The sequence below is a fragment of the Strix aluco genome, chromosome 4, assembly GCF_031877795.1.
Source record: "Strix aluco isolate bStrAlu1 chromosome 4, bStrAlu1.hap1, whole genome shotgun sequence".
NCBI lineage: Eukaryota > Metazoa > Chordata > Aves > Strigiformes > Strigidae > Strix > Strix aluco.
In genome coordinates, this window is record NC_133934.1 from 121,203,538 (window position 1) to 121,347,716 (window position 144,179).

General features: G+C 39.8%; 1 long non-coding RNA gene across 1 annotated transcript; it reads left to right on the plus strand.

The window, feature by feature from the left end:
- Positions 1–10,634: 10,634 nt before the first annotated feature.
- On the plus strand, positions 10,635–64,626 carry LOC141922444 (uncharacterized). Its single transcript, XR_012622986.1, has 3 exons — positions 10,635–10,767; positions 52,994–53,035; positions 64,174–64,626. It is a non-coding gene; the product is annotated as an uncharacterized LOC141922444 (long non-coding RNA).
- Positions 64,627–144,179: the final 79,553 nt, after the last annotated feature.

Consider the following 144,179-nt stretch of genomic DNA (forward strand, 5'->3'; position numbering starts at 1 on the left):
CTCTATTTGTCATTAGAATCTGTGGTCCTTGCTCTCACATTAGAGAGATTGTTGCGAATCCCCTGTAAATATTCATTGCAAAAATCAAGTTGTCTGAAAATGGAAATGTGATCAGAAGAGCTTTCTGCAGAATATGACATCAAATTGCTGGAACAGCTGCAAGAAAGAGCAGAGAGATGTGTGATGTATTTGGATTGCAGAGAATTAACAAACAAGGTTTTGATTATCATAGGCAGGTGCAAGAGATGTGCTTTTCCACAGTTACTCTTCAACATATATATTGACCACATGGTGCATGAAAGCGGATCAAGTAAACTGCAGCAGCAGCGTAAAAACCACATAATGACTGTACAGAAGGAACAATCTAAGCAGGGAAGAATAGATTAAGGCAGTCTTATTTGCACATAATTTGTTCCTTTGTGAAAATGCTGAAGATCTTAAAAGGCTTGGTAAATGCCTTTAAGGGAATATGACAGAGAAAGGACCAAAAAAATCAATAGTCTTGATTCTTTTTCTCCTAGTTTGCATTAGTGTAACCTACTGGCTGAGTCTGTGTAATTTGGATGTCATCTAAATTTGCAGTTCAGACAGACTGCTAAATGTAGCTCAACAAGACAGAGCCTTGTCTGTCTGATTGTGACTAATGTAGAGAAAATGAGGTGTCTGATAGGGAGCTCAAAACTGCCATTGCTCATGTAAACTGGAGATTTCAATTTTTCATTCCTTTTCAGTTAGAAATTACATCAGGAAACAAAGCACACATGGAAAATGCACAGGAAATCTGGCTTTTGCATTGACCATTTTTTGCAAATGCTGCAGCCTTCTTTGATGTCATAAAAGATTAACCAATTAGTGAATTAAGGAGAAAAATGATTTTTTTGGGTGTCATTAATCAAGATTATTTCCTTTACCCTGGGGGGAGGAAATACCATAGGCAACAAGCTGTAATAATGCTCAACGAGCTCTAATTTATTTGAACTCCTTTCCCAGCAGAAGCTGTGGAACTTCTCTCTGAGTGCATTCGCGGGACTGCTCTTTAAGGTGCTTAGGCCTGGCCAAAGAAATTAGTTTCTGCCCCTTTAATGGCTGGGGTGGGAGATGAGAAAGCATGTCTTTAAGGCAGTGATGAAGAAATGGGTTGACACAATGACAGCCCCTTACACATCTCTTTTTATTGAATACAGGAAGACATAAGATCCTTCTAATTGCTCATTTTCTACCTGCCATAGAGGACAACAGAAAGAACAAAAGAAAAAGAAACAACGCTTGTCAAATGATCCTAAGATCTAATTCTCACAGAAGCTTGTCCAAAGGGACTCTGATGTGTTAGACTACAGACCCATCTTGTCGGCTGAACGTTAGAAGAAGATGAGGAAATGCTAATTTCTCAGACTGCCGTCTCACTATAAATGGAGACTCTGATCTGAAAACATGTAGGAATACGCTTAACTTAATAGTCTTGTCGAAGTCAACAGTTAAGCAAAATCAAAATAGTAGCATGATCATTTGATTAAATCTCTGACATGAATTTGTGAAAGTAACTGACTGACTGAATACTGGATTCTGTTTTAAATGTTTTGTAACCTTGGCTCAATAGCTAGAAGAACAGTTTATTCTGTATAGAATTAAAAAGGCCACAAGAAAGGAAAACTTATTGTAATGGAAAATATGGTGTCATGTCTCAGAGCAAACTGAAGTGTTGCATTAACCGCAGCATAGCTATGCTTGGAGACTGCTCCAAAACCAAATGGTGCAAAGACTTTCCTTGGTTTTAATAAGCACTGCAGGAGGCACATAGAACGCATCTGACTGAGTATTCAGTGCATACCAATGAACTGGGAGCAAGTAGGGGAGTTCGCGCTAGTTTGAAATTGGCTGAGGGGAAGAGGAGATTTCCTGGCTTTGGAAACATCTGGTTATTCATTAACATACTTTACTGGCTTTTCCCTTGGAATCCATTACTTGGGCAAGTTTTGGAGATTCCTCTTCCCTCTTTTTCTCCCTTTCTTTTTGTTACTTCTCAAGATGATGCAGGGTTTATTTCCATCTTTCTTTTCCGCCTTTTTAATTTGGGAAAAAATCTCTTTGTTGATGTGTTTTGGGGTTTTTTTGTATGTTTGATTGTTTTTAATGTCAGTTCATTGCTTATTGGAAAGCAGTGGCTTTAGAAAATAACCTATTTCAAAAGTATTTGGGGATAAGTTTTCAAAACTTGAAAAATTACTTGGGCATGACACTTTTTGAAAAGAAAACATTTATGATTTTATTTAAAAATAAATTTTTGCTTTGATATATAAACCAAACATAGTATTTTTTAAAAAAGATTTAAGTCAGAATTTTGGAAAACTTTAAAAAAATGCCAAAAGAGAGAATACTCTGATCATTGTGGTGAGAAAAAATGCATAAAAATAGTTAATATATTTTGTTAGACCAACTTACATAGCTGAAGAAAACAGACAATCTGCCCAGTGGGTCTGAAGTAGATGTAAAAACCCTGAAAAAAAGGCAGTTACAAAATTACCCAAAGGTCAAATCCTTGGACATACTTTGATATTTTTTATTTGAAATTTCAACTTTTTGGTCTGTTTTATGATTCTTTTTGTGTAAAACTTTTCCCCAGGGTGGGAAAATTCTCCTCCCACCATCCTCCCCCACTGTATCCACATGTCCATCCAGAAATTTCAGCTTGTTTCTGACAGGTGAGGTGATGGATGTCACTTCAACCATATCTAGAACATGGTACTGCCTTCCAGTTGTTCTTCAAGTAACAAAGCATCATGAACTATGGGCTTGTTCCTTTAGGTTCAAGCAACTAAGAGTAGAAAAAGATGTTTCAGAAGGTCTGGCAGCGAGACAGAGGGAAAATTCAGTCAGAAGGGACTAGCACAAGCACATAGGTCTTGATTGTGAAAGAACCCAGAGTGAAAGCAGTATCAGCTCTGGTGCTGCAGGGAGATGTTGAGACTAATGTCTCTGATGCAGTTTCACCACTCTTTTCTCCTTGGTCCCTGCAGGCAGGAGTTTCCCCTAACCATTCTGTTCTCCTTCCAGCCAGTGGCACTGGGCACAGCTGAGGACTGGAGTCAAGGCTTTGTTTGTTTCTCATGCCAACAGCATCCTTCGGTCTCAGTGCTTCCTAAAGGTGAGGAAGCGAGAAATGCCCCCAGTTCTGCAGCCGGTATGGTGACAACCTATAAGGAGAGAAAGGGGAAAAGGGCTCTTATTTGTCCCTAGTATTTTTTAGTATTAAAGCCACAAAGAATCTTGCAGCTGACTTGAAACAAAGATGTTATTAAAATATCAGTCATTTCAAGATTATTTTTGTTTTCTGGAAATGTGTGCCATGGTTAGCGCATGTTTCTAAAAGTTTTTTTTCAATTGGACATGCAAAAAGTTATTTAAAGCACCTCAAATTCTTACTGAAACACAGGTAGGAATGTGATTATGAGAAGAAAACACCCCCAAAATATTGCAACAGTTAAGATAAAATGGCTAGAGTTTGCAATATTAAATCCAAGACTAAACTCCATCCCCTAAGACATTTTGCGTAGTGCTGTAGTTGAAAACGTTAGGTGCAGGGTCACGATTTCAGCCACCATCCATCTTCACATGCCTCTGTTTGCCAAGGCCCAGATGGTTGCACGTGTGGCATGTGTGGCAGTCTGTCCCATGCTCTGATTTCATGATCACAGTCACTTCCTCTCCTCCTTTTATGAAACCTAAGACATACTCAGAGATTGAAAAATAACTGTCTCTTGCTATAGATACCTACACTGGACACACAGAGCTGACAGTGTTACAGCTCTTCTAAGGCCTCCTTCAAAAGTGCTTTAAAGGCAAGAGAAAAAGTCTTATTCAATTCATTGACTTTTGGACAGGACCTTGGGGATACCACGCACAAGTTCTTATACAATATATATAAAACTCCACTAATGTGTATAGGTCTTTTACTTTTGTTTCTTTGTGTACATATCTCAATGCAGCTTTAGAGCAATGATTTCATTTGAGGATTAGCTGAATTGGGCATCCAAGTGTCAAACAGAAAGTAAGAAGGAGAAAGTGGGAGATAGAAAAGGTAAAGCAGAGATGAACCTTAGCTGAAATTCTGCTCCTGATGCAGGCAATGGGAGGTTCATTCTGTATGTGGGGCTTCATTTAATATAAAAGCCACCCACTCCTGTCAGCCTCCTGCAGCTTTGAAGGCTTCTTCATTTTCTCATACATAATAAAACAGGCTTGTCCTTTAGGGAGAAAAAAATTATTAAAAAAATGACCTCATCCGTGAAGAAGGCTATGGCTGTCTAATTCAGAGGGGGAAAGTGCAGAAATCCAGACTAGCTCTGTGACAGTAAGGAACAGTTGGAAAAACCCATCTGTCTCCAGCACTGAGCCCTTAAGTGAAGCAAAGATGAATGAGAAATACCTGTGCCCAAAGTTAAATGCCTGGAATTCGGTTTCCTTGCTGGAGAGGGCAAGCGAGAAAGCAGACTTAGATTCTACTCATTCCACAATACTGATATTTTTCTTTATTTCTTTTTTCTTCTTGAGTGGGACAGAAGCTTAGCTCATGACCAACCTGAAGCTAGAAAGCATTAAGTCATTTCCACCTTTGGGTGGGATCATTTTCACATAGAGTGGCTGGTGGTTGTCCCTCTCCCTTTCAGATAAGAGTTTCTGTAAGAATGATATCCTCTTGGCAAGTCCCAGCCAAAGGCATGCCAGCGGCAACTGGACCGGGGCTTGTCAGCAAAAAGTCCCATTTTTCTCACTACTGCAAGACATTGAGAAGTCTCCTTGCTGCCTAATGCCTCAGTTTGCCAATGAAAAACAATATGAGTAATGTTCTTACTTCCCTTAGCACAGGACTTACATGTTGTAGAAAGATGGTATTTTCACGGCATGCTGCTTGTATCTTGACTTCTATTCCTTTTTAAAATTTGGTAGCTGTCTTTTTTTAAAAAAATTTTTCTTTTTCACTGATTTCAAGATTTTTAATGTTGAGTTCTTTTGGGGGTGATAGTGCCATCAGCGTTAATATAGTGCTTTGCACTCTGTGTCTTTTCCTATCTTATTCAAAGCAGATTTTCTTCCTTTTTCTCCCTCCTTAGTGCTTTATCTGTGATTCTGAGTTATGTTCCCTCATTCTTCTTATCTCCAGTTTATAATATCTACTTTTCTGTATGTTTTCCCAGTATTTTGACTTTCCTGTATTTTCCTTACTTCTACTTTATTTTTCAGTTTTAGCTTTTTTCCTCTGCCCCGAGTTTTATCACAGTCTCTTTTCCTTCTCTTTCAAAGCTCCATTTCATCAATAACTGTACTGAGAGAAGAAAAAAAAGTTGACATCAAACTCAGCAGAGTTTTTTTAAGAACTTGTTTCGCTGTAACAGTTATGCTCATTACGTATCTGTAACTATTTGCAGTGGAGGCAGGAACAACCCTTTGCTGGCTTTATCTTCTTCCAACGAGTTTAAATGGTCTTTGTTAATTTCTCTGTGCACAGATTAGCTTGTTGTGTCATTGTTTTGCTGTCCCCTGTGTGTCCTTTAATCCGTGGCATGTTTATAACTTCTGAGTTAAAATTACTTGACAAGGAACAGTTGAATGAGTATGAAATAATACCATTTAATCTCTGGTTTTTGGGTGGGAGGTGAGGGAAGTAAACGGACTCCTTCCTGACATTGCAAAATAGTCCTTCTGAATGATGAACGGCTTTTCCTCAGCTTTCTATGTGGGCTTCATATCTCCACCCCAGAGTAATTTAAAAGGCTCTGTAATGAATCCTGGAGTATGAATTTGCTTTAAAAGCTTGACTAGCTCTGCTGCTCTGGCTGTCTGCTGTGGTTTTAGAATACACAGATTTCTGAACTAGATGCTACTTGGGAAAGATGTATCTCTAGGAAAGGACCTTGACATACACCACATTTTTCAGCACATTCTTTTGTAATGTTTTTTGTTTAAAGTAGTGAATATTCTGGCTCCTCTGAAGTTTAAAACTAAAAGCTTGGTGATTCTTTAAAATGTATTTTAATTATTTTATTCTGCCTACTGACAATGCAGCTCCCAAGAGCATTCCGTTTGAGAAAGAAGCCCTGGACTGGGCCCTAAGCAATTCACTACAGCATGCTCTTATTTAGTTCAAGGCACCCCTTGCTCCCTGTTTTGCTCATTCCTATTGTGAGTCACCTATAGCCAGCTCCTCTCTTGCACACTCAGTGATCAGGGGCAGTCCGGGCTTTTCCTAAATGCCAGCTCCTCCGACCTCTTCAGTGAGAACACCACCACCACCAAATCAAAAATTTTGTCCCTTATCTGCCTTATTCAAATCCCCTCTATGACGGTAGTTTCCCCCGAGCATCCCCACTCACAGGAGACGCAATGTTTGGAGCTCACTGCTGACCTGTAAGATATTCTTAAAGATACTCCTTGATACAGCCTGTCCTCTTGGCCATTCATCTTTCATCACCAGGCATTTGCCAGACAAAAAAACGTCTTAATTACCAGAGTCTTAATTTCATCTTAATTTTGACCTGGAACTTTCACCTTCTGAAAACTCATCAGCAAAACAGTGTCTTCAAGTTTTTTCAAGCTACATAAAGATGTAGGCACATACTCATTCAGCTCTTTCCTTTTAAGTTCTGCTCCTTTGACAAGCTACTTTAGGAAGGTCTAACTGTACATGATAAGGCCGTAAATCTGATGCACAGATGGTCCAATCGTCTTTGTAATTATTGTATTGCGCCATTAGGTACACAAGGGTTTCATTTGTTTAAGATATATTTTTCTTGTAATTGGAATCTGTCATGGCAGGTTGGCTTGTCTGTTTGCTGGTGGACAAAATGTTTGTGTAACAGGTTTACTGGGATAGGCTGAGCTCAGTGAAGAGTATTTTTCCCCCATTTTCCAATAAAAAATAAGTCATGTGTAATATATGGTACTGTTGGCTGACCTAGTGTCATAATAAAGATAGTATTGTCCATTGAGAGAAGCATTCTGTGTGAGGTTAGTGATTTGTTTTTAGAACGAGTTTCCTATTAACATTAAATAGAGAATTAGTAATTATTTATAAACTGTTCATTTAAACCCACAATGAAACATTCCCACTTGCTTAGGGTAGAAGATAACATGGCTTCTACAAAAAGATAGTAAAAAAATACCGCTTAATCATTTGGCTAAACAAAAGCCCATATCCGTTTTTGTCAATTCCTGAAATTTAATTAAAACACAGAGGTTGATTCCAAACCAAACCAAACCAATGCCTAATTATCACAAGTGTTAATTACAAGTCTTGCTTTAACTGAATGACTAATAGAACAGAATGGCAAACGCCTTCCCAACAGCAACAGATTTACTGACAAATGAAGCAGGATGCAAATTGAGGGCATCTTCTAGCCTTTGAAATCCTGCTTTACCTCTGCTGTGAATAATAAGTGGGAATTGTATTAAGCCCATATTGGGGTTTGTTTATCAAGAAATTCTGCTTTCTGTTTGAGGCCATGAAAACAGAAAATGAAAATAGGGTAAATACCTTAATCCATGAATCCTTTTCTCTCCAATGGCATATTTTAAATACATGAATATAGCATAAAGCAGGAAGTCAGCCTGCTGGGTGTATACTTCCAGACAGCTACTGAAATCAAGTTGAAAGTAAAATCCAGGTTTCAGATGTGAGTACTCCTGGAAGGCCGACATTTATAAAGAGCTCATAATTGGAAGTGGTTTTAGACAGCTGTTAATGCCAAAACAGTGCCTGTTGTCAGAAACCGTGTTCTCTTCACATTCAGGGAAACTCACTAAATTGCAGTCACAGTAATGACAAATGTTATAGGTTTTCATTTTTGAACTATAAAGATGAGGGGTTTTGTTGCCATTCTTCCTGTTGGCTATATAGAAAGCTGACCTACTGTTTTGCTCCATTCCAGGGAGTTGATGTGAATCATGGCATAAAATTTCAAATCATCTAGGAAACTTTATATTGATTTAGGGACAAAGGAATCAAAAAATACTCTTACAATAACTGAGACATTTATTTGCAAAGGTGTGAAGGAATAAGGATTGCTCAGAGACCAAAGAGGATTTTAGTGGGTCATGGTTTCACACACTCTGTCCCAAGGCTTGGAAATATTAACCATCTACCTAATTTTGTGTTCTTGACATACTCTGTGAAGGTAACAGAACTGTGAACAACCAGAAAGGCAATTGCAAACAAAGCAGTTTTGTAAGATTGGAGGTTATGATCCAAAGATCCTTTCTACTTCCCTAATTTGATTCATCTGTGCATCTCTGTATCTGACTTTTAATCCATTTATTTTTGTTTCCTGTCCCAGATGATCAGATTATGTTGCAAGCTTTAAATTCTCCAAGTTTAAATTACAATTATTGTAATTTAAAATTACTCCCTACATATTCACAGTTATTTCTGTAGTATAGAATAAGGAAGAATTCTTGTATTTCCCCTTAGAAAAAGTACATTTTCAGGTGAAACTGATGAATTTAAAGATAATAGTCATAGTACAGTGACATTTTACATTCATATTACTACCTGAATTTCTGTACCTCAGAGTGTTTTGCAAACATTAGTAAGTTCAACCTTGAGCTTCCCGTGGAGCATGGATTATTATCACCATTTTACAGACACAGTAAGATGGAGGACTGAGTTACCCTAAATCTACACAGTAAATCAGCAAATAAATGTCTATAAAGGAAATGTGTTGACTCAAAGTCCAGTTACTGTAGATACAGGCTTTTAGAGCATCCTGTCCTGTGCTGTAAAATCGGTTCCGTTCTTTGCTGCAGTGGACTGGATGGCATATATCAAAATGATGGTTCTGCTGGAAGTCAGCTGCCTGATTGTCTACCAAAATCTGGAGGGCTTGTTTTGAAAGAAGGAAAAGCAACACTAGTGATTTCATTTGTTTTTGATGATTACTAGCAACAACATCAGACCACCCTCACCTTAAGATTAGAAAAATACAATTCTTCTGAGAAGAACTATGCTATGACTTGGTCAGGTTTGGGTCTGTGTTGGCTTCCTTGCACTCCTTATTGCTTCTTTGCTACTGTGAGAAGTAAAACATTGATTTCTTTCTGGGTGTTTTCTCACCAGGAGCCTGGTGCTGGGCATAGCAGATCTATCTGGGAGCTGGTAATTTCCATTTTTATGACAACTGTTGCAAAGAATAGCCTGCTTTTTCTTTTTCTTTTTCTTTTTTTTTTTTTTAATCTTGTGATATTAAGTTCCAGATATTCTATGCTAAACATGCAATTTCAAGTCTTAATCCGAGAGGCACCATTGGGAATTGCAGAGTGCTCTCCTCAATGGGAGCGGGATTGGTACATCAGCCCCCTGGTGTGTTAGAGCATTACATCAGCTACTTATCGGCAGCATTTTTGTACTGTTTGTATTCAGATGAGATTAAGTCCCAGTATGATTTTATTCTAGCCTCCTCTAAATTAGATTAGTGCAAATCAATTGAATCTTTCTTTCAAAGAGGCAATTTGTTGCAGATATCTTGTAGGATCTACCATTGAAATGGGATCAGTTGATACAGCATTCAACAAGGTTGATCAGCTGTACTGAAAAGAAGTGGTTTGGTATTCATTAAAAAATGTATTGCTTCTGTAGCTGATGAAATTCCTTTTTGAGTAAGACACTACGTCTGACAGGAGTAGTCCAAAGCAACATTTATTATTTACTGGTGTTGGGTATTCGTTTTGGAGAAAAGCTGAGTTGGAAATCATGCAAGCATCTGTTACATAGTTAGATTAGATAATGTAAATGTTTAGAAAATGCAAATGAAGCTCACGATAATTAGTAATGATGCTTTTCTACTTTTATTAATAAGGTAATGCTTCTGGCAATTACATTTAAATTTCATATGAAGGTTCAAAGCACTGGAACAATTTCCTATTTAAGAATAGCAGAATTCAGGGTGAACTTGCTTAGCAATGTGTACCAGGGGCTTCTTACAGAACTAGAAAATACTTGTCTCTGTCTCTCATCACAGAACCATTGTCTTGTATTGATGTGTCTGATTCTGGCAAGAAGGAGAACCATATATAATTGTGAATGATTGTGTAGGGTTTGTATACAAAGGCTCTTGTAATAACATTTTGAAATAAAAGACAGCCCTCTGTGTGTTTCTTTTAGGATATGCAAACATATAAAGCCACATCTGTCCTGTGTAGGGGGAAAGAACTGAACAACTGTCAATTTAAAGCAACCTTGTTATGGCATAATTCTTAATTTAAATGTACATTTGCAAAAGTAAGCCCTTTCTGAAGTGTCTAGGACCTGCTCAGGGTTGACATCTAAGTCTGTGTGGTTGGCATAAAATAGTCCAAAATCCTGGCAGAGGCACAGAAAGGAAAGAACACTGAATGTTAACAAAGGCTTCATTAATATTGATGTGTAATTCACATGGCAGCAAAAAGCTGCATTATTAGCTACTATTGTTATTGTTTTGGCATTAATATTCAATGAGGATGTGTGGGTATTGAAATTCCCTGACTTCTGGGTACCCCAGTGGTCCAATAATAATAACAAAAACCATGCTAGAGTTAGTGGGAGCCTGGTGCTATCTATGTGGTACTCAAGCTCTACTTTGTTTTATGAAGGTTTCTGAGCTCATACTGATGTCTCTTGTGAAATGGAGGGCACCTAGACTTTGTTCTGCCTTCAGAAGGCTCCTGCATCTACAGATGAAGGTAGTAACTCTCCTCTACAGCTCTACACTGGATCTCTGCTGGAGAGAACTGTCACATGAGGTAATTTTATATGTGATTATCTGAAAACAACCCACCCTCTTTTCTCCTAGGAAACCATTTATGTGCTACCAAATCAAATAGCAGTCCTTGTTTCAACTTCAATTATAAATAAGTTGATTTTTTTGAAGATGTGCACTAGTAAAAAACCCCATTCACACTAAGCTTTTCTTGAATCAAGTATTTGCTCATCTGAATTGGCTGTCTAAATGTGTGAATAGGGAATCACTTTACCGTTTGTATATATAGATGATATTGTGATGCAGTATTTGTGCACATATGCAGGCTGTGATCTATTGAGACACATGGAATATAACTTTAGCCATGAAAGTAATTGCATTGACATCAGTGGGACTAACTACTGTGCATAAAGGCAAATATATATATGAAGTCCTTGCAGGCTGAAGGCCTCAGTGTGTGACTTAAAGGCTCCATTTTTCAAAGACTTAACTGAGGCTGTATTCTGACTGTATCAATACAGTGCTTTTCCACTGAATTCTCACCATCTTTCTAAAACAGAATTTCATTTAAAAAACAAGAAACTCTATGAGTCTTGAAAAGCACACTGTCCAGAAACAAACCATACATTTCTGGAGATCTTAATTTATTTATGTGTTTATTTAAAAAAATGCAAATCTAAGACGTTTCAAAGAAATCAGCAGGTGCATTGGCCTTACAGCATGCTACAAATAGGTAGATGCAGTCCTGTATATTTAGCTTTCCCTAGATATTATTGGTAGCTACAGAAACTAAATATATCCTTGTTTCAACAATTTATAGAGACAAAAATTTCTTGTCTTCTCCCTGTGACAGTTGCCAAAACACAAGCAGACAGTCCTCTCCTCCTCTTCACACCACCGTTTTCATGGCTGAATGTCAAGCTTAGTGCACTCCAGTGAATTCCAAGGTACAAACCAAACCTCTACTGAAACCACAGTCTCAGAGATGGACTGTGACTATACTGCAACCTGACTGTCATCTCCCATGCCTGTTCCACAGTGCTGGTGGATTTAGATATCTCTTTTCATCCTTTTTTTAAGACCAGTGCTTCAAATTCTGACAGTGTTTCCCTACTAGGCAACCCTGAATTGTTCCCTTACTGGTTACTGCAGAATAGTCTAGGGACTCAACAGTTTTAGGTCCCGCTCTCTTGTACCACTTCTGCCTACTCCCAGCCACGAGTGGGTGCAGTACTAACAAAGAGGTCTGGTGGCATGCAGGCTAATTAGAATGAGGAATATCAGTCTTTTGGTATGATGTGTTGTCAAGCTAGTGCTTTAGTGAACTGCTCTAATGCTACGTACACAACCTGAGGTGAGGCATCGGAGCTAAACCAGAGATCTTTGCTGGCACTTTCCCTCCCATAGGCAGTTTTCAGAAATTAGTCAGCAGCTGGGGATGGGAAAGGAGTTGGGATGCATTATCAGATGTATTTTGAAAAGTTTTCTTTAGTGCTTCCATGCCATTCATAATTCATGTTGAATAATACTATTTGTACTGTGCCACCAGCTGCTTGTTGTTTTATAGCAGTGTCATTAGCTCACTACTAGAAAATGACAATGAACACTAAATACAGCTGGGGTGTTAGTGTAGTAACATAATGCATAGAAAGGGATTGAGATCAAGTGAATATGTAGAAGCACTTGCTCCAGGATATCCTAAACAATTAATGGTATCCTGGAGGGCCTTATTCTACCTTTGACTAATAAAACACTTAAGCCTTGTTGCAAGTTCTGAACATTTAAGAAGACAATCTGCACTTCTTCTCACCTTCAAGACTCTGTATACGTGTTCAGTATTTGCTTTTCTTATCCTGCATCTCAGCCATCACCAACACTTCTTCAGTAACAGACTTATTTTCATTTTTTGACTCAGCTTATATCGGCTGATGAATCTTCCCATGTTGGTTTTCACCACACAGAAGACTTGCTCTTCTCTCTCTGCAGATAATTGATGAAAACCATCTGAAAATGAAAAATGGGCAGATAGTTACACTGTTTATTAGCATGACCATGTCCTACCTCAGTCTGTTTTGTCCCCAGCTGGTCCTCCACTCTGCTTTACGTCTGTATCCAAGTTCCAACAAGGTATTTTCAAAGTCATGCCAAGACAGGCTTCACCATGCCTTCCTGATTTTAACCTCTCAGCACTGACTACACTTCCCATGTGGATTGTTATTTCCCCATCTCCAAGGTTATAAATAAAGCTGTCCTTACTGCTCTATGTCAATACTATCCTTGGTTTTAGATAGAGCACTTCTATTTGCATGAGAGGTGGTTTTTTCTTAAAAAAACAATTTTGCAATATTTTTTAATGATGCAGTGTGACCCCATATGCTAATGTCTGGGTAGTGGTGGTCCCTAGTAGTTTGCTCTGAAATGAATGCTACCCAGCCTAGTAGTTTGTGCAAAATTGAGCTGATGATAAGTCCATTTATCCTTCTGCATTCCCAGCTGAGATTCTCAATGCCCTCTTTTAATCAGAATGTAAAGTGAGTGACATGTAATCAGGGAAGATTTTTAGAGAACAGTAAGATGCTTGTCGTTTTACTTGTGCACTTAACATGGTTTCATTTTTTTCACCAAATAACAATGGCACTCACAAGTGTAAGGAGCTACCAGGGAACACTCAGCCAGGCTGTCTAGTGATGAGCAGGACATTTTGCTGGAGCAAATTTGCAGTATTTCTCTATAGCAGCAGATTGACTATAACTTGGTGTAGTCACCTGGCACTCTGGGGCCATCGAGAGCTCATTGCTATCCATATGTTCTTTTGTTCCCAATAGTTAGAAGTTTAAAAGTGTTTTACAGGGTAATGGCTACTTCTGTTGCCATCTCACTTTAGGAGTCTGATTTTTAAGCCCTTTTGGTATTCAATGCCAAGAGGTGAATGTGTACTAATACCCTGTATTTGAACTGTGAAAAGGAATGTGGTCCCTTGGATGGAAAGAAAGGGTTTCAGCACTCTCCTGGAAAAGTAACAAATCTTCAGAGATAACCATCCTTCAGAGCTGCATACCTCAATCTTCTGAAGGCTCATAGGTGCAAAACGGGTGTTACAGAGATCAGAGAGGAAAGGGAAAGGGGAGGTCTGGACAGAGGGTTCAGGAAAGGGATACCAGTGACTTGACTGGGATCTGCTCCCATGCTGCACAGGCTCCTCCGTGATGGTTGAGGGTCAGTGAGCACTGTCTCAGCTTTCATGATCTCTGTAGGTTTGTTTCATCCCAGAGGGATTCAGGTTACCCAGAAATCCATATGGTGGCCCTGACGTGGGAACGGCATAACACTTGTTGGATAGCTTTAGCTTTGCCACCAGTGTGGTCTGCTTGTCCTTGCTAGGAGATGTATAGTGTGTATCACAGGTAAAAGCAACAAAACAACAACAAAGGCAGATTTGCAGTAAACAACATGTATCATTGTTTCTTTCTTGAAAAATGGCAGGCACCTCCTAGACTTTTAAAGATACAGTGCACAGTAGGGAAAATCACAGCATTTTCATGAGACACATGAATTGGGGTCTGGATTTATGAAAGCAATTGTTGTGTTGTGCTTTCTTCAAAACTTATTTTCAATGTGTTTCACAAATGCTGTATAATTTTAGTCTATGCAGCTCATTTTCCCCATCGACCAAACTGTAGATGTATGAAACAGCATATTACAAGGAATCATACTTAAACCTATCAATATTTCCCAGTGAACCTATATATTAATTCAAATTAGATCTCCTACTGGTTTAATTCTGTACACTCCCAATACATCATGTATTATAAAAGATACATACCAAAGATGTTGTTAAACCAATCACTATCATTTTTCACTTGACATATTGCATTTATATTTTTGATAAGACTTTGTATCATCTGCCTATTTTCTAGAGCTTTAAGACATACATAAATAAAATACGTAATATCTCAGGAATCTATATTTTTCATATATAATTTGAAACTTTAAAAATATTTCAATGTTCTGATTAACTTTTTATGCCTTTTTGAATCTTGGCATATGTGTGAAGGTCTGGTAAGAAGAAATTAAAATAGTTCACTTAGAACTAATACTTCTCCTTTAGATGTCTGGAGACTGGAATTATTTGAAAGATCATGTTTCCTTCCTGGGAAAAAGACAGTAGAACATATAGTTGCTGATTTCAGTGTATAAAGGAAAAATACCCCTTTTCCTGATTGGCCAAATGACTTAGGAGCTTAAAATATAATTTAAAATCAGCCAGATGTAGTTAGTGTTCAACAAGTAGTATATTTCAAAAGAAGATTTCCAAAGAGTTTAAGATTGCTTAGTTAGTATTTGTCTAACTTTAGGTATACTGCCTATAGGCATGTAAGTACTTTAGGATGTCTCACAGCAGCTCTTTTTGAAGGACATGTCTGCTCAATACACTTCTGTGGAAACCTTGGCTGTATTGGCATTTATAAGACTACAAAAGGAACATGATCCAGGTAAAGCAAATCAAGGAAGACAAAATCAGACAAAAACATATGTACATGATGCTGCATAAAACTTTCAACATTATTTTTCAACATGTTTTCCCCCATCAAAGTCAACCTTTATCTTCTCTTTTCAATATTTTATGATTCTTGGTTATTTATCTCCTTGCTCACTGTAGTAAACCTTCTTTCCATTTTCTTATGTTTAGAGGTTGGAAAGATACTGAGGATTGAACTGAGATCTCATCAGTCATAAGGCAGTGCCATACTCTTACCAGATCAACTAATGAGTTAGTGCATAGAGTGGTTCTGTGTGAATCTCTGCAGAGATACAGGACAATACCATCCTGTGTAGTTACACTGTGAATTCTGTTAAACAATATAAAAAATGTTGTGGTACTGTCAGGTATGTATCACAGATTTTCTAAACTTGATGTGGCTTTCTGCCTTTAGATAAAGGAAAGTGGAAGTGCAGGAGAATGAAGGGCCAAGGAGGACAAAAATTAAAGAGGATTTGATTTGCAAGCAGGAATTGAAAAGCCAATAAAAGCTGTTCAGAAATCCAAAGACAGAGAGGACAGACAGCAAGTGACAAGTTTTTAACAGTAGACAGATTTTATGGCAAAGAAGCAAAGCATTTCTGTGTTTAACTGTGCTTACAATTAATCAACTTTTAATTCTGTTCATTAAGCTTCTTTATTATGAAGCAGTGCATTATAGTCACAAAGGAGTGGATTTGATTAAAAGCTGAAGTGGGGCAATTCAGAAATAGTACTGCCATGTAACAAAGCTAGGCAAGATTCACACACAGGGGTTCTCCCACATTAAATCTAATAGAGATGCTCCTTCTTTATCAGATCAGAATTTGGCTCTAGTACCTTCTTATTTGTCTTACATATATGTGTGGTATATGTGTTTATGTGTGTTTAGAAAACTACATAGCATAGTTTCACACAGAGTTACAGCTGTTTTCCCTGTTGCAAAACAGCTCAGGTGGCAATGTGATGGTATTACGTTTTTGTGATGTATGAACAGTTTTAGTTACCCCAACACAGACATGTAATGGGGCAATTCTCTCAAGGTTTTTTACAGCAGGAAATTTCCTGCTTCAAGGAGTAATTTCTGAAGCATTTCCCTTTCATTAAAGACAGTTGGCATGTGAATTTTCTTAATGCTTAATTCCGTTTTCACTAAATTAAAAAAAACCCAAACAAACCTGGACTGAGTGTATGTGTTGACTTTCCTCACACAAAGGTGTGACTAGCTTGCTTTGAGAGCCATTTGCAACTTGTAATAAAGAATTTGCTGAGATGTTAAGGCAAGGCAAAGTATTTTATTGATTCTTGATCCTATAATTAATCTGAATCCAAGCCCAGCCAGTACCTCTTTCCATTCCTGTTGGATGTGTTAAACTCATCAGACAGCTTTGATTGCTTGTAACCTTAATGCCTCTTGACTTGTTTCAGAGTTGTCCTACAGACTTGGTTCTTCTCATCGACAATGAAAAGATCATGAAAACACACAGCAACCGCTTCACCTTGTGACACACACATTTATTTGTCTATTATCTAGAGAAAATTGTACATGGTAAATCTCCAAAGCTGATCATGGATTTTCTTTTCAAGTGCGTGTTCCGTGCTGTGTAGGATGAGGGACTGGGCATTTTTTTAGGACCTGTTTCAAATCCTGTTCACTTCTCGAGGAACTTTCTTTCAAGTGAATGTTGCAATTAAGAATGCACTTGGATGTATGAAGCCAAACATAGAGTCTGGCCTCGGGAAATCCATGGCTCTCGTTTCCTCTAGATCCCTTGGGAAAATGTGCCTGTTGTGAAATCTTAATGATGTCCTGCCTTTAGGAATTGCTCCTGCTGCCTTTCTCTCACTTATATAATTACATCTGCTCTGTTGCAATCTGTAATGAACAATATTCAGGACAGGCCAAAACTTGTTTGCCTTATTGACACAAACAGTCTGACAGAAAGCCCTGAGATTATTCATGTCAATGAACTCAGCAGGGTGTAGCCCACTCTCTCACTGCTGTAGCACTCAATTTTGGGGAATATTCACACTGTTTCACAGATTTGTGCGTGTCTAACTAGTGAGGAGCATTCTCTGAGTGCACAGACATATTTCTCCATGTACTTCACACTTAGTGAGTTCAGTTTGCTGGCCAGAAGATGCTGTTATTTGCTAAAAAATTATTTTCTAATTCAAAACCTGACTTTGTATCATGTCTTCAGATGGTAGTAACGGTCTTTCAAATAGTTCTGAAAAGGCAGGATCAAATCTCTGTTCTTTTGAGTTCAGAGTAAAGTCAAACATGTATCTCTGCTGGCCCAGGACAACGCTGTCATGGCAAGTCAGTGGAGGCAGCTGCTGGCTGTGGATTGCTAAATATTGAGATGTGTAATGAAGTGGACTGGCTCCAGCAAAAGCTCAGGAGGCTTGACCACTCCACCTAGTACAGTCATACTCCTAACCCAGGGATGTTTCCATCCCTATCATTTTGTTAATTCTTGACTGACTGGGCTGTCCGAGTTTTGACAGGACTCTCTTTCCAGAGAATTTTGGTTAGAGTCAAGAAAGTATGATCAAAACTTGTTCATTTCCAACAAATGGAAATGTAGTAGGAAATACGTCTTTCAACCAGTTTTACTACTTGCTGTATGCTTTGAAACTGGCCCCTTAAAGCCTGATTCTTCTTCCAGTTCAACAACATTTAAGCATTGGCATTTTTTGCTTCTATAGTTCAAAGCTATAAGGACTTTAAAGTTAGCTTAGACTTTTTTCTGATTTTAGAAACCTATGTCTTATTATATATGCTATAATATAAGGGATTGCATGTCTTTTATCCACGTTGGATGCAATATGGGTTGGCACCATACTGCCAAGACATCTGGGAAGAACTGGTTCTCAGGGAAATCCCTTTTCTTCTTGAACAACCAGACAAGCCTTCATGAGGGCTTGGGACATCTAAGGATCAGAGTGTAATACCTGATATAAGAACTAAGGAATAGTAGGAAGATTTAACAACATGGCCATTAAAAGATCAATATTTTTTCATGACAAATTATTATTATATATTATTATTATAATTTGTCATGAAAAAAGTAGTGGGAAATTGCCTTTGTTCAACTCAAGTAAGAGGACCTGGAGTTGGCATTAGCACTGATGACTGTTCAAACATAATCTTTCTTTTAACATGGGTAAAAATCACACAAAAATAATGACATAGAAATTATTTTAGGGCTGAATTGTTCATCAGGATATATGGGATATTCAGTGTTCATGAAACCTCTTTCCTTGGATTTGTACCAAGAAAGTAGAAGCAGGAATGGTAAACTATGAACACCTAGTTTATCCTTTGAGATCAGGGTGGTAAAGTTAGTTAAAGTGTTGTTATGGAACAATTTCCCCCCTCCCTAAATTACTGAAAAAAAAATAGGAACATGAACACACAAAGAACAAAACATGGAATAAGATTTCCCTATAACTCCTTTCCCTCCTTTCCCCCAGGACAAAAATGAAAACCACTTTAGAGGGAATTCTTATATTTATATGAAATAAGGGAATTTTTTTTCTTCTACCATCTAATTTCCAATGAATAAGAATTACTTTCATGCTATGTCAGAGTCAGACGGGATTTTAGTTGAATTTACCCTGAGCTATATAAGCATTAGAAAGTGAAACCTTTTTTCCATAGATATGAGTCTGTTTAAGGCTTGTATATTACAGTTTGCCTTATTGCATCTCATGGATTGAAGCCTAAGGCTCTGTAAGTGAGTTGCCCAAAACTGAAGGACCCTTACAAGCTTTGACAACCAGCAACCTGCATTAACAAATGATGTGGATGTTTCATTTGAAGTGGGAAGAATAAAGAACATTGCTTTAAGTCAGTGAGGAAAATGAAAGACTTAATATAAGTTGAGTACAAAAGATGAGTCCAAACCTGATTTCTTTCTGTAAGAATAATTAAAAGGAGGTACTCTAAAAAAGGTGCACTCTTTAACAAGTTCCTTCTTCAAGTGTTTTTCATTTATTTTCTCAATTTCTTCTCCTCTCTCAGCACACATTGATCCACTGACTGCTACTTTCATTAGTAGTTAAAATAATGTAGTCTGACCAGGACACTTTTGCTGAGAATCAGACTTGGTAGACTGTGAACTGGTTTTGCATGGTGGTCACTTGGAAAAGTGATGTGCCTGTTTTCCTGTAAGATATTTGTACAGTGGGAGATGTTCAAAACTGTAGCTGTTGAGACATAAGACTTCTACAGAAGTTTTTGAACACCTTCAGTATTTGTCATGATTTTCACACAAGCTGAATACCCAACTACTTGCTTACTTGCATTCTCTGCAGTCAGCATCTCTGAAAACTGCATGAGATTTTGATATGTCCAGCTATAATCCTATAGGTCTTATGGTGCAAAACCTGAACTCCATCCTCAGTGACACTCAAAAGGTATGTAGCTGTCCATGCAGGAAGTGTATGAGGTACTAATTTCTCAGGGAGAAAGCAGGGAGATGGAATATAAGGTTTTGTAAAATACAGAAGTTTTGAGGAAAGAGGTGTATCAATCATCAAAATGGACCAACACACAAGAAGTAGAAGATGAATAAGGTGCCCCTCTGAGACTGCAGAATAATCAGGTTTGGTTCATATACCATGAACTATGAAATGTGGTCACTGGTTGGTATTATCTAACAATTATTTTGATAAAATGATGTTTTCTGTAAGGAAAACAGCTACACAGTGGGAAACATATATTGCTCTTATTTTAAGGAATCCCATGATTCTGTTTTATATCAACTCTTTAATCACTCCTGCTGTAATGAACTCCACTCTAGAAGTCGCTGGAGCCAGGGAAGAATTTCTGATTTTTAAGTGGAGTGGCAGAGCTCTCTATATAACAATACAAGATACAGTTCTTCACAGCCCTTTGTGACAAACCTCCATTTTGTCTTGAGGTCTTTTTTCATGAGAAGCATGAGACATGAAATTGTTCTTGTGTTCCTGGGAAGCACAAATAATCGTCAAAATTTATGTTTTTAGCAAAAGGAGCTGACAAACTGCCATAAGCACAACTAGTCTCTGAGGCCCCGACAACTCAAGAGAGGGAGAGTTTTCAGGACAGAAGACCCTTGTCAGGCAGCAGAAGACCTGCTTGTGTTTAGCTATCATGACCCAGGATACGGAGAACTGTATGTAATGAATGTGTGCCAGGATAATAAATTCCTCTGAACATTCGTTTTGAGGTATAATTTAATCCCCCACTTTTTTTATTGGAGCAGATTTTTAAAATACATTTAGAAATATATAGGTATAGATAAATGCTGAGGATGATATTCAAAAGGAGCCAGGTGCCAAACTTGAATATGGTAGGTGTTAAGGATTGATGTACTTTTTTTAGGCTCCTGAGAACTACTAAAACTCTGACTTTTTGGACTAGGCTGTGCACCAACTGAAGCCAACTACAGCATGGATCCAGAACTGTACCCTCCTGGTTTAATCATAACCAGGTAGCAGTGGATGGAAAAAGGCTAGCAGTAAAAAGTAGTGTTCAAGCTTCAGTCATGTAATTCCTGTGGTTTTTAATGACTCATAAAAGTTTATCTTAGTTTGTAGTGCAGGGAGAACCCAAATATACAACAGCAAAGTACATTGCCCTCAGTTCATTCTTTATCATCCCCCTGAAAATCGCTTCTGACTCCCAGCATCTCACAGACCTTATCCAATGTTTTTGCATGGTACAACTGCTTCTCATCTCCTGTTCTCTGCCTTTGGATGATCTTGTGTATCTTCTTTCTATAAACCTTTTTTCTGTATTTATCTTTGATGTCACTGGCTACTGTGGCTTCTAGCAGTGCTAATTTATGTGGCTGAGTATTGGGGGAAATGGGTTTTTGCATGATTTTGCCTATATGGCTTAGATGTGGTTAGTTTGTTTTACCTTCCAGAATGATGGTTTGGAAGCAACTTCTAGAGAAGAAATTCCTCTACACATTTAGGTATGGATCTGTACCTCAAATTAAGAACTTTTCTTCTGCCTAAATCCAGCTGATTTTTTTCACTAGATATGAAAAATGGCTATTGATAAACTTAACGGATTCTTTTTTTTTTTCTTTTGCAGTATCACAGCAATAAAAATGCTGTATTTTGTTTATTATTCAGGATTATTTTATCAAGTGAGAAGGAAAAGCTTTTAGGTACTAGCTTGATTTTGTTTAGATCACATAAGTTTTCACCTCAACTATCAACAGCAAAAATGTCCTTTCTTTAAAAAAATATTTTGATATTTATCAGTTCCCATTGTGTAGTATTATTTCCCATTCTACACTGTAGTTTAAAGGTCAATGATGAAGTCATCTGAGATTTAGTCATTCTAATGTTCTGGTACTTTAATTTGACAAAATGTTTAAGAGTTTGTAGTTGTTGAATACCATGAGAAAATGAATTTGAGTTTTGGTCTATTTCCATGTTCAGAATGGGGTTTTGGTTGTTTGATTTTTGTTTTGTTTTGGTTTGGTTTGGTTTTATGCTTCCCGGTTGGATTTGGAATGGCAAAAGGAATTTTAGAGCATTCTGAAAATTCAGAAAATATTTTGGTGGGATTTTTTTCAAACTATTTTGTGAGCTCATGAACTGCTGAAACAACCTAATATTCTACATTCCTATTTCCTTTTAGATAATGATAGAGGTCTTTTTCAGACAAACTCACACTCTTGGGGAAAAAACCCCATTGAAAATGGGAAATACAGGATATTTCAACCATCTCCTTATATTCCCACTGATGTTCATAGAAGATGCATACCTAAATTCGAGATTTTTATATTAATCTTAAGCTTTGTTCCCTTAGACCTAGTACCTAACTATAAAAATTTAAGAACTCTTCAGCCAATCTAAGAAAAGCCAGAGAAGAATCAATTGCTGGAAACTGAAGCCAGATAAATTTAGATTAAATGTATTTTTTTTTAACTATCAGTATGACTAATTGTTGGAATATGCTCCTGGGACAGACAGATTCTCCATTTTCCAACATTTTCAGTCTGAGGTAAAAGATCTTTTGAGAATCTCTGTTTTAGCTGGGTATAAGTTATTTCTTAGATAATTACTAGTTCTTTGGTTTAGTAACTGGATAAAATCTGATGGCAGGGATGGTCAAGCCACATAATAAGCCCTTCTGGCCTCAAACACTCTGAGTCTTGGAAAAAAAAAAAAAGCACATAGAGCTGTGCAGATGAAAGATCTTATGTAGGTTAAGACACAGCTAGGTTTACAACTGTCTTTTGATTGTGTCTTACTAATACTGGTAACAGGAGATGCTGCTGCCACATATTGGTCTCAAACAAGCATTTATATTGGTACAGCAACTGTTTTTGTATTCTGTACAATGAAAACAAACTCTGGTTTTCTCTTTATTTCCAAGGTCTTCTGTGTCTTGTGTTTCACTTACTTAGAGGACTTTCCCTCACTGTCCTCTGATCTCTCTGATGCTCTGAATTGTGCTCCCATCACCCATGATGCTGCTGATCTGTCCTCTGATCTACTCAGCCACGACTGGCTCAGTGGCAGGACTTTCAGAGGCTGCCTTCACTGTTTCCTTCAATTGTATGTTTTCCAAAGATGTCTCAACAAAACTTCTAGATGTTTCATTAAGAACAGGGCAAAACCCAAAGCCCTATTGCACCTTTCCCAAAGTTTCAGCTAGTCCTGCAGTTTACCCCAGGTAACGATGAACAGTGCTAAAATTGGTAAGCTTGCCCCAGTTTCTGTGCCCTGCTATCCTGCATTGTTTCTGTTCACTTGCCATTGCTTCTTTTTAGGATGTTATCATCTTCTATGCTTTTGCTGACAGGGGGAATGAATTGCATGTAACCAAGAGCAGTCTTTTTTTTTTTTTTTTTTTCTCATCAGCTAAGCATGGGGGAATAAATGAATCTATGAGTGAGTTTGAATTTATTTCCCAAACATTTATATTTTTTATGATACTACTTCATTTAAAATCACTATAACAATTGTGCAGGATTACTAGAATGCTATGATTAAGAGAAAGTTAGCAGGATTTCTTTTCCTTTACCTTGTTCATCTTTTACTTTAGATAGCTCAGCAGAGCTCATTACCATAATGAGGTTTTCATGCTAGTTTTGTTACTGTAGAATTGCTGGCATGCCGTGCCCTGGGATAAGAGCAAGCAGCCTATAGGCTCTCCAGTTCTTTTAGCAACCATTTGATATCATTCTGCAATGTTCTGAGAGGTTTGTTACTCAAAGCCACATCTCATTTGCTAGGTCAGGTGAGGTAGATAGCAAACCTTTAATTCTTTCCACATCAGCTGGTAAAGGAGAAAGAAGAGATGACGTAATTTACTGAAACTCTGATGTTTAATTATGCTTGTAAGAACAGCCGTGCCATCCTGTTGTGCTATGAAATGAGAATGCTGTCTGCTAGGCAGCACAGTTCACACATGCCAGACCAGCTTTTGATCTTATTTATGCCAGTCTGCATCCAGATTCCCTTTCTTGGCTTTATTGATGCTCCCTAAATGTAGACTAAGAGCTGAATTTGAAACATTCCTGCATCTAGAAAGTAACTTTCAGCCTATGTTTTAAAAGTACAGATCTTTTCTTCTTGAGAAGCATTATGGGTGTAATTCCTCTTGCCTAACTTCTGTCATTTACAAGCAAGTGTCTAGCAGAAAATGATTGTTAAGGATCTATTCCCAGATTGAGCTGCAGACACAGCACTCTGCTAACAATTGTACCACCCATTCAGTTTCTCTTATAGTTGTCAATGACTTTTACATCAACCCATTTTCTCTATTACCAGTGTTAGTTCTCCTGCAGTAGAAGGCATTAGCATATTCAAAGCATCTCCTTTTATTGTTTATAAGATGACCTTAACAAAACCTCCAATCCTAAATATAAAGCAATGGCTGAAAGAGCTTACTAAACAACTAAGGATCATTGCAACAGATACTACAAATACTTTAATTCACTGTTTAGAGCTACTTTGTTGTCTTCAAATGCTTCTTTTTTAAGAGTAAAATAGGTCTGATTGTCTTCTGTTGATGCTTTTACATCGATAAACCATAACTGAATACAATTACCAATTTACTGAATGTGAGTGAGGAGAAAGCACAGGTTGTCTATATTTAAAACAGGAGAATTCTTTTCATTTGTAAAGCTAAAATGAGTCTCCTATTTGACATGATTTATAGCAGTGAGGGCAGGTCTGATAACCACCCAGGTTCAGTCTATAGCTCCTTGAATGGATAGATTATTATCTTCTTTTATTAAATTCATGCATGGCTTGCTGTTGAAGCTGTATATTAAAAGGAAAACAAATACTGTATAGCTATATCCTGCTATCAATTCAATGAATAGACTTCCTACCATGCCTGATCAATGGAGAATTTGGTGTGAAATCGATGTCCAGCTCTGGCCCACAGCAGTCAGTTCTCCTGAGAACAGTATATCCATGTTAATGTCACATTCAAATAAGAGCAAATTCCTATTACCCTGAAAATCAGTGAACCCTTTACTGTTGATTTAGAGGTGGGATGGCTGTGAGGGGCAAAGCCCTGACACTTTGAGTAGAGTTTAAAAGGCTGTTATTCTCTCTATCCTTAAAGGTATGACAACTTTGGTTTTGCAATTTGACAGAGAGCTGAAAACAGCTGCATCACAGACCTGTTCCTCTATGAAGTCAGGCAAAAGAAACAGGCTTTCTACCCTGTTGATAATTTTACAGTATCTGCTTTACTTGCTGACTGTAAAAGGTTTTTCTTTTTTTAGATCCATACATCTAACAACACCTTTGCTAAAACTATTTTTTATAAGGGGCTGGAGGGACTTGCAATGTTTACGTGTCAATATCTGCTTCATTTCTTTTCTGGCCACATGCACCCAGCCTGAATAGAAACCATGGCACCAGATGCAAACTTTCAGCCCTCCATTTATTTTGACAGGTTGCATCAGTGATAGATACATTACATCATTCCTTAGGCTGTTCATTTCCTGCCTGGGAGGAGTGGAGCAGATAGGACTGCAGGGAAACGACTAATAGTCAGCTGGAATATCTTCCGCACATCTTCTGTTTCAAGTGACAACCTAGCCAGACTTGTACAGATGTCATTCTTGGGACTGTAGCAGTACAGGTCACAGGAATATTGGAAGAGCTGACACATCAGCAGTGAAAACTTGGCTTTCTAGGCCTTCGGCTATAATATTAAACAGATTTCTTAGGCCCCTAAAATTAGCTAATTATATATATATCTATATATATCTATGTGTGGCCTTTCCATTATTCACTAGCACTCTGGTGTTCAAAGCACTACTGTGTGGGTTGAGTTGATTATGGTCCTGTAGATTTCAAATGCTCTAAGAATATATTTAAACAGCAGTAATCACGGGACTGTGTTCAGTGACTTGGAAAGATAAAAACTTCATGGGGGAAAAAAGAGGAGAGACACAGTGTTAAACTACTGCCTTGAGGGTGTTGGAAATAACTAACAATCAGCTTTAATGGCAAAAGCTTGAAACCCTGGTGGTATTATTCAATATTCCAGGTAGCACAGGAGACAGCAGTGAAGTTTTAATTATCATCATTTAAATATATAGCCAATATTCAATATATTGTGCTTTCTTCTTTAGCAGTGCAAGCTTAAAGAACCTCCCCAGCAGATTCTCCACCTCTATCCTTCCCCCTGTTTCTTGACATGTAAATATGAAGGCTTAGGAAGGTTGTGACCAAAGCTGGATGTGGTGTTCGGTTGCTTTAGTGCATCTCTGCTTCCCTCTGGATGCAGAAGCAGTGAGGATAAAAAGGGTGGGAGTGGTTCAGGCAAAAGAGAATAGAGAAAGAAGAAAAGCAGAAACACTGAAATGAAAGCAGGCTTTAAGTGAATAAACCCGCAAAACAGAAGAAAGGACAACAGTGAAATAGCCAAAGGAAAATACAATAAAGGTTTTCAGTAAACATGATTGTGACCTTGGGTCTAGAAAGGGCATACAACGCAATGTCCAGTGCCTTTGACATCCCCCATCCACACCACGTGCTGCGGTGTCCTGCTAATGAGCCCCATTTTTGGGTAAAGCCATTCAAAGCCTCATGCTTGATTAGTTGGTTGCCTTTGACACTGCTGATCATGAGGTACTGCTGACCTGATGGTGTGGCCATACAAAATGATAGGCAGCTGCTCCTCCCCTTCCTCAAGGTCCGTGACAAAAGAAATCCCACAGGACTCGCCACTCTTATTTGATGTCCATGCTCAACAATTAAGGGACACTGAGAGCAAGGAATATGGCAAAGAAAGGGGTCTCTTGAGTCATCAAGTCTGGTCCTTTGCTATTACAGATCTCCTCCTTGTGTCATTCCTTTCACAGACTGATGAAGGACTGGCTTAAAACTACTTGTTTTCCCCTCCTGCTCCAAACAGAAAGCTCTTCCAGAATCGAACTCTTCTGAAGATTAGCAAGTCCAGCCCGAGGACATTTCTGGTTAGTCTCTGCTCATTAGTTCTTGTGACAACATTTTCCTTTAGCTTAATTACCTCATCTTCCTCCTCTGACATTTACCTCACTAATATGTTTACAGAGAACAAATTATCTCTCCTCTCAGGCTTTCTTTGGCTGAGTTAACCAACATATACCTTTTTAGTTTCATCTCCTAATTTAGACTCTCCATTCTGTTGTATACCATTTAAATTACTTTATTTTGACTAAGGTTGAGGAGAGCTCTATGTAGATCTCACCAGTGCTTCACAGGGTAATACTGCATCTTCTGGAAATACTGTCTTTTATACATTTGTGGCCAATATAGTAATCTCGGTCCCAGCTGCTACATTTTTAACTTCTATATTGTTTCTTTGTTGTTAGGAATAACAAAAACAGTTTGTTTTCCTTTGCATTTCTAGCTCTGACTCAGACTCACTTTGGCAGTTATCACCTCCTCTATAGTGGGATCAAATCAACACTACATTTTGATTTCTAAGACTAGTGTTCTTATGCCTTTTGAGTTGATTTTTAAGTACATAAGAAATAGATCTCAGCTGCAGTTCATCTGGCCTGAGGCTGTGTCTCCAGCAGTGGAGGCTGGAGATGCTGTTTAGGGTGAGCACTGGATCCTGCCATCTTCTGCAGTCTGTGTCCTGCTAAACCTTTTCCAGATTTACTGTTAGGGATGTTAGAAGGTATGTCCTTGCCTAGACATTTTTGTATCCACTCATGGTCCTGTCTATGGTCCATAAATTCTTCTAATCCTTCTCTCACCCTGCTGACACCTCTGCTTCCACAACCTCCCATGTAGCAGCTTCGACAAGTTTAGTGTCCCAGTGCAAAAGATGTCCTTGCTGTCTTTCATCTCTTTTCTATTGATACGCTGTGAGTTTCACTGAACATCCCCTAGCCCTCGTACTACAGATAAGGGTGAACAGGCTCTGCATTCAGCTTATTCACCACCTTCATGACTTTGAAATCCTTGATTACATCCCCCTCGGCCTTCCCTTTCCCAAACTCAGAGTCCCAGCTTTTTTCATCTCTCCCTTGAACATTTCCCTGCCTGATGTTACATTTTCTGTAACTCCATGACACCCTTCTAGAAACGCAGGACTACACCAGTTGTAGCACCTGGTACTCAGTATGAGGACTCACCACTGACTCCCTTTGTGTTGTTCTCAGTAACTCACTTCAGGATGCCCAGGATTGTCTTGGTGTTTTTGGCTGCTGCTGCACACTGAGCTGATGATTTTGAAGATTAACCTTAAACTGATTCACCCAGTTAAACTAGATCAATCAAACCTGAATACATCTATACATTTTCTCCTCTGTGCTTTGTTTGCCTGTTCCAGGTATCTTTGATACATTTGATATGTTCCCTCAGCCTGCAAATTCTTGAGCTCACCTGTTTCATTAATTTCAGTCACTCTTTCACTTTTTTCCTCAGTGTTAACTCCTTTGGAAAATAAGAACTTGGCAGCCTTATTTGGTTTAGCTGTCCGTTAACTTAAATTGAATTATATCTTACAGTTATTCATGCGTCATTATGCACTTTTGTTATATAAAGAGGAGAAACTACTGCACCTGCCCATCTGATGGTTGTCTGGTGTTTAGTGTATTTTGTTTCTCTTACAATCTGGCAGTAAATTGCTTCTTGGGCAAAGCTAAGAAGTGCTCAAGACAACTTAGAGTAAGAAAATGTGTATCAAGAGAAGAACAAATGTATATCAGAGTACAAGTACCAGAGCCCCAACGTAAAATGAACATACTACGAGCAGGGAGTTCACCACAACAAGCCCTAAATACTGGAATACCCAAGGTCAGTTAAGAAGCCTCCTTCTTATTTGGCACTGTTGACTTCATCCTACAGAGCAGATTCACTTTTGGGCATGCAAGTATTTACAAACAACCTCTCTTTCCTCCCATCAGCATCAGATCTCATCCATGTCTTTCCCTTCCCCAGGTCTTGCTTCTGCTTTTGCTGCTCCTTCCATGCCCACTTTCTTCACCAGCAACATAAATGCCTGTCAGCATTATTGTTTTCCTACTGCCTCTAATTTCCAGACCCAAGGTAGATACATTTGCATGTTTGGGAGATCTCTGTGTATCTCTTTTCCTACTTAGCAAATAATGTTGATACAACACTAAGCAATAAAAAGGCCAGAATGGTGTGAGCCATGTATCAGAAGTAGTTTCCATGTAGGTAAAGTAGTTACCCCTGCAGGTAAGGACTGAACCCAAGCAGAATACTCACCACTTTTGTACTGATTGGGCAGCCAATTCTGTATTGATCTGGTCTGTACAATCCTTCCTTGCAACCAGGTCAACTGAATTTAAATGCACATAAGGAAGGTCTTACAGGACTGGCCCTAAGAGCTTAGTTCAATCTTTGGTTACATAAAGCAGCTTTTATTTGCTCTGGGTTGGAATAACAAGTCTGTAACTGAGATCAAAATTAAGCTCCTTTTGTGCGTGCAAATTATGCATTTTAGCAACAAGCTTTGCTAACAATGCAGAGGCAGAACAAAATGATGGAGGGAGCAGAAAGCCCATTCTTCCATCTCTTCAGAATTTCTTTAGAAAATGATTGTACAAGCCCTAGTCTTTGACCTCTGTACTGAAGTGACAATCTTTAATTACAATAAATTGGCCCGCATGAAGAAGGGTAAATCAGTCACTTAGTATAACATGTTATCATCTTCCTGGTATTTTGCTATTAGGAGACCATTTTTGCTAGATAGAAGGATCACTAATTGTTCTTCTCATATTAAAAAAAAACCAAAAAACCCCACACAATATAAGAGTCTAATGATAATAATTTAAAACTGAGAAGTTAAACCCACAGGTGCAGCAAAATCAACCCACAAATTCTGAAAACTATTTCCAGATTTCAGTCTTTCCTGGAGTCAGTATAATATCCTTGCATTTATGCCAGAGATACAGGTTCTTCTTCAGTAAGTCTTCATTGCCTAGCACAAACAAATTTAACCTGCAAGCACAAGCCTCATTATTATAACAACGATCAGTAGTGCCCTTCCCCTCCCTACCTTTTTAAACATAAATCCTATTTCCAGGTATCTCAAGATGAACTACAAAAACTTATTCTGGGGTGGCATACTTATGATGTAATGTCTTAAGACAGGAATATTATTTAGTATTAAGAGAACTGGGCTCCTATCACATTAAATTTTTTGAAAGAAAAAAAAAATACCTTTCAAGATCTTCCTCAAAAGAACCTGTCTGTTTTCTTGGTATATATCCCACTGAGAAGTCTTTGAGTTGTGCAATTGTCAGTTTGGTCCTTATGTTTATTTGAACCATTGCCACCCATTGCTGGAGACAGAGAGAGGTAACTCTAGAGCTGATTGCTGTTTATTATTTCACTGGATCTGTACAGAAGAACCTATATCACAGTCCTCAGTTTTTGGTCCTCAGTCTTTTACTGCCCCTTTCCTGGCCTTCCTAGTCTTAACTTACATTTAGGTTGAAGACCTTTGCAGTTTCTTTCTCTTCTTGGGCACCAATGATGAAACCTGTTGTTAGGAGCAGTGGAAGAGGGAGATAGCTGGAAGCACAGCTTGATAGAGGCTGCACAGATGGAGCTGCATTAATCCTCAATGCTCCCTCACCAGTAGGCTCTGAGTATGGGAACAACAGGATCTTGATAGTGAGAATATAGGTAGAACAGTTCAGGGTACAAATAAATAATCCTGCAATGTAGAGAACAAAGAGAGGAGATCTGAGGAAAAAGAACTGGAGAGTGACTGGGGGAACAAGATTCGCTAGAAGGTCTAACATGCAAACTGATACGGGAATAAGAGACACTCTGAAGGAACAGGAGGAAAAGTGGGAACTGGGAGAAAAGACTTTACTGAGATTCTCAAGAAGTCATTCCAGTGGAATCCAAGTTCATTCCTGGCTATTTTTCTTGACAAGATGAACACAGACATATACTTAAGAGCTTTGCTGAATTTGGGATCATGTGTTCTATGGTCAAATAAAACAAATCAGGGCCAAGGAAGAAAGATAGTGGAAATGACAGAAATGTAAAGCTGGAAGGAACCTCAAGACATTTTCTCTAACTTCATGCCTGAGGCAACACCAGACACATCCAGACTCCATCAGATGGTTGTTGCCATCTCGTCACACAGCCTGGGTAGGTGGCTGAAGGGAAGGTTTAATGGGCCTTGAAAAAAACTATGAATTAAGCAACAGGATAAAGACATTGGGGAAAAAAAAAAAAAAAAAAAAAAGAGAGAAGATTCTTCAAGATATACCATAGAAGGCAAAGAAAAGAAAATGTGTCCAAGGGGGAAGAAGATTTTAAAACAATAGAAAATGAGGCATCTGTGTTGAATCAAAACTTGAAGAAACTGCATATAAGGAGTTGATTCTCAGTTGCTGCAAGAAGCTGTTGAGCAGAAACTAGGGTTTAGGACAGCCATCACCTTAGACCTCAGGGAAATTGCTAGGAGAAACAGAATGCAAAATATTTTCTATGTACTTTTGCAGCAATGTGGGTTGCTCTTATTTGTTTTTTGTTTTTTTTTTTTTTTATTTCAATTTTAGGGTAGATAGGGGTTTTTTTATTGTTTTTTTAAATTGTAAAGAAAAAGAAGTCATTAATACTGAGCTCTAGAAGGTCAAGGGCCTTCTGCTCATACTATTTCATGGATTTCTTGCCAAATATCTCAGACTAAAGGCCTTAGAATCATAGAATCACAGAATGGTTTGGGTTGAAAGGAGTCTTAAAGATCATCTAGTTCCAACTCCCCTGCACTTTCACTAGACTACCTTTCACTAGACCAGGTTGCTCAAAGCCTCATCCAACCTGGCTTTGAATGCTGCCAGGGAGGGGGTATCCACAACTTCTCTGGGCAACCTGTTCCAGTGTCTCACCACCCACACAGTAAAGAATTTCTTCCTTATACCTAATCTAAATCTACCCTGTTTCTGCTAAAATCTTTATCCCTTGTTCTATCACTACATGCCCTTGTAACAAATCCCTCTCCAGCTTTCTTGTAGGCTCACTTTAGGTACTGGAAGGCTGCTATAAGGTCTCCTTGGAACCTTTTCTCCAGGCTGAACAACGCCAACTCTCTCAGCCTGTCCTCATAAGGGAGGTGCTCCAGTCTCCTGATCATCTTTGTGGCCCTCCTCTGGACCCACTCCAACAGATCTATGTCCTTAAGTTGGGGACCCCAGAGCTGGACAGCGTATTCCAGGTGGGGTCTCACAAGACTAGAAGAGTAAAGGAGGAAAATCACCTCCCTTGACCTGCTGGCTACACTTCTCTTGATGCAGCCCAGGATACGGTTGACTTCCTGAGCTGTGAGTACACATTGCCAGGTCATGTTGAGCTTCTTGTCAACCAGCACCCCCAAATCCTTCTCCTCAGGGCTGCTCTCAATCCACTCATTACCCAGCCTGTATTTGTGCTTGGGATTTCCCTGACCCATGTGCAGGACCTTGCACTTGGCCTTGTTGAACTTCATAAGGTTTGCACAGGCCCACCTCTCAATCCTGTCCAGGTCCCTCTGGATGGCACATCCCTTCCCTCCAGCATGTCGACCGCACCACACAGCTTGGTGTCATCAGAAAACTTGCTGAGGGTGCACTCAATCCCACTGTCCATGTCTCCAAGAAAGATGTTAAACAGCACTGGTCCCAGTACTGACCCCTGAGGAACACCACTTGTCACTGCTCTCCACTTGGACGTGGGAGCCATTGATGTAACACTTTGAGTGTGACCATCCAGCCAATTCCTTATCCACTGAGTTGTCCACCCATCAAATCCATGTCTCCAGTTTAGAGACAAGGATTTTGTGTGCGACAGTGTCAAATGTTTTGCACAAGTCCAGATAGATGATGTCAGTTGCTCTTCCCTTATACATCAATGCTGTAACCCCCTTGTAGAAGGTAACCAGATTTGTTAGGCATGATTTGCCCTTAGTGAAGCCATGTTGGCTGTCACTAATCACCCCCTTATTTTCCATGTGCCCTAGCATAGTTTCCCGGAGGATCCGCTCTGTGATCTTGCCAGGTACAGAGGTGAGACTGACTGGCCTGTAGTTCCCTGGCTCTTTCTTTTTTCTCTTTTTAAAAATGGGGGTTATGTTTTCCCTTTTCCAGCCTTGCTTAATGTAGACAAGTGGACTTATATCCATTTTCTTAAGTTATGTTAATTTACACCAATGTGGGCCATGGTAAGCTTTACATCTGGATACTGCAAGCCAACACTAAATCTAAAGACCAGTTTATGAATAGAAGATTGTGGGTTTTGTGTTTTCCAAGAGTGTGCTATTGTTTCAGTAGACAGAAACTTGCAAAATAATTCCCTTGTGCAATATTCTAAATTAATTTAAGGAATTTAATATTTTGTTGGAAACCTTTATTTCTGACATTCCTCTGAGTCGACAATAAGCAGTTCCTTGAGAAGAATTTCTAAAGCATGGTTTCCTGCAGCTTTATGATGAATTCTCTGCTGATTCTCTACTGTTTAATAAGAGTTTAATTCATATTTTTGTCATTTCTTCAGTGGAAGCATGAAAGTAATCTTTCTTTACCTGACTACCTGTGGTCATCATATCTATAGGAGCATATCTTTGAGGTTCCTACCTCTTAGGCAAATTTGCTTCAATATGTCTGGTAGGTTCAATGTGGGGAAAAGACAGACAAATTCATGTGTGCACATTCAGATTACATAATTAAACAAGGCTCCATTCTTATAGAAACCAGATGAAAACAATTAGCTGATTTTATTCTGTTATTTATTTCTGTCTTAAAAGATTTTTCTACAGTGTTCCTTGAACTTCACCACCTCATACTGCATTAGAGATGAAAAAAAACTGTCCTTATCAGAACAAAATTCTGCAAATTTTTCCTGTAATGGAAATAAATTTTTCTGGTTGATGGATCAGTAGCTGAATAGACTGTAGACAGATAGAGAAGCCCAGTTTGCAGTCTAGCACACAGGGCAGAGCAAACTGTTATCTGACTTGTACCAAATGCAACTGTCTGGGAACAGAGTGTGTGTACGTGTATGTGTGTTCCACAATATAAACAAAAGGGTACTGAAGAATAATTTATGAAATAGCTCTTGAATAGGGTACAGCCATGAAGAGGGCAGTCTCTTCTGCTGTGAAATGGAGCGTGTAGCAAGTGGTGCTAATGTGGGGTACGTGTGGAGAAAAACAGGGGAGAATGAAATTGCTCTATGAGCCTTCGTATAGCTCAGTAAATCTCAAACTTGAATGGTGCACCATGAACACACAAATAATACTCTCTTGAGACCATTTAGCATAAGGGCCTATTGTGCACAGGCAGCATATAGACTGCACACAGCATTATTTTTTTAAATATGCACCACTCTGCTGCATAAAGAGTCAGTGGAAGAAAGGTCTTTAGCAGCCACTGGCACTGCTCAGAGCTGTTATTCTCTGTCCTGCCAATAGCTTGTGGTTTCTAAGACAGCCCCAGATATTTCTCCTGGTACAGTTTCTCCTTTCCTTAAAGACCAAGGCCAAGCAAATACACAAAATCCCACAGATATTTAGAGGATAAATTCATTTTAGTGTGCCCTGAAATCATGTGAAGGATCTAACACTGTTCAGTGGAACTAGAAACTTGTGGAAAGGTTTCTGCTCACTTCTTTCCTTGATGTGAAGATACATTACTGCCAGGCATTTGTGGATTTTTAAATCAAACCATTCATGTTACTTTAATGTAGTTTGATGTGTGTTAATAATGCATACATGCCTAATTCAATGGGAACAGTACTATGTCTAAACTCGGAACACATTAAATATGTACATGTTATTAATTTCTGGTTTATGGGAACAAAGAACTAGCTATTTTTCTAATTTTTTAACCTATCCTTAATATTCTATTTCTCTTTGTTAATTTTCTAAACTGAGTTTTAGGAATTTCAGTCCTTCTTTATTCTATTTCATATTGAACTTAATATTTCCCCCTGTTGTAAGGTGCTCTTGTATTTTTTTTTTTTAGTTTTTGTTTTAAGTAAAACCAAAGCACTTCTGTAAAGCCACAGCTTTACTGTTGGCAGAATGCCACGGTTATTTAGCCTGTAACTACAACCCAAATAAAACCCAAGTCTTCCAACAGCTTACAATGCACCCTTTGTTTCTTACCAGGTTTGTTTTTGGCTTCTTAATTCCTCAAACAATTCACGTTTATGTTAACTGCTTCCATGTTTGAACACCGTATTTAAGGTACCAAAGATTAATTGAAGCCAAAATGCTGATTTAGAAGCTTCGATCAGACCATCAGCTGCTCTAAACCAGCAGAGTTGAAATGCGTTTGGCTTACAGCTGCTGAAGGTCTGGTTTATTGAATCCAGAAGTGGAAAGGAAAAACGAAATGGTTGAAGGAAAACTGTTTTCTTTAGAGACTTCTCATCAGATTTTGGCATAAGCAGCACCATTGGGATGTGGTGAATTTCATGGGAAATCTCATTAACAACTGCTGTCCTGCAAGGGATAGGATCCCAAGTGCTGAACAGATGATACTGCATAGAGAATTACTTCATCCATACCTGGCCATCTAAAACAACCAGAATGGGACTGCTGACCAGACAAATCGTATGTTGTTGTCATAGGTGCTTGTGGCATCCTGCCTTTCAGCTGCCAGAAGGGTGCTGTGTGATGTGAGTAGGCTGTCATGGGTAGCTCTGATACTCAAGGAAGTCCTAGCATCATGGTACAGCCATGGCACCTGAATCCAACTCTGGGCTGAGCTAGTTGTCCAAGACTAACCATGACCAGTGGAGAGAGACAGACAGGCATATGCAGGAGGGTATGTGGATCGAGTTATCTCCTGCATACAAGTGCCATGGATTATCTGCTTAACAATGCTTCGATTTCAGACAGCTCAAGTTAGGTAAGATAAAATCTGTGCTGTACGTAAGATGGGCCCGGTCCATCAAGAAATTTGCTACCAGTTCTCAGTCATGAAGTCATGGAGGTCTGATTTTATTCTTACTGGTTATTTGTGAGACTCAGTGGGAAATGAAACAAGTCTGGTACATGTTGCAGAAAGTACTTAGCACTTTGTTACATCAGGCTCAAATGGATATAGATTTGTTATATTAAACCCAAATTCCTGAAGTGGGAAAGGACCAATAAAGATTTGTTAATTAGGATCTCTGGATCCAAACTCACCATCAGCTGGGTTTGTGAACCACTCTGGAGAAAGAGCTTGGTCATGCTTGGACCTTATTGTGCATCCAGCTTACATGAGGCTACAGCCAGCAAGGTGATTTGTGGGCATCTGCATATTTCTTCTGACTCTCATGCCTCCTCTCTGTCTAGTTGTTTGGCTGTGTATGAAGCAGTTTGGATGCAACAGTGCAGGTTACTGTGTTTGGTACCAAAGATGTAGCTTCTTTGACATACAATCCTTCTTTGTCATAGGTGCTTCTAACAAACATAAATTAAAAAGCCTGCCTCTTCAAGCAGAATGTGCTGTGCATAAAATGCATTTGCCAAATACTTTCAGCACTGCAATAATCCATTTCATGATTTAAAAGCCTTGTAAACATGTCAAAATGGTTGGTTGGTTCTACCATCTTTGTGCCATCTATTGCACTGAATAAATGAAGGGAAATGCAATTTATTCAGTGCTTTGGAAGCTCAACATTTCTCTCACTGATGTGTGACAACTATTATCATATTTATTGTCAGCATTACACTCCTAAGCATGCAGGTGAAGCATTGTGAGTATTTCATACTGATAAAGCCATCAATAACTTCCTACCGGACCTTATTTGCTCAGTTGAATCTGCACAGCTGTCTGGGATATTGGAAGGTAACTGATGAGACATTCAAACAAAACAAAATAAAGTTAGACCAGGAAATGCCATGTTGCCTGCTAGAATCTTAACTGAAAAACAAATAAACAAAAAAAAGTTTGTTGGGGCTTTTGAGGGACTAGCTGAAGCCAAAGTTCACAAGTCCTCTGTCTTCTCTGCCACATGGAAATTCAGCAGCCTCTAGAAAGATGACAAGATCAGGTCACAGACAGAACCATGTGATTCTGAATGGGCTGCAAAAATATCTTGCAGCAGCTAATATAAACCATTTACCACCTAATCATTCTGACATATTTACATTTTCAAAGGCACCACTGAAATGAAAATGAAATTAAAAAAGGCCTCTCTTACAGGGTATAGTCTAGTGGAGGAAGCAGCTCTGTAAAGTCCCAGGGGCTTACTAAGTCACCGTTCTCTAAGACACTGAGGAAGAAGGTCTGCTTTTTCAGCCTGTCATCTTTATGTTGAATGTTTATATAGGATCTTTGATCTCTTATTTATACATATTTCTCCAGGACAGGGAAGCAAGCAGAAAGAGAAATTCTATTTATATAAATCTTTCTATTTCCCAGAGGTCAAGAACAACAGCATTTCAAACAAAGTGGGGGAATTTATCTTTGCCTCTTAGTTTGCAGGAGAGATGCATATTTTAGATCATGCCTCCAGATGAGGCCAAGGTATAAAAATATATGACTGAACGTGTTTTGTAGGTGACACTGCTGTAATATCTCTGGGTGAGCTCGTGTATGTGACACTGGGACATGTTTTGGGTTGTCTCCAGAGTCTCCTGGCTGCTTCAGCTGTCTTCCAGCAGGTTCCACCTGTTTTCTGACCTGGGAAGGGGATGAGCTAATGAACCACACATAGGTGCTTAAAACTAAAGTTTAAACAGTCAGTTTAGTTTCATCATTCCTGCAGTCACTGTAGCCAATTTGCAATTGAGATTAAGATCAACTGAAGTAAAGCTTCAAAAATTCCACAGGAATTTCATTATTCTCTGAAAATAATTTCTCTACACTGTGAGGATGAAGTAGCCAAGTTGAAAAAAACCCTAAATTCTCTGTTTCCTGCATGAGCTCAATGTGAAGTGTGCTTGACATGTCTTGCAAGTTGTCTGACTTTGCTAATTTTAACCAGGCAGGGATATACTCTCCCGAAGGGTTATCTTTAAAAAAAACCATAGCGTGTAGCCAGTAGCTCCTGTGGAAAATAATAGTCCATAAGATTGGTTTTCAAACATTACCTGAAAATCCAAAAGAGGCTTCTGGAGAACTTTTAAAATAGGTAAATGTAAAAATATGCACCGTTTTATTTTTAAGAAACTTGTAGATCTTAGAGAAGTTCTTACAAAGTGTTGTTTGTTTGTTTTTGTTTTAATTGCTATTGGAAATGTCTGTATTGGTGTCCATTAACTTTTATTTTTAGTAGTATCTTCCCCCAAATTTTGACTTGAAAAGTTGTTTTATTGAAAAGTTATCAAATTCTGATTTAGTTTTTCTTACAAAGGCCCTTCATGTTTTCTTGCAAATTGGATGTTTTAGTAAGATCCTTTCTTATTTGAAAAAAATTTTTAATAAGAAGAAAAAGAAAAATGTTTGGATGAAATTTTTTTAAGGCTGCCTAGCTTGTAGTGGAAATAGCTCATGGAGATGACACAATATTCAATCCAAACAGTTACGATCACATGATGATAATTGAAGTGTCACATATACAAATATATAATAATTAGCAATTAATACAGTGAAAAATTGGCAATTAAAACAAAATTGGTCTAGCATTGCTGAAGACCATAAAAAGACCTCGTCACATGATGACATAATGCCTTTGTTTTTAGACAATAAAATAAACCATGAAGAGCATATTTCTATCATTTATGTGAAATCAAGTAGGTTAATCATTTATGATTTTTATGCTTCAAAGCTTATGTGTGCTACATGCTGTAGAGAGATCTAAACCATTACTCTAAAGCCCAATGTACCATGCATGCTCCCTGCTGCTGCAGTCAGCCTCATCAAATTGGGCTTTGTCTAAAAGATATTTTAAATATATTATAGGATGAAAGGTGCTGTTTGATTATGCAAAACCAGCATAAGAATACTAGTTAGCAAAGGTACATAGATCTTGGCATTTATTTCCTCTGAGAGCTCAGATAATCAAGCCTGGGAATACATATACAGAGACGTGATGCAAACCGTGTATTCAGGACGAGATGTCACACCGAGGTTCTCGGAAGATGAAACATGAAGCTGCACTAAACATTTCCACTCAAATTGCTCAGCTGAAGCAATCACTAGCTATTATATACACCCTTGTCTCTAGCTGGGTAGCAAGACTAAGAAAAATTTCACAAAGGTGGAGGAGTAGATTGCAAACTCTATTAATGCACCAAACTTAAAAAGCCAGGTGGAATAAGTGGAAATATTGGAAAAAACATACAACACATTCCTTTACTTAGCTGGAGAATTTAGAATAGTTTCCTTCACTGGGCTGACAGTCAGGAATTGCTGTAGAGGAGCATTGGTACGTGGCTCAGACTGAGCCAAACAATGTCCCCATGTGAAGTGGCTCATGTTGCACTGAGTGGGAACCTCTCCTCTCTCTGATCACATCTGTGTAAATGAGATCTAAATTATTCCTGACCAATGTCTGCCTAACATTTTATTGATCTTCCGTGGTGGAAATTTCTTGCTGTTTGGGACAAACATTGCATAATCACTCTTCCCCTCTGACAGGAAGTCTTCCCATTGATTTGACTAAGATTTGATCAAAACATTAGGTAGAGTTTAATCCTCCATCAGCTCCACGCTCATTGTAGCTACCAGCCAAAGAATTCTTTTGCTTGGGTAGGGGAGTGGAAGGGAGAAAAGGAGGCTGGAATCAAGTATAAAACAATTGAAATACCAAGTAAAATGAAGTAGCTATGGTTCTTTTCAGGTTTACTTCTGGAGCAACCTATATACAGAATACAACTGCACACAGTGACTCATACATGCCATAAATAATAATGGATCTTAAAAATGTAATTTTCTATCAGGAGTTTGCATGCTTGCAAACGCTCATAAATAACTGGTGTTTATTCTCCACACAGCACTTTTGCAGTAGCTGATAATAGTTGAGTAAATGGTGGATGGGATGAATTCCTTCACTGATTTCAAATAAACCTTATGAGTTGGAGCAATAAAGAATGTTAAACAGTGTGCACAAAATAACATGCTGTTAGATACCGTATATGCTGCTTCAGTAAACACTAAGGCATTTTAATCTTGGTTCCAACATAGTAAACAGCAAGATAATAAGCTAAGGAAGAATACTATTCTTTGAAAGTCTTTCTAATGCTGTGCATACTGTTGCCCTGTGCTTGAGACTGCTGGCAGATGCTTCTGTCACTTTATTTCTGTGTCACTGCAATGAAATTGGCCTGAAGTTCAGATGAACATATTAATTTGTGCTGAAATGTATTAGTGTAACTTAAATCCTGGGTGAGTGACTGCAGTTGCAAGTGTAGCTCACAGCATACTCGGGTCCTGTCAGGAACAAATGATAAAGAGGACCATGTCAGCACCTAGCAGAAATTTTTGTAGTCTCACTTATGCCACTTGTTTTAAAAGAGCCCCCCCGCTGCCCCAGGTATGCTTGCACAAACAGCCTATAGCCAAACCACTCCAAAGAAGAAAACAACCATAGCAATTACCCTGAAAAAACAATGCCCACCTAAAATGCCTGTCCCTGCTAGTCAGCCCACAGAATAATTAACTGACAAATCATGTCGGCAATTGAGGCAGACCTAGGTTCACCCAGCTGTAGAGATTTCAATGTTAACATGGCAGCGTGTGCCCTTGTTCCTGGTACATCCTTTCACAAAAAACAGCCAGAAAAACTCAGGACCTCATCTTCACCAGTGGCAAATTTCCATCACTTGAGTGAGGCCAGGCCAGGTGTTGGCTGTTGGGCTGACAGAGCATCATGCTGAGGAGAAAGAGCAGAAAAGGAGTTTTCTGGTTCCTTAGTTTGTTCTGAGGTCTCTTTTTGCAGAAACGGTCTCCTTACAGATTTCTCCCTTTCCCACTCTGCCTCCACTGCACATGCTGGAGTCACACTCAAACCCCTGTTTTCCTCTTCTCTAACACCCACAACATGAGTGTGACATGAGCAAGCCTCTTCCTCCTCTCAGATGAGGCTGAAGGCCTCTGGATATCATGCTGTTGCCTTGCTCTGTGGATTAGATCTGTCTGCTTGGCACAGAGGAATGACGTAGGGAATAGGACATTCTATTCTTCAGCCTTTAACTGATGAAGGTTGAGATCCAAGCAAGCCAACAGCTTTGGCTCCAGCACAAGGACAGCAGGTAACTTTGCCATGATATAGGGACAGGTATTACTGAATGGCCTGAAAGGAAGGGTGAGCTTTGTGCTTAGGATACTGCTCTGGCATGAAGAAGCATGGGACTTCTGTCTGTGATAAAATCCAGCATGACAGCAAAGATCAGAGCTTCCCACTTGTAACTGCAAAATTAAAGCCCATGGCCCACTTGCTTGTGCTCTTTTAGCCCAGGAATCCTACACTGTGCCTGATGTCCCACGTGCAACAGGTAATTTTCTAGAGCTTGTGGTCAAGTGTGGTCTTCTGAGGAGTCTGAGTATTTGGTATCCTTCTTCCCAGGTAAGTGCCCTAATCCCATCAAGAGGGATACCAATGCTCCTGAAAACCAGCAGGAGGACAGATATGCTCTGTGCTCAGCATTTCATATTGCCTAGCACCAGGCAGCTCCAGCTCAGCACCTGTCTCAGTTCCTTATCTTGAATTTCTCCTGCACATTGTGAATCACACTGAGGAAGCTTCCAGCTCTTCTCACTGGCTTTATGATATGCTTCATGTACTGATCTCCACACCCTTGAATTATTCTGTTGGGGTCAGCTGCCTCACTTTAGATACCATGCTATGAAAGTTGAGGATGCTTAAGATACTTTTCTGACTCTCTTCCAACTCCAGCCTATCTTTCTGAAACTCTGAAGAGCCATAGGAAAGTGTAGGAATGAAAAAGCTGGATGGAAGTCCCTTGACCTGATAAGAAAGCAGCTGGGAACACTGTGCCTGCTGCAGCCAGTAAGATGTTCCTCGGGTCCCCATGTATCAATGCACACAGCTCTTATGTCTGTGTACTGTAGATGGCAGTGAGAAAGAAGATGTTTTGCACCCTGGGCTTCACTGGTAACTCTGACTGAGCAAGGAATGTGTCGTGTACATGGAAAATTAAATGGAAGCCATTTGGACCTTTACACACAAGAACATGGATGGTGTTTGAGCTCAAAGAAAAGCTGATGTGTGCTATAGTGTTTAATGTAGGAAGAAAAGGAGGAGGGGAGGTGTTTCAGTCATTAAGTACTACTGGCTCTAGAGGTTGTAATACTTAAAAATTTTAATGGAGTAGTGACACTGTTAGCCTTGTAATATGATGTGAGTGAGATTCAAAGAATTGAGAGTGTTTTCTGGGTCTTTGCCATTCTCATTAGCAAAAGTTGTTGAAGGTACTTGTGTTAATAAAGTAGAAATAGTGGTAGATGCATAAGGCTAACGACCACTGTCTGTCCATTGAAGTGAATGAACCAAAACTCTTGTAGAGTAAAAAGTACACGATAAATACATTAATCTCCAAGCAAAGTGAAATGCTTCAAAGTGTTAGTGTAACTTAAGGTGCGCTGTGAAAGGACGTCTTGAAAATATGTGGGATGAGCCCTCCCCTACAAAATCTAGGAGAGATCTTGTACTTCCCTGAGATTATTGCGGGTTCTCAGCTCAGCTGGGTTTTACGACAACGTGGTATGGCAGTGGATTTAAAAATAACTTTAAAAGGAAGCATGTGAGCTTTGTGCAGCACACTACCAAGCAAATGCACTGACCTGCTGTGACGTGTGTTGAAATCTGTCCCCCTCTTTGATTTCAATATGCTGCAGTGATGCAGCATGTTCCTGGGCCTGAACCGAGACATTTGGTGGTCCCCCGTTCACTGAAGTGGTGAAGGGTTGCCCCCTATAGGGAAGGAAAAATATAATTCAACCACCTTCTCTTTACATCAGGTTTCTTCTGCTGAGGTCTGGGTGGAGCCTGGCAGGGGCTGAGCTTGGGAGTCCCTGAAGTTGCCTGTTGTAGAAGCATGTCTCCTAGGATCTGCCAGGGAAGGAGAACAGAGGGAACAGTCAGGGAAAAATTATTTCAATGCCCTAGATTTTTTTTTTTTATGATCATCTATAATAAATAAGCAACTTTTTATTTATTTAAGGTGCACGACAAATTCATAGATAGAAGATGTTTGAGAAAAAAGTATAATATCTTCAGTCGGAAAAGTATGACTTCACAAAAATCTGGACTTTGAATTTAAGTGTCAAGTATGATAGTGAAGATTAGGTTTCAAGTTCTGCAATGTTATATCCTACTTTAAAGGAGGTTGTCTCAAAGGAATTGGTCTTTACAGTTCAACTATCCCTATTCTTTTTTGCATGATATTTGGCTAGAAAAGGGTTTCAATGATCCACTTTCATGATAGATCTTTGAGCAAACCAGTCTGCGGGAGCAATGTCTTTTTAATCCCCAACAGTAAGATGACCCTAAGTGTTTTAACCACATTCATGTGTTGCCAGCAATTTTTATGCTATTGATACAGATGGTATGGATAAGACTCTCTTTATCCTTCCTTTAGAGCTAAAACCTGTGCTGGTATCCACAGTGTTTGAATAGTCTGGTTTTAATAGAAACATGAAAACACCATATGGAGCCAGACAACCATTTCCTTCCTTCAGTGTGTTTGGGAGTTTACTTTAACATGACATCTTATAAATCATGTATCATGTAGTGACCATATAAGGTTACCTTTTATTGAAAGGATATTGGTGTTGAGAGCTTGCTATGCTTGGGTATTTATTAAGGAAATGAAAGATCTCTAGAACATATGATACACCTTGCATTGCTAAACATTATTAGTTTACCCATAGAAAACTGTTTCTTTTTCTCGCCCCTCTGAGCCTAAAAGATAAAATACTGAAATAAAATTTGCCCTTGGATTAAAGTCTGATACTGTGTACATCCTGTTGGAGTCACAGACTATTTGACAGTGTGTTTTGAAATCACTCCCAGGTTCATGTTTTATGCAGGAAGGAAACATACCTGTGGAGATAGCCTCAGGCAGTGGTAATTAAAATATGACCGTGTGCCACATGACCTTAAGGCATATTACTGCCTTCAACCCTTCACCTTGGAGTTGTTAAAATACTGGGCTTGGTTTATTAACAAAGCACCATCTCTATGTAAGAAATGTGCTGGGGGAAACAGGTCTATCGTCTTCCCCTTTGTAGGAAGGAAGCAGTAAGCGATAGCTCAGTTAGTTCAGTGACAATGTAATATCTGTCCATTTTCTGCTGTGGCAGCTCCAGAATGCCTAAAGCAGGTGGTGCAGCATAATGAATCCATCAGTTCTGGAGAGAAAGCACAAATATAAAGGTAGTGGCAGAATAGAAACATCAAAGTATAGGTTCCCATGTACCCAATCACCTAGCGCCCAGTTTTCTCTGAGCTCTCACAATAATCAAATCTGAAAAATGTGTCCCTGGCTATTCCTATGTGTGATGGGCTGTTAACTGGAGAGATCCACTAACTGTTTCAGGACGAAAATCCTGATTATCTCCTGGGAGAACCTGCTGTCTTGCAGGGAGGACTACTTTCATGTGTGACCCTCTTACCACCCATGAAACCATTTAGATACAGATCTCAACTTGTATCTCATCAGGGTGTGTAATGTAAAGTGACAAGGCTTTTGCAACATGTTGGGATCGACTGTACCATGACAGCAATACTTGATTTCATCGAGCTGCTTTTTAAGAAAACAGGATTTCCGAGCACTTCTCACAGGCACTAAACTCACCACAAAATGAGAAAAAAAATGCCAACACAAATAAAAGAAGGCACTTCCATTTGGTATCACTTAGAAATGTTCTTTTCTAGATCACTATTGTGTACAAGTAATCCTTGCAGTAGCTCCTAATGCTCAGGACGTAATAAATACCGTCTCTTTTTACAAGTGGAAAAGTAAAAGCTAGAAGAACTCCCCAGGTATGTATCCTAACGATATCAGAGCCACATTGTCAGGCACTGACCCCAGACTTTTCAAAAGACCCAAATACAGCACTTAAGGATTCACAGAACTTGGTAGCTATCAGTGGGAGGGTTTTGGGCAGATCTTCCCAGGTTCCCCACACAGCTTGATGGACACTCATGAGGAACGGTCTCGAGGGTGAAGCAGGAGTTTGTGCTGGTGATTACTGGTAGCTGGAATTTGTCATTAGTTGGTCTACAGGGTTTGCACTGTGTGCCAGTGCTGGATGTGGAGGCGCCTTGTGTGCGTTGTACAGATAGAGCATGTTTGCTTATGAATGGGCATGCTCTGGGACAGTCCTTCCTTGGTTCCACATGTGTACACACACACTACATCCATAAAGAGTGTAAATAGACTTGACACAGCAGAAGGGTAACCAGAGACAAAAGTGGCAGCAGAATAAATAAATCATCTACTACCACAGCCTCTCTGTAGACAAATCCTTAATGTTTGCAGACTCTGAAGCCAGCAAATAAAGGGCATTCAGAAGTACAAAGCATGCTTAATGACCGTATTACAAATGCTGACTGTGCTTTCCTTACATTCCTGTTTGTTTTCTTTGTCTTCCCTGTTTTCTTGCTATTTCATGGAAGCTCATCCCGTTTCATTTACTGTTGATTTCCTATAAATAGCTGTGATCTGTTTTATGTATTCATGTTTAAAGTCATGTTTACTTCAAATGCACAGCAACTTCAGACATTCTTAGTTTACTTCTGGCAGGGTACTTCAAACATCTGGTTTACTCTTGTCCCACGTATGTCGGAGCTAGGAGTTCCCAGGCATTAACTCAGACCACTGAATAACCTGCTTGAAGCTTGCACCTCTTTCTGAGGTTGCTTTCCCTATCTATCCTTATCTCACTCACTTGCTTTCCTGTTAGTGATCAGTCTTAACTTGTGCTGCACCTTACAAGGACTGCAGCTTGTGCAGTGGTTCTGTGGTTAGACACGGATGAGCTAGAAGTCCAGTCACCTCTTCTGTGACATCTTTTGAACATCACATCTCCAACTAAGGAGATATAGGTTCATAGGTTTAGGTTTTATAAGATAAACCTTTAGGTTTTATAAGGTAAACCTTTATAGGTTGAATTATTTTAATCTTATTCCTATACTCACTGTTTCTCACTATAACATTCAAACACCCTACAATCAGAATGAAGACAAAGATGATGCAGACAAGATGCGGTATGGACTCCGTGGGAACTCCTAGCTCCGATGTATATGGGATGAGAGTAAACCAGATATTTGAAGTACCCTGCCAGAAGTCAACTAAGAATGTCTGAACCTAAAGGTTATAAAACCTAAAGGTTTACCTTATAAAACCTAATAAAGGTTTACCTTATTCAAGCATGGATGAAGCATGGACTTTCCCTATGATTTCTGAGATTTTAAAGTGTCCCAACTGAGGCAACTTCAACAGACTGTAAACTTGCACAAGGAGCACCATCTTCTTAGCAGCTAATGAAATAGGATACTTCAGCACCTGGGAAACTGCTAAGTGATTGTAAGTGCAGGGTCCAATTTAGCCTTGGCATAGTTGTCATACTTTTCAGTTTAAAATCACTTTTGGAAGTGATTTTAGGCTTCATTTGGACTGAAAACAAATCAAGATATTTCCTGCAGAAGCTGAATTAAATGATGTGGAGCTTCTTCAATCAGCATCATTTTTAAACACTCATTAGAACCAGTGGCCACTGGAGGGCAATGACCAGAGGTTATGGTCTAGAGCCATGACTAAGTCTGGCCTGACATACAGGTATGTAAACCATGACTCAGGATTTCACAGTTAAGTAGATGTACACCAGGTGAGGATCTAGCCTCCTTCTTTTATAACATTTGCCATAACTCTCACAGCTGAAGCATAACTCTGAAAAACTTTGGACAGCAAAAATATCGATCAATGTGCCTTGTGTGTGTCTATCAGATTTACTGTCTGTCATTCCAGTAGTATGATTTCCTAGTTTGCCCATGTGAGGTAGCAAGATCCCCATAGCCCTAGAGAGAGAAGTCCAGGGGAAACAAAGTGTTAAATGTGCAAAAATTGTTTCCCTCTTACTCCTCATATTCTAATAGAGCTACAGGGCAGTGAAGAGAAGATTGAAAAATAAGAGCCAATCCTTAAAACAGAGTTGTGATCAGTAGAGCATAAGCAGCGGTAAATTTTATAGATTTACAGGCAAAAATTCCATTCAGATATGCATCACAGATTAAACAGAAAACAAAAAAGTACACAATGAGTGCAGAGTTATATTTTCCAAGGGAAAATATATTACCGCATCTTAAAATGACAAAATATCAGAAAGATTTCCACTTCATGGTATATTATTTTATATTAAAAAACTTTCAAAGTGCTTTGGGCTGAGTTCAGAAGGGAAATACTTGGATTCAGTATTTGATACCACCTTATACCCTGTGGTAGTAAAACAGGGCTTGCATTGTCCTCTTGGGACCGCTTTGAACAAATGTAGCTTGTGTGAACCCCATGAACTGCTGGGGGACAGGCTTTTACAAAGGCGGTTCATTCTGACCTTATTTGCTTGGAAGCTCAGACTCCTTGAGTGAATTGTTTAGTTTCACTCCAGACAAAGTAGTTGATGGCTTTTGTTTCCCTTCACCAGGTCTTGCTCATCAAAACGAGCAAGAGGGCTCATTCTCCTATAACACCATAGTAGTGAACCCAAGTGAGAAAGAATAAAACTTAGGCATTTATATGAAAATGTATTATGGAATCTGCTTGATGATGCAGAAAGAAAATTAAAAAACTGGTTGATAACTTGGATTGCTTTTCTGGTATGACATTATACAGCAATAATTTTTCCTTTCCTTGAAACCATACTTTCTTAGGAAGATTTTAATTAGAAGACTGTTGTGCTCATGGTATAGAAAGGAAACTCCTCAGGGTACCTTCCATCAACTTATGGATAAAAACTGCTTTCTGCTTTGCATAAAATATGGATGTCTGACACTGTAGAACAGTGCAGTTTTATGTTGTTTTCTGATAAGATGATGAGGCCATACCGCATATTGTCTGCATCAACTTTGTCTTCATTCTGATTGTAGGGTATTTGAATGTTACAGTGAGAAACAGTGAGTATAGGAATAAGATTAAAATAATTCAAAGTGCCTTTGAATAATGGTCTGGAATTGTGTTTTTGCTGCTTAAGACATATGAGGATTTACAAAGAGACATTCTGGAGACATATAGAGCCCAGAATATTGACCTAACCTGTATTTCTGATGCAACCAATTTGTTTCTATAAGCATAAACTACTTTCAGGATACGAATCAAAGAACCTGCAAATGTGTTGGAGTTACTTAATTATTAGAGGATGCTTCTGGTATGTTAGTCTTTGTGGCAATAAAAACTCCTTAGGGAATGAAAGCAAATTTATGGCCTATTATTACAACATGTTTAGTGTTTTCAGACCTAGCTCTGGGTCTAAGGGATTACTTTTTCTCCCTTACAGTTTAATTTATTAAACATAGCTAGACTGTGTTATTCATAGAATTCATGTGATTATAGAAAAGTGGATTGGAAGGGAGTCTCTAGAGGTCATCTGGTCCATTCCCTACTCCAGGACAATATCAAGTTGTATATGGATCTTCCCTCAGTGACAGAGATCCCACAGCACCCCTAAAGGAGTCTATTCCATTGTTCAACTGTCTATAACACTGGAAATTTTTCCTTTTGCCTAAACTTAAACTCTCTCCCTAAATCATAAACCATTTGTTTCTTGTTCTGTTCATCATGGTTACAGAGAAGAGACTGTATGCTTTCTCTTTACAACAATCACTTACAGATTCAAAGACCACTGCTGTGTTTTGCATCAGTCTTTTTCTCCCTAGACTATGCAGATCCAGCTCTTTTCCCCTAGATGCCCAGGTTTTTGGTCAATTCTGTTTCTGTCCTTTGGACTTCATTGACCTACATGTTCCTTAAAGTTAGGTGGCCAAAACCTAGTCTGGATGCAATGCCCTGAGGTCTTACATGTGTTAAGTAAAGGAAAAAATTTTGTTCTTCTTAAGTTTTCATATTCATCTTCTAACCAACTGTAATACACAGATCCTTACCTACAAAGCTGTAGTACCAAGTCAATTATTCTTAACTTTTAATTTATGTAGCAGACTACTGCTGGGTCATTCTACAATATAGCAGTCACTTTGCTTGACTTGCATCCTATTATTCCTGCTCTGGAATACTAGTCCTTTACTGCAGCAGATGTGGAACCTCTCCCAGCAATGGGCAATGTGCAATTTAGTAGCACCACAATCTCTTCTATCATCCAGTTCATTAACAATGAATAGTACCAGGCCAAGAGAGACCTCTGTGGAATTTGCTTGATGCAGCCTTTGACAGTGAACCATTGATAATTACTCTCCTCAGTATGGTTTTCTAACCAGTTTTGCACTCACTCTCTAGTAGGTTTCCCCTAGTCCACATTTTCTTCTCTTATTTATCAGAATGTTATATGAGACAGTGTCAAAAAACTTACTAGGCTCAAGATATATGACATCTACTGCTTCTTCCATGTCTGCAAGGTCTATTATCCTGTGGGGGAAGGAAATTACATTAGTGTGACACAATCTGTTCTTGACAAATCCATGCTGGCTGTAACTCATCTCCTCGTTATCTCCTAGATGCTTACAAATAGTTTCTTTGATTATTTGTTCCAGCATTTAAAGTAATACAATTAGAAGACTTGTCAATTAAACCTCTTCTTTCTGCATCTTGTGGCACATTCATTACCTGAAACTGCACTAAGATGTGAATTTTGTCAATTTGCCTTTGTCCTAATAATGGTAGAAATAAAGCTGCAGATCTATTTGCTCCTTGCCTGGAAACACTGTGCTCTGGGATGAAGTCCATGGTCTGATTCTAACTTCTTTTATTGGACATATTTCTCTTTTTCTTTCTCTTTTAATAGGGAAATTTAATCAGGGAAATTGAAACTCCACAGGCTTAATTTTCTCTTTCAGGTCCAGCTGCAGTAGTCAGGTTTTGCCCTGTGGTGCAGGGTGTGCAAGTCCCCTTTCACCTGGCTGGTGGGACTGGGAGGACTTGCTCTGCTGTCCTCCCCTGGCAGAAGTGGCACTGCTGTGCACTCCCACTGGGAAAATGCAGATGCTCTGTATGTGCTAACCAGCAGGGGAACAAAACCAGTTGCTGCTGGTGGGGGACCTAGCAGTGTGGTTCCAGGAATAGGGCTACTGGGACTGCTGGAAGGGTCAGGAGGAATCAAAACGGGAGGGAGAAGTAAGGGCAGATAAAGCCCTAAATAATTTCACTTTCTTTGCAACGCAGCTAGGAATAAAACATATAAGATTTTGTCCGAAAGTGTCATTCTTTCCTAACCCTGCTTTTCTTTAATCATCTAACAAGATACACGCAAGCTGTAAGGCTTGTTAAAGATCTTTGCTATTTATTTCTTTACATTCAGTAATCATCTCTGGTTAATATTTATTGCATAATGTGGCAGGCAGAATTGAGCGACTTTCCTGCTCCCCCCGCTGCCCTCGACCCCCCTTGGAAGGAGGCAGGCTTGGTACGTCCCCTGACGAAGAACTTTCGTCCAGCCCCCAGCCAACTTCAAAAGCCACTTGCTGTGATCCAAGAGGTTAATACCAAAAACACAGTGCAACACTTGCCAATAAATCTCCACTGACTGATCTTAATCAAGTACAGGAATGTTTTACCTTTTCTTTGCACAAAGAAAAAAAAATAAAGAGAGGCAACAGAGAAATTGTATAATGTACAACTTTATCACTTTTCAGAGACTTTTATGGGGTGCTGCCCTATGTACAAACTTCTAAATTAAATACACTGGTATGCCTCCCAGCATCAGTTTCAAGGAGATGAGCATCAAGCCAATTACACATAATCCTTTATGATAGGGCATATTAGGCTTTTTAAACACAAATACTCAGAGAAGAGTAAACGTAAATAAAAAGATAATCCATGTGGTCTACTCCACAGCCAGGCAAAGTAAATGATTTCTCTTCACTGCCACTCCCTTACACTCCCCAAACTCTCCCCCCAGATTAGATTCTGGATTGTGAAAGGTTTAAGATGTGTGCCTAGACAAAGGAAGAGTAAGGAACATCCTACACTGCCATGTGTCTGAAGCTTTCTATTATTTAGCAGAAATCATTAACCATTCCTTTGTTAGACCATGCTGCCTGTGAAAGCAAGTTCAAGCAAATTCGATGCCATATCCAGTATGTTTTACACAAGGGAACTACAGCTGTTTGTGCAGATGCCATTGTACAACCACTGAATTGCTACTATTAAAGCTTTAGCCAGCTGTAAAAATAAGAAGAAACTGCATCCACATTCTTTTTAACTAATTTCTTTAATTTGTATGTTTAATTGAAATAATTTCTATGCTTTTTTGTTACTCCTTACAAAATTTATCTTCCTATTTGTCCTCTTCCCCTAATTTTTTCCTCCAAGACTTTGCATTTGACAAGGAGTACGGCTACTTCCATGTTCAGATATCTGAGGTGTCCCATGAACAGGCTGTGAGCAAACAAGAATCTTGGAGGTGTATCAACTACTCTGCTGTTAGTTTTGCAAAAATTACCTTCCAGTACAGGAAATCAAATATGTTTTCTTGAAGTTTATGTTGAGCTGCAGATTTGTATCTTCTAAAGGAATCTAATGAGCTTCCTGGTTTTCTCTGGAAAAATATGTCAGACAGTGCTTAGGGCACAGATGGATTGTGATGAGATTTTTGGATGAATGTCAGAAAGGAAAAGAATAAACAGACCAATACAATAGATGGTTGATTTGACATGTTTGCTGTTGCGTTTGGTTTCTCCATCCATGTTTAACTGTGACACAGCAGTACTTCTCTGACTCACATCTTGTTGGTGTGTTGGGCATTTGAAGGAATGGAGTAATGTCTGGATCAGTCTTTGTTAAACATTGATTTCAGCAGCTTGCTCTTTGGAAAGGACTTTACAGATAGCCCCTTGCAGTTGGTAAGAGGTTTTCCATGGCATAAATGGGCTTTTTTGGCTTAAGGCTTGGTGCATGAGCTGCAAGGAATCATTCCCTGGAAAAAAATATTGCCTCTGACTTCGAAAGCAAGCTGTGGTGAGCAGATTGCTATTTCAAAGTATTTGTGGTGCCATATTTTAAATACTTGCGGCCTGCACATCGCTTGTGAGGAGATAACCTGATCACTATCATCTAGGGTCTCTCCTTGTTCAGCTAAACTGGACCTAACTCCACCTGACAGCTAAGCTGGTATCTCTGCCTTGGAGAACTGTACTCAGGACTACAGGTGGGATTTACACCACTCTTTTTCCCTCTACTCTGCTATCTGAAAAATGTTTACACCTGGCCCCGATGCAGTGGTATGCCAAAGCTCAAGAGCAAACAAAAAGGTGAACCAGATCCTTTCATGGGGTTGTCAGCACTATTGTGTCCAGATCCCTCTTCAGGGAGGCAAAAACCTACTGACTGCCAAAAGTTGTGAGGATGCAGTAGGAAAGACCATCCTTAACTTGCCTAGTCTTTTACTTGCTTCCTTAGTCATTGGCCTTTCTGGACAGGAGAGGAGAGATCTCCTTGAATCCTCCTCTCACTCAGCGTAATGCAGTTCTCATTGGAATATGAATCACCAAATATATGAGCTCACCCTTCCCTTCCTGCAAGTATTCCCGTGAGCAATTCACAAGCTTGCCTGCACACTTGCAGGAAGCCGGTTTTCCCTGGGCTAAAATGCATGACAATATTAAATAATATTTAAATTGGAGTTAATGCTAGTAGGATTTTTTTGCCAAGCTCATCATTCTGTTTCATATGCAAATCTCTCTCCTCAGTTCGTGAAAAGCAGTTGTTTCTTTAACCTTCTTTTTAAGTAGATATTTTCTCTTATTTCCTGTATATCTGCCATATCTGAACGCAGTTCCTTGTTATTACTGATGTGACTCTCATAATTGTAGTAATAACTGTCTTCTTCATTTACACAGCACCATTAGCCAGACCTCCCCAACCAGCCAGGGAAGGAATTAGGTCTTTTCATTAAAAGGCAAAAAAACTGAAGGTGTGACAGGACACAGTGTTGTAACTAGAATATCGCCAGCCTGGGAAGTGAATAGGTAAGCAGTGTACGGTGATTAGTCCTGGAGAGCTCATCCAGAGGGATTTTTCAGGAACTTCTCCCCAGGAAAAGAGAAAGGCTATTGAGAAACATACTGTCTGACACAGAGCAGGTCATGGTTGTGTGTGTGTCTTTAAAGAGCAGCTAAATGGCCATCACTCCTGAATTTCAGTGCAAGTTAGATACCTAACTGCTCTTTGAACTGTTTTCAGGCTGCCTGCTTGGGTGGATTGAGGAACACAGCTACTACTCTGGTAGGTAAATTCAAGAGCATGTGAAACAGTTATTTTTATTTGTTTGGATTTTCATCAGTGCCCCAGGTAGGTTCAATGTCCAGACATGATAGTGCAGACGTGTGATTCAATGAATATGAATGTTTCTCTCTGCTTTCATTCCCTCCTCTGGTCAGGATGACCTCTTTCTTTGTTTCTGCATGACACCTTGTGTACTCTTTGGTTGTTCAGTGATTACATTACAGGCTTTACACAGACAGCCAAGCTTTTGTTGCCATCATTAAAAAAAAAAAAATTCCCATGCTGTTTTCTGCAATGCTTTAAGGCTATTTGCAAATTAAAGTCAGTGGAGAATGCAACAGGCTGCTTGCTCAGCAGTGTTAGCAGTGGGGAGCAAAGCGGAGGCTTCCTCTGCACCGTCCATGCCTGCTCTGTACAAAGACATTTGCCTGGGGTGTGATAGCAGGAGCCAATGCACTTCCAGATTCCCCTGAGGCCCGCGTCTCCTCCTTCTTGACTTTGGCAACTCTGGTGGTGCTGCTTCATGTCCTTTGGGTACATGTAGCCATGGGACAGGGGCTATGAAGACAATTAATAATGACACAGTAAATGAATATTTGAAGGAGTCACATGAAGCTCGAAGCTCTGCAGAGGTCAGCTCCTTGCGTGTTTGCAACTCCTTCCTGCAGTGCTGCAAGGATCACTTTTGAATTGTTTTTTTCATCCTGCACCAAAGGTTGGGGACAGCTTCCTTCTGCTCTGTAAAAGGGATCTTTTCCACCACCCAGAGAAATAACTGCAGCACTTTGTCTTTCTTTCAAAGTCACCCTTTAGTGCTCCATTCTTCTCTTGCTTTTCTGCACCCAACGTCTTTCCTAGAATTGCTGGCTCCCAGTTTTGCTCCCTATCAGCATATCGCTGCCCGTGCAATTTATCTAGCTAGAACCAGACTTATTATTCAATCAAAACTCAGCGGGAGTTTTGCTGAATTATTGTAAACTCACTGGGGCAAAAGCTGTGCCTTCCTATTCAACATCGAGATACCATGCATATTGATTGTGGCTGAGAGAAAATAAAAATGAATACATTCATATTGATTACATGTGTTCTTACTCACTATTAGACTCACTGCATGGCTCCCGTAGATTTATGGTTTCCCTTTATGACTATTAGCAATAAATCAATTTCTTTTTTTTTTCACCTTCTCTTCCTTTTTCTTTAAGTAATCTTATGTTCTGCAGAATGAATTTGAATAGAGTGGATTGTAAAATAACTTGTGGGAAAGTTTGATGAGCTGCCTTTAATTTCCCACTCACTTTGAAAATTGCCTCCTTGACATATGTGTGAAACACAAACATTCCTCCCACATGCAGTTCAGATGCTCTAGGCCCACCAGACACAAGTTTTGTGTATCAGTGCACTTTTTCTAATGAGCATGCAATTTTTGCCCCGATATAATTATGACAGATCTTGCAACTGGGGACCGGATATGCAGAATGATGCTACTCTTCCAACCTGGGAAACCACAGATATTTGCATAGTTCCAGGTACATATTGGAAATTTCAGAATTTTAAGCAGTATGACCTTGCTTATTATATTCTTTCCCAAGTCTCTATTCCATATTACATATTTGCTGCTGTGACTGGCATTGTGAAGCTTAGGCACACTGTGCAGACTTCATTTCCAGTCCTTTGGAGAACAGGACTTTGGGTCATGAGCAGGAATTGAACAATCCAAGTTCATTATGCATGTATTGGAATATTAAATTGATGGCATAGAGCTCTGAGCCCTAAGCAAAGCTGACATTTCTGTCTCTCAGCCAAGCACAGAAGATTTGAACTGAATTGGCAAACTGGAGGGAGGCAGAAAAGGCTGTCCTAAAGCAGAAAGGAGGTGGATGGAATGACACCAAAGATAGAATGGAAGAACTACAGTTTATGGGGCTGAGCAAAGGCTCTGGAGAAAGAAACAGAAATGCTAAAGGGTGTGAATATTGATGGAGTTACACTTAAGTAAAAAAGAACATATCGAAGAGGAATGGACAAGATGAAGAGAAAGTTCATGCCCAATATCATGCAAAAGATATCCCGCTGTTGACATCTGCTAGGCTCAGGAAGTCTCCCTTAGAAAGATGGTGAAATCCCCTCACTCAACACATTTAAAAATAGACTAAACAAACCCCAGTGATCCAGACTCTCATCCCTTCACTCACATGGGCCATAACTCACTCCAGCAGTCATCCTTCTGAAGCCTGGGAACACTGGTGGAACGAGAGGGTCTGAGCTGAATGCAAGGCAGAAATCTGGTCCTGGGTACTGTAAACAGCAATCCTGCATTGTGGCAGATATGGATTGGATGATTTATCAGCTCTTTTCATGACCAGAGCACTGCCTGGGCACATCGCCTTGGTATATGCCTTCCTGCATAGGCATAAATTCTAGCCCTATATTACAGGGCTTTGCAGGATCCGGACCTGGAAGGCTGCATGCAGCAAAATAGAGGAGCACTCTGTCTCAATTCCATTCAACCTCAACAGAGCTCCAATAAATGTATACACTAACTTTCCTCCTTCTTACAGAGTTCTGAGTGATGACATTATCTTTATGATCTTCAAGAGGAAGTAACCATTTGCTGATAAACATCTTCTCTCCAAATGTACTTAGTAAAAAGACGCATTCTTTTGTATACATTTAATTACAGGAGAACAGATTTTGTCCAAATAATTAGGTAATTTAAACCGTGCAGTCTTTCCAAAAGAACTATATTTAACCTTCATTTGAATTTAATTTACACATCACAGTGCCCCTTAAGCAGTTCTGTAAGTCAAAACACTGATCAAATGTTTTTTAAATGTCAAATGTTGCTTAATTGTGGATAACACCGAATTTGTTTTTAGAGATAACTGCTTTTGATCTGCTGCTATTTTTCGTCTTTTCCATTGTCATGTTCCTCTTCATCAGAGGTTTCCTTCAACTGTTTAATCCATACAACACCAGAGTTTCTAGACAACTGAAGAATTCGAAGAGGATATATGGGGGAACCCTTCAAAAGTTTCACAGAGTATTAAGCAGGATACAGATTAGTGTCTTGCCACTACAGACCCCAGCAATTGGAAGGGAAAAAAAAAAAAAAAAAAGAATTTTTAAATTCAAGTATTATTAAAGGATTATAAAATTTTTGCATGAATTAAGAGGAGTGCTGTAAAGAATAATCTTACAGCACTAATATAAACCTGCATAGTTTTATTGGCTTTAGTGCACCGCGCACCTATTCTGATTTACACAACTCAGGATCTGGCTCTGTATATCTAAATGTATCTTACACTACAGGGACATAGATCATTTTTCTCCTGACTTGCTCTTTCTTATTGTCTTGGACCTGTAAATTATATATATTAGGTTCACAAGCAGTGCAGTAAAAGTAAACAGCAAGAGATGGAGTCTCACAGTTTGAATGAATTATATCGCAAACTACAGTAGGTCTGACCTACATTAAACTAGTTCAGTAGAACAAGCTTTGCATGAAGTGCTTGTATTTCAAGGTTGTCTCTAAGGTTGATTCTTAGTAAAAAAATAAAAGGGATGATTCCAAATGATCACCAGAGTGTTATCGGTCTCTTTGGAACAAAAGCTAAAGTAGCTCCACAGCTCAGCCATAAAAACAGTAGAGCAGGAAGACTTTCCTGTAGCAGCATCTCCCACTGGGTGATAGCAGTTGAATGTACTTACGATGATTATGATTAATTTCATTAGTGCTCGATTCACTTTAATACTTTTCTCCCTCTATCTCTGAATGCAGATAATTTTTCCCTGCAAGTAAATCCAGGGTGACAGTTTAATAGGCTCAGACATGCTTAGATCCAAAATGAGACTGTAATATTAATATACTATTGACCAGTTATGGATTAAGCAAACTGAGGGCACACTTAAGTAAATGACTTCAGAGGGACAAGTTAATGTGTTAAGTGGTTCACAGGCAATGATTAAAAATATTTTTCATTTACTTGGAAATTAATAGGTTTCTTTAATTAATCTAATAAAGTCAGCCCATAGTATGTTACAAATTTGGTGCATGCTTTAAAGGAAGATGCCGAGTTGCTCAATCTGGAAATCCCTGTGTTCCTTATCAAAGAATGGAAACACTCATATATAAATCCAGACTTTCAGATGGCCAGAGTTTCCAACAGGCCATCTTCTTTTCCAGAAATATGGTTACAGATATTCATTGCATGAAGGGAATTATGAACCTGGATGTTAAAAAATCAACAGCATCAACAATCTTATATATGAATTTAGGATTCATTCAAGTATCATTGGGGATTATTAGTATCTAGTCAAATGAGCAGTTTTTTCTTCCATCAGTCCTGCATCTTTCAAATCTAATTGAACAACCAATTAAAACAAATTGACTGCAACAAAATTTTTGCAACAGCAGCCTATATGCCAAAAAGTGTTAAAGCGTTGCAAAAGGAAAAGAGGCAGTGAAATGATGAAATCATCTAAAAACTTTGCATGAGTTTGATTTACCCAGAAGATGCTTGGATAGTGTGGTTATCTGAAATATATTAATAGTCCACCAATGACAACTTTATGCTGGAGAGATTAATTCAAAAGATAGTGCCTCATTAATAGTCTTATGGTGGTTTGTATTGCAAAGGCGTTGAGACACTCCATCTGTTGAACATTGTACATGTGTCAGAATGGGATCATCCTGGCCCCCAGACTTGTATAAACTCAGAAAATTGCTCTGTATACGTTTGTACCTGGACAGTTATCGGGGAGTCATACAGAACTCACTAAATGCTCAGAGATACTCTGAATTTGCAGTAGATGATGGAGAGGCCAAAGTTCATGGTCTTTCCCTGAGTTCTTCATGGCATCTTCACTTCACCCAGCCCAACTGCAGTTCCTCTGGTGAAAAGTTGCACTATTTCCAGAGTAAAGGTAGGTCTATTCCACTTGACTTCATCACATCCCGCTCTGGTGATTACCTTTTCTTTAGCAAATCAAAACAGAAACCTTTGTTATCTTTTGACCCCTTTTCCCAGCATCCTATCGTGTGATCGTTCCCACTTTCATGATGTTGTCTGATCTGAGAAGGCTGCCATTGTACAACTCTGAAAATCAGAAGCTCTTTGATTTAACCACTTCAAGGTGCAAAGAAACTATGAAACAGGGACCAAAGGTTCCACCTTTTTTTTCCCCTTGCCCTAATTACCACAAGATAGGATCCTTTCTCTCTGGTTTTCCCAGGGGCTTTCACATGCACGTAGCCAAGCAGGAGATGCTTCTCTGGCATGTCTTACCTATTCCTCAGTGAACCACATGAACTAGGGAAAATGGCTATCTTCCCCTGACTTGGTGGGGAAAAATCATTATAAAAAATGTCAGACCAGCACATTTCTACTTCACTGGCAGAAGCTGCCATGTACTCAGTGACCTGGCAGCCATGAGGAGTGTCTGACGGAGTGATGCACAAGTGTGTACAGTACACATTAGCTGTAGGAGGGAAAGAAGAGGAGGAGGAACGGATGTTTGAATTAGGACTCCATGTTAAAAGCTCTCGCAGAACCAAGCTCTAGCTATTGTTTACATTCAGCCCTCTTGCCCCAGGAACATTTGCATTGGAAAGCTTTCAAAGTTTATCTTCCAAGTTATTTTGAAAAAGAAAAAAATAATGCTACCAGAGTTGAGAAAAACTTTTTGGACTCATTCCATTTACCGTGTATGTGGATGCGTGTGTGCATGTTTGCATGGCAGGCAGGGAAGGAGGACAGGGAAGTACTTTCAACTTGCAGACAGATTCTCCAGTGGGTAGAAAAGGCGTTTGAAATCCATGGAATCAGGTTGGGTCACAGCTGCTGAGGATCTGGCCCAGGCAGCTGTAATGTTGTGCAGAGTGTGTTTTGGAGAAACCTGAACATAACTGTACAAAAGGAAAAGCTGAAAGAGGTGTTTGGGAGCTGGACCTGTTTCTTTCATGTGTGAAGGACAGCTGTGCAGCTGCAAGGAGCAATGCCGGCAAACTCATCGGATATGTGCATTTTCTCTCTCTTCCGTGGCTCGGATCACAACAATTAACTTCTCTGAATGTTTGTGGTGAGTTTAATCTGAGGTGTGTCAGCTCCTTTGCATTTGCAGCTGAGGGTGGCAAATAAAATGGCTAAGTATTGCTGTAGGCAATTTTGTCACCAAGCCTGGAATGAGGCAGCCTTCGAGAGGCCTTGAAAAGCCAGTCTTCTGAAGTAGACCACAGGTAGACAGGGCTTGCTGCAGGCAGGCCACATGTGTCTTCCCTTTTGGAAAAAGAAACAAATGAAAAAAAAAAAAGAGAGAATCACAGTATCTTGTTTCCTTCATGTCTGAAATAAATTGAAACAGGGCAGCTTTGCATTCCTGTGTTTACAAACATGACTATGGTGAAAAGAGATTATTATTAGAATTATCTTCATGGTAGTGATTCTTCAAGTCTTTTACTTCAAATGATTTCCTCCTGGATGCATTAGGGCTGCAAGGCATCACTTGATTGCAAGAGGCATGAAAGTCCATAAATCAATGGCATGCAAAGACACATGAAGGGGAAGCAACTATTATTCCAAGTTTTCTGGAATGGAGAAGATTCTGGATTAAAGTCCTAACAACATCTGTGGGTCTTCAAGGGACCAGCAGAAAAATGTTAATGTGAAAACTGTGTTAAATACCATCTGTCATGCCTTGTCATCCACCTCTTTTGAAAGCCATGGTGGTATAATGAAGTGGGAGAGAAGGTGAGATTTCAGGTTTTGTTTATAGCTCTGCTACTAACCTACACATGGACTTCATCAAATCTCTTGGCCTAAAATCATCTTTCCATAAAATTGGTATCTCTGTAAGACAGAGCTCTCCCTTTTTAGTATGACATTTATCTAGCATAATTTCTATATAACTATTCTTAGATACATCACATTTCTTAGAATAAGTATTCTTCATTAAAGATACCACAACAGTTGTTACTGTTTTATAAATTAAGTATGCAGACAGTGAAAGCTGCAAATTCAGTGTAATTTACTTCGGGTGATGATTTGGCCTTAGCTGTAAACCCCATACCCTTTTTTCCAATTTGGTCAAAAGAAAAGACATTGCCTGTCCAGCACCATCTGACATGGGAAGTGACTCGGTTCTTCACCAGCTCAGGAATCCAAGCTTTGTTAATGCCTGGGATTTGATTATGCTCACATGGCTAGTTTCTGAGAGGAGCTGGTAAACTTCGTTTTGCTTCAGTTATTAGTTTTTAAGGCTATGAAAGGTCAGGATAAACCATCCATAAATGCAGCAGCGATTAAAACCTCACTTAGTTTATTGCATAGTACGTAATTGGTCATCCTATGTCACATAATAAAATCTGATGGAGATAACTGCCTGGCATTTCCTTTCATTTAAAGGAAGAGGCATGCACTACTCATACTGTTACCTACATGCACATCAGTCATGCACATCAGTGTGTTTCTGGTTAGATATAGACGTGTATTAAAACAGGAGATATCTGAATCTGAATGCTGTAGTGGTCTGTCACTCTGCTGTTGCTAACTTTGTCTTACAAGTTCTCACAAGGGTGAAATAAAAAAGCAAATGTAATAATAGTCTCTCTGATGATGGCTTATCATCTGATGAGCCTTAAAAGATGGCTGATGGCATTGCCTTTGTGGCTTACAGGTTCTCCTATTTGCGAGCAAAGTTGAGAAATGTCATCCAAGCATTTAGAGCTCCCATTTTCCTAAGAGCTCAGCTTTCAATTACTGCCAAAAAGTAGGAGCCAATTTTCCAAAGTGCTCCGTATACTGAGTGCTTCTGACATAACGTTGGCTTGAAAATGTGGCTATGATAATTGTGTTAGGAGCTATGCTGAATGGGTTTAGAAAAGCTGGGTGTGCCCAGAGCACCCAGAGCTGTTAAAAGTCTGCCACTGTGATACTCCTGTGCCATACCCTCCATAGTATGTGTCGTTACTGTAGGATTCATTGCCTCTCTATGCCCCGTGTGCTTCCATTAAAAACTGGCACTGTAGTTGCTATCCAAATGCCCTCTGGTATTGCCTGCCTTCTCCCAGGTGAACCGGAATCCTGCTTCCCTAAACCTTGCATTGTTATGTGGATTATCACAGCCATAATCTCTCTCTTCTCTTTGTGTCTTTAGCAAGAAAGTCTGCAAATGCAGAATCTAAACAGTGCAGCAAGAAATCTGCCTCTTCTGTTCCCCAGACTCCTGATTTAGTCTGCCACTCTGCCAAAGCTAGTTACCTGCATGGCAGCTGATAAATAAAGAACAGGCTCCTGTTCTCTCTGCACTGTAAGTACCCTGTAGCTGTTAATGTATTCCTTACTACTGAGGCCCCTCTCTTTTAGTAAGTTCTCTGAAATAGTCAGCTACTAATGTGGCTGTTACTGAGTGCTCACCTTTTAAAAGTTCATTCCCACTGCTTGCTTTGAAGTCACCACTTCTGCTGCCAAAAAACACAGGACAGGGTACACTAGGGAAAGGAAGTCAAAAGGGAAGCTTTCAGCATTTCCAAAGGGATTTCAGCCAGCAGACAAACTGCTCTCCTTGCTGGGGGTTTTAGCAGAAAAGAAAATGTCAAACCTTCTCTTATGATGTTAGTAAGTGGCTGGTGACTTGCAGTTTTGTGGCTAATGTCTAGTTTGGTTTGCTTTAAGCAGTATCCTCCACACAATGTGCCAGCTTTTATTCAGTCTTCCCATGCAGATGTCTGCGTAGAGCCCCCTTTCATCCCTCTTCACAAGTGCGTACCACGTCTGATGTTCTGTGTGGTCTGGAAGGAGATCTTTTCTAGATTCTTACTCAAACCCAGTAGATCTCTACTTAAGCAGCTCAGAACCTGAGATACCCTAAAAAAGTCTAAATGTTCTTGCAAAGTCTTTTATAGGTTAGTTCTGCTATACTCCAGAATAGGAGTACTGCCAGGTTAGTTCTGCTGTACTCCAGAGTGGGAATACTGCCATCTTGGCCAAGAGGAGAGTGTCTACCTCCCACCTATGCTTGGTTGGATTTACAAAAATATGGTCTTCTCGGTTCAAAAATCCCCTGCCCTGCAGGCCTTAGTTCAGCTAAACATGCTCAAAACACACCTACCACTCTGCTACAGAGAGCTGACTTTCAAAACCACCTTTTGCATAATATGCTGATGCTAGGAAACTTTGTAGCCAGGTAGGAACCAGTTACGGGGCTACCTGAAGAGCAACCAAAAGAAAGTGCAACTCTGGGCAAGTGAGTAAGGCTGTCATATGGGAGAGGAAAGACTTCTGCCTTGTCCCTATTCTCTAGAAAATTTAGGGAGCAGAAGCTAGAGAATCAGCTCCCCATCTTCTAACTGGTTGTCCTAGACCTAGTTGCTGGGGTTGGGTTTCCTCTGGCTTGTCTTCCTGTGCCATGGCTTAACCACGAGGCAGGCAATAGTGTGAAATATCCGTGCTGCTTTCTGCACCCCTAAATGCATGACTTGGGCATGTAAGCAGGAGGAGGATTTAAGGATTTAAGTCACAGAGACCTCCAAACCTCATCTCTGGGCTAGGTCCTTCTGCTTGGGAGAAATGCAATGCCTTTCACACTCCTCAGCTGGGCTCGCTTATGTGTTCCTGTGAATCCCATTTCTCAGTGCATAATGTGTAACACAGTGTAGAGATGTAAATTAATTTTTTCTGCTCCATTCCTGAGCTGGATACCTGAATTCTACATTGTATCATGAAGCCCCAATTCCTTCCTTAGGTTTAACCCAGCGTTACTGTTTCATACCCTTTGCCATCAATACCTCTTGACAAGTGCTGAGGTGAACAGCAGCCATTCACAGAGCACTGGTGTAGCTGCTACAACAACTGTTATAAAAAAGTAGTTCAGGTGAGCAGCCGATGGCAAAGAACAGCAGAGCATCTTTGAACTACAGCTGGAGCCTGAAGGAAAGACAGACCTGGAATGGAAACAAAACCTGCAGTGGTGAAAGCACCACAGAAATAGAACCTGCAAGATCTAATTAAGGCTTAGGGGCCACAGAGAGATTTGCAGGGACAATGGGCATCTGGGGACAGAGTGTGTCAAAAAAAGGAGATCAAGAAAATCGTCAATCATCAGGAAGGGACCTTGGCACGTTAGATCACGTGCAACTGTAGGATTTAATTCCCTCCATCACAAAAAAATATGAGGAAAAAAGATGAGAGAGTGTAATATTTTGGCAGCACCTGCTGTCTTCTGAAGAGGCAAATGTTGCCAAAATGTCAGCCTCTTATCCTCTCTCCTTTTGTTTTTCTGATGGATTGAATTAAATCTGGGTCTTAACACAGGGTGCCTGTGCCAGGGCTCTCTGTTGACCTTGTCATGCAGCATGGGTTTGCAATAGCATTTTTTACCAAACTTCTTATTGCATAACCTGGCAAATGTCTTTTTCTTCTACAACTGAACTAAAGGACACATGTGAACAGCATTTCTGAAGTGCAGAGTTGAGGGACATGAGCAAGAGAGACAGGCAGAATGTACGTGGGAATAAACAATGTTTTTTTACTGCAAAGGTTCCCTGACATCATGTGGTGGTGGGCCCAGGATCTGCGTTCAGTGGGAGTGTGCGTGAACCCCTTCATTTGTGGTTGTGGCTTTAGGTGACTCCCCAAGGGCCACACAGGGATCCTGGTCAGGGCTGATGCTCGACAGAGGTTCTTCAGACGCCCTGAGCTGAGCTCATTCTTCTGTGCTTGCTTCCCAGGCTTGAAATGGATGCTGAAAACACAAGGGCTACTTTTTCAAACTAATGACATTGCTGAAAGTTGGAGTTAGAAATTTCTCAAATCCATGTCTATAAACATTTCATCTCATGTTGCATTTATATGATGTACAGCAGCAGAAATGCTTTTTGTTTCTCCTGTGAATGGGGAGTACTCAGCTGGAGTAGGTGAGCAGTCTATGGAGCAATACTGAACATAAACCACTCCTTTCTGTTGAGCTGGGTTAAGCCCCCAGCATGACCTTTTATGCAATTCACAAATTTCCTGAAGTTTGGATTTGCCTTGAAAGAATCTGGGGGGTGGGGGGTGGGGAAACATGTCACTGTGATTTTTTAAAAAATAAATAATTATTTTCTGTTGTTCTGCAAAGAATAAGAAATTCCTTGTCCTTTTTAGGTAAAAAAGAAATCCCACAGACTTAATCTGAGGCACTGCGGTATCGTTTGAAACAGTGGACTCTGGAGCAGACGTAATATTTGCACTAGGCTGTGAAATAAATAGGCATTTGAAACTGTGTTAGGATGTGAATTTCCATAGTGCCTTGAGGGATGTAATTTTTGCATTATGTGAACAGTTTGGATGAGAAGACCACGCAGTGAAGCTGAACAGCTGTATCCTGCCCACACATTGTGAAGTGAGGGAGAGGCCGGGAGCCCGAGGGAATCCTTATAAGACACTGTGTCCCTGAAGTTTTTCAACAAAGAAGTTGTGCAAAGATGTGCTGTCTAGAAACGGAGCTGGTGGGACTATCCCCCGCCCCCACACCGTACAATGTAGCATAAACATCAGCTTCTGTCTACATGCATTTGTTTGTTTATTTTGACATAAAATACCGCCTGTTGCTTTGAAGTCCTGGGAGTGATGGATTTTGTGCCTATTATATATCCAGCTCGTGTTTTATTGTTAAGAGTGTAATGCCAGGCCAGGAGACAGTAACAGGTTGATGAAGATGCGCAGTGGCACCAGATCCCTGTCATCCCTCCTTAGGTGAGCTAAGGAGCTGGTGGGGAACCCGTTCCCTGAGCCCCCCCTCCATCAAACTGACTTCTACAGACTTTTCCACTTGGTTGAGTGTGTAGGAAATCTCATGAACAGGGAAGCAAACTTTTACAATCCTGGCATCTCTTAGGGCTTGGGATAGGTTTGTCACTGTGCGTCTGGCAGCTGAGTTGGGTTTAAGACTCATAGCACACTCCCTCTGAGTTTAATTGTTTAATTGGAGGATCATTTTTTAACAAGGTGATAGATAAGCTTCCTGCCGTTCGCAAAGGCTACTTCTCTGCAAAAGAAACCACAGCAACAGCAACAACAAAAGACAAGATTCTCTGAATTATTTAGAGTTGCCAAAGGTGTTGAGATAGGAGCTAATTAAAAAAAGCTATCTGCAATGCAATGCTATAAAAGAATAATAAAATTCAAATCTCATTTGTTCCACTTCACGTTCTTCGTATGCATAAACCTCTATAAAAAGCAGCATTTGTGTTCATATTGTATGCTGAAAAGATATCACACAACCACTAATTCAATTGACTTTTTTAACTGTTCATTGTACCATATATTTCCATTTACTAGATTTTTTTAAGTCCTTTTAAATGTATCATGTATAGAACAGGATAAAATAAGATAGAGCCGTTTACTTCCATAATGAGATTGGCAGTAGGAACTGACAGAGCATTGAGCTGTCAATTTGAAGCACAAACCATACTTGCAGGATTTAAAATACTATTTGAAGCTTTTATACCAGCCAGTGATTGTATTTATACTGTGCTAGTTATGTGGATTTGTGTTGCAAAGGAAAGCATGATGGAGTATTATCTCATCTGAACCAACAATTTAGAGATCACTCATCTGTTATGATTTGAAATGAGATATATTATAACACCAACAATGCCCACAACCAATTGTTAAATAATAATATTTTTCAGCTTTAGTGACAAAACTGAGGCTTTCTTTTAATTTTCAGTAGGAGGTGCTCAAGGATGATTTTAACATGCCAGGACGCCTATCTAATGCAAAGGAGAGTTCTGGGTTCCTTATTTACTGTTGGTTTTTTGGTGGGGGGTGGTTCAGTTTTGTTTTTTTCTGCTTATAGCCACAAGGCAACCTTTTCTTCTGACTGTTGTTCCACATGACAAATTCACAATGAAATCAATAGGAATGATTGGTTTTTAGATCCATGGCAGGATTGGCTCCAAGCATACAAATGAAGCTGGAGAACAAAGTCACCTGAGATTTCTTGCAGGAGTGAGACACAAACACATAAGGCTCAGAAGTGGCCTCACTGTCTCTTTGCTCTTTCTGTGTTGCCCCAAGGCAAAAGGAGGAAAAGCTTAGAGGAGACCAGCAGTACCTGCAGCTCAGTGCCAGGCCCAGGTTTTGCAGGCCGGGGCATTCCAGCACTGAACAAAAGCTTTTCAAAGAAACCCTTTGTCACTCTTGGAAAAAGAGGAGGCTTTATAGTAAATGCAGTGATTTGATGGGGGGGGAGGGGGGACGACAGCAAAACATCTTTTGTGGTGAAAATAAAAGTGATTCTTTTTGTTTGTATATTTACTTTTTTCCACTTAAAAACCAGGGCAAATTTCCCAGCTGCTACTTTTTTGAAAAGCCTTTTTCTTTTCCTTCAAAACAGGGACAGGTTTAGAAAACAACCAGCCAACCCAAAAAGTAAATTTGAAAGACCTTCGCACTCTGTTTAAGCCTGAGCTGAACAACATAAGTTTGGTGTGGAAATAAAAATACCCAGTGGGTCTCTGCAGTTCCAGGGGAGGTGCTGGAGCCCAGGGGAGGGAAGACCTTGCATCCTATCTACCCATCTCTGCAGCGGGTAGCGTCTGAGGCAGCTTCCTACACAACTGCCTTTTGAAGCACTTAACTTGCTCAGTGCTCCCTGCGAGGAGCCGCAGGTTGCAGCCAGACCACCCACCAGCGCTATCGCACTTGGTTATCATGCGGCTGCTTGAAAGAGCTGTGAGAAGAGCCAGCCCAGCTGCTCTCCAGTCCCCCGCAGCTGGCCTGTTGGAGAGGTCAATGGGGAGAAGGAATCGCATGGTCTGCATGGGACAACGATAGCAGTTGGCCCAGGGCAGCTCAGGCTCTGCTTGGCAGGAACTTGTCAGAAAACAGCCCAGAGCTGGGTGGGGGAGGAGAGGAGACTCCTGTACGCTGCAAGAGGAGAGCTGAGGTGTGATGAGGTGCATCTGTAGCAAAGCACAGCTGTTGCATACGAGGGAAGGTGACCTCTCTGATCCTCACCACACCGGGGTCCGGACGGTCCTGCAGAGCAGACCTCGCTGCTTCAGGGAAGCTGTTGGACCTGGTCATAAAACAACATCCTGTCTCCAGACAAACTCTGCCTGCTTCTGTTGGAGAATTAGTTGGCAAATCTGTCTCTGTCTCTCTCTCCTTTCTCTTAAGGACTTTGGGAATGACCTTACACTTTGCTATCTGCCTGGTAGAACAGGTCTCTGCATCTATTACTGAATCTGAATTATATTAAACTTAATCTAGGTGATCCTAATAGCCTTTTCTGGCCCTAGAACCTATGAAATGTATTAGCCTCTGCTAGATGAAATAATACTTTCTGGACTAATATCATAATGATTATTTCTTTAAATATGTTAATATCTAAAACTGGCCATCTCTGACACTTTTATTCCATTTTGTCTTTCCCAGAATAAAAGAGTATATATTCAATCTACACAGAAATCCTACCGTTAGGAATTTTATCTCTCTCCCTTTCCCCTCCTCCCTCCTGGGACTCACCAGCTCAGCTGGCCATGATTTTTGATAGCTGTTTGATTCTATTAGCTAGCACTGCAGGCCTTCAAATCTTCATGTGCATAAACTTGCTTCTCAGCCAGTTACTTAGCTTCTCATGGTTATTTCTGGGAGTAGGTGAATTGCTTCTTTCCAAAGCTGCAGCTGTTGGCCAAAGCATATTGCATTAAATTTACTTAGCACAAAGCCATTATTACTGTCCTTGGCAAGGCTCTTTCCTTCTAAATCAATTGTATTTGTCTTGTACAGTGAAACCATGAGGAATGAGCAAGCACATTTGCAATTTCCACCACCAGTGAAACCACCACAAGGTAAACACATATGAGTGTATACAAACACACACACACACACACCCCACTTCACAACAAAACAAAGGAAGCTGGTCCTGAGTTGAATATAAAATCACACTCAAACCAGTTTTAATTTCACTAATTCTGTCCCCTTGCTGATTGGGATTTGCCAGTCTCCGGCAGGCCCGGACACAGATGATCTGAAGCCACAGGAAAGGCTGAGCTCATGTTTTTACAGGCCAGCAAGAAGCTGGAAATAAGGACAATCTCGTCTCAAAATCTGTTTTTGTCGTGCTTCCAGCTTAGTTTTAGCAATCTTTAGAGAGCTGAATGACAGCCCTGGAATAAATATTCCACAGTTTGGGGTGCTTTTTTGATCTTCCCACTGTTGTAAGTGATGTGTTTTGGCATCCCATCTGAAACTATTCAGAGGACAACCATCAGTTCTTGAGGTTTTGAAATCTGTTTTCTTTCCACACTAGAGCAAAGCAAAAGAAAATAGAAGTGAGGGCTATGAATATGTCTGAATGACCTGAAGGGATCAGGTGAAGGGAAGGAAAGTGTGTGTGAGGGAAGAGTACCTGGAGTCTGGGTCCATGTCCTTCCCCACCAAGAGCAGGTGGGCCCCACATTTGGTCCTGGAGGAACGACCCTCACCTTGGGCATGCTGGTATCTGGCCTGCTGACAAGCCTCCGGTCCCCTTTGGACTTGACGACTTACTGAGGAATGCTTTGGTGATAGCATTTCACCAAACGTAGTTACAGTTCGTGTGGTGTGTGTGAAGTATGCCACTATAAAACTTTGATAGCTTGCTTTTTTTTCCTTTCTTTCTGTGTACTCCACCCTTCTGCAGTCCTGAGTGATACACTGTCATGCATAGCTCAGTGGTGATTTTTTTCAGAAGCCATTACAATGACACACCACTCACCAGAGGATGACAAGCACTTTCATCTCACTCTTGTTCTTGGAAACACGGTGGGTTTTTTTTTCCCCTTAAGTCACTCAAAACACTCCATGGTGTTGTATTCACTGAAGCAGGGTGCCAGATCTTCTCATCCTTGATGCTGTTGCTAACAGCTAATACACACAGTTATATGTTGTTTACATATGTAAAGAATGTTTTTATGTTCCATGAAAAGTCAAATTGCTTCTGTAGGGGTGATAAAAAAGTGCTCTTCCTCCCTTCTTCAAATTCCCCTCATCCTTGTGGCCCACCTGTAACTGGACACCACAGGTTGTGATACCCTCAGGCAGGAGAGAGCATTGAACTCCTCTATCCTGTGTTTTAGCTGAGTTTTTAGCCTGTGAGTTAAGAGATGAAGAGGAGCATGGGACTTCTTCTCAACTAAGAAGACCTGGTCATGTTTGGGAAGAGAGGGACCTTTCTGCAGGGAGAGTTGAGGTTGAGTGGTGTGCATGGATGCAGACCTTCCATCCAGACCCGAACAAAGATCCCTCTGAAGGGTCTTTCCTTTCCATTCCTGCCCCAAACTTTTCTTTCTGGTCCCCACAGATGAATGCCCTCTACCCCCTGCAGTATGCTGCCTTTTGTGTCCTCTTCTTCGATGTCTGAATCTCCATGTCCATTTTGTGAGGAGGTCTAGATGATGAATGTGAAGTGGGTAGGTGACTAAATGCTTAAACTGTGCCTTGTTTGCCACTGTGTTTTGTCCAGCGCAGCATCCATAACACACCAGACTGGGCTGGGGGAGAAGAGGGACTGGTGAGAGGGAGGGGATTTCTCTCTCTCTCTCTGGGACAACTGCACTTACCCTTTTTGGTAAATGAAGCCAAACAAAATAAGACCAAGAGTGTCTCATTGACATGTACCTACTTGTAACCTGCAAGCACAGCAGTGGGGTTGACTGATCTCAAATTATTTAGAGTACAGTTACATGTCTCCCCAGCAATCTAGAAGACTGAAGAAAATTTCATTAGTTACAACCAGATACAGCAGCGAGCGGATTATCTTCTGACAAACAATGATTTCATGCTTTGTTGAAGCAAAAGAGAAGTGAAAGCAGGAGGGGGAAGAATGAAAATGCCGAGTTAAGACTGAGGAAATGCTGTAAATTAACAAAATACTGATCCAAAGCATTAGTAACTGGCAGACTTGAGGAAGCCAGTACTACTTACAGGCTAGAAAACTGTGTTTTAGGGAGCTGCATGACAGCTAAGCTTTTCCAGATGTCAGGGAGTTTCCATGCTTGGTGTGTAGCAAAGGCAGGTTGGGCCCAAGGCAAGGAATATGCAGAAGCAAATGCAGAGCCATAGGGGTTGGACTTTTTTTTTTTTTTGGCTCTCATCACCTGTTGGTGGCAGATAGACCAGTAATGGGTTTGCTGGAGCTGCCCCATTATGCTGGGTTTGTGTGCCACAACACCCACGAGCTGGTGTGAGCCTCACATCCCAGGAGGGAAAAGCTCCCAGCACCAGGCTGGTGTTGTCCTGTTGCCAGGAGAAAACCAAGCCAAGGCAAGGTCAGACGGCACAGACAACTGCCGTTTTCTGCCACACCTTGGCCTTAGGCTCAGGGGAGTTTGGGTCTGGCAGCTCACCAAGAGGGAACAGGATGGCTGTTTGCTGAGAAACCCTTTTGAAAGCTAAAAGTCAAAACCTGACAGTGAAACTCCTGTTATTCTTGCCTGACTCGTGGTTTGTGAGTGACTCAATGTCCCATCAAGCTCTTTTGAGTCCAGCTCAAAATAGCACAGGCAAGTCAGCTAATAGTTTTGATAACAGCAATTTTCAAAGCCTCAGCCACAATACAATCTGAGGACCTGATCCAGAGATAATTGAAGTGTTTCCCTGTATTGAATCCGAGCCTAAAATGGCAGAGCCAGAAAGGGAAAAATAAACTCCATCGAAGTGAATAAAAACATACTCGAAAATGAATTCTGGAGGCAGTTCAGCCCGGCTGCCTTCGTGCAACTGGTGGCTTTTTGCTACTTTTGACAATGTGGCTGCAGGCGCCGAGCACACCAAGGCTGAGCGTTATTATGGGAAGAGAAGTTTTCTTGTCAGAGGTGAGCATCAGCAGCAGCTTTGTGCTCCAGGCGAATTTATGCCGCCCCGTTACAGTGACAGGTTTGAGTGAGATGGAGCCTGTGCTCTGAGAGCAGAAATCTATTTTGTGCCCCTTGTAAAATTGCTGCCCCCTTTGCCTGTCTGCTTGCTTAATGGGTTTTCTCCCCTACCATTAGAAGCAGATACAGCAGAGAGCAAACTTTGGGATTGCTGTATAATGCACATAGATTACCTGTTTACTTTTCCCACCAGGCTCAGAAAGTTGATTAATTTTAGATGGACTAAGGCTGCTTCAAAGCCTGCTGAAATCTGTAATAAATCACTAAAATGAAAATATAATTCCACTTACAACAGTGGCAAAATGCCCTTTGACATCTGTAGATGGGTCAGAATTCCACTTCAAGTACATGGATGCTTGGCCACAGTTAATAAGGAAACAAATTCATTAGAAATTAAAAAATACATCAAGGAGGGTGAAACGAGATCTTGTAAAAATATGAAGCAGATGTAATTTGTTCCTGCATTTTATTTCTACTCTTTACAAAGGATATTTTTTCACTTACTTGCTGCAAGAAAGAATCCCAGTGCATTTTACAATCTGGAGAGTTAAGTTTGCATATCATCAGCCTGGAAGCACCTGATTTTAGCATGTCATAGAAAACATTCCATGCAGCTGTTACATTTCTGCAACTGTAACTGAGACCTCTAAATAGTCTTTGCTCCCAACATGAAACGAGTTTACAATATTGTAGATGAACAGTTTGTAAGCAGGCTGGGGTGTATGTGCATGTGTGTGGGGGACACCTTTCTCCCATTTGCACTTTCATTTATGCAGCAGATGATGAGTCACATTATATAATTACATAGATAGAAAGTTATTTGATGTTTAATATTGCCTAGACAAATGTTAGCTGCTTCCTAAGCAGTATTTTCTCCCTATCAGTATCTTCCTAATAGCTGTGGATTTTTAATTACTGATAATTAGTATTTACATAAAGCCTTTAGCAAACAATTCCTGAAGTACTTGTAGTAATTACATATGTAAATTGTTATGAAAGAAAAATGTTTGCAGCATAATGAAAGCAAAGCTGGGGAACTAGGCAGTAAGCAGAGGTCAAGTTTTAATGTTTAAAAATGAGGCAGAACTAAGACAAAGTCCCATGATTTTCTACACTGTCAGATGAAAAAGAATGGAACAATCAGGAATTTCTGTGTACATTTTTTTCAATAAGGACAGAAGTGAGGACAAGTTCTGTTGATTCTGATTTATTGATGCTGACAGAAACAGTTGAAAAATATTTGTGTGATGCCTTTTCTTACATGGACTTAGTGGTCATATAGAAGGATTGAAGGAAATATCTTGCTGAGACATTGGTCTCTGCGTGATACTGTCAGAGTGCAGATGGATTTATAAAGCAAGACACAGATGAAACAGAACTGAAGAATTTCTGCAAATCTCTTGGTTAAGAGTCCCTGTGCAATGCTGAGCTCCCAAAGTCCTTTCTCAGATTTTGGACAGGACTATGCATCAGAAATATCCATCACAAACACAGTTCAGATGGATAAAGGGAGATAACAGACTTACAGCACATGTGCGGAATGAGATACAACCCTCTTTCTGTACAGACTGCATAATTCCTGCGTATCACATCTAGCATTTGTTTCAGTCACATCTCTAAGACTCAGACCCACAACAGTGTCTGTGACCCCTAAATCTCTGCATGCTTCTTGGAGCTGAGATCATTGCTGTTACTGAGGTTTCTGTGCTCACACAAGATGGCTATTTTTTATTTTTTTTTTAATGTTAGAAAGGGAAATGAGAACTCATTACCTATTACAGAGATAAAAGCTTAAGTTTTTTTCTCCTTGTGCATGTTTTAGGAAGCTGTTGAGCTGATCAGCTCTGCCATCTCATGAGCGCTCTGCAGTGACATGAGAAGTAGATGAATTAAAGGCTTTGTCTGCTGCTTGTTCTTGCTCTCTCTTTTTAACATCCTACAAGTCCACCAGGGACAATCAAATAAGAGTCCAGCCCAGGTCTCTCCAGCCACACTCGCCTTGTCAACAACTGCCCAGAAGCAACCCATGTGACCCTCCCTAGATCATTTATTCCATTAGTATAAATTATTAAAATGAAATATTTTACAAGTGGCTACAGACCTATTCTAAATTAATCCTCTTATTCCATTATGAGGCAATAAACCTTTACATTTCTGGGAGCTCTTGTCAGACATGCTGCTTCACTTGGGAATAAATATATTCAAAGGTTGGGAGGCTCTTCCTCTGTCCCACTACATTCATATTAATCAGGCTCGCCAGCATGTGACCCTGCAGATAGCAATCATCAGATGTGTCTTCCTGGAGAAATTTGGTTTACAACCCCACAGGCAGCACAGATCACGTTAGGCTCAGGCCCTGGTCTTGTCTGAGGAGGTCTAAGTGCTCTGGCAGTGCAAGCTAGACCTGTAACTGAACTGCAGCATAACTTCACAGAAGATAATTTGCTGCTGCCTGACTGGTGCCTGTTACATCTGTAGTGGAAGCTGGATAATCCAAAAGGCATGCCAAGCTTTCTAAAGCTGCAATCAGAGGCAGACTAATCTCTCTCTGGCAAAAGCATGGCAGATAGAGACTGAGGACTGAAATAACTGTCTCTGGCTTCCTCACCTCACAGGATTACTTTCTTTCATTGTAATACTCTGAGGCCAGTATTGTTTGCTGTTGTAAAGAACAAGGAAAGTGATGAACCAGCTCTATTTAATTTTATACCTACAGGTGAAACATTTTTCAAACATGTCATGCAAGTATTCTTATTTTCTTTTGGTACACAAAGTAGCAGGTCTTCTTAAGATAGATAGAGATTTTTTTAAAAAAAAAAAAGAGTGAGAGAGTTCTAGATTGGGGCTTTTAAAATACAAGTTTTCTGTGAAGTCTCATGCTCTGAGCATATGTGTGCATGTGTGTGTGCATGCTTGCTCAGAATGGACCCTGGTGGTAGGGCTCAGATTCATCAGGGATAAAGGGGTTCCCTCTCAATCCTCCAAAGAAGTTTTTATGCACGCTGTCCTGACAGGACAGTAACCATTTGTTTCTGGAGGAGTGAAGAGCAGAAGATGCTTCTGTCATCTCACGAGACCCCCATGTTCAAATCCCCTTGACTGTTTCTGCCACCCTCTCATGACAATGCACCTACCAAGGGAGGAGAGAAAGAGCTTGGCTGAGGTGGACTTTTCACTTCAACCCCTGACTTGGCCTCGTACTTCGACAGGGCACCTGGACCTGTCCATCCCACTTTTGGAAAAGCAGCACTTTCCTCCTAGCAGTTAATTAGCTCCCATAATGCAAATATGATCAGCCTGTGCTGGAGGCAAAGACTCAAACCCCCACTGACAATACATGACAGGAAATGTATAAAGGAACCATAGTAACCATCACAAAAATCAAACAAAAATGTCCATTTTAAAAGAACAGTTTAAAGTTGCAAGATCAAAGGTTTTCAAATTTAAGTGAATACTTATTATCCAGTTGTCCATGCAGCTTTAACCTCATGCTCATTTTTAGATGATACACTCTTTCAATAGGACCTTTTTATTCAGAAGGAAAAATTGTGGGTAAGAGGAAATCTGACATTTCTTAATGTTTGAGTGCCATCTAAATTAGTTTTCTTTAACACAGTTCTGCATATATGCCACTGTACATAGTTATTTCAGCTTTTTTGAGCAATGGGAGACTATCACTGGTAACAGTGTGAATATAGTGAGCTAATGAACTTGGATGAAATATGACCTGAATAAGTCTCTTTTTCTCTGTCAGGTATAAAGGAAGCAGAGGAAGACTGGACCATCAGTCCCCCCTTTTTCCTGGACTTTGGCTCCTATCTTCTTAGGGTTATAGTAAGACATCTTTATAGTTCTGTTACTGTGCACAACTAGATGCACCACAGCTTGGATGAGATGAAAATTTGGGCACATGCCTCCTAGTCAATGGACTGTTAGATGATACATTCTGGTTACTGCAGGCTCATGAGTTGCCCAACCCATAATGAAGCACATCATGTCACCTGGTGGGGATTTGCTGATGAAAGCACAGATATGAATAGGCTGCACTTGTTGCTGGAGAATATCTGCCTACTTAACCATCTGCCTGCAGGCTGTGCTGTTCATTTATTTCCCTCCTATCCACCTTGTGAGCTGTGTGTGCTAGGTGGGGAGCAGCAGAAAGAGACCTAGAAGTGTTATTTGCAGACTTGTGATAATAAAACTATGGAAAGAGAATACAAAATACTCAATTTCTTTCCTCTGTCTTTTTCTCATCCCGTGAAGGGCTGGCAGTCAGACCTCAGACCACTCACCTCTGCCATTGAGGCAGGGCATCATGCTTCGCCCAAAGCACTGTCTCCTGTTCTCCCGCTCTGTCACTACTACCACTACAGAGCATAATGTAGTTTTATCTTTCTGTACCAGGGATCGGTGGAGAGACTTGGGCCGAAATTTCCAAAGCTAACTAACGATAATGAGTGTCTTAATTTGGGGTTTAAAAGTGTGGAGAAACTGTAAAGAGGGACTTGCCTTAGAAAATGCTGAGTAGAAGGGTTACCTTTAGAAGCAAGGAGCACCATGAGTACCTCATCAATGTGCATCATGTCATTCCTGATGTATAAGAAATGATTTTATTGATTTAAACAGAATGGATCTATTGGTCATCTTTGCCCTTGTCCCAGAAGTTATTTACTGCAGTTTGTCAGCTGCTAGTAAAATAAAAGCATATGTAACACGTAATGCTCAGTAGCTTCTTGTCAGCCTGTCATCCTAGAATGGCTGCCCATCTTACTGCACTTTACCTTTCTGCAGCAAAAGGAAAATGTTCCTGGACCTGACAAGTTAAACGAACAGTACATGCAAAGATGGAAAACAAGTTCTTCATTCCTACAATGTGTGCCTTGGACTCTTACTGACCTAATTTTTAGAGACTATGATATGAGTTTAATGTAGCACCTGATGTCAAAAGAGAGTATATAAAATTTTTTTTCATTAACAAAGACTTAATTCTCTTCCCTTTCAGCAGGTGCCTGCACTTGGGGCTCTCTTCATCATAAATTTTCTCCATCCAGCCTACTCAGCTTCCAAGAAGTGACAGTATTTCTTTTTCTTCGATTAAAGTATTGATAATCAAATCAGCATTTAGATAATAAAGTCCTTAATGTTCTGCGCAATCTTAGACAGCTGAGGCAAATTTTGCCATCATGAGCTATGGTTCTTTTCTGTAGCAAGCAATACATCTGGGTTTGAGTTAAAACGAGGCCTGTCTTTGGTGTGGGGTGGGAATGTAGGCAGCCAGCTAATAGAAATTTCTTCCCATGGAAGGGAAGCAAGGTATTTTTTTCCCAAAACAGTTTCATTAAAAAAAAAAACAGGAGGGAAAAACTCTCTATGGGAGGGTGTTGGTAGTACATTCAATCATTTTCCATGAATAGTTCGTCTCTTGTCATATTTACAGACAAATGAAACTCAAATGCATGTCAGCTATTGAAGGATAATCAACTGAGAAGTGCACCTCCTTTATACTGAGGCCTATAAATCTTACTATGTGCCATTATTGGTGTAAATGGAACAGATGTATTGATTATTTGCACCTTTGTTCAGACTGGGATATTTATTGCATTCAGCTGGCTGCTAGCAAAAAAATGTATGTGATAAATTAAGATTACGGTACCATTCTATCTAGCAAGTGATCGTTTCTGTAGAAAACAGAAATAGCCATTATAGCTATAAACAGATTATTATGGATGAGTCAAAATTACATTTAACTCATTTTTACTAGCCTGACAATAAAAAACTTCTTGGAGAAGAATTATTCTCCAATCGGACTATTCCTGATAAGACAGGCATCGCCAATTAGTGTTTACTAGTATATTTTTCCTCCTTAAAAAACAATCCAAAAAAATATTTTGAAATGGTTTGAAACAGAGTTAGGATACAGGTCTTAAGAGAGGCTTAAATACAGTGTATTAAAGTAAATTTCCAGCAATCCATTTTACTAGCTGAAATACCACACATATATATATATGTATCTCTCTGTGTGTAATTATGCATGAAAAATGAATGTTATATTTCTTTACCCATATGTATATGCATATCAATTATCAGAATGCTCCTTGATATACTGCATTTTATGACAAATTGGAAGCAGGATGACTGCATAGCTGAAATCTTCCCAACAGCAGATGAAAAATTGAATTTGCCACTTTAGGTCGGAGCAGAGGATCTTGCCTCTTCTGCCAAGGAAATTGGCAAGATAAAGAGGTGAAGCAGTGATAGAGGTCTATGGAGAACCTCTAATGATATTTATCTAAGGGTATTACTGCATTTGTGTGTGTTGAGAGAGTGAGGAGAGGAGCTAGTGACTGTTGCCTCTTGGCTCTTGGAACAGTGGCTGCCCCACACTTAAGTGCAACCTGGCCCCATGGCTGCTTTGCCACCTCCAACACTGAGATACACCCAGCTCACTTGGCCTCTTCCTACAACTAGTCCAGGTGCAGGAAACCTGTCAGTCTTTCATCTGTAGCAACTGCTTCTGGCATTTTTGATTGCTTACACAAGTTCATACAGACTGAACATTTCAAACAAATTGTATATACCATTGTATACATTCTTCTTTTCACAACTCTCAATCCTGATTTTATCTGAAATATTCTGAGTGATACCATCAGACCTTTCAGGATCAGAAATGAGACTGTTGGCAGAGGAGTTTCCTAATAGTGAAACATATACTGCTTGTACTTCTGGACTTGGGAGGATGCATGCATAAAGTGGTCACGGTCAGAGCAGCTAGTGTTGTCTATGAAGAAAGTCTGGCTGTACAGCAGAAAAGTAGAAATAAATAAACCTCACCAAGCTAATACAACAAAACCAAAATTGCATTTCTGAATGAAGCCATACACTTGCCAAAGACTGGTACTTGGGAAGGGAGAGGTAGAGGGGACAGGTATTCTCCATCCCACTCCTGTCTGGGTATAAGTAACCAAAACAGACCTGGCAAAAGCAAGATCGCACCAGGTGATGACCAGCAGGACTTGTAGTGCTGATATTGAGAGAGAGAGAATGGAAAATGACCTGGATTCATCTAATCTGAATACTGGATCATAATTTTAAAACAGATTTTGAAGGAATCCAAAAGGAAGATGTTAAAGAAAAATGGTATTACAATACACCTTGATTTTATCAAAAAGTAACTCATAACAGACTAACCAATGACTTTCTCTGGTAAAATTCTGTTGTAGATCTTGTCTATCTGGAATCAGGGAAGGTATCAGTTGCAACAGCTTGTGGGAACTATGTATAAGTGGACATGATGGGGATTCACAGAAAAAAACTTAAGTAAGAACCTGACTTCCAGGGAGATGGGAACAGAGAGGGTTAAAGGGGGAACATAAGGCTGAAGAAAGGGCATTACCGGAATTCTGCAGGGATAAGGTCTGGCACTGATTCTATTCACTGTTTTCATTAATGAATTTGGCAGGACTATTAGGAAATTAACTGTTATCAAATGCAACTTACTGATGACAAAGTGATGGGAGGCATTGTTAATGGAGAGGAGTGGACTGGCACACAGAAGCTGGGCTGACCTGAGAATTACATTCAAGAGTTGGAAATCAAGGTTTTGTATGAGGGAATAATAGTTCTGCTACACATTAGGAGCTCATATTTTGGAAATGACTACGGGGAGAAAAAACGATTGGAGAATATTACCATAATGGGGCAGTAAGGTGGCGAAATCCATTCTCAAGATACAAGGGCAGGTTTTTCCAGAAGTGAGAGGGAAGCATAATCAGAACTGTGCAAAGCTTTTGTACCTTGCCTGAGTACATTGTATGGTCATCATAAAGAGAGATGATTTCTGACTGCAATAGGCACAGAGAAGGGCAAACAGTGAGGATGGGAAAAGCAGGACCTACTTTGTAAGAGACCAAAAAACTCGGATTGTTTAGCTTAGTGACACAAAGAATGATGATGACTGCCATGTAGATGCATTTATGGGCTCAGTGTGAGGAGGGAAAATATCTTTTCAAGGTGAAAGACCTTCTTGATATAATCCATATGGGAACACACTTATTTTGGGATGAGAAGACAACATCTGACCAACTCAGCAACCAGATCCTGAAACAATTTGCTGATTACAGACAGAGGAAAGAGAGAAAAGTTAAGATCAAGCTAGGCATGGTTTTGAAGGGGAGCACATTATATGGCATAGGTTGAAACTGGATCCCTGAGGACTGTTTCAGTCTGGTGCACCTGTATTTCTGTGCTCTGCCAGGTCTGTGTATAAAAATAATGCATTGCTTTCCAGGAGTCATCCTTAAGGAATATCATATTTAATGCCACAAATCAAGAAAATCCTTGCCTTGGAGTTTATTTTAATAAAGAACTGGGGCTGCTTCCAAGTTTTTCATTAGAAAAAGGGTCTTGGAAAGACCAGTCTCTTCAAAATATGTCTTGGGCAGAGCAAGGGAAGAACACCTATGTCAGCTGTATGGTGCCTCTTCTCCAAGCTCCTGCTATCTTCAGATTGCTAGAAGCAATGAACACAGGCTTCCTGAGCTAAATCTAGTCCCTCTTCTCTGAGTTTCAAAGCTGAGCTAAAGCAGCTTTGAAACTCCTCTAACTCTCCTGAAGACCAGGAAGCTGCCTTAAAATAGGGGAATTCTGTTGCAGAACTTAATCTTTCCTCACAGAAGGCTATTAAAACGGGGGTCTATGGACTCCATGAGCAATTGAAGAGTTTGAAGATGTTTGTAGTTGTGTGCACATCAGAAGCCAAATAAAAGGGACTATTTCCACTGCCTCTCTAACTGTAAACTCTCTGAACATTGGCATCTACTTTGGTTCTTTAGCAGTAACAGATATGAATATTGCAAGTGCCTCTATTTAGACATACATTGATGGGTTATCTTGGCTCGGGAAAAGGTAAAGACCACATGCCAGAATATATTTCCTTGGTGTACTGTCCAGGAATAAAACCAGAAAAGTGCCAGACATGTAAAGAATGCCAGAATGATGCTAATACCACTGGTCCAAAGCAAACCCACTGTTAAGAACTGAGATAAAACCAGGCAAAAGTAATAGAAACGTTATCTATTCCCTACCAGTCAGAAATCCCAATGTGCATGAGCTAACAATGTGAAAAATGTAAACCACATTATCAGTCACATTTAGAAATTATTATGATCCTCTTTCCATCAGCTGTGCAGACAGCCAAGTTCTGACAGCTCTGGCTAGTTAGCAGACTGAATCACTCATCATAATTATACACTACTTACTCAGTAAACAGAGAGATATATTATAGGCGAGGCTGGTAGCACAGCCTATTAAGATTGCCTGGCACTTCCTCTTGTTAGGTCCTGTTTTCAGATACTCACAACTTTGCCAATGTTTAGTCTTTCCTACTGAAATTTTCCAGGCCACGAGTTTCACATACAGACGGCATGAAAAAAAAAGACTCTCTGGATTTAGAGCAGCACTCACAAAGGTGGAGCTTTCCCACTTGTACTGGAGCTGGAGCTCTGCAGTGGGCAGGGAGTGGGAGTGATGAGGTCACGGCGTTGTAGCAGCTTGCAGCAGTGGCTGTAAGGAGAGATGGGGAAAGACTGAAACGTGCCTCATAGTGTGCTGTGCTCCCTATTGCTCTCCCTGGCCCCTCATTTTTGTGCTACGGAGGAGGACTGTCATTAGGATGAGTAGCTTAATGGTTAAAAATGGCTTTGAGATCCTAAGATGTAGGAGAATGCAGGGAAGGAGGGAATAACTGGGGTTAGAGGGGAAGGGGTGTCTAGCTTTAACAGTCATCATGGCCAGGAGTGAGCCACGGCAGAGGCACACATAATACGGGTGTGGTGGGGAAGAGACGGGCAGTTGTGCAGCCTCTCCTTTCCCATCAGCACCATGGAGAAGCCCAGCCTGAATGTGATGAATGAAATTATCAGGAAAGAGTTTGCTACCTTGCTTCAGGAAGGTCATCTGTTGGCTTGTGTTGAAAGGACCACAGCCTTCCAGTTTGAACTCTAAGCAAAGCAAACAAGTGAAAACTCACTGAGATCTGCAGGCAGTTAAAAGCGTGCTCTGCATTTAATGCTGTTTCCTTTTTTTTGGATCCTGAACATTACTGTTGTATGATAATAAATGTTTGAATGATACGATAAATATTGATCTGGAAGGAAGCTTATAAAAATGAAGCATTGTTATGAGCATGTCACAGGGGTTTCAGAGTGAATGTATTGACTGATATGCTTCATAGATTCAAATTACTGATATTCACTGGTTAGTTTTCAGGGATTTGTAATCATATCTTTGAAGCACAACAAATCAATTTGATACATAAAAGACTTCTAGGGGAAGCATTGCAAAGATACATTGGAACAAAACACATAAGCCCATGTAAAATTTTTCAGATTCACAGTTACATTTAACAGAGACAATAATACAACATGTCTGTTCTTGGGAGCATTGTGCCTCTGTGATGAAAAACTAGCTGTATTTTAACTTCTTCTGAGCAGGTGCTCAATGAGATAGCCACTGAAAAGGGAAAAAAGTTTCTTGAACAGAAAGCAAATAAAAAAGAGAAGCAAGAGCTTGAAGGAAAAAATGAAAGAAAATAGGGAAACCCAGCAGAGATATCACAGTGCTGGAAAAGATGGAAAAACTGAGAATGGGCCTGTCCCAAACTCCTTGATTACTTTTGAGAAGCATTTTTTGGAATCCATACTTAAAATAAGAAAAATAATTCCATAGGGTTGGTCTCCAGCTGTCCTGACTGATTGTTTGTACCTACAAAGCAAACAGGCATTAATTTGTTATTTCTGTGGGCACCAATTGCAGGCACAGCGTCTGAAGATGAAAAATCATGGCTGCAAAAAGCAAACTGTGCCCAGCTGAAAAACTGAGCCTTTACAACACTGCGATAATAAATGCTCTTTAATACATCTGTTGCATCCTCTGGTTTAGAAAAGTGTAATGTATAAGTATAATGTCCAATTTGGTCCTGTCCTGTGACTTTCAAAGACCTGGGTCATCTGTTTAAAGGCACATAATCCTCATTAAGAAAATTCACTTCTTAAGACTTTCTGTTGAATGATCTCTGTGTCTGGGAATACCCGAGTTGCTCTCAGTACGTGTCCTTTGGGGTGCAGTGAGTAGGAGTAGTGTGAATGAACTACTCGGTCCTCTTTAATTTTGAGTACTATGCAGCTTTGTGACTTCTTCGAAGCCAGGTTTTTATCGGTTTCATTGCTGAAAAAAATACTGTCTTATAATAAGGAAAGGCCTTCTGGACTTCATGTTTACATTGCAATTCTGACAAACCATAAGGACAGCAAAAGGGCTGGATTTTTATTTGGAGTATATGATAGTTGCAATATTTGCTTGATTTTGTCATTATTCTTTAGCTGTGTGAGAACAATATCTAAGAAGTCCTGCCTAGGCCAGTATATGAACATAATAAGTCTAAGCTGCATGCAAAGAACAGTCTCTGCACCAAGTTTAAATAAACAAAACAGGTGACAAATAAGAGAAAGACATATCGATATTGCCTAATGAGGATAATGTAGGCAGGTGTCATCCAGTGTGTTTTACTGCTTTACTGTGTTGTGATTACCACTGTAACAGTATCTGCGTATCTTTCTCAGGGCATAGTTCTCATAGTATTTCTGTGCAAAAGAACTGGCTAGTTGTCCATTTATCCCTGCAAGTCCTCCTGATTTATGGCAGCTAACTGTCATATAGTTTAAGAGCAAAACTGGTGTCTCTTACAGAAACTCTTTCATTAAGTGTTTGTTGAATCCTCCAGCAGTTATTGTCCACTTTAAGGAGCAGCCTGAGTAGGTGTGTGTCTGGTCTCTTATTCACTATGCAGTTGTCTCACCTCCAATCCCTCTGTCTCTTTTTACTTCCTGCTCTGTTTATTACAGGAAGAGCAAAGACTGCCCATCTGGTTCACTTTCTGGTGGGATTAAGGAGCCCTTTTCAGATCCTCCCTGTCCCGGTTGAGACTGTCCCCTTGCTAGGAATATTCTATCTCATCCTTTGCTCTGCTGCTCTGCCAGTAAAGCATCAAAACAGCTTCAAAAGGTGCTTCATTATGTATACTTTTGCAAGTGCATTTTTGTATTTTACGACTTTTAATTGAATTTCAGCTAACAGTTAAAACATTTTTCTTCTTGGAATGTTGGGAAAAAAGATTAAACAGCATCTATTCCTATTATTGGGAAGACTCAGTCCCTCCTTCCAGCATCCTTCCCTTACACTAGTATCTGAAAAGAGAATACCAGCTTACTAGCTTGGGGATAAATGTAACTTGGACAATACGTTGTCAGCATGGGTGTAGCTTTACTTTTATCCATGCATCTCTGTAGCAGGTCAGTACAGATTAGTTTCCCAGAGAGATTCAAGTTAATTGGATCATTCATGCAATTGGTTCTTCTCTCTTGATAAAGCTGCCTCTGAATATGTTAATGACATTCATTGAGGGCAAAGCTAAAGAATCTATGAGGTGTGACATATGTTGATGGATGTCTCAGAAATCTCCTCTGCTCACGTTTGAAATCATGTTTTCACCCAACACAATATTTATATTTCGCAGAGCTTGTTTCCTGGTATTTAAAATAATTATTATTTTTTATAATATTTACAACAAGAGCAAAAAGAAAAAATAACAAGAAGGAGAAGAGTTTGTGGATATCGTATATGAAAGGAGTAATCAGAATAAATTGGCAACATTATGAAAGCCTCATTACTTGGGATTCTTAAAACTAGATTAGTTAAAGCCATAAAAAATATTCCTGTTGGAAATTATTCTGCCCTAGTGGAGAGATGAACTAGTTGACCTAAGAGGCTGTTTTGATCTCTGTCTTCCACAGTTTTATAAATATAGCATGTCAACTCATTTATATGTTTTCTGTTCCTGATGAACGTATCTGCTTTCCTTCAGCCATAGGAAGCCTAAATCAGCTGTTTTTCGTAACTGTTTAATTAACTATCATGGAACTTGGAGGCAAACCAATGCTACCTGATATGACAGGTAGAAACTGTGGCAAGGAAAAGAGGAAGATTAGCTATTTAAATGACAATAGAGAATGACAAAGAGGGATGCTGACAGGACTGTGACTTGATTAAGATGGAGCTTTTCATTAATTTTCATAGAGCAACTCTAATTGTTACAAAACTTATATTCAGCAGTTTTCCATAATTTTAATTCCATTTCAAGTAAGTTTAATCTCATTTACCCAATGACTAATTTTTGGCCTTGAACACATTAATGAGTAGTCAAGTTTTTCCAAAGGGAAAAGGGGCTCTAGCTCCTGAGACATGGACTGACGTTCATTTGTATGTCTGCAAGCCTCTGTGTGTACGTTCCATATATAATTTCATACTTTTCTATACATTTACTTCTAAAAATGCTGTCTGCTTGTTTAGCTCAAGATTATTGAAAAATACTATATCAATTTTGTGTTATAGCTTCCAATTGGTGTTCATTGTTTCCCCAGCCAAGCCTTGCAGAAATAGCAAGGACTACCAAATTCTCCTCAATGCTTAAGTAAATATGTCAGACAGTGTCACATTCTTAAATTGCTTCATGAAGTGCCAATGTGAATCTTGTTAGTTAAATTCGAACTGTTAAATTAATTTGTAGATATTCAGACCTCTATTTGTAAGTGTTCAGAGTTAATCTGAGAGTAATAAAACTTTGTGGAAAAGTTTCTCTGATGGATTATGGCCATTTGCTTTAGGGTTGAAGACTCCTGAGACTGGTGTCTAATCTAAACCTTATTTCAAAAAACACGGTAGTGGACAACTTCCATGGATTGCACTAAGACTTTGAACTGCTGCGTAGGAAGAAGTATGCTTTCTTACTGCACTGTTCCTCCAAAATGAAACAAATTTGTAGAAAAAGAAGATGATTTATACTTTGCAGAAAGCTGACACTTTGGCTGACAAAAGATGCATGTTCTTTTCCTGACTCCCTCTGCTAACCTGCCCCATCTGTTTATCTCTATCTGAATAAAAAATAGCTGCAGGAAGAGGACAACCCCTTTCCCCAGTGGCAGTGGTAGACTTCTGATATTTTTTTTCATGTTATGCAGAATACCTCAGTAGGGTTATTCTAGAAACTGCGCTCTACTTCTTTAATGCTTCCTGTGAATAAGACAGTGGGAGGAACTAAAGGCACAGTGTGTTTTGCCATTTTAATTTCAGTGCATATGAATCATCTAATTTTTACTTGCAGTGAAGAAACCTTTTACAGTTTTATATTAGAAGATAATGTGAATAGTATCCTAGATAAATATATTCTCTCTATATTTAGAAGAAGTTTCCATAAGAAAATTTAAATACGTGTAACTTTTCAGTATAGTGTTTTGCAAGTATTCTTTCACAGAGTATTGACCTAGATATTGCCACAAATGTCTGATAATGGGAGTCTGAACTGTTTGTTCTGATGGGTCACATAATTTGTATTGTATTGATTCTGTATGTGGATTGGATGAGCATGTGCAAGGAAAATAATTTTAATGAGAAAAGGCCCTGAATCTCTGAGGGAGCATAGTAAGTAAAGCAGCTTGGGAATGGTAGCTCACTTATTATCTTTTCCTTTTAGGTTTGTATAAGAGGAAATTAAAATTAGGTGATGTAAAGTATTGGCTGACTAGCATTTACATGAAATTTGATTCCTTTATGTTCCCTTATATAATATATATCTATTATATTCCCTTATATCCCTTGCATATAACAAGTAACCACACACATGTGCAGATGTAATTTTGCTATGTATGGTCTTGTCTTTGTTTGGATTTTGCTGAAGCATCCTGGGAACTATATTATGAAGAGATGCTAATCATCATGGCTTCCCTCACCAAAATTATACAGAGATCGTTACTGCATTTGGTGGGCTGCAGTTTTCTTTCATCACTGTGGACACAAATTGCTTGCCTCTGTGATGGCTTCTCTGTGAGGGAGTCAGTCAGCCTCTTGTTTGGCTCATTTCCTCACCCTCTTCAGGACAGGAGTAACTTCCAGTATATGTAGTGCTTTTCCAGTACCAAACCCACAGTCACAATGCAATAGGAAATTAGGGTGAATTTTGGCTAGGTCTACTGTATGAGAGGATGAGCAAGCTGGGTTTTAAGCAAGGTGTACCAAGAACTTTTCAGCCCACATGTGGTTTGGGGTTCAAAGCATCTATGGGAGCTCAGGAGACATTAACAGTGGGATGGATCTCCCACTTTCAAGCCTTCCCAAACCCTACCGGCCGAGGAAGAGGATGTAAGGTATTGCCTGTGCTAAGGACATTTGTGCCCCACAGGTGCAGGAGCTGAGGCAGTGCCCTTGCAAAGCTGTGAGGGTTTGCAGCACTGAAAGAAGTGTCCCTGGCACTGCACTTGCACCTACTGGGTAATATTTCTCATTTGCCATGTTGACTCTCTTTGTGAGGGTGCCTGTGTGAACAGAGCTCTAACAATGGCATGTCTACAGAAAGAAAAACGATAAAGAAAATGCCTATTAAAAAACAAGTAAATCCCCAGACAAACAGTATGGGCTTGTTTCAGGGGTAATTTCCAGGTTCTTCTTTTCTTTCCTTGGAAATTTTGAAATGGTCATTTCGGTCAGGCAAAGAGTGAAGAAAATAAACAGGTAACACACTGTACAATTCTTGCCTGGGAAGAGAATGTGCTGCCAGTTTTTAGCTTCTCTTTTCCTTACCCTCTTAAAACTGCAAATTACACCTCATTTTACAGTCTCTGCTGTGATGTGAAAGAGATATTAGACATTGTTGCTCAGAAAAGGCTGGGGTTAAAGTGGCCTCTGTCTGCGCCTCTCTGCCTACAGCATTTTAAAGCATCTTGGGGAAAAGCATGGTGGGTATTATTTAGTATCATTTTCTCAAGGCCACTTAAATACTGTTTTGAAGGGGAGGATGGACAAAACGACACCCAGAATGCTATTTTAAGGTGTCCATTAGTGCCCTGGAATGTGTGGTGTGAGCAACGCCTGGATTCCCCAACCACCCAGGCTTCCTGGCTCTCTGAGGCATGGCTTGGCACCCACCTTGCCTGCTTGTGAGTGCCCCAAATATTCCACTGAGCTCAGGGATCACAGCAGGCAGACTACAATGCAGCAGCAGGAACAGGGTTCCCAAATGGCCGTGCTCAGATTAAGATAGATACTTTTTAGAAATTATGGTAAATGGAGGCTCTCAGGCACCGGCAATTTACACGGCGCTGATGGTGAATCAAAGGGGCACCTAGGTGAGTATGACACCGACACATGACCAGCTACTTGTTTTTAATATTTTCTGCTGTGCTGAAATCACTTTCTTCTGGAAAGCTACTTGAATGAATTGATTTACTTGTATGGAACAGACCATAATTGCTTACAGCGCATAATGTGCACTCAGATAGATAAAACAAGCAATATAACCCAATGGGTGCCTTAATGTGATGTCCAAGTCATGCATTTGGACACTCAAATTGGCACTTAGGTGCATAAAATTGACATTTACATGTCTAAGTGGCAATTTGGAGCATCCAGATTAGGGATTAAGTTTCCTGTGTTTGAAAACTGAAACCCTGTCTCTACTCTACTCATTGTTATCTGCTGGCTATAGAGCTTCAGCAAGCACAAGCAGAGTACTAGGGGATTAAATACATGAACACATGCAAAATTGTGCATTATTACACCAAATGATGCAATTCTTATTTGTGGTCTTGACCAGCTAGATGAAGAGAATACACAGTTGCTTGTTTTAATGCAAGTATTTTAGGCACCTCAAATATAAGCTAAATATAGCTATGTGGGGAATGTTGCAACTAAAGTAGAAGTGGAAAAATGGTGTTTATGTGGGTGTGCCTTCCTACGCTGCCTATATTTAGTGAGTTGAAATGCTGCTTCAGTGTTCAAGTAAAACCGGTAGTGATACAGCGCCTTCACAGCACTGAAAAATGTATTTCTCAGAGAAAGCAAAGGACATCTTCTTTTCATTATGGGACTGATAGATATGATCAGCATTGTTAAGACCCCTTATTGTACCCAAACAGTAAATTCTCAGTTTTATGGCTGTCATGTGAAGATCAGCCTCCACATCACAATGCGACTCCCCGCCCACCAGTGTCATCAGCATCAGGCCAGGGGGTTATTTACACTGTTTGCAAGTAAGCAGAAGAAAGCATGATTAAGATTAGGAATATGTTTCATAAGGGTGAGAAAGCAAGTGATAGAGTGGCAGGCAGAGGCTCACCCATAGATTAACGCCCTTAAATTAAATGATAAAATATGCCTGGAATAAAATGAATTCTCACTGGGAACTTCTCCAAACTCAAGCCCATATGTTACTGGCTAATCATTTCACACCTTCATCTGCCAGAGTAATTAGACAAAAGTGAAGTAGTAGTCTGCTTATTTTTCTTGCTACTGTTTCATAATACCAGCTAAGAAATGATGGGTTATTTTAAGATCACCCCAAACACAGGGGTCCACTGGGAGTAGCTCTTTGGTACTCTGGCACTAGTTTTACTCACCAGTTTCAAACAACACAATACTTATTGTTAGGTGTGTTTTGTTTGTTTTTTAACAGGAAAGAAAAATTATACAAATATACACCTGTAATTGAATTTAGGTCCTGTTGCAAATGAAAGAATTGATTTTTGCTGTGTCACATGGACTCTAAGTCAGCGTAATTCCACTGAAGCTACACTGGTGTAAAATTGGAGCAGAGAATCAAGTCCAAAGTGCTTATTGGCAATTGAAGAGAAAATGTCATCTATACTCTTGGCACGAGCAGTGCTTCTAACCAGTATGTTCTTACCTATGTTAAACACAGGCATGGATCTAACCAGCAGCTATACTTCTATTGCTGCCTTGGGCTTCTCAGCAAAACAAGTGAAGCCTGTAGACTGAACTGCACAAAATAATCATGGACTGGTGACTTTCAGAGACTGGTTAAGACTTAAATTTTCACTCCCAAGCACACAGATCCTTTTCACTTTTTTTTTTTTTTTTTTTTTTTTTTAAAGATGAAAGAAAGCTGTTCCTCTTTTATATCAGAATTTAAAAGAAAAACTTTGAGAAATTTGGAAAGGGTGCAAAGGATTTACTGGTTTTATCCAAAACACCCATAGTGGAAGCCCAAGATGGACTCAGATATCTCTTAGCACATCTAAGTCCAAGACAGCCATGAGTAGTTCAGACTGGCTTCTGGACTCGGGCTCATTACACAGCTAATGGTGAGAAGGAGGGGTTGCAACGACCTCACAGGGACCTCTCCCAAACTGAGGTACAACACCCACCTTCCTATTCCTGAAAGATTAGGGTTAAATAGGCAGTCTCCATCCTTTATTACTATCTTGAGCATAGACATCACTTAAATCCAGAGTCTACCTTAGGTGCCACTGTCTGAATAATTTAGAAATGTAATATGCCTTCATTTTCTTCTTTCTCTTGTGTGCATTAAATACCAGCTTCCCTCACCAAACAGCAGCATCTGAGTGGATACATGACAGGTAGTCAGGACACACTAAACCAAAAAGCAAAACACTTCACAGACCGGCTCTGAAGAAGGCCAGGCACTCCCCTCCTTAGTCTGGAAAGGGAAACAGGCTGATGTATCTTTGACCACAGAACAATTCCTTGAAGACAGAATTAAAAGTCAAATATGGAGTAGGCTCCATAGATGGCAATGGCATGCTTGGCTTTATTGTGGATAAAGTTAACACTTTGGGCTGAATGTGTAAATGCAAAAACCAGTTAGCACAGCTGCACCCTCAAGGGAGTATGCGGGTAGAAAATAAGGAAAAAAGATGAACTGTGACTGAGACATAATGGAGAAGCTTCAGAGCAGGAGATTTGGCAGCCAACAGCTGACATAGTTCTGCTGTGAGGTCACATGAGGAAGGATTATGGCATCTGCACATATCAGCCCATCAAATCATTTGTATTTTAATCACATATGGAATGAAAAAAAAAAGTGCAAATTTAGCAATGTGTTGCATGCTTAATTTGTATTGTCTGGAAATCTTAGATAGAAAAAGGGACAAACCCCCGCAAAATATTGACCATCTTATTTCTGAAGCTGTAATGTCCTGATTCCCAAAAGCCCATAGTTTATGCCTATGTTTAAACTCTTGTTCTAGTTACAGTAAAGTTGGTGCATTAATGCATCATCTTACTTGCAAGCAAGAGGAATCTGAGCAAGCTGAACAAGTGTTAGTTGTTCTGAATACTGATAAGAGTCTGCTAGAAAGTTGAAACTGAGTATCTGTTCATTAACATCCACGAATAATAACAGTAATGAAAAACTATAACTTACGAAAGAAAAAGAGCAACAATTGCAAAACAAAACGTTATTTGATTCTCATTTGCAAATAATAAATGTCAACAGCATCCTAGACCCTTGTCAAAGGCTCCTTAGAGAATGCAAATGTAGCCTTTATCTTCCCCTGCCCTTTATTAAAACAACTGTATAGACTTTACTGATAAACAAGACAATTAAATGTAAATGATGTCATCTCCTGGCATTCATTCACTTTAATGAGTCTAGCCAATCACCCAGTGTAAATAGTAATAGCTGGAAAGCAGTAATATTCAAAATCATATTAGCAGACAACAAAGAAAACAGTGACCTTTGATTTTAACTAATGACATCACCTCAGAGTGCTGCATGTGGCAATCCAGCTAACTGCCCTTGTCATTTTTAAAAGTTCTGATTAAATTTAAGCATCAGTGTTTATTGTACAAGCCCTAATGAGGTGACCATTTGTGGTGGTAGGTGACGAGTTTAGAGGTGAACAAGTAGCTTGCCCAGAAAGAAGCAACCCGGGAAGGCAAAACTGCTTCACACTAAATCAGTTCTCCTCATCCCTGTTCCTCTTTGTGATGTATTTGCTCTCTTACAACTGCCATAAAAGGACATACTCAGTCTTGGGCCATTTTCTGCTGAATGGTTAGTAACAGTGGAACTCAATACCCTTCCTCTTATCCTCAAGCCGCCTCTCCCCTCCCAGGCATTGTTATCTCCCTAACACATTTTTCCAATATTTCCAGACATTTGTTTTTGATATGGAAATAAGGTACTGACTGCTCACCTTACTGTTCCCAGTGACTTTATGCCATAGAGCATCCTGTTCTGAGGTTTTTCAGTATTTGATGGGGGATACATGGGTTCTTATGATACTCAGTAAAGAATACTTAATGTTTAACAGAAATCAGACAAATTCAGCACTTCCATCTTTGCCTTACCCCTACAAAAGAAAAGTCAAAGACCCTTAACAAATGAATCACTGAGAGAAATTAAATGTTGCTTTTGTGATTTTTCTCTGTATGTTCAGTCCACGTTACTCAGCTTGTTCCACCACTGGATGTGCAGAGCATCTTCAAAGAGTAAATAACCACTAGATCTAGATGGAGATTTTCTATGTAAAAGCACTTACAGCTTTTAAGAAAACAGTCCCTGTGACAAGGACACTGAAAATAAACTTCCCTTTGAAGCAATTGCATGTAACTTTGGAGAGGATATTGCAACAGGAAGGCAAGAATCATTTGCTGAATGCTTAGTTGAAATGAATGGTCAGCATCTTCATCAAGGATAAAAACACAGCTGGTAAAGCCAACAAAGTTATGCTGATTGATTAAGCTGGGGTTTGGGATCTCTGCTTTCAGTCTGACTGACTTCAGAATTTGAAGTTAAAAGCTCTTGCTTTGGTTTTTTTGCCATTGAATAGTTTTGATATACTGCTGAATGGTGCTGCCAAACTTCATCCGCACAGTGGTAGCACTGAAAATTATGTGGGAATTACATGGCAACTTATTCTCACACACATGTGCACACCAAGGGCATGTTATCTGACACCCCATAATATTGAAGTGATTTTTCTTAGGACTGCAAGTAGGGGAAGAATGGGTCAGTGGTCTTTAGGGTCACATACATTCAGTTCTCTGCTGTGACCCAAGACCTCAGCGTGGCCTTACACACATTAATTTACCATTCTTGGGCTTTGTCCTAATTTATGGTGTGATGATAGCAGCATTCATGACAGGTCAGTGCTCAGGTAAGGGACTGAGCGGTACTGCTGGTGCATAGGTACCAGACAGCTTCTATGCTTGTTTCCTTTTTTTTTTCTTCCTGACATGTGTACTGTGTAGATACAGAAAAAGCATGTAATTTATCGCATGCATGAGAGTTGATTATCCCTTGCAATTGCTATCGGGATCTGCTCAGCCTGTCTACAGTAGGTGCCTTACTTAGTTATCTATGTCAAAAAGAGAGAAAGGGGAGCAATTCATATCACCACTGTCCAGGGCTGCCAGACCTCAGCTTTATTCACACTTCTTACAGGGTGGGGCTACCTAATTAAAGTATATAGCTTACATACATCATATATACATATGCACATAAATACAGATGCACACATGTAAATAAAATACTTAAGTATATACATATATTTATATGCATATATATCTAAAAAATTCTGAGCCCTGGATACCACTTTTCTACTATTGCTAGAGACGCTTGTCATTACCAAAGAAACCCTAACCTTATTTTAGGTGTTGAGCCTTCATTCACAAGCAGATTCACACCTCTGTGGGGCAGAGACTGACGCCAGTGTGCGCAAATCCTCCATTATCGCTACTGAGTGTGCAATGAGGATCAGGCCTAAATCTTTCTAAAGGTAAATAGTGGATAAATGTGAAGCCTGGAGCTGTCATTTAAGTCTTTTCATCTCTAAAATAATCATCTCTTCCAGAAACAGGACTCTGGGTAGGGTTTGCAATTGTTCCCTTGTAGCCGTTGATCTGTTCAGCTATTTTACAGCAAATAAATTTTCTTCTCAGTGGGTGAACTGCATGACAAACCATAGGCAAACTTCTGAAAAACTGCAAACACTTACACTTTACTGCAAATGTAACCATAACAATTCAAAGTACTAATTTTCTACCTCATATAATATGTGTAAGTATGCCTTAGCAACACTCACGGGAAACATAATTTAACAGTGCCTCTATCTTCCTTACCTCAAGATGGGGAATTTCTGTAACATACTTAACAGAAGGCCGGCTGTCTGAGCTTCCCATGTGCTTATCTGCATGAGTTTTTCAGGAACATCTTGAGGGGGTGTTTGTTTTTCTTTAACCCTTCACTAGCTATGTGGCAGCTTCACTCAGCTATGAAAATATGGTATCTTGTCTCCCAATCTCTCCCTGGGCTAAAAAGAAAGAGCAGAGTGAGAAAATATGAGCTGGATGCTTCACAGGAGAAGATCTGAAAATGAGGTCTTTATCAATAGGAGAGAAATAGCTGTCTGCTGCACAGCTTATCCCATGCCAGGGACCACTCAACACACCACGAAGAATTGGCAGCTGCGTGGCTGCTTCCACATTCTAGCTAACATTTGTATTATTCATGTTTGTATTGTACATAATACCAGATTCACACATAGAGGAACATAAAGTCTCTAAGAAGCTTTTATTTTTAAAATAGGAGAAATATGAAGCATGAGAAAAAGGAATTATTTCTGTTGTAATTTATAGCTGACTATGTAAAGCACAGAGATTAAGGACTAGTGCATTTAGGATTGACAGTGATTTTTACCATTAAAATCACTAACAGGTCTTGAACAAGTAATTTTGTGTGTTAATTTGGATTCAAAAGAAAGAATAAAACTCAGTGATCTAATTTTTGTTCCACTCATACAGTGAAGTCTGCATCATAACACACCAAATTTTCATCTTCCTGAGTCCAAGAACTGATCTCCTAATTATGCACAGCCAACAGTGCTCAAGAAAGGCAAAGTCTGTGGGAAAAGATGATGTCTTCTTTTCTAAAGTCAAGTAAGAGGCATTTTAAGATAAGAGCCAGAAGAACAAGCTGGCTGGGAAATCAGTAAGTCAAAGGTCCACCTAGTCTAAACGCCGGTCTCTGTGAACTGTAGCAGATGCTTAGAGAAGTAAGAGTGAGGCAAGTATGCAGCGGCATGTTCCTGGTACAGTCTTCTAGTCCACAACTTCCATCAGATCAGAGGTGGTATCTCTTTGCTCTGTACCTCCTAATTGATTTAATTCTATAAACTTGTCTTCTTGCATTTTAAATCCATACAAACTTTTGTCAGCTACAACAGCCTGTGTCAATGAGTGTCATAGTCTATTCTATGGGTGACAGATTCCTTCCATCTGTCTGTACTGAGCCTGTCCACGTGGCAATTTCATTTGGTTATTGGTTTTTTCCCTACTCACCTTCTCCTTATCTACCATGATGTTTCAGGTGTCCTTTCTAACCATGTAACCTTACTTACCCTTATTTACATGTCTACAGCTAGGCATGAATTCAATATCCATGTAAGGCTGGGATGTATAATCCAGTCCCTTCCTCATTTAGGTTCCAAGCTTGTTGTTTTGGGTGAATGGCTTCCTCTTTTTTTAAACCACTGTCAGAGAAAGAGGAGGTGATATTTAATTCTTTATGTTAAAGGCTGCTGCTACAGGAGTTACCAGAAAGCGGGACACACATTTTTTATCTTCTTCGGCCATACAGGATATTTGTCTTTTTCAGACATTTTTTGAATATGGGATTCAAATCCACTTCTCCTGTCCTGATGAGGTGCCCAAAACAGTACACTCTAGGTAGCTGTAACAAAGATCAAGCCTTTCCCCTTACTAATAAAGCTGTGAAGGAGAGAAGGTGGGGGAGCAGCTTTGTCCTCTATTCTGCTAACAGAGACTTACTGTACAGTATGAAGTTAAGGAGTAAGTGAGGAAGCCAGAGGGAACAAAGTGAGATTGGATCATGTAGCTGCGAGGTTGGACCTGGCTTCTCCTCCAGTGATGTGCATGTATTTCCCAAAACAAAGGTCTTTCAAGCAGGTGCCAGGGAAGTTAAGGGTGAATAACTCTTTGCATGGCGTGGGGGCTATGCAGGAATTTTGAGTACTGTCCTTTTGGGCAGCTAAATCCTACTAAAGTTTTGCTAAGAGCATTGAAGTCTCATCACAGACCAGAGCCTGAATCTTAGGGTGTGTCATTTTCCAGGGAAACCTTGGCTCAGCCAGTCGTGTCATGGTGACTCAGGTGGCAGGGTACAACTGTGGGTGGGCAGCTTTCGTGGTACCAAGTCCTCACACTGAACCTGCCAGCCACCAGCTTTCTGCAAAGACTTCATCTTTGTGATCAGAGCTGGCAGTCAAGATGTAAAAAGCATGTGAACTGCTGGAGTAGTATTGCAAACTTTGTAAGAGGAAGGGCTTCGCAATACATTAACTAATATATGAAGTTTTGACCTTCACTAATTACACTTGTAATTCATCAGGGAGTTCATTCCAGCATTCAGTTTTCCTGGATATACTTTTCTGGCAAAGCTGCACTTTTATGGGCATGAAAACAGTTGTAATATGAACTGTTTCTTGGACATAGATTTGAGCAGAAACCCAGTTTCCCCTTCCAAGAGAATTTAAGATTAAAAAAAAAAAAATCCAAACTCAAGGCAAGACAAAGTGGAAATCTTGTAAATATGCTTAACCTGAAATCATGTCCCCAAACACAGATGTGACTCATTGAAACATTTCACATGAATGGTTTTGAGATTTTTCACCTGAATTTCTAACTAATCTTTTTGACAGATTTTTTTTTTCTTAAAAATGAATTTGCATTTGAAAATGTAGCCATTTAAAGGGAGAATTTTAAAGAAAAAAGAACCTTTGTTTTCCAAATTCTTAATGGACATGTCCTCTCCCTCCATCCTCATCCCCCATGATTCCCTCTGCTCCAGTAATTAGAAACAGAAATTTAATCGCAAAGCCCCCATTTAAAATCTTTCTCTCTCCTATGTAGTTGCACTGGATGACATTTTTGCTGTGTCTAGCACTGTCCTCAAGGAAATGTACTTGCTCAGACATGTAGTTCAAGCCAAGAACATTTTTGACACCCACAAGGAGTCTGCCAAGTGACTGTGAGCATCAAGCATTAGAGTGTCATTCCAGGCATAGGAAAACCTAAACCACATGAATGATTTGAACCACGATTTCCTCCTGTCTAAGAAAAAAAGAAATTCACGTATGTATCATGGCATTTCAGTGTTAACTGAACTGCCTACAAGATGGCAAAATCCAGGAGGCTGATGAGAGAAGTTTATTCACTACTGAGCAATGTTAAGGAAATATTCACTGTAACATTGGATGCATGATAAAGCTTTAAACCTCCTGTGCTCTAGTGAACCTGAGGAACCTCTCATTTGAATGAGACACAACTCAGGCATTAGTCAGACAGGAGATGAGATGCAGTCCTATAAAATAACCACATTAGTATGAAAAATGAGACATAAAACAAACTGTCCCCATATGCTGCTATCCATATCTCAGAAAGATGTTTTCTTGAAGTTTTACTGTAATGATCATCAAGGGAGTTTACACACCCCGGCCTAGAATTGATATTAATCTAGAGGGGAGGAAAGGGGAACAAACTCAGACAAAGAGATATCCAGGAGATAGGGACAGATGGGAGATAGTCGAAACAAAACAGTATTGGCAGGGGAGACAACAAATGCTTTCCACTGAACTGCATTTGGGTACTGAGCATGGTGTTCTCCTCGTAAACACAAGGAAAACTGCTTGGTGTCCTGCCACTAAACGCTGTTTACAGGCAACGCAGTTGTCTATCCTGCTGCATTACTGTTTACTTGCAACAGCTTTTTAATGTAGTTTGGGAGATACAGTATATGTATCATTTCTTTATTACAGTCTTTCAATCATCATCATGATACAAAGAAAAACCATTGTTTGGAGCAGATGCACTCTTTTATTTGCTAATATGTTTTTGGTTGACACTAATTTGCCACAGCAAAATTTAGCATCCATCTTCAAAATGCTGCTCGCTAATACTATTCCAATAACCAATGGGTATGCAATAAACAGCATCAAACAACCCATAATAAAGTAGTTTTACTACAGATGTTCATTATGCACATGAGTCTCTGTAGCATCCTGTGTATTTTGGAGAAATGTTTGAAATTAGTTTGGAAAAGCAGTAATTAAAATTACTTATTTCTCATAAAATTCAGTAAGATCAGAACCATAGACATGTCACAGTGCTCAATTCCCAGCAGTGATTCCCCTATTCCTGTCTTTCAAAGCATGTTTATTAATTCTGTTGTAGACTTGGGTATCGTATCCAAAGCTGGTCTGGATCCCAAAAAACATCATGCTGGTGAGTAGAAAATACTTGGACTTTAGAGATTCAGTGCTGTTCTCATTAATACTTCTGAACATGCTTCTGATTGCCATTTTCCCTAAGACCCCATTGGATACATGTAATGAATGCACTGCTTGCTGCATTAATTGTCTTGTGAGCTCATGGTCTGCCTTTTGTACCCTAATTTCCTTACAGTGCCAGGGAAAGCATTTGTCATGTGCTGTGCCTCTCCCCGGGGACTGGACAGATAAGTAGCTTCTGAAGACATGAACTGACATGCACTCAGAACCTCAACACGTGAACACAACCAAATCCACTGTATGATAAGGATGGCTTCATTTTACATTTTTAAACACAATTTTTAAATTTACATTTTAATGTACATGTTTGGCTGGGTGACCAGGTGAAGGTCTCCTATCTGGAGTGCAAAGGTACCAAGCTCTCTCCTGGAAGGCTGCATGGCCTGGCTAAAAGACCGAGGAACGTGGTCTAACTTCTCAGCATCTCTGTGCTCAGGTCACTACTTGTAGCACTCATCAACAGAAGAGATGAGGATTTTCAATGAAATGATGAAAAGTTTTTTTCAGCATTTGATACTTTCTCACGCCAAGAGACAGAAAATTTCATTGTGTTAAAGAAAATTAAAATTATTAGTCAGATTTTTTTCCCCAAGCCTTTTCATTCAATTTTCATTTTTGGCATAACTTCAGATTGAATGTTATTTTAACTAAACTGGTTTTGCTTTTCCTTTTAACTCCCATCTCTTGTCTGAATGTGGTAACTTTTTGTAACAAACTCTTCTCTAGTAGTATGTCTAGCGGTTTAATGTGTGTGGTCCTTTGTTCTTGATCTGCTCATATTGGATGAGTAAGCATTCAATATTCAGACAAAACGAGCAGAGCATTAATCACCTCCTATGGTATGTGGACCCTGACAGGCTCTTAGGTGCCCTGAGAAATGGAGAAATGTGTCAGAAAAAAAATTGTCTGAGCAAACACTGCTGAATTTGCACAAAATTTAGATCTTAAACATCAACTTCTTTTTCTCTGGGACCAAACTTTGGAGGAGTTTGTGAGTAAAAGCCGGAATCCCCATCTCTTAGTGGGAGTGGAGTGTCAGGAATAAGTTCCCTTCCTTCACAGAGCACAAGGGACTACAGAAGGAAGTGCTGAGAAGATGGTATCAATCAGAGTTGAAGGTAACCACAAAATAGCTGTGAAATGAGTTCCCGACATAGCCTGTGAGTTTTACATGCAGATGTGGCATTCATCAGTTCCCAATGACATCAGTCTGTGTGTTGCAATATCAGGACATGAGGCATGATTGATTAATCTGTAGCTCTGACTCCATTTCCTGACCTAATAAGTCCCCGCTCTCCAATGCATTGAAGGCTCAAACAAAAGAAAAAAGAGGGAAAATGAGATCCCCTTACTTCATTCTTTTGAATAGGAAGATAAATGACCTCCCTATTGAATAAGGCAGAGATTTGCTGAAAAGTGCTAACTGTATTTAGGAGTACAGTGTGAATTTATATCCATGAAAAAAGACATCTCTCTGAGTCACTGATATGTGGCAAGAGAAACTTTAAGTGCAATTAAATATCGTGTTAAAAACTGGTTTTGGAGTATGTCCATTTCCTTACAGAGTAGTTTGGCTTCTGAAATGACCTTGTTTCTGAAACCTGTGCCTGCACCCTCAACCCATAAAAGAAACTTAATAAACCTTCCAGACCTGAAATGAACGGTTTGATGACACTATGAATACAGTATATGCTAAAGATCTATTCCATTTTCTATAACCATAAACAGATATGCTTTAATGGTCTGATGCCTTTACCTTAAAAAATTCCAATTTAGTTCCCTAGAGCTATAATAACAAAAACTGCTGACATCCTGTTTTTATTTTTCAGAGTAAGAAGAACCTGTCTTATAAGGGCTTCTCTGTATTTGTGGACTGGTGAGATCAAGCTACGTCTTAGAATCAGGCATCTTTGTTAAGAAGAAAGGCACCTGAGAGGGATGTGACATGGACTTTTAAACTTGACACGGGTGACAGCAAGTCTTTCAACACATGAAGCCTATTAATTTTTTGTCTGGGAAATACTTTTGTAAATGTCAGAGCTTAAAATTCATTTGGTTCATCTTTGCGCTCTTTGGCAGTATTTTTATCATTCTGAGTTTGAAGAGAGGAGCCATCCATTCCTGTCAGAGCAAACACACTGTGCAGTCAAGGAATCCCTTTTTGCCAGGCTTGCTGTGCTTGCTTCTGGTATTGCTGGGTGACAGGAGTTCAGGTGTTGGGTTTTGAAAATCCCCACACTGGCAGGGAGAATAATGTCTTAAAATTTTCTGTTTTCTTTGGTTTTTAAACTTAAATGCACATAAAATGCAAATGGAGGATAGTAGGCTGCATTATGTCTAAGAGAGAAAATACTCTCTGCTGCAGAAACTATATCCCTCTCCTGTGGCATGTCATAAAATGTCTTACATATTTGAACTCAAATCTGAAATGGCAATACAGAGTTAGATGTGGATGCAGCATTTTGCTGCCTATTACTGTAAGTGTTGACATTGTATTGAAAGCACATTTCTTATATTGATCTGACAGAATTCAATCTTCAGATATCTCAGAGCAACCAGCATGGGGTTATTCAGTATCTGCACAAACCATATTCTAATAGTTTTCACTAGGAATGATCATGGCAAGCTTTCATAGGCCTGCATTTTTCTATTTTTGCTGATTCTTCTTTTTTTTTCTTTTTTTTTAGTATTTTCTCAAGAGTTTGTGTTCAAACTACATTCATAAAACCTTTTCAGATTTTAATCTCTTTACAAAAAATATAATCCCCATTCTTTTTTCTTTGTTTTGCATATCAGGAACACTTCTACCCTACTAACGTTGGAAGTTGTTTTTTCCCCCTTACACAGAAGTGCAGGAAGAGGCACCGTGGACAGCCCAGCTCTGTATGCTATATTATACAGTGTTCAAAAGCAAGTAGAAATCTAATGAGTAATGTAACACTTAAGCAAGTACCTAGCGACACTCCTCCAGACTATCGTCCCAGCAGTCTGTGGCTGAGGGCCTCCCCAAGGCAGAGGGGATATAGCTAATAACACAAACCAGGTTATTTTCTTGCATGGATTTGTCCTGTCACTTCTTGAACACAGACTACTACAAATGCAATTTTAAAATTCATTTTTAGAGAGGAATGCATAGCACTGAGGCTACAGAAAAATTGCCTGTCAATTTTTAGGTGGACTAAAATCAGACTTTAACTTATTCTGTTCTGATCAGTGTATTGGATAGCAATAACCTGAGGTTTGTCCTGAATATATGTAACACCAGCGATTAGGTCTGAGCACTGAAAACCTTCGCTATGTGCTTATGATCTCCAGGGTCAGAGGTTTATATGGCTAAGGCAAAGGGAAAGAGAGCAGAAAGAACTGGGAAACCCCTGAAATAGTGAAGTTGGTCATGGGAGCACAAGTCCAACCCTTGAGGTCATTAAATCTGGCTGCTTAATATTGGCAGCAGCCAGCTCTTTCTGTCTCCACACGCTGTGGTGAGAATGTCAAATAGCCAGGGCAAGGTTTGTAAGCACAGGTATTAGCTTGCTGGAAAAAAAACAACAAATGCTCTTTCAGGCACATGAGCCTTATTTTATGTCTGAAGAGAACAAAACGTAGATTGAGAAGAGTATATGCTTGGACCATCATGGTTACAACACTCTACCATTGCAATTCTGTCAGTTAATAATTTTTCACTGCTAAAAGGCCCTGAGGAGTATGTCAATTTAAATTGGAAAGCACCAAGAGGAGTTTCATGAAAATGGCCCTCCTGCTATTCACATGAATTTTGTGCAAAGTTCTAGGAAAATTTCTTAACCAAATCCTGTTATTTTTCTAACCTATTTCAGACTAAGCTTCAGCTTAGTGTTAGAATGGAAGACAGGTTTAAAAAGTGTGAAAGAAAACTCAGATCATGCTTTTGATCTGAGAGCTGAAGAAATTCCTGGTCAACACCAACCTTCTAAGATCTGGTGAGCATGAGAGCTATGCTGGCATCCAAAAATGAGGCAGCTCTCAAGTTGCTGATTCATATTCTGTAGAAACTTTTCCTGAGTAACTGAACTCCTGACCCACTAAAATCTTTCTAGGCTCAGAGTCTGTTCAGAAGTCCCCTATTCATACTGTCCTCTAAGTAATGAGTTTTGGGACTCTCACACTTATTGGCAAAGTGTTTTCGCCTTTTTCATGCTCCCACCCTTCTCAGCAGAGGTTCTAAATCTTTATTCTTCCAAGAAAAGGCACATTAGATGAGTAAATACCTCCCCTTGGACTCAGCTTATCTTCTCCAGCACAAAGCTCTCTGGATGACGGGACCTCACACAGGTGGTCATTGAATAAAACTCATTATGGGATTTGGAAATGTGAAAATTGACCTTTCTACAGACAAAGAAGTGAGACTGAACTGGAATTCAGAGACAAATTTAAAGGAAGACAGGGACTGAGCAGGGGCTAAAGTCCAGATCTCCAGTGTTAGGTTTGGGCCTTGTCGAAGAGGATCTCTTACATCCTGGAATTCAAAGGGTATGTTAAGGTGAATACTACACTTTGCCCATTTAATAAACTTACCTCCTGTGAGTAAGTAAGACTGTTAGGTGTGGATTCTGCAGTACATCTGTTAAGCAAAGATTATAGGTGACTGATATCTATGTGAAGGGGAGACTTTACAGTGCTGATTAAGTAAATATTTGCTTTTAAATATTTGCATACCAGTACTTAGACTTATGAATATGAATTTTCGAGATCACTGTTTTTATGATCCCATTTCAACAAGGGCAGTTACTTCCATTCTGTTAATGAGGAAAAGACATAACAAATATTAAGAGACCATGGGAATAGAGTAAGATCAAAGGTGCAGATTACCAACTGGAACATATTTTCTCCTCACTTTTATTACTGGATGCTATTTGCATAAAGAAGCAGTTTTTTGGTTTAAGATTTTTTCTTATCTTGCTACTGATCCTCACTTGAGGTCATAATCCTCTTCCTGTGACATCACAGGTGATTGCTGGGGAAAGCATTATCAAGTCATACTTCAGTGATCAGAGGTTCAGATGAGGGAATGAACAGCTCTTTAGAAGATCCTGTTTTCATACTCATATCCCATGCATTAAAGTATTAATGCTGAAGCGAAACAAGCCCCCATGCAGAATTTTTCCATTATGTGACAGCAATTTATGAGGCATTTGGCATTATAAAGACAGTCACCATGATCTGTCCTTCATGACACTCTTAGGGCAGCAGTATGAGACTCACAAGAGGGAATTTAAACCAAAAATCGAACCTATTAATATAAGGCTTCTGCTGGATTTTCTATTGTATGATGTCTCCCCTGTGTCTCTCTGTTAGACTGTAATCATTTGGGGTCAGGGAATGCTTTGATACTAACATGACATATTTTTGGCACTAAATAAATATTAAATGTTCATGCACATCCATAGCTTTTTTAAAAATAGCCAATTACAAGTAATATATCCTCAGGAACATTTTTCACTATCTTTTATGACTGTTATCCACCCGGCACCGCAGCTTAGGAACAACCTGACACCAAAACATTGATACGATGCAGCTAATGAATTCTGTTCCATTACTTAATGGATAAATGTAAGATTGGTTTATATGCGAAACGGATCCTTGGTGAGTTCAGCTCTAATAAATGATTAGTCCAAATCAAACTAGAAGGAGATTTCAACTTTTATGGGTTTTCAAACTTCATGTCCTAGTTTGACCGTCTTTCTACAGCGAGATAAACTAAAATCATCTTACAAACCTACTCTCCACAACTGGATGTGAACTTTGTAGTTGGTGTCTTCTATTTGTAACACAATAGGACAAAATTATCTAGAGATGCATACTCAGTTGCTTATATAATTTATTCCATTTCCATTTTTATAATTGAAATAATGTGGTCCTTGCTATAAGGAAGAAGAATAACAGAAATGAGCTTTCAGGTGATCCCCCTCAACCAATCCATGCCAGATCTGATGGCTCTTTCCCTCACTCTTGTCTTTGGAGTGAAATGCACACGCATATGACACCTAGGACCAGGTATCAGAGTGTGCTCGCACATTCACAGCAATAAAGAAGTTCAACAATGAATATTCTTTTTCTTTTTGTCACCTGGGAGTTCCTCATAACAGAGTGGTTCTTTGTTGCCATATGCTACAGCTCCATAAAACAAATAATTTATTTGCAAGTTATAAAGATCACAAAGAAGCAAGAGCATGCAAACAATGTCACATCAGCTTCATGCACAATCAGCACAAATGAGGAAACAGACCCTCTCTGGAAATGCCTTTATTCGAGGTCCCTGCAGGACTCGCACACCTCTCTGCCAGGACAGGTAATGTTACAGCTGGGAAAGAGGATTTCTATGAACTGTGGAAGTGCTCCAGACTGTGAGGTTGATGGGTCTCTGACTCAGGTCCAGTTATGGCTCCAGTTCAGCAAAGCACTTAAGTCGCATTGACTTTGCTTCAGTGAAACACATCTGTGTTTTGCAGAGTCCCTGTTGTTGAACTGCACCTGGGATTGAACACAGTGGTAGTTTTGATCTTTCAGGGGATGTTGTCTGTTTTAAGCATATATTAAAAAACCAAAACAGCCCCCGAACACTGAGTTTATTTTCCAGTGATCCAGATAATGAGTTATTCAATTACAACTCAAATGTGCTTTCCATTTCCATTACTTTCCATTCACTCTGCCAGATGACCACAGTTTGGTGTTTCTCTGTTTGGGAAATGAAAATAGATCAGTCTATCTCACTTCTGTTTACAGCCTCATCCTAATAAATTTCACTTGGATGTTCTTGTCTGTCAGCCCAATACTTGAAATCTCTGGCTGTAGCTGACACAAAGAGATGTTAACAAAGATCATTTCCATTAAGAGTTAAAGAATTTTCCAGACTGCTTATTTTAATCCAATATTTTAATTGTTATTAAAAAAAATATTTCAGTCATGTCTGACTTTTAATTGATTTTTAAAAAATCTTGTACCAACTTTTCAAAAGATTTGCTATTCTGTGCTCTAAACCTATTTACTTTCACCCTGCCTCCAATTCACTCGCAGCTTATAAAATCTCTAGCTATTACACTTTGCTCAATGCAGTGTGTGTCTGACACACTATCAGCATCCTGCTGCTGGGCAGACTCCCAGCGCTGGGCTGTAAAGGAACGAACAAGTACACAAGAGAGCCCCAATCTGATCTGGCACCATTCCCGGAGCAGAAATGGAAGATGCCCTGTGACTAATTCTGGTTCATTTTCCTTTCTATAAAGACAGTACACTTTTTTGCTTACTCCATCAGAAGGGATAAGCTGATTTCATTTCAGACCTGTATTACTATATTTCAATGTATCAATTCATTCCTCTACTACAGGCAAATATCTGTGATACAGTCTGTATTTATAAATGTAGTGTATAATCCCTTTTATCCACTGCTCATGTCAGATTCTGTTTTGAAGTAGGCACAGTTTCATTGTATCACTAACCACTAACATTATCATTTCAATAACATCTCTTCACAAAATGGTTCCAATTTACCAATGCAGAAGTTAGATACTTCTTGATTTGCCATCTAAGGAGACTATTACGATTGCCAACATTTTTTCTTTTCTTTTTCTTGGGCTAAAACTCTTATCTTACAGAAATTAGGCTTACATTTCCATATAATAATATGAAAAGTTTTCTATTTGACATGAAAATTTTTGAAATGTTCTTGAAAATCTAGGTATCCAAAGCCCCAAATAATCTGGCTACTTGGAAATTATTACTGTCTTATACCATTAAATTTATCAGTTATTTGGTGATCCATTTGTGTCTCTGAGCTATGTTTCTTAATTAGAGTATGCACCCCATAATGCATCACTTTTCTTCCCTGAGAGAAAAGACTTGGGTATATCACAAACCATGCTGTCCAACAAGAAAGCAGGACAATGGAGGAAAATATCCAAATCAAATAGTCACCTCAGGCTGGAATTCCCATACAAATGATATTTGCTTCTGCCCAACTTTATTGCCTCCTTTCTCCTAGAAGGGAGGGATTATATTGTGGCCTATGAAATATAGGGAAAACCATGTGTAAACAAGAAAGCAGGAGCAAAAGGCAGGAGGACCACATTTCCAGAGAGGAACCATCTTCCCTGAAAATGTTCAGTGCTTGAATTAATGTCCAAGGTTGAGGGACAAGTTATGGGGGAAAGATTTAGGAATTCCAGCAAAAGCCCATTTTTCAAGCAGTTTTAAAATCATGTTTACAAATCTAACTTTAATGCTAGTTATCGACATTCTTCTCCCACAGAATATTGATTCAGCAGATGCAGTGTTGGAAACCTGCAGAAATCTTTAATTTATAACTAAATTGCTTGACTGAGTTAGCGGGGCCTGTGTTAGTGAGAGAGGACTACACATTTGGGGAAGATGAACTCATGTCTTAAGTTTGTTTCTGTGGAGTGATGGACAGATAACTTTGTTTTTAAGTCCTGACAGAAAAAAATTGATGACATTTACCAGGAATCGAAACACGCAGCAGGGGTAAAATTGCAAGATATAGCCAATGACAAGGCAGGACAGTCAGAGCCTCTGCACTGTTTCTGATACAGGGGAGGATGTGGTCCAGGTACTCTAGTTGCCATTTGACCCTCTGTGTCCTCCTTGTGCAAGAAGTCAGAGGCATGGTTTTCTGTATGCCCAAGCAACAAATGTAAAAACCTTGCTGATAAACCATCTCTCAGGTAGGTTTTATTCTACAGCTAGACACACCACAGAAACAGGGCAGCTCCGGCCTGTAGAGCACAAGACCCTTCTTCTGTCTTTGTGCAATGCAGATGTAACCTTCAATGAGCACAGGGGAAAATCTCCCCTGCTTTAGGAAAGAAAACTTAATTCATGCACTCTCTTTAAAACAAAGGTATTCCCCTGCACCTCACTTCCTTGCACTGTGCTGGGACCTTGTTCATGTCTGTCAGCAAAGAAACTGGCCTCTTGGCTGCTTCCTGACTCCTGCACTGCTGTGTGGAGTTCTTTTGGAGCCCATGGACAACAAGGCAAGATAGCCTGTTGAACTATCATGGCTCAGGCACATCAATTTCTGTAATTAAGTCACAGTGGACTTCCAGAGACCACTGCTTCCCCTGTCTCCGTGATCAGGGGCGTGTGTGTACAGCTGGGTTCACTAGGAAACTGCACTAGTCTGAGGCAAGGCTTAAATTCAATACTTTAACTGGAGTGAGGCATTTTAATCCCTCTGCTTCCATACTTCTACACCAACTTTCACTGACATAAAGAACCATCCAGGCCTTGCCCAGTGGTGGTTGAAGGGTAACTGAGGTCTATCACTCTCCTGTGACTCTTCATTTTCCTATGTGAGCATTTTGCCATGCATGTGGTAGGCCACATTTTAATTTCTCTGTCACCAAGAAGTGAGAAATAACATGCAACTGTCAGAGCAGTACAGTATTCCATGGAAGGGCAGCAGTGCAGGATCTGACCCATGTCTCCTTGTTCCTCTGCCAGTGCAGCATTCTCCTGATCAAAGCTGCATTGTCCTAGCAAGTGCCACTGAGCCATGGGACAAGCATATCAGGCAACTCAGCGTGACTCCTGTGACCCCTCAGGGATCCACCACACCTCGCACCCTGCCCAGCAGACCCTGGGTCTGGTGTCATGTTTATGCCCTCAAATCCTCCCGACATTGCCTTGTTTTTCCATTTCCTCCACCACCCACTGCTTCCCTTCCGAGTCTCTCCCTGCCCACACCCCTACCAAACACGTGTCAAGCTGTGCTTATTTGGATCGTGCAGAGCGTTTCAGCAAAAATGACTTCAACAGTGGAGCTGTACGGGGTCCATGAGAGGAAAGGCATGTGGATAAGGCACTAAGCAGGAAATCTGCTGTTTGGCTTTTGCACTGACCTGCTGTCTGACTCAAGGCCAGACCTATTTAAACTGTTCTCTCCTAGACAGACCCATGCGGATGACAAGCCAGCTCTCTCAGGGGAGCGGGGTCCCTGTGCATACCCACGCCATGGGGCAGAGCTGTGCAGAAGTTGCGGGAGCAGATGGGCTGAGCTGGTGGCCATCGATTGACTTTCCCTTTCCTCTCAGCCTGATCCTGATTCCTTGGGCAGCTCGTTCAGAGCCAGCTCAGATATCCACAGGCTCACTACAGTGTGCAGTGTAAATAAGAGCTTAATCGCATTACAGGCCTGAGCAAGCCCACTGAGGCCAAGCATCTTGAGCGCTGGCCAAAATACAAATGCAAGGTGGGTCTTCATTACACACTTCTCCAGTGTGTGAGTGAGTTTGGATTGCTCCCTACTTGAAATTGAAACCAGTAGCACTTTACACCAGTTTACACCAGTTGCAACAAGTGTGAATGACAGAGAGCCACGGAGCATGGCAAAGGAGCTAGCCTTTGAGTTTGCCAAATTGCTGCAAGGACATAGCGTAATTAAAAAAGAAGGCCTCATCCATGTCACTGATGAGTAACACTTGCAGTTACTAAAACAGAAAGAACTTTAAATGACTGGTTTATTTTCCATTAGCTGGGTTGCTCTATATTCTTTGCAATTCTCTCAGGCTGGGCTGTAGAAATAGACAGTCAAGTTCACTTTTATCCAGTGTTAGTTTCTAGTCAGGGTGCTTTTCTAGGCTCTTGAGCTTGAATCAGCAGGACTGTAAATAATGAAGGGAAAAACAAGGAGGAGAAGAAAGGGAGAGCAGGGAATGTTAAAATTCCCAAACTATTCCTGCTTTTCCTGTATTTACAAAGGGTTATTCAGAGTCAGATTTTGGGCCAAAATGGCTTCTAGCAGCACACTTTGATGATTTTTTTTTCTTTACAAGGCAGAAGAAAATAATTTAAAAATGCCAAACAGCACTAGTAAACTCCATATGCTCTGACAGAGCTGCTTCTCCTCAGGCAAACTGATGTGCAACCAATTGTACTAAAGAGAATGTGGTAGATTTACTTTTCCATGCTACAAAAAAAACTCTTGTCATGTTCTTCCCTTGCGCTTTCTTTCTCCTCTGACAAGAGAAAACAGTTGGTCCAAAAGTCCTAACCTTAACGACCTTCTGACTACCATAAAAATGGTAAGCATGTAATTAGAAATGGCATTTACCTGGTCAGGTATGCTAAGGATTGTTTTGCATTTTAAGGAAATCTGCCATCAGGTTGACAGTCTCTGCTCTTGACTCTTACTTCTGAGTACATTTCCTTTTGAGGCAAAACAAATAGGAATGCACTGCAACCTTTTATCATGCAGTTATCTGCATTCCTGGACAACTTCACTGTCTGGTGTGTGACTCATTCATGGTGTCTGCGAAGCTTTATGCTTCCATTAGAGGCCTCTTCTCATTCTGTTTTATTTTAGACAAAATTAGGCTCCAATGAACTTTAGTTTTTAGAAGGAAGTATATGACATAAATGGGAGGATGGCATACTGTGGGGCGAATGTTTCCACATCTCCTGTCTGTCTGTAATTTTATTACTGAGATATAGATACTGGGAAAATCTAAACCTACTAAGAAAATAATGAAACCTAAATAGAGAAGAAAATCCTTGTTATTCATTACAAGCAGTGATATTTGCTATGCACTACAGCTACAGAGGTACTGTGAATGACCATGGATACAGAAATATATGTTGTGCTCAAACCAAGCAATAATTTGGAGGAGGTAAAGTAAAAATCATTTAACCTTTACTTATCTGACAAGACAACTCTAATTAGAGGGTCACATTAGTGGGGTGCCTGTAAAACAATTAAACTGGTAAGGTATCCTGAGGAAGGCAAATTTATGTCGTGTTATCCTACGTTATTTCTCCTGTATGCATCAAGTTACCAAATCAAACAGCTGCAACATCTGAGGGTGTAGAAGGAAGATAGATGAGAGATTGGTGGTGTCTGTAAGAGAAGGGAAGCCTCAAAGCTGTGTAAGATGTGCATGGTAAGTAGTTAGGTTTGTGTAGAGGGAAGAATGGATGATATTTTCTGATAGGTGCATTCATTTTTAATAGTGGTTTTTCCTTGTGCTGTGCCTGAGTTTTCACTGTTTCACAAAATTATTTCTATGCTTTGATATATATGATGAGTAAACCTTGACAGAAAACTTAGTTTTGATTCAGTTCTGCTAAAGATTCCCTAAATGAGACTAGAACCTGGTCCCTATCCAATATGTCTGGACTATTAACCCAAAGAAATGGTACCACCTATGGGTGCTGCAAGACCACCCTTGGGAATATTAATTTTATCTTTCATTGAGGTATTGCTGGATCTAATCGATAGCATAGAGATGTTCAGTGCAGTTTAAGATTCAAAAGAAGTGTCCACTTTGTGCTTTCTTTGTACATCTCTGTTGATTGCCATTGGGTAAAGGCAGGGTAACAACAGGACTTGTTTGTCTTGATCACTGAATCAAATGTAATGTCATTCCGCTGGGATATTGAACAATGGAGAAAGTTAAGCAAAATTAAGACAATAACATTGGGCTTCAGTAACAGTCATACAGAGGCCATAAGAAAGTATTTCAAAGGAGGTATTTGTGAGAAAGAAGTGAATGGGGTCAGGGAAAGGTAATTCGTGGTAAAGATAACCAGAATCTGTGACAGTCTTTCATTGCAGGGGGCATCGAGGATATAAAGGAAGTGTTCAAACTGCATAGGAGCAAAGACTGATAAGACTTGCACTGCAGAGATTAAGGTATCAGTTTCCAGCCAAAGGGATCTGGGGATTGGATCATTATTGTGCTATTAGCTGTTGGCTGGAGATAAACAAAACAAATGTTTATTCCCAGAAGAAACAGCTCTTATAGTTTAACTGACTGCTAATTTGAAGTTCCCTTGAGCAAGAAGGCAGTCTCTCATTGGAGCCAGAGTCCTCACAAGATAATTTCAGGATGATAAAAAGAATGAAAGTATTTTTTTTTCACTACTCAATATATGGTGATTGTTCCCTTATCCTCTGCAGGATTATTTTCTCTATTACTTATCTTGTATTGCTCAGTCTAAAAGAAATTAATATAGAGTCATAGAATCATATAGGATTCTACTCAGTATTCAGGGGGAACTCTTCTGAGTGTGTGAAATTCCAGGCCCTGGATGATGTCTGCATGAGTTCTTGTTATCCTGTCTCTGATGCTAGCTAAAGGGATCCCAGAGAAAAAACAACTGAACCTCTCAGTGGGAGTACAAGAATACCTTTGTACAACTGGTAAGTCTCACGGCTGCTCAGAACTGGGGGGACACCAGAGCTCACCAAGGCCACACCTTGGCTCTCAGAGACCGGGGAAATTTCACTGCAGATCTAGCCAGTATTTTTTCTAGATATTCACCTGTCACCTTTCATGACAATTATCTTTGGAAAGCAACAAGAAAAAAAAAAAAGAACAGCCAGTGTCATCTCTCATTCAGTTCAGGCTGCAGAATTTGTGTTCAGTAGAGGAAGACTGAACTTCAGAGTTTTGCATGTGTCTCTGCTAGGTTGCAGGGCAATAGAGAAGGATATCCTGGCAATGAGAAAGCCTGGGTTTTTTCACCAGGAGGATCTTTGAACAGAAGATGCCAGCAGTGTCTGCCAACACTCTTTTTATTTCCATAGTGTCGTTCTGCCAGTAGAGGAAGGAGAGACCAGCTTTCCCACAGAGAGGAATAAGTACACTGACCAGTAAGACAAATTACAGCAGCGTGCCACTGATAGAACTGAGCGAGCCAGGAAAAGAACCCAGATTGTGCAATCACTTCCAGGAAACTAAATGTTCATTATAGTAGAAATGAATTTTTTTGCCTCTCTTTATAATGGCTAATGCCATGATTAACGTGTCAGATAGTACATGGAGTCTCAGCACAAGACATCAAAGGCTTTTCACATAAGTTCTTCTCTTGCTCTGTCTTATTAGTGTATATGGTGCCCTGAGGATATAACAAGCAGAACTGCATAATGCCTCATGAGCAGTTTAGAGGTGAAGCTGAAGGTTTTCTTCAGCCCCACAACAAATGAGAGAAACCATTGTTCCAAATAGGAGCAACTCTCATGAGCCCTGAAGCCCCCAGGACACCCTTAAATAATGTAACCCAACCCAAACAAAATAATGAAAGGGGCAGAAATTATTATTTTTTTCTTGCAGAGTCACATTCTCTTTTAAAGACTCCCTGCCACATTTATGAAGGAAAGTGTGACTTTTTAGGCTGGACCTTGAATGCATCAACCACCTTTCAGTGTCACCAGCAAACTCAGAGCTTACTGACTGGAAATATCTAAACACTTTAGCAAGGCTATTTAGCAGCTTTCCTACACATCCAAACTTTCAGACAGGGTTTGGATGGTGCACAATGTATTCTCACTTTCTTTAAAATTGTTCTGCTGGTCAGTTCAGCCGCTCTAATTTTCCTGTTTTGTGCTTATTAAAATACTTTCTTTACTATCAACAGAAGAAAAATCAACCTGACTGCATTTGTGGTAGTGACATTTTGCCTTCTACCTGTTATTGTACTTATTTGTCTCCTGCAGCCGTGAGCATGTGGGTGGTTTGGAGAGAGATTTACACGCTGATATTTTATTAAGGTTCCTTTTTATTCTGTAATTTAACTGGGGAGATTGAAACATTGTGCATTATTTTGCCTGTAGTAAAATAGATCTATTTTAGCTTCTTTTTTCCCCTTCTTCTGATTGCTCATTAATATTCAGAGTTTATCTTATCTATTCCCCTCTTCATTTGGTTTGTAAATGATTCCTTTTCTTGCTCCTTTATTTTTAAGCCTGTTTTCAACTTTTGTTTAATCTTCTTGGTGGCTTTTTTCTTGTTTGTTGTTAAATATTGAGTTAGATTTTTAAGCTTATCTCTTTTTATATTCATTCCTTAAAATGCCAGCTGCTCTTTTTCTCTGTTTTCTACAGAGACTATGTGAGCACAGAGAAATGGAGCTGCTCCTCCAGCATACTACAGATTGCTAATTTTGGCCTAGCTTTCTCAGGTGCCAAGAACAGGGGCTGGGTGAACTTTAGCCTTTCACCCCCCACAACAGCTGCCATTAGATATGTCATCATAATAAGCAGAAACAGGTACTACTGTACAAAGCCGTTGTTCAAGTGGTGGGGTGGAAACAAGGTGTGCATCACTCTAGCAGCCCTATGGGTGTTTTCTCAAGGCAGGTTTTGAAACCAGACATTTCCTTTCAGCTCTCATTCCCTCCATGCCTCCCCTCTGGCATGTCTAGTGGATCTACACTCTGGTGTACTTGCTGGTGACCTGTAGTTATTGTTGCTAGCATGTGTGCTGAAGTGCATGCTCTGTGTTATCTGGGTGGCAGATACCTAGCTAAGACTGGGGGCTTCCTCTGCTCTCATCACACATTGGCTTTGCAGCATGTTTGTCTTGTCTTCCCATCCCTACTGAGCAGCAGCACAGTGTACTGCAAAGGAGTAAGGACTCTCATTCACTATAAATGGCTCTACCTTGGTGTAACTGTGCTAAATCCAGAGAAGCTATCCCAATCTTAGAGCACTCTTAAGCAAGCATTGAGCCTGCTTGTCCTTGGTTGACTACTTCATCAGTGCCTGTCTAGTTTCACATCATATTTATTTTAATTAAAATTCCATTTATTCTCTTTTGTTGTATTACTTGTCTCATATCTTAGCAGTCCTTGGGCCTATTTGCTTTCATGAAGCCCTTTCCCCTCTTAATTTAATATAGTTTTTAGATCTGACAAAAGTAAAATTTGCCTTCTTGCTAGCATTTCTTCCCTCTAGTTTCCCCAGGCCTGCCCCTGTGGTATTCACCCTTTGGCAGAGCACTGCAGAGAAGATGTCCCACTGGGCTCTGTGTTCATTTTTCTCTTGTTTTCATCTTAATTCCTCTCCAATTTTTTATCTTTTGAATTACCTCTATTAACCACTAATGAGCCAATTTAATTCCCTTTCTCAGCAACCTCTTCAGCACAGCCATACACACCCACAGCAGCCATCACTCAAACATCATCCTGGTCCATTACAAGGTTAGATTCTGAATTCACCTGTTGTTACTCTTTGAAGCACTGTTTCTCTCAGTGCATGATATCATTCTTTATACAAAAAATGGACCATCTTGACAAATTTTTCACTTATGTTTTTTCCCCACTGCAACATAGCGCACATTAAAGTATGCAGGTGCACCTGACCTTGTGCCTTGCTGTCTGTACCATGCAATGTCATGTGTAACAAAGGAGTTCTAAAAATAATGTGTAGTAATCACGTGATTGACGAGCAGTACATGGTGAAGTTGACATTTAAAGGAAAATGGAAAAATTTAACAGGAATATTACATTATTTAGCAATGGAGGACATATGAAAGCCGAGACAGACAGATACAATTCTTCTGAAATGTCATACAATTTGTTGGGAGCAATGACAATATTGGAATCTTTCAGTGGCATTTGTCATTGTCAGAGGCAGGTCAGTAGACTAGATGGAGCCAATTGTGGTTCATTATGACAATGACTAAACCCTTAGGGACCAAAATAGTCTTTGGGTTGCCTTGTATATAGTTGCTACAAGCCTAGCTTGTGCTGGACACTGGTAAGATACTGGTCTATGTTTTATATATATGATATACTTGCTGAAAACTGAAACAAATTTTTTGTATTCCAAATTTCCTTTGACTACGCATGATTCATTTTTCTTCTTCATTCTGTGGATTGGCACATCCAACCTCCTGTTTTTCAATTGTGTGAAAGGTTCTATACTTCTTGATGCAGGATCATAAGTGTCATTAAAATTTTTACATGCAGGGGTTTTAATTCTCAAAATTCTCATTAGAATGGAAAGGTTTTTCTTTGGGGGGGAAGGGGGTCAGACGCTCAGTTCTACAAAATGGAAGCTGTGTATCATCTTCTTCCAGATCGGGTGCTCAAGACCTTTCTGAGATATTTACTACTTTGCCGACTCAAATATGTAGCCAAGCAGCAAAATAAAATAAGAAAGAGAACACAGTAATACATCAGATTTTGCAAGTTGCAGCCTCTAATGTTTATAAAGAAGATACTATATGAATTAGCTTAAAAGGTGAGAGAAAGGAGCTTGCATGAATGGGGAAGCAGAGGCAACACTTCCTCTGATACTGCTTCTAGCAGGCTTAGTTATATTTCTGGGACCTGAGTTTAGATGACATTTTCAAAGCACAACCTTGTCTAAAGGTGAGATAGGTAAATAGTTGCTTCCACTTGCTGCCATGGGTTCTGAGTGATCAGAGCTGCTATAGGCTGCTGTAATTGAAGTGTTTAGTGTTTGCTAAATATGGTTATTACCTGAGGGTTCTTGATATACTGTTTGCATTTTTTATGGTCATTGGATTCTCCTGATTACCAGATGTAATAGACTTTTTATGCTACAATGCAACTGTTGAACATTTTAATTGGAATGCCATGTCAAATTTTTAAATTAAAAATCAAATACTCAAAGCACCAGTGCTTTTTTGATTACTAAAATTAAAACCTAATTGAATTCTCCCACCAAAAAATATCCTGTGGAAATTTAATTAGAGAAGTGTAAAAGAGCTGATTTTTAAAACATATTAATTTTTAATTAGGAAAAATCTGAAAGGCAAATTAGTAAGTTTTAAATGTTCCAAAATATGAATATGGAGATGCCATGTGGCACAATAAAGAGAAGACCCAAGGTCTACCTTCCTAAATGACTATATATCACAGGGCTTGAATCTCACCTGAACAAAATAAAAAGTGATGGATACCTGTTTCTGTTGTGGATCCTCATAAAAACCCTCCATGTATGTCAGCACTTCAAAGGACTACAATGAAGAGTTAAAGTAGCTTGAAATGAACATTTGGAGTAAGGTGCAAAGAGGGAGGTTAGCTGGTTATTTCCAAGTAGGGTGTAAGGTACACCCTTGTCTTCAGTGTTCACCTGTTGACTGGCAAGACAGCTCTACAGTCAACATGTTGATTGGTTTAGATCCCATTCTCAGGTCCTTAACTCCCCTGATGTATTGCAGGGTGTCTAAATCCAGAGCTCTGCTCCAGTTGCTGGGCACATCAGAGTTAGGCATTGCATCACTCTATTGCCCTGCTTTTGTTTGATTTACCATTGTACAGCCAGGAAGATTCACACAGCATCAATAAGAGCTAAGAAATCATTGACAGCCTAGGTGGGCTCAATTTGGCCTTGTCAGGACATTTCCATTTCCCATTGATTTTAGTTGTTTGTGGTTGCACTCAAAGTGTCAGAGTCAGCGAATTAGAACAGGTGACAAGGGCCCTTGGGAAAGGACAACACCATCATTAATTAAGTAGACTGGAAATGATTACAGTTCTACTTATTTCTTAATAATTTTTCTTTCTTAAAAATGTGTATCCCACAAACTAGCTCTCTATTTTGTGGTGCTGTGTAATTTCATGATACAGCAGTTAGGAGATAATTTGATTAAAAGAAAAAAATAAAAACACTAACTACAGCTCTCTGGAGACTCGCTGCTTAATGATATACACTTAAAAGTATAAGGAATAACAAAATGAAGAGGAACGGTGCCTGGAGGGGACATTCAGATCTGGGTTATCTCAGTCTCTCATAGCTGAAGCCAGGGCAGCGTGTGACAGTCACTCAGGACTTGCACTTGGTGACCCTAGGGAGCTGGGGGAGACCTACCTGAGCAGACCCCACAGGCTGACTTCAGTATGCTCCAGATCATCCTCTTGTGTTAGTGACTTGGAGCATGGCACCAATCCCATTGATTGCTTGCTTTTATCTTGGGAAGCCTTTCCTGGCTTTGAGAACAAAGAAGAAGGAATCTGCTCATGGTTAAGATGCTCATCTGGGAAACTGAAATGTGAACCAGAAACATGGTTTCTTCCTCTTTTCCTAAACACTAAATTACAAATTAAAGCTATTTCTTGCCTGATTCTTTTCTTTTTCCACCACTTGCAGACTTAACACTTTCCCTATTGCTCCCCTTGAACTAGACTAGTCTGGTGCTAGTGGCATCTTTCTGGGAAGAAGATGAGATGTGAGGGTTTAAAATGTTCATCTCCCTTTTCCTGGATGAGTGGTTTAGCCATTAGATTAGTATACAAATGGGATTATGTACTCCCTCTCAACACACATATATGAGGGTAAATGAGGCAGAAGGTATGCCCTGTCTTCTTCCTGAAGACTGTACTATTCAGGTAACCCTGTGAATTTTCTGACTACTTAGAGCAGATTTTTTTTCCCTAGAATCTGAGTTTGGTGTCAGAACCCAAATTCTATGTTTCAGGCACTTTTCTGTATGTTTCTCTTTTTCTAGATATGTCCACTTTTCCTAGGCAATGTTTCAGGCACTTTTCTACATTTCAACCTACCAACCTAATTTTTAACAGAAGAAGTGGAAGTCATATATACAGGAATCCTGTAAAATGCTAATTCCCTAATTTGGGAAAAATGGTCAAATATTTTGACATTTCATGGCAACTTTGCAATCTCTATCCTTCCCATGGTGATTTAATAACCTGATAGGCACTTGAAAATGAAGGAATGAAGGTATGATTTGGTTATCATGTAGGTTGATGAACTGCCTCTCTTCTTCAGGTGTCATCTTTGAAGTCACTTGTAATCAAACAATCTTGTTATCTTTCATATCATTTCTCATTACATACTTAGGCAACCTGCTGTCTATAAGAAGTTATCACAACCTACTTGTTTTCCACTTATATATAATAACAGTTTACTCATTCCTCAAAGGTCTATACTTATTTTCATTTTTTCTAACAAAATGAGAGACAGTCTATTTACAGAAGTAGCTTTTAAACAAATCTGAAAATTGAGGAGCACTAAAGGCTGGGCAAAGTCTTCAGGGTTAGAATACTCACATCAACATGGAGAACTGGATGAATGTAAAGAGTTCATGTGGTAGATGCTTCACTCACCATGGTGCAAACACTTTCATGCTGGATAGTGATTCAAGATGTTACTGTTTTCTGTTTACTTGATATTGGCTTCACAGCTGAGCCTTGTTAACAGTGCAAAGTCAGCCAGATTAGTTTAAATAGCTTTCAGGTCTGCAAGGACACATCTGTTTGTGCCCCTCCTGTGTGTTTAATTTTGTTAAAAGTCAAATTAAAAAAAAAAAAAAAAAGATATATTTTTGTATAAAACCAAAAAGTTATATTAGACAAAAATCAATATAATCCACATGAATGAAGTTTGTCAATCACTATCAGGAAAAGATAAGTATTTACTGCTCTCCTCCTTTCCACCCCAAAGAACAAAACACCCAGCCCTTCTTCTCTGGGGAGATTATTGAGTTTCTGCCCAGTGCACCTCATTCCTTCAGGAGACAGGGTGCTGATAAGACTGGCAATTCATCTGATCTCACATTGCAAAGCTTGTATTACCAGCCCTGAAAGCATGGAAATGTCAATATTGAGAAAACCCAAAAACCTACATATGGAAGGAGTTTGGAAAGGGAAAAGCATCTGCAAACTATGCACTGGAAAAATCCTCCCTTAAGGAAGAAAGTTAAACAATAGCATGTGAAGCATGCAGGAAGGTATGTGAATTTGGAAGTAGGCTGAACATGAGTCCTTTAGCAACCTCAGCCCCAGACATTGAGATCCCTGCACTGCCACACTGATAGTCTGTGGTGATGTGCACTATTTCAGTCTCCCTTCTCTGAGTAGCACCATCAGTGGACATTTGTTAATGCAAGATTAACTCTCATGTCATACTCATCCCTCTCTGCATGGTGGGAGCTAGCTTGCAGGTGAATGCTTTAAGATTAAATGGCCAGAACAGCCAAGTTTGGTAAAAGGCTGTTCTTAGCAGATACTGGTTAGAGTGACTTGTGATGTCTGAAAAAGTTTAGGAGAATAGAGTTTGAACTAAAGCAAGATAAGCAGAAAGCTATTGATTAGTTTCTTTCACATTAGCTTAATTTGATGTTTGTGTAACAAAGGGTTATTTGTAGTAGACTAATAGGATGTCAGCATTGTGACATAAAAATTTCCAGCCAAAAAAAAAGCAAGGCAATTACAAGTTGTCCACTGGGTTATGCAATAATCATTCATTTCAGAGCAGCTGAGTTCTGGACCTGAAGTGTAACCTTCTAGCAGATGCCTCTGTCAGCAACAAGAGACCTGTTTCCACCTGTCTAGAGTAGAAATGCTGGGAAAACATAGGTTTTGGGTGGAAAAGAAATAATCTTTTCAGGGATGAGATTTTTTTTCCTGAAATAGAGGAAGCTAGGAATTGTTTTCTTCCTTCTGGTTATAGCAAAGGAACACAGAAGTCCTTGGGCTGCCTTTCTACTGTCACAAACATGGATGTAGGAATTTATTTAGAAAAAAGAAACTAAAGAAACAAATTAGGTGCTACATACATATTTACATACTATCAAATCCAGAAAATACATTAGGTTGCTTTCAACATTTTCACAAAGATAACTACATGAATTCTTAAGATCCAGAACTCTTAGGTCTCACTAAAATTTGCTGGGAACATTACGACAAAATTTTTTTTTGGCAGAGTGTTTATTCAGCAAAAATTTTCTGAAAAATATATCAGCTTAAGTAAAGTGTACACAAAGAAGATTTTTAAGATCCAGAAATGAAGTTTGGCATGAAGGATCACCTAAAACCAGCCCCTGCATCATCCATCACTTGTCTGTAGACCAGAGATTACTGCATCTACCTGAGATATGCAAGACCACAGCTCATATCGCTTCTCTAACAGACTTGAAATTCTGTGCCTTATGTTTCTGGGAAATACCAACTATTTAAGTTACAGATCTGATTTCTCTGCCAAAGGCTATTTTCTTCCCTTGTGATGTAATCTTAAGAATATATCTCCCACTGAAATCAAAGACAATCCAGATTTGGCCTTTTTGGAAATGCTTGATGACAGGGTGACAGTGTCTGACCCAGTACAAGGTAACAGCAGCAGGAGCACACAACTCCTGCTTTTATTCAGGATTGTCTCAAGGAAACAGAACCTCTACCCTTGTCCTACAGAACTCTTTGTCCCAAAGCTACTTTTAAAAAAATTCCAGAGATTTCTGAATATTAAAAAATGAATAATTTACACTTTCATTTTGGAAACTTTATTCCTCAAATCTGCAAGAATATCATTCATCTCCCAAATGAACAATCACCCTGTACTGAAGAAGCCTCTAAAATTCCCATCTGTCAACACATAGGGTACATGCTCAGCTCTGTGCTGGAGGAGGACTGAGTTCTGTCGAAGTTAACCAGTTTCTTTCAGCTACATGGAGTTAAATCTGTGACTAATTCTTTTCGTTGAACCTCAGTGTTGAGCATGAGGCTAACCCCATTGACTGCAGTGGTTAGCTGACATTCTAAAAGCTTACTTAGCATATGCAGGAGTGCCTGGCTACACTGGAGCCACTGGAAAATGGAAGAAGCAAAAGATAAGCAATGCCTGAGCTAAACCTGAAAACTTAAAAATATACACCAAAATGCGAATAGTGAACAAAGTATGGAACAGTCTCGTGCCTACATTGTATAGTAAACATCTCACAATAAATAAATCAAAACTTAAGCACTGCAGAACAGTGAACTTTGAGGAGTTACACAGTCATGAGCCTATGGTTTGCAACCTGATCCTCTTTCTATTAAGTGCAGTATTTTTTTGTAAACTAAACTGTTCTTTTTCAAGTGTCATCTCTATCAGAGATTACATTCTGGTTGTTTAGTATTGGTCCATTGAGTACTTTTAACATTTTAACATTAGAAATTCAAAGCATTTTATTTTAGATAGTTTCTAATGAATTTATAATTAAAAGTTTTTTTCCTTTTTATTGCAGGGGTTATTTCATGCTTGATAACAAGAGGGTTATTGATGTGTTAGAAACCATGGAAGTACCTGAGAACAGTCATGTAGGAATTAGGGTTTCTTCTCAAAAAAAAAGGTGATGGGATCAGTAGCCCAGCTGAAGGGCATCTACAACAACACATACAGCATGGGCAACAAACGGGAGGAATTGGAAGCCATTGTGCAGCAAGAAAACTATGATATAGTTGCCATCATGGAAACATGGTGGGATGACTCGCAGAACTGGAGTGCCACAACAGGTGGCTATAAACTCTTCAGACTATAAACCCTTCAGAAGGGACAGGCAAGGATGGAGAGGTTGTGGGGTAGGCCTGTGTGTTAGGGAGTGTTTTGACTGTCTAGAGTTTGATGATGGTGATGATAGGGTTGAGTGTTTATGTGTGAGAATCAAGGGGATAGCCAACAAGGCAGATATCATGGTGGGAGTCTGCTATAGACCACCCAACCAGGATGAAGAGGAAGACAAAACATTTTATAAGCAGCTGGGAGAAGTCTCACAATCGCTAGACCTTGCTCTCATGGGGGGCTTCAACTTACCAGATGTCTACTGGAAATACAATACAGTAGAGAGGAAACAGTCCAGGAGGTTCCTGGAATGTGTGGAAGATAACTTCCTGACACAGCTGGTGAGCGAGCCAACTAGGGAAGGCGCCCCACTGGACCTGTTGTTTGTGAACAGAGAAGGGCTTGTGGTGATGTGACCAGTTGGAGACCATCTTGAGCATAGCAATCCTGAAATGATAGTTTTTGATTCTTGGAGGAGTAAGGAGCGAGGTCATCAGAACTGCTACCTTTGATTTCCAGAGGGCAGCCTTTGGCCTGTTTAGGGGCCTGGTTGACAGAGTCCCTTAGGAGGCAGTCCTGAAGGGAAAAGCAGTCCAGGAAGGTTGGACATTCTTCAAGAAGGAAATCTTAAAGGTGCAGGAGCAGGCTGTTCCCATGTGCTGAAAGACAATGGGGAAGAAGATTGGCCTGGCTGAACAGAGAGCTTTGGCTGGAACTCAGGAATAAAAGGTGAGTTTATGTCCTTTGTAAGAAGGGGCAGGCAACCCAGAAGGACTACAAAGATGGCATGAGGTTATGCAGGGAGAATATTTGAAGGGCCAAAGACCAATTATAACTTAATCTGGCTACTGCTGTAAAAGACAATAAAAATAGTTTTTATAAATACATTAGCAACAAAAGAATGTCTGTGGAGAATCTCCATCCTTTTTTGAAGGGGGGGGGGGGGTGGAACATGGGGACAAAGGATGAAGAAAAGGCTGAGGTACTTAATGCCTTCTTTGCCTCAGTCTTTAATAGTAAGACCAGTTGTTCTCCAGGTACTCAGCCCCCTGAGGTGGAAGACAGGGAGGGTGAGCAGAATGAAGCCCCCATGATCCAAGGGGAAATGGTTAGTGACCTGCTGCACCACTTAGACACACACAAGTCTATGGGGCTGAATGGATCCACCCAAGGGTACTGAGGGAGCTGGTGGAAGTGCTCATCAAGCCATTTTCTATCATTTATCAGCAGTCCTGGCTAACCGGGGAGGTCCCAGTTGACTGAAAGTTAGCAAATGTAACGCCCATCTACAGGGAGGGCCGGAAGGAGGCTCTGGGGAACTACAGCCTGTCAGTCTGATCTCAGTGCTGGGGAAGGCTACAGAGCAGATCATCTGGAGTGGCACCATGCAGCACATACAGGACAATCAGGTGATCAGGCCCAGTCGGCATGGGTTTATGAAAGGCAGGTCCTGCTTGGCAAACCTGATCTCCTTCTATGACAAGGTGACCTGCTTAGCAGATAAGGGAAAGGCTGTGGATGTTGTCTACCTGGACTTTAGTAAAGCCTCTTACATTGTTTCCCTCAGCATTCGCCTGGAGAAACTGGCTGCTCATGGTTTGGATGGGTGTACTCTTCACTGGGTAAAAACCTGGCTGGATGGCCGAGCCCAAAGAGTTGTGAATGGGGTTAAATCCAGCTGATGTCCAGTCACAAGTGTTCCCCAGAGCTTAGTATTGGGGACAGTTAAGTTTAAGATCTTTATCAATGATCTGGATGTGGGGATCGAGTGCACCCTCAGTAAGGGTTGCAGACAACTCCAAATTGGGTGGGAGTGTTGATCTGCTTGAGGGTAGAAAGGCTCTGCAGAAAGATCTGGACAGGCTGGATCAATGGGCTGAGGCCAATTTTATGAGGTTCAACATGGCTAAGTGTTGGGTCCTGCTCCTGGGTCACAACAACCCCATGCAATGTTACAGGCTTGGGGCAGAGTGGCTGGAGAGCTGCCTGGTGGAAAAGAACCTGGGCATGTTGGCCAACAGCTGGCTAAATATGAGTCAGCAGTGTGTCCATGTGGCCAAGGTAGCCAATAGCATCCTGGCTGGTATCAGGAATAGCATGGCCAGCAGAACTAGGGAAGGGATCGTCCCCCTGTACTTGACACTGGTGAAGCTGCACCTCGAATACTGTGTTCAGATTTGGGCCCCTCACTACAAGAAAGACATTGAGGTACTGGAGCATGTCCAGAGAAGGACAACAAAGCTGGTGGAGGGTCTAGAGCACAAGTCTTGTGAGAAGTGGCTGAGGGAACTGGGGTTGTTTAGCCTGGAGAAAAGAGGCTCAGGGGAGACCTTATCACTCTCTACAACTCCCTGAAAGGAGGTTGTATTGAGGTGGGTGTCGGCCTCTTTTCCCAGCTAACAAGCAATAGGAGAAGAGAAAATGGCCTCATGTTGCACCAGGGGAAGTTTAGACTGGGTATTAGGAATAATTTCTTCACTGAAAGGCTTGTCAAGCATTGGAACAGGCTGCCCAGGGAAGTGATTGAGTGACCATACCTTGAGATATTTAAATACATGTAGATGTGGTGCTTAGGGACATGGTTTAGTGGTGGACTTGGCAGTGTTATGTTAATGGTTGGTCTTGATGTTCTTAAAGGTCTTTTCCGACCTAAATGATTCTATGATTCTAAGAGGCCCTGACACACATTTAATATTTATTTATCAAAGTGGCAAATCACTGATAATTTATGCTGGGTCTAGCTATACACAATGAGGTTACTGTCACAGTAACATTTTAATTAACTGCGGCTAAGTTAGGGATCAACTGTGTTGTGGTATCAGACCAGTATTTCATTATACTTCCATCAATTCCCATGTTGTGTAGTTGCTTAACACTGAACACAGAAGGGTGGGGGGAATCTGGTGAGTTAGGTCTGGTGCAAACCGGGATGTGTTGCAACTCCACATACTGTTTGTACAGCAGAACTTCAAATGTTTTCCCTTTAGAAATGATGGAGATGGACTCTTCTGGGCTCTGCCCTGGGCTCCAGCCCATATTGTCATGTTTGGTTGTCACTCATGCCTACAGCAGGGTTGCCCTGAAGGGCTATCTCTTGGGAAGAGAACTGCATGACAAATAGGGAGTGTGGATCTGGGACCAGATCCTATGGCATGAAGCAGGTAAGAGGGGATGGTGAAGGAAGGTGACATATTGCTGACAAGACCCCAGTCTTGTACAGGAAGACCAGTTTCTAGCTCCTGTTGAATGAAGTAATAGCAAAGTGCTGTTACAGATGTAGTTGTAGTGCCTGAGAAAAAGCACAAAACAGACAAGGGAGTAATACTTTTGAAGCTTGTCTTGTGGATTCAGACACTGCTTTCCAAAGTAACTTGCACCACTGCCGTAGGTCTGCTATGGACGTTCATGAAGCTGCTGACACGCAACCGCCAAAGTCACTTCTGAAAATGGGAGTAAGGCTCACGTGGAGTTTTGCACAGATGGATATTGAAGTAGACAAGCCTAGTCTTCCCAGTCTGCCTCACCCAGCTCCAGTAGAGAAAATCTGTTTCTGGCATCATGTTGGTTCTGAGTCCGTGCTAGTGTAGCCTGCCTCTGGGTAGGATATACCTAATTCCTTCTGGGCTTATGTCTGTCTGGATCCCCAAACACAAGCCTGCACAAAACCACCCAACTGCTTACAAAAATGCAACCAAAAATAGTAGGCATCAGAACTAGAAAATGGTTAAGTGTCTTACCCCCATGCAATGTCTACTGTTAATTCTGGCATGTTTCAACAGAAGAGTAGGAAGGCAGCTAGAGATGTGCTTCATGCTGTGCTCATGATGATATGACTGTGATTAACGATACAGCTACCAGATACAACATGACGACACCACAAAATCTGATTTTTCACTTCACAGCTCAAACATTTTTCTAGTTCCACGAGAAGCACCACTAAGTCGCTGTGCATGCAAATATATGCATTAAAGGCTCTGTCTTTTTTGCTACCTAGTGAGCTTTCAGACTTGGTCCTGACCCCAAGCCATTTCATGCGGGTAAGAGATCTTACCATTAACTCCAGTGAGCTGGATCAGGCCTTCAACATGTTGCCTTCAGGGAGAGTTAGTGGTGGAATTAAAAGGGCGAATGGCAGCCTTTCACCTTTGGCTGTGTATGGTTATTAGACATTATTCTTCCGAGTTGCTGGATGTGGTGGTACCTTGAAGGCTCAGCTCTGTGTAGCCCTGCCCTCCCATTGCTCTGGCACTCTGCACATTTGCAGCAGCTTTCACAAGGAGTTCAGCCTCAGCTTGCTTCCTCCCCCTCCCTCCCATGTGCCAAAAATGTGCCAGTTACAGAACAAAGGAAATATCACAGAGTCGGTCTGGTGGGAGAGCTACAGAGCCCAGCAATTACCTGCTGTTATCACCGTGGCTGTGCTTTCTGTCATGTTATATTTCACATTTGCATAGCTGTGTGTATTTGCTCTTTCATCGCTGTTGTACGCAAACTGTAATCAGTTCATTTTATGGCTGTCTTCAGCTAAATTCTTTGTTGATTTTAACATGACAGAAGTTGAAAAGATTACGTATTATAAATAGATAATTAATATATCAGCACAGCTTGTTGCTCTCTGTCTCTCCATCTCTTTATGAGAATCAGTTTTAATGTTTCCTCTCCCTTTCTCTCCTCCATGTAGACTGCCTAAGAATTAGAATGAAGCCTGACAGCTTGATTAAAATTTCACTTGATATATTTCTGTTTCAATAGATGATTCCTCTGTCTTGAATAAATGGGTCACGTGTAAAAAATGAAATCATCGATCATTTCCAAGTAGGGTAACTTTTTCCTAATAGATTTTTTTTTTTTTGTTTAGTTTTGACCATAGCTTGGGGATATGTTTATATTCTAGGATTTTCATAATACACGAGCATTTCATAACATCTGTGCAATTATCTCCCAAACACCATTTTGGGGAAGAGATGTACAATTTTCATTTTTTGAATGGCAAACTGAGGCACTAGGTTGCCTCACTTGCAGATGAGGTTAGAATTAAAGTCATGCATCCTGAGACCCCAGTCATCTCCTGAACATCCTTCAAATGAAGGATTACTTTGTGATCCCAAATCACAAGTAATATCCATAGCCAGCATACTAGAGAACATATTTTCTTCAGTTTGTGGGAGTCTTAATAATTGTTCAATAGATACATGGATTTCTGCAAAGTAAATTTAAACCCCCTTAAGTTTGCTTTTCTTAGATGCTTTCTATAAATCTCTTAAGAGTATTTCATGGATCCTGAGATCTTTTGGCCCTGGTATGGAAAACTAATGCAGCACAAGCCACTTTCTGGGGTTCACAAAGACCTTTCTGCAGCTTTAAATAGAAAGAAAGCATAATGTATAAATCTGAGAAGGGAATAGGACAGAGATATCTCTACAGCCTCTTTATAGTTAACAAGTCAGGTCACAAGTGTTGTACTTGTGAAATTTTACTTCTTTTTCATACACTGGTTTGGGCATGCATATTTGTGTGTGATGAGTAACTCCAAGGTGTTTGAGAGAGCCAAGGGGGAGCAGAGGGACCTTAAGTGCTCGGGGTGAGGGGTGATTGAGGGTATACACTGGGGCAGATTTATCAGGATCTATGAATCCTCTCCACTCCAAGCCACATTTTAAAACCTTTATATGGCCAAGACCTCTAAAACAAATATCCCTTGGCTGAGACAGCTAAAGTGGAGCAGTGGCCGGGCAATGACAGTAAGAGCTATGGGGACAGGGAGCAATGACTGTATTTACCTGGGGTCTGACCAGTGCTCTGAAGGTGGTTTGGAAAAGTGTCCCAGCACCACCTGTGATGCTATCCTCAGCCTTTGCCGATGGGCATCCTCATCCGTAGCACAGGGTTCAGGAGGAACCTGACAGAGACCCAGAAGGCTGTGCCTGATTTTGATCCTTGGCCAGCTTTTCCTCCTAGTGAAATCTCACTGAATTCAGCTGAGATGTAAGTGAAATAGGAGTGTTTCTGTCAGTGTATATGTGTATTTTCTTGCAGAGCACAGCATGCCAACACCCAAAGGTAGAACAAAAATGTATGACAAGGACCTCAGCTGAAGGGCAGTATACAGAATAACAGAAAAGGGATTTAAATATGGGGAGAATTTAATATCTGAGGAAATGTAGCTGGGAAGCTGAACACCATGTATTTTCCTTCACATATAATGGGATCCCCAAACCAAAGCTCTTACCATCTTAAGCAGAGTTTTCAGAGGTGAATGTAATTTAAATGGTCAGGATTTAGTTTCAATTGACTACTCTTCTCCTTCTGGGAGCCAAATTCTGTCCAGAATCACAACCTGTCTAAATCTTTCTCGTTTCAATGATGCAGTAGCTAAGTAACAGTGAAGATGCATTGACCTAACACACTGACACCACAGCGTGTTTGGCATATAATACCACTGGTAATAACACTCAACCTGACTTCAAAATTTCTAAAAACCCAGTCAGAACATTCACATTTATAACACTTGAAACAAGTGCAAATGTAATTTACCTCTGCTGGTAGGTCCCTTATATACTGTTAAAGCAATATAAAGTAATCAGACTTGGTAGATTTTCATGATATTTTTGTGGCAGGTTTTCAAAGATTCTTCTTTAACAAGAAATCTTCTAGAATGCAAATGCAACATTTAGCTTTATGAAAGCACACTGTATGAATTTCTGGTTTGCAAAAATCCCTAAATGCTGCTGCATAATATCACTCACAAGCTACTTTGGAAACTTTCCTTTTTCTTTAATGAATAAAGCATTTCAAAAAGAATCTCCTGAAAGGAGCTTGCATTTGTTGCTAATCCTTTTGGCCTCTGTTAATTATTCTGCAAATCTCTGATGCACTGTAGTTCAATAAATGGGCAACCTTCTCTGTTTTGTGTTTTGATTCTTTTGCCTTTAATGTAAGATAAAACAGCGTGCTTCCTACTAAAGATTCTAAAGATTCCTGGAGAATAGAGAAAATTACAACATAGCATTTTCAGTACTCATAATATGGGCTTGAAGGACTTTTGGTGGTTCCCAAGCACTTGTAAAATATACTGAAAAAATGTAGGGTTTTTTTTTTTTAAATTACAGTTTTTCTGGATAGTTTTTAAAAGTTCAGAGCTGTCCTCATTATACCATTACTCACAATGATGATGAGAGAAATATGTTGCAGAGTTTTCCTTAAAAATGCACTTCAAATTTCCAGTGCTATTTACCTATTGTGCATACAAAATGGAGTCAAGGGTTAGTTTAATTTATAGGGCTAGTCAAAATTTGGAATTCCTTTTATAGGAGAAACTGCAATATTTTGCCATTTTTTTGTCCTAAATCAAGGAATGAAAATTGCAAAAGTATGCACAAAAAATGACATTTCTTAAAAACTTCAGTTTGGAAGTATCAAAATGCTTCATCGAAATAGTTTATTTAGAGAAGGTTGAAACATTTCATTTAGACATCAACATTTGATTTGAATAAAAGAGACTGATATAGCTGGAATGGAGAAGCACAATAATAATTAAAACAAAGGATTCTGATCTGGTTACTTAGAAAGTGAACACCACTGGTAAATTCCCATCAAGTGTATTTTATTGGGGTGAGGTGGGAGGGTTGGGGGTAGTCAGTTCTAGCAATCTGGAAATGTATGTTATAAAAATCCTGTGAACATTAAGGGTTATTTGTAGCTTATTATTGGGATGGATAAAGACAAAAATAAAACATTGAAAATTGTAAATGAAACACTTATCTAAGGTGAAGTCTTCTTTTGAGCTAGCTGATATCCTTGCAACAGGTGAGACGTTTCTTTAGGTATTGCTTTGTTTTAGAGGTAAAGTAATGAATCAAGATTTACATGAATTGAGTTTGGTTTTTGGGCCTGCTGTTGGTTTCTGATGTGACTGTGGCAAAAGATGTAATCTTGTAATATTTCATTTCCCCTTTCCGAAAAGGAGGAGAAACTCTTCTGTGTCTGTTCAGCCCTGTGCATTTCTGTAGGTTCTCACATGATGAGTCATAATCTCTAGAGCATGGTTTCTCATGCCAGCTCACACCTTGGTACAGCATGGTATGTAAAAGATAATTTAGCCTTGTAATTAAGGAGATATTAAGTGCAAAATTGCATTTATTCATTTAATTAAGTTTGGCAAGTTTGTCCTATGACGTTAGCTATCAATTGCTAAAGATACACATTTACATTTAATAAGCATAATTTCTGACTTGCTTTATTTTGTTATTTGCCAAGTGAACACCTAGAGAGCCCTTTCAAATGGATTAAGCAGGAGTATAAGCTTAATGCATTACAAGAGCATAATTGTACTTTTATTGCTCATTAAATTTTGAGTTAATTATATAGCAACCAGGTTTATGTTTTATTATATCAAACCTCAATCCGTGGGCTCTTAGAAGTAGTCAAGGGGAAGGAAAACAATTTCAAAATGTACTGTATGAGTCCTATTTTAAACGTATTTTCTTAAGGAAACCCGTAACTCTGCATTTAAGAGGAGGCAGGCATCCACTGATAGGATCCTCCATCCAAAGCTGAGAAGCAGAGCTCACCTGACAGCTCCTGCTGGCTGCATGATGCTTTGAACCTGCTGTTAAGGTTGAGAGATGCAAGGGTGTCATATTATGGGAGATTCTCCTTTCTCAGGGAGATGGCCATGTTTTCTTCCTTTTCCACCCAAGTTTTGTTACATTTTGATTCTATTTTTTTTGCTCTGCTCTGAACAGCTAAAATAATCAATTTTCCTTCCTGTAGAGAATAGTCTGACCTAGGTGAACTCCTCTTACCTAAAGAGCTGTTAGAAAGTTCAGTGTTTAGTCTAAAGAACTTACCAAAAGAGGCACATACATCCAGAAAGATATTTTCCCCTGATGGTCTCAGACATCTCTTTTAGAACAGGATCTCCTTCTCTTTTTCTATATAGAAGAAACTCCTAGGTGGCCAAGCTGGGGTAGACAGTTTATGTTAAGACAGTCAAAGTTAATGGAGAATCTTTGCAGACTACTGGCAGTGAATATGAGGGTGGGAAAGAGAGGGAGACAGAAATTCTGATCAGGGCTGTCTCAAGGAAAACAGAATGAGATCCTAGCATCTACCCAGGAGTTCCCTAGTCAATTAATTATTTCCCATTGATTTCCTTAGTTTTTAGATCAAGCCATTATGTGTTTCACTTGCTCCAAATTTCCTCAGACCATGTATGTTGGATATGGAACATGGACTTTATAACTATATTTCACTGTCCTGCACTCCTGATGACTCTGAGCTTGGAAGTGCTGTAAAGTATATGAGAGAATCAAACAACTCCAGAAGTTTACAGTATTAAAATCTGTGGTGAAATTTAAAGAATATCCTTAGTGAAAAAGTAGATTTCTAGTTTCCACATGTAAACATTTGCAGCTTTCTTTGTGTAGCTGGAAAAGAAAGCACTCTTTTTTTTTTTTTGAAATAAACTTCTTCCCATGTCACTAATTAAAGAAATTATTCAAGTGTGTGCAATTCGGTGACATTCCATGGGGATGCATTTTATGGGACAAGTATCTGGAAAGATTTATTTCCAGTTTAGAAGTCTCTAAATGTGCAAGATTAGACTAAATTCCACTTTTGTGGTGTCTATCAAATCTTTGATTTCTAAATGTGACCTACTATCCTTTTGAAATCTCTTCCACCCATTTTACAAATGCATGTTTTTGGTGGAACACATAATAAACTCAGAGGCCTGAATTTCACTACTTCAAAAACCACTTTGCCAGATGCTGTATATAGCTGACAATACTGAAGAAGATTTTTTAAAAAGAAAAGTAAAATTGTAAAATCTCTTCAAACTATAAAATGGCATGTGAATGCTGAAAAATCTTAATGATGCAAAGCACACAGAGTCCCCCACAGGTAAGCTTTTGTTGGATGAACCTCCAATCCAGAATTTAATGTGATCTGATTAGGTGTGAACAGAGTTGTCAATGAAGCAGAAAACAGGACACAGCTGATAAAACAGTGAAGTTAAATAAAGATAAGGCAACTTTGTTGCAAAGCCAAAAAATTCCATTTGAATGATTCCAGTGTAGCAATTTTAATCCTGCTAAACTTAATCTCTTGGAAATGTAACCAGAATGAATTTTCCTGCCTCCAACTAACCTGTGTTTTGTTTTGTAAACTATGTAGGATTTTATTAGGTTCCATGGAAATAATCTCTTTAAAGTTATTCAAACCACATATTTATTATTGTACCTAGGATTCAAAGACCTTAACATTTCAAAATGTTGATTTAAAATCAACATAAAAAGACAGTTGCTTTGACCTCCATTCTAGCAAGAACTTCCACCAAAGGCAGTCCTCAACTTTGCCTCAGATTCCAAGGTCACACCTAAGTACCACTCCACAAATGCATTTGAAGTAACTTTTTTTTATGGATTGATTTGAAGGAGCCACAGATTGATTTGCAACCTGCACCATAAAAGAGTGTGATTATACAAGTAAACCCGTGGGAACCCTGGAGCAAAGTCATGGCTGATATAAATTTCTGTAATAGCATGTATTTATGTCAATTTATATCAACTGAGAACATGACCATCTCTTTCTTTAAGAAGTCAAGGTTATGCTTGCCAGTGGAGACAAGTGATTGCATCAGTAGACTTTTTGGAGTTAGCTCCATCTTGCAGGTACCTCAGGTACCACAGGAGTGAAAGCTAGGTGGCAGTGGCTTGACCACTGACTTATTACCTAAGGAAGTTCACAGACTCTCCTGCAAGTCTGCAGTGTGCCGACATGCTTTCACTCTTGCCGGAGATGATTTCACTCAGTAACTTCCAATCCTTTTTGATGCCCAGAGCCCTGAAAATTTTCTGGCAGAGGAAGCAGAAATGAGTGAGTTTTCCTGCATCATCCTTTGTGGAACCCTCAGAAATAGTACAATGGTTATTATTACTATTAATGCCTTAATCACACCTTTGACTGCAAAGGAAACGTGCCCTCCATGTGCTAAGAGTCACGGCATTATAACCTTTACATTTTAGCCTGGCTCAGTCATCATTTAGCAAATTCTGTTTCTTCTGCCAGACGTCAACGACTGCACCTGCACTGCCTGCCAGGACACACTTTCTTGTCTTCTCCTCCCAGCTCCCATGACCGATGAACTTGGCAGTGCCCTCCTGGATAACTTTGCTGCTTTCTTCCAGTTTCCTAGGGACAGAACAACAGCAGAAGAGTCTTCCAGGGTAGGTACAATTTTTGAATAATTTTTTTTTTCCTGAGCTTTACTGCTTTCTTTTAATTACTTGAAATTAAATGGGGAAAAAACGGTGATAGGAGAAAATATGGTCATTCTTATCTTAATACCAGTACAGTAATATGTAATATACAAATGGCAGAGGAGGAACACAAATGGAAAGGAGAGGAAGCATCTCAAGTCAGTCACCCAGTCGTCATGCACATGAACGGGACATGTACTTGCTGGTGGCTTACAGACCACTTCAGTGCTCATGTTTCCTGAAGATCTGGATTTAAATCTCCAGAAAATCCCTGTGGGTGTAAAATCAGCAGAATGGATAGCATATTGGCAAAGATCTGGATCACGTTACTTGTAAACCCTGCTCTCTGCAATTACATCTAGGCAATGTTAAAATAATTACATTTTCACCTAAATCATATTGCTGATTTTAGTGTACTGCAGGGTCTGAGGTTCTGAGTTGTTTTTTCAAGTTCTTTCCCAGACTTACTTTCAGCTTAGGTCTTAACTGGTACACAATTATAAACAGAGGTCAGCTGGCAAACAGATTAGTGTCAACATTATTATCTCTTCACAGAATGGTGACTTCTTTGGCCAACTGAAATTTGCGTGACAGGATTGGGCCATTCTTAAATAAATTATCTGTGGCTGGAAATAAGACAGTCCCTATAACACCAATATTATGCAGTCACAGGTCAAGACATTTTGGGTGAGAAAAAGAAATTAATTTATTGAAAAGTGATAGGAAGATGATATTTAAAATTCAACACATAAATATTCAGTTTAAATGGAAAGAGACAGTGATCTGTCTGGCTGCTGCTGTTACTAGATCAGGAACATTATTTGCATTCTTTATTTTGCTGATGCTGTTAAGCTCAGAAAGAATGTACTGTAATATTGAACTGATAGAAATGCTTGGTATAAAATTGAGAAATTTTCACAGTGAGTGGTCAGCTGCTGACAAAAAAATACTTGGAGCAGAATATCAAATGCTCTGCGATAGCTTGCGGTAGGTGATGGGAGCTGTTCACTACCTCAGCATTTGTACACAGAATTGACAAACTGTCACTTACTCCCATCTCATTTTCCCTGTTTTTTTTCCCCCCATTTGTGTCCCCCCCCACCCCTTTACTAAATGGTCTTCTAGGTGTGACAACCACTGAAAAACAAACATATTTACTAAGCTACATCATTTTCCTTTGCCATTTTTTCCCATATCTTCACTAATGACATGTTGCAATCTACTAGTTCCTCTCTAGGTTTTCTGTTAATATTGCCACCACTTACTACCAAGGATCTTCTTTGTAGAGAAAGGAATTATATCATCAGTTTGCACTGAACTATAAGAATATGATATATTTAGATCTGATATATTATGAAAGAAAAGACTTAAAAAAGTGAAGGATGATTTCTCAGTCCCTAATCTCTACAACTATACCTGAGCATGCAATATTTATCCTTATTTAGCCATTAGACTTCTGCCTGGCATGGATTTAGTCTGTACATACCAGTCCTGTGCATGGATAGAGGATGAACCAGAAACAGTACTGACTTTTGGATGATGTCATCCTGTTTTGTGGGGAGTTTACTCTGTGAGCTGTGCCGTGCCACTTGCCTTCAGCCATTTGTGCTATGCCTGAATTTTGGGAGGAGGTTTTGCAGGTGGAAGGACAGGAAGAGACCAAGAATACTGAGGACAAGAATTTTGGGGTGGAAGTGCCATCTGGCACAAGGCTGGGGTGAAGGAGTGTGGTGACAGTGTTCAGTGCACTTTGGGGCAAGCAATGAGTCAGTGCAAGGTGGAACATATACAGTATTGATAGCATAGCCTGCATTTTTCTGCAACAACCTGGTAGTTTAACAGCAAAATCTTGCATATTATATGTGATATTAGGTTCAAGCAGAAGGAGTTTGGTGGTTAAAAAACTGTAGCCTTTGTGCAGTGGACTGCTCCATTGTGAGTAAACCCGACATGAATTAGAGAAAACTGAAATGATGATGAAACCAAATTCAATTCCTCTGCTTTTCCTCATCTTACCAATATGAGGTTTGAAGGCAAAAATAATACAGCATCCTGAAGTGAAAAAGACTAACTAAAAATCGTTGGGCAACAGGGAACAAAAACTGAAAGACATTCTCTTTTATTAGATTTTAAATCAAGTTGTCCATACAGTAGGGACATCAGTATTGCAAGTGAGTTTGCTTTTTCATTAACAGTTTATGATGGTTTATTTACCAAAATAAGATTTTTTTTAAAAAAGGAAACATCACTGTGGCAAAGCTTCATGAAGAAAGAACTAGGCAGCTGTTTGCAAAGAAAGACAGTTTCACTGACTCCTGTGCACAGTGACAGGGAGCAGGAACTGGGAAGAGAAATCTTTGGCTGGTGCAGTTCTTTCAGGGAAAGTGTTAGGGCAGCAGGCAGATGACCAGGTGCTGACTGAGCTGAGATTTAACTCACCAAATAGATGTGGGAAACTGCTGGACATAACATGAGAAATTGCTGCATATGACAAAAAGCAATGTGAGAAGCCAGCAAAAGTTACAGACAGCTCCATTGAGGATGCCTGTATTGCACATGTGGTTAAGAGGAAGCTATGCAAGAAACAGATAACTTCACCAAAAAATGGATCACGGGAGATTTTGGAGCAAGTCAGGCCTTGTGAATCCAGGAGTACCTGGATAACCATAGCATATAAGAGGTATCAAATTTGGGTATGGATGTAGCAAAACTAGATCCAATGCAGAATAAGCACTTATGGGTGGGTTGTTTATTTAGGATGTGACTAGGGTGGAGAAAGGGAGACAAGTTTCAGATATTCCAAGCCTTGTCATTAGCGTCTGAAAGAAAACACACACACACAGAACCAAAACCACCAAAGATTTAATTTGGGATTGAACATTAGTGCTAGAGTGATGTCACAGTACTTAATCAGACTTTACTCTCTAAAAACAATTTAAAAGTTTCCGGTGTGCTTCAGGAACTGAATTACAGGTTGGGTGAGCACAATGAGGATGAGGAAGAGAACGAAGGGAAGTGTGCATAGGGAAGATTGTAGAAATAAAATCTGTGGGAGGAAATGAGACTAAGCTAGAGAGATTTTAATTTAGGCATGTACTTAAATACCTTGTTTAATTGTACAGGACAAAGTCCAGGAAAAATTCAAACATCTCAGTAACACAAACTCATGTTTTCATTTATCTCCTAACAATCTGGCTTCTGGTATCTTTAAGTTTTTTTCCGGCTTCTGTAAGAGGCTCAAGCCAAATGTCACATCTCCCCTCGTAAGCATTGTAATTCTCTAAACAGATTCTGAAGTTGGAGGCTGCATGTGGCCAAACAGGCCTTTTCAAAATGCAGATTACTAGAGTAAGAGTTATGTAAAAGGACAGGAAGTGTTGAAATGATGACACATAGTTTATGATGGATTTTCTTTCTAGGAAATTAAAAGAGCTTAATTGTAGAGTTAAAGTGTCACAACATAACAGCATTTGATGAAAATGAAAAATGTCTAGTTTTGTGTGTTCAGGCAGCTCATGAACATATCTAGATGGAATATGTATGAAATTCATATTTTTATTAAAAGAAGCAGTAAATATAGCTGGACATTTTAGATTAATGATCAGATTCCATCTGATTATAAGGAGCAGCTGCCTCACTCAAAGCTGTTATCATGTCACATCTCATAACTGAAAACTCAGGGTCCATAAGACTTCTAAATTGCTAGAAGAAGTGATATAGCTAATTCAGTAAGCATTACACTTTTTTCCTCTAAAATAAAATTAAGCATCCTCTCCATCATGGAGTTAACAGGTTTGACTTTCTGGGATTGCCATCAGCAAAGATGTAAAGCTCAAGTCACAGTAGCTGGTTTTCACAAAGCATTAAACTGCACTTGTCAGAGAGAGTAAGGATAGAAATCCTCTTCTCATTGCATATTGAAAGATTACTGCCTATGTGACTGCCTTACACTTTCAATTAGGTGGGCTAGTCTTCTTTTCTGATCCAAAGTTCTCGAGCAGAGTTGCCATGTGCTGTTAAGCAATCATGTTCCTTTAAACAGTGCATGAAACACTCCCTGCTCTTGATTTAAGTGCTTTGGAGAAGAAAAGTGATACACACAATTGAGGTATCATTGCAATTAGTATCTTTGGCTTTGTGCTCATCTTGCTCATAGAGCCTGCGTTGGTTCGAAGATGGTAATTGTATCAGCCAGGTAGTAGAGCTGCAGTTCTGCTGCTATTTCACTGTTGCCCAATAAGTGAAGCTCATGAAGCAAAGCTCATCATGAGTGCAACATCACGTGTCTAGTGTCTCACCACTGACATGCTGACACATCAAAAACTGTCTGTGCTCTATCACTGCATGGACTCTATAAGTGAAATATTTGATTTGATCTGATAGGCAATTGTATGAATTGACAGGTAAAACTCACAAACCCTCCTGAGACATCCCTATGCTTTGCTTTGAAATCTTTCAAGTCACTGTTTGTTCAGATAGTTTGATCTAAACCTTTGCCTTTTGTGTATTGTCTGGAATCTCTTAACTATTTGTAATTCTTCATTAAAACATGTCTGCTTGCATTGCTTCTTCCATTTGTCTTTTATCTGTTTATATACATGAACATACTGGTGTATTTGCCCTACAAAAAGCGATGCAGAGATTGGTAAGTTATCAATCAATGTCTCATTAAATAAGTGACAAACAAATATCTGAGGCAAGCCCATTTCATCCTCATGCATAGAGACCTTTTGTCTGCAGCATTTCATCAACAGGATCTAATTATGGTGAAATTTTTTCTTGGTCATTCAGTGGTGCGAGAGCTGGATATAGAAATGTCACATTGGTTATTATGAGGAACCCAGATTTCAGACTTTCTTATTCCTAACCCAGCCATCTCCAAAACTACCATATGTGAACAGCTGCCTGAAAGCCTACATACAGTACTGGGGATAAGATATTGGCACTAGGAGATAAGTGGGAAAAAATAATGTTGTCCAGACATGATTAAACATCAATGACAGGTGACATAACAGTATCTCATTTAGGATGCAGTTCTTTTCTATTGTTGTACGGGTCTGAAGAGCTAATATTTAACAAGCGGGTCTTGCCATCCATTTTGCCTTATCCCACTGATTATTGCCTTCATTATTTTATCTGAGATGAGCAATTTTTCCCCTAGGTTCTCTTTCATTCAAAATGCTGATTGGCCTTCTGGAGCACATTCATTGCAAATAATTGTGTAAATTCAACTCTTTCTGTGCAAGGCTGAGTGATGTAGCATTAGCTGCAATAGTTACAGTTGCTGTCTTACTCATTTCATTGTTTAATATATTCACCATGCTTCTGTATTTTAAACTGAAGGGCACCTTGCCTTGGAAACAGCCTCCGTATTCTCAGATGAAAACTAGAATACATGCAAGCAAACATAAAGCTGAAGAGACAGCTTCAAAATTTGCAGCTCCAAGAGCTTTTAAATAAAGAGAGGACCGGCACACTCGTGTTACAATAAACCACATAAAAACATGCTAATTGCAGTCTACTCTTATTCCTTGGACTTCCACATGCCCATCAAGGAGTCTTTCTCAATCAATCCTTGTCATATTTGATTACTCAATATTTCTTTTCACCTTGCTGAAGGACCATTTATAGAAACAATGGATTTATCTGTGATTCAGTAGAGTTCAGCAAAATGTTAGGCAATAATCAAAGTCCTCCCATGACAAAAGTCTTGAGGGACTCTGAACTACTAGAAGTTCAGCTGATGTCAGTGTTTACTTTGTCACCGGAAATATTACTAGTTTTCCCCTTAAAATGACAAACAATAATGCTTCAGAAAATAGTTTGATTAATCAAAGAAAGTTTATCTGTGTTTCTTCATGGACATTTACAGTCACTGCATATCCAAACAATTTGCACAAAAACAGGTTAGAAAAAAAATCCATTTACATGGTGATCATTCCTTCTACAGTAAAAGATAACTTGCCTGTCTATATCTCTCTTTTCTTTCTTTTTTTTTTTTTTTTTTTTTTTTTTTAGAATAACCTGTAAAACCAGCAGGCAGCCAAAAAACCCATTCTGCATACAACTCATTTTGTCTCCTGAGGAGGATGAGGCTGCCATCCTGAGAACCTCCCCAGCAGATGTGACAGTGGATGACAAGGCTTCAGCACCACTGTGTAGAAATGGGACCAGCTGATGGCCATCTCACAAAAACAGCAGATAAGTGACATGGACTCCCTCATGCAGTGAAGCACTTGCACGTGTGCATCCTTACTATAAAAACCAACTGGGTCCACCCTGACTGAGATATCCAGCTGATACCTGAGTTGTGATGGGGTGAAGGCTGGCACAGATACTTCAAGGGTGACATCCTCACAAAGGTGCAGGCTTGGCCAGAAGTCTAAGAAGGCTGTAGCCCCTCCTTGTTACTGCCTTTCCCTAATGCTGGATGAAAACCCCATGCCTTCCCTTGATCTGGCACTGGGGAAACCCACTCCCTCCTCACTTCCTAGCGCCTCACTCCATCAGTAGTGGGATTCAGTCCAGCTCACCACACTCGTGCAGTGTGGCCTGTTAATCTGCTACAGATAACCTGTGTAGGAAACAGAGGTAGGATTTGGCCATGAATTTTGCATCTTTTATTGCAAAAAACAACTCCATGTTGTTCCTCACTACTTGAAATATTCAGCAAGCAACTCTATAATGCTCATTTTAAAACTAATCTCCTGACCATCCTTCAGATTAACATCTTCATATCTTTTTATATTTTACTGCAGGATGGTTTGAAGCAAGGTTATTTCCTTTTGCACTCTGGAATCAATTAAGGAAAAATAAACCCGAACAACCACAAAGCAAAGCAAAACAAATCAAAAAACTCCTGATTAATATTCCAGGCCATGCATTTTATGGTTAGAAAAAGCGTCTGCGCACAAATTCATGCTCACAGTGTCCCAGGAAGCGTTGTTGTTCAGCTTGCTAGAGGCCTGCATATAGATCATATTTCTCTCCAAAAGCAAAAGATGATTTTATTTTTCTTAGGCATTGCTAAGGAGTATTTATTGTTCTCCTTGAGAAAGGGGGGACATAAAGAGAGGAATCTGGAAAAACTCTGGTATCATTAAACTAATGCTGCTGTGCATTACAATGAAATGCTGTACTTGTGAAAGTATGTGACATTCAATATCCAGCAAATTCATTGTTATTACTGTACATTGAATGTCAAATGAATTCATAATGGTGGTATATTGAAGGTAAAATATTATCCTGGATTCAAATGATGCAGTTCTATTGAAAACTCACACCAGCCATTAGGGCAGTGGATGGCACTTTCAGAGCTCCACTGACAGGATTTTTTAGTGCTCCCGTTAGCTCACTTATAAAAACAAATGGCCCAGGAATGGAAGCGTGATCCAGAACCACATGAGGTCAGTGTGGGTTTTTCCTTTGACATCAATGGGCTGCGGATCGAGTCCACAGGGTGGAGAGGGGAGGAAGGAAGGAAACAATGTTAGAAAAGAAATCAGTGAAGAGAAACTCTCCATCACACTTCCCTCGGGTATTTTTTCATAACAGTTTTCTGGCTGGATTTAGCACTCTGCAAAAGGGAAGAAAAAACACAACAGCAACTTGCTACTGCAGGAGAAGGGCAGAATGATGTTAAAAACAATTACTTAGCACAGCTAGAGGTATTTAATGCAATCTCTGTTTCCTTTTATTTGCTTATGCCTATCCTGTTGAAATGATCTTGGGGAGGCCTCTGGAAAGGAGAAACTACTTGTTGTATGTATAGGCAGACACCTGTTAGACCAGCTACACCTGCGTGAAGAACTTATTTGGCACGTCCACCTCCACTTCCATGTGGGAGAAATGCAGTACGTAGTACAGAATACCTAATAGGGGCTATAAAAGGCATTAGCACTGACAGCAAAACAGTTTAGAATAAGGTTTATTCCTTTTTGCTGAAAAGTGAGACTGGTAGGTTATTCTAGATGATTTAGAGCTTTTTGCTCTTAGTGCATTATGTCATCAAATGGAGTGGGAAATTATCTAGATTGCAGTGGAATGATTTTCTTTTTTGCTTAAGAATATGGATTGTCTCATATACTTGCTGGAGAAAAAAATGTTCAGCAGGCAGCATAGGCCCAAATAGAATTTGCCCCTCTTTTAGTTTTCTTTCATCAGTCTGTTTATTTGCTTTTGAGGGCTTTTTCTCTCCTTTTTCTACTGCTTCTATTTTTCCAGTGACATTTTCCTTTTTTATACTTTTCCTAGGGCAAACACTGGTGCAGGCTTCTTGTTTTTTCCCTCCCCTCTGCCCAGAGTTTTAAACTACTCCTAATTTGTTCTGTGTCCTCTATTGATGTCCTCTGCAGTCTCTTAATAATGTTGGTGTCTCTCAGCACTTCTTAGTATCAATAAGAAATGTCATAAGTGGGAGGGGGTTTAGCTAGCCTGTGCAGTATGAACTGATGACTCTTGATTCAGGAGGGAGCTATCAAGTACCAAGTCATTGATTTGCTTTATATAATTTTCATACAGTTTCCCTCTGTTTGCTTTTTCGGGAGGAGGCCAAGCATTTAAAGACCAGTAAGTATTAGACTCCAGTTTTCCCTTCAATGATGAACACACTGTCTGTGGCCTTGTTTGTCTCAACTATAAAACTGAAGGACCAGAATCTGCTCTCCATGACATCCTGGTAAATCTGGAGTTGCTTCATTGTCTTCACTGGAGTTATGCCAGCTTTATCCTGATGAGATACAAAACAGAATTTATCCTGAAAGTGAAGTAGATTGTGGAAGACATAGAACTCATTCCTAGAGTGGAAAAGTGATGCGTATGCTGCCAAGAAGTAACTTTCTCATTGATTTAGTAAGTCCACGCTGGTGATTAAAGATTTTTTTTCCTTTACAGTGTAAGAGTCCTTTACAGTATAAGAGTCTGATGACCTGAGGCTTGACTGTTGAAAGCAGGAAGTCCAGTCAACACTTACAGAGACTTCTGAACTACTTATAAAGCTTCCTGGAATAATCTATGGCAAGGAAATTCTTTGTACCTTTGTCCCAGGTGGAAGAATGTGCCTGCAATCCTGCAACTTTATTGATATTTTCATTTCCATCAAAGGTATATGGTCGATGTCCCACACAAGAAGACTCATAAAATCTTGTCCCTGCTGAAATCAGACAGTGTTTTGACACTGAAGGTGGAATTTCACCAATACTGTCCAGAATCCCTGACATGTCACATCTAAGCAAATAACATATGAATGAATATTAGTTCAGCCCAATACAGTACTTGACTTTGGAGTCTACTGTTGGTGTCTACTGTCAACCTACAGCATGTATTGGAATTGCCATGACTGGTCAGATCAGGGGTCCCCACAAACTAGACACTCTCCTCAGCTCTGGTGTTTATTCAGTTGCTTAGGAGTAAGCTCACCATTTTCTTGAACATTCTTACAAATATGTTTACAATAAGGGAGGGCCAGGTAAGGTGTTATACTTTAAACAAAAGACTGGGAATTTAGAAAAAAAATGGCTACAAACTGCAACAATGATAGATGAAAAAGTACCTTCAAGAAAATGCATACTAAAACAAAACTTTTCCCATGGCGGTCTGCTCAAGGCAAGAACCCTCTTGTGTGCTCCTGTAACCCAGGTATAGACTTTCTGGACTAGCAAGGTATCATGTAACCACTCTACTATTGCAGTTGAGTGCAGTAAGCCTCCAGAAAGGCCAGGTGACAAAATATCAGGTGTGAGTTTGGACAAAATCATTTGTTCATGAAAAATACAGCAGCTTTCAGGATTCTGGCTATTCATGGAGGAAGGCAAATAGAGTACAAAAGACAACTCTTCCAATTGCTATAATCCCAAAATTAAGAGGTTTAGCAATCCACACAGCCTGAAATGTTGAGTTTACTACAGCATTTCTCAAGACGTCATAGAAACAAAGCACTACAACCAGTATTTTTGTCAGACAGTGAGTAAGGTCAGGATGTACTTGGATTCAAAACCCTCAGGGGAAATCCCGTTTCTGTAGGGAAGTCTTGACTCTTTCACTCTAGTGGAAGAACATGCACTATAAATCTCTGTTCTGACAAAGTGAGCAAACAGAGGCTTTGGGGTCAGTTCCTAAATAACACTGTAAGCTAGTGCTAGACAGCAGCCCAGTGTGTTACTAGAAACTGCACTACAGGAAGAGCTACTGAGTTCTTGCTTAAACCCCCTTTTTTTACTGAGATGCTCCTTGTGCTGTTTTCAAGTCAGGTTATTAAGGCATGTATAAAAAGGACATTAGTCTAATACTATAAAATGAAAATACAAAATGTGAAGAAGTATAGTGGCTTACCAAAAGGGATCTCAAGTGCAGCCCAGATCTTTTGAGTCTCACTCAAGTGCTCTCACAGCTGGATCTGACATCTACCCTCTTCTCACTGCAGTGAGGAAATGATCTTTCTGTACTGTTCCAAAATGTTTATAAAATTTTGCTCTAGTGACCCATCTTATGGTCTCACCCTAGGACCACTTCCATCTGGACAATTTAAGATTAGGAGGCAAATGAATGGGTGTCAACTCTTAACCAACATCTGTTTCTGAGTAACAATAAATACTAGTTTTTCGTATTTCGTAAGAGGAGTTCAATTTAAAACCCAAGAACTTGCTATACCATCACAATGATTTCAGGGTCACTTCATCAAAACTATGTAGCAGGCTCCAAATCCAAAATTTTGAATACATATGGAGCCAATTTTCAATGAAAATCTGAGTATACCAAGGTTTTTAATTCCTTCGTGTGGCACATTTAGGTTAGACTGAAGGAGAATCTGGGCCCAGTAGACTTTCCAGAGGGTCTGAGTTGCGGTAACACTAGCACTCCCGCAAGTAAATTCATGTGAGAATGGCCAATCATTTACTATTATATTCCCTGCCAGCCTTCAAAAATGCTAGTTACACAAGTTCAAATTCCCTGTCAGCACTGTAGGCTGCTGGTGGATATCTCCAAGGCAATCACAGGGGACCTGAGACAGTCTAAATTGCTGCAAGAGGAAGCTTTGCTTGTCTATGTATACCTTTTGCTACTGAGACAGGCTTGCACCAGTTATGCCTTGTAACCTAAAGTCTCTGGTCTCTTGGGTACCTCTGTCATCTTTCAGAAAGCATGCTGTGGTTGCTAGTTATTTTTATTGTATTTGCTGCCAAACAACTGTGTTGCAGATGGCACACATATGGGGATGATGTAGAAATGCTAACTAGAAATTGGTGACACCAAACCATGCCTCGTTCTTTTTACCATCTTTGGCTTTGTAAAATTTTCTTCCATTTTAGTAATAAAAACCTGTATTTTGAATGCTGCATATTTTTCTTTTAATGTTGTGTTTTGACTTCTATTTTAGGGTTAATAGCTTTCTTCATAACCTCTCCTACCCACTCACATGCATACTGTGTTATCCTCTGGAGAAGTGAGAGGGAGGACAAGGTCTGAGCGTTAAAGACCAGTTGCTGTAGATAGAGTTACCTACAGATTTTAAGTGAGTCTCAGACTTTTCTTTTGACCTAGGTATTAATGATGCCATTGAGAAATCAGCCATTCTTAACATACCATTTTCTCCAATTTGTACATCCCCTCACTTATCAAAAAGAATAAAAGAAAGGCTGCAGAAGGTCAGGCCAAAGCTCCACCAAGTCCAGTGTCTGGTCAGTGTCCACCAGCTCCCTGGACATGTGCAGGGATGGGGGAAATATTGGGATCACTGTGATCTGTGTGTCCTGCTGGTTTCCTGTTTTTATTTTTCAGACATATGACCCATACACCTTTTCCCTGTATTTATTTTTTATGTTTTCTGACTTCATTTGGCTTCTTCGTGTTTTCCCCTGCTAGGTGTTCCTTTTCTGGAGAGGGTTGTTAGGTTTCCTTAGCACAAAGTGTCAGCCTGATAATATAGGCAATGGTGGTAGGAGATGTTTAGAGAGAACATAAGGGGCTATCTGCTGTCTGCAGCACTCATAGTTGTGGACTAGCAGAGGGGAGGACTGGGTCAGCTCTTTACTTGCATTTAATAGCCCCCGATAGATTTACCCACCAATGATTGATGTTATGTAGCACTTCTGATCCAGTCTCAAAGAGCTGAACATGTTCAGGCAGGTTGTTCAAGAAACTCATAATCCATCTGAAACATCAACAATCTGAGGGATTTACATATCTGAAAGCTCTAAGCCTCCTTGTCTACCTCCAGCTGGTGAAACATGCCTAGATGCAGCAGATCCACAATGCCTTCACAGAATCACAGAATCATCAAGGTTGGAAAAGACCTTGAAGATCACCTAGTCCAACCATTAACCTAACACTGACAGTTTCCAACTACACCATATCCCTCAACGCTATGTCAATGCGACTCTTAAACACCTCCAGGGATGGGGACTCCACCACTGCCCTGGACAGCCCACTCCAACGCCTAACAACCCGTTCTGTAAAGGAATACTTCCTAATATCTACTCTAAACCTTCCCTGGTGCAACTTGAGGCCATTCCCTCTTGTCTTATCACTTGTTACTTGGTTAAAGAGACTCATCCCCAGTTCTCTGCAACCTCCTTTCAGGTAGTTGTAGATGGCGATGAGGTCTCCCCTCAGCCTCCTCCAGACTGAACAACCCCAGTTCCCTCAGCCGCTGCTCATACGACATGTGCTCCAG